Source organism: Bolinopsis microptera, chromosome 1 (genome assembly GCF_026151205.1).
Source record: "Bolinopsis microptera isolate Bmic1 chromosome 1, MBARI_Bmic_1.0, whole genome shotgun sequence".
In the NCBI taxonomy this organism is placed as follows: domain Eukaryota; kingdom Metazoa; phylum Ctenophora; class Tentaculata; order Lobata; family Bolinopsidae; genus Bolinopsis; species Bolinopsis microptera.
Window position 1 is genome coordinate 791,875 of NC_087072.1, and position 122,500 is coordinate 914,374.

A 122,500-nucleotide genomic window follows, 5' to 3' on the forward strand; every position below is an offset into this window, starting at 1 on the left:
TTTTACTACTATTCTGTTGGGCATGTAGGCAGGGCTACAATGAGGAGGTTACACGTGACAGGGTTAAATTTGTATACTCTTGGACCTTTCTGACAAGCTTCCTCCCTAGAGAAAACAAAATTGTTACGCCAAGTTTCCTGACAATTAAAGATGCAAACTTACAGAATTACCCTCATAGAAAGCTTTACGATCATATGGGCAGGATGACTGGGATTAGTTTAGCTTGCGAGGGTATTCCCCCGCCCCCCCCCCCCCCCCCAATATAGTACAATTACATCATTAAACACTTTGAGGGTTGTTACGTAATAATTGTTTGGTGAGTCTCCCTCCCCTCAGAGATTAGACTGGGGTATCCTGCTGCTGCGTCTAGTCCGGCACCCCGCTGTGGACAGTACACTAACAACCTCCCTCCCCTCAGAGATTAGACTGGGGTATCCTGCTGCTACGTCTAGTCCGGCACCCCGCTGTGGACAGTACACTAACAACCTCCCCCCCTCAGAGATTAGACTGGGGTATCCTGCTGCTACGTCTAGTCCGGCACCCCGCTGTGGACAGTACACTAACAACCTCCCTCCCCTCAGAGATTAGACTGGGGTATCCTGCTGCTACGTCTAGTCCGGCACCCCGCTGTGGACAGTACACTAACAACCTCCCTCCCCTCAGAGATTAGACTGGGGTATCCTGCTGCTACGTCTAGTCCGGCACCCCGCTGTGGACAGTACACTAACAACCTCCCTCCCCTCAGAGATTAGACTGGGGTATCCTGCTGCTGCGTCTAGTCCGGCACCCCGCTGTGTACAGTACACTAACAACCTCCCTCCCCTCAGAGATTAGACTGGGGTATCCTGCTGCTACGTCTAGTCCGGCACCCCGCTGTGGACAGTACACTAACAACCTCCCTCCCCTCAGAGATTAGACTGGGGTATCCTGCTGCTGCGTCTAGTCCGGCACCCCGCTGTGGACAGTACACTAACAACCTCCCTCCCCTCAGAGATTAGACTGGGGTATCCTGCTGCTGCGTCTAGTCCGGCACCCCGCTGTGGACAGTACACTAACAACCTCCCTCCCCTCAGAGATTAGACTGGGGTATCCTGCTGCTGCATCTAGTCCGGCACCCCGCTGTGGACAGTACACTAACAACCTCCCTCCCCTCAGAGATTAGACTGGGGTATCCTGCTGCTACGTCTAGTCCGGCACCCCGCTGTGGACAGTACACTAACAACCTCCCTCCCCTCAGAGATTAGACTGGGGAATCCTGCTGCTACGTCTAGTCCGGCACCCCGCTGTGGACAGTACACTAACAACCTCCCTCCCCTCAGAGTTTAGACTGGGGTATCCTGCTGCTACGTCTAGTCCGGCACCCCGCTGTGGACAGTACACTAACAACCTCCCTCCCCTCAGAGATTAGACTGGGGTATCCTGCTGCTACGTCTAGTCCGGCACCCCGCTGTGGACAGTCCACTAACAACCTCCCTCCCCTCAGAGATTAGACTGGGGTATCCTGCTGCTGCGTCTAGTCCGGCACCCCGCTGTGGACAGTACACTAACAACCTCCCTCCCCTCAGAGATTAGACTGGGGTATCCTGCTGCTACGTCTAGTCCGGCACCCCGCTGTGGACAGTACACTAACAACCTCCCTCCCCTCAGAGATTAGACTGGGGTATCCTGCTGCTGCGTCTAGTCCGGCACCCCGCTGTGGACAGTACACTAACAAACTCCCTCCCCTCAGAGATTAGACTGGGGTATCCTGCTGCTACGTCTAGTCCGGCACCCCGCTGTGGACAGTACACTAACAACCTCCCTCCCCTCAGAGATTAGACTGGGGTATCCTGCTGTTACGTCTAGTCCGGCACCCCGCTGTGGACAGTACACTAACAACCTCCCTCCCCTCAGAGATTAGACTGGGGTATCCTGCTGCTACGTCTAGTCCGGCACCCCGCTGTGGACAGTACACTAACAACCTCCCTCCCCTCAGAGATTAGACTGGGGTATCCTGCTGCTACGTCTAGTCCGGCACCCCGCTGTGGACAGTACACTAACAACCTCCCCCCCCTCAGAGATTAGACTGGGGTATCCTGCTGCTACGTCTAGTCCGGCACCCCGCTGTGTACAGTACACTAACAACCTCCCTCCCCTCAGAGATTAGACTGGGGTATCCTGCTGCTACGTCTAGTCCGGCACCCCGCTGTGGACAGTACACTAACAACCTCCCTCCCCTCAGAGATTAGACTGGGGTATCCTGCTGCTACGTCTAGTCCGGCACCCCGCTGTGGACAGTACACTAACAACCTCCCTCCCCTCAGAGATTAGACTGGGGTATCCTGCTGCTACGTCTAGTCCGGCACCCCGCTGTGGACAGTACACTAACAACCTCCCTCCCCTCAGAGATTAGACTGGGGTATCCTGCTGCTACGTCTAGTCCGGCACCCCGCTGTGGACAGTACACTAACAACCCCCCTCCCCTCAGAGATTAGACTGGGGTATCCTGCTGCTACGTCTAGTCCGGCACCCCGCTGTGGACAGTACACTAACAACCTCCCTCCCCTCAGAGATTAGACTGGGGTATCCTGCTGCTACGTCTAGTCCGGCACCCCGCTGTGGACAGTACACTAACAACCTCCCTCCCCTCAGAGATTAGACTGGGGTATCCTGCTGCTACGTCTAGTCCGGCACCCCGCTGTGGACAGTCCACTAACAACCTCCCTCCCCTCAGAGATTAGACTGGGGTATCCTGCTGCTGCGTCTAGTCCGGCACCCCGCTGTGGACAGTACACTAACAACCTCCCTCCCCTCAGAGATTAGACTGGGGTATCCTGCTGCTACGTCTAGTCCGGCACCCCGCTGTGGACAGTACACTAACAACCTCCCTCCCCTCAGAGATTAGACTGGGGTATCCTGCTGCTGCGTCTAGTCCGGCACCCCGCTGTGGACAGTACACTAACAAACTCCCTCCCCTCAGAGATTAGACTGGGGTATCCTGCTGCTACGTCTAGTCCGGCACCCCGCTGTGGACAGTACACTAACAACCTCCCTCCCCTCAGAGATTAGACTGGGGTATCCTGCTGTTACGTCTAGTCCGGCACCCCGCTGTGGACAGTACACTAACAACCTCCCTCCCCTCAGAGATTAGACTGGGGTATCCTGCTGCTACGTCTAGTCCGGCACCCCGCTGTGGACAGTACACTAACAACCTCCCTCCCCTCAGAGATTAGACTGGGGTATCCTGCTGCTACGTCTAGTCCGGCACCCCGCTGTGGACAGTACACTAACAACCTCCCTCCCCTCAGAGATTAGACTGGGGTATCCTGCTGCTACGTCTAGTCCGGCACCCCGCTGTGGACAGTACACTAACAACCTCCCTCCCCTCAGAGATTAGACTGGGGTATCCTGCTGCTACGTCTAGTCCGGCACCCCGCTGTGGACACTACACTAACAACCCCCCTCCCCTCAGAGATTAGACTGGGGTATCCTGCTGCTACGTCTAGTCCGGCACCCCGCTGTGGACAGTACACTAATAACCTCCCTCCCCTCAGAGATTAGACTGGGGTATCCTGCTGCTGCGTCTAGTCCGGCACCCCGCTGTGGACAGTACACTAACAACCTCCCTCCCCTCAGAGATTAGACTGGGGTATCCTGCTGCTGCGTCTAGTCCGGCACCCCGCTGTGGACAGTACACTAACAACCTCCCTCCCCTCAGAGATTAGACTGGGGTATCCTGCTGCTACGTCTAGTCCGGCACCCCGCTGTGGACAGTACGCGTCTGGGAGAGGGCATCCTCTTCTTCTCCGTACTGGACATGTTGTCCACTGTGATGGAGCCTCTAGAGACGTGTTGCTATAACACTGAGGACGTTAACGCGAGGACCATGTTCTTCAAGAGGATCTGCAATGAGATCACGATATTGATAACCCCGTCAATATGCAGGTGCGTCGATTTTCTCAGCTTTACAGTTCTTTTTAATTAATTTATGTTTATTGTAAATTATACTTTCTCGTTTACAAAGTACATAACGAAACGTTACATTAGAAAGTACAGCATTTGTAATTTTATAGGTTACGTAATCTACTTCATATCTGTGTAGTAAACATTAAACTATAAACCGTAGAACTAACTTCTTCTTGACACTAATTGTACTCTATAGTACTCTACTAGTAGCAGGGAGGACTTGTAGCAATATCTTATTTTAGCATCTTACGTTATTCTCATATAAAGAGTATTAGAGAGTTAGAGTATTAGTGCCACCAGTCACAGTCTGGGTTATAAGAAATAACGCATTTGTCAAATCTGATAACGACAATATTTAGTTATTCATAAATTTTAATTTAAGTGAAATAACGTGCACAACCAAATTTAGCGGTCTTTCGACAATTCTTCCATATTTGTCTTAACTATAAGGTTTAAGGGCGTTTTCATGTGTCAAACGAATTTAAGTGAGTGCGCTGCAAAAAGTGACGCGACTTTGCTGTGGCCTGTGGCCGTTTAACTGAAGATTAAAATGCATTTTGCAACATTTTTAGATATCGGTCCACAACATTTCAAGTATGTTGGTGTGTAATTTAAAATAGTTGATAAATGAATTTCAAATAGTTGATATACCTGCTAATGTTACCCGCACCAGGTACGACAGCTGTTAAAGATCCCGCTGTACAAACAGGAGATAACAGTAGTCGAACACACCAGCGTTAACGAAGAGTGGTCCCAGAGACCAACCCCGCAGTTCGAGACGCTCTATCCAGGTAATAAGCACTGCCCAGTGCCCTCCTCCCCCAGTGCCCTCTTCCCCAGTGCCCTCCTCCCCAGTGCCCTCCTCCCCAGTGCCCTCCTCCCCAGTGTCCCCTCCCCCAGTGCCCTCATCCCCCAGTGCCCTCCTCTCCCAGTGCCCTCCTCTCCCAGTGCCCTCCTCCCCCAGTGCCCTCCTCCCCCAGTGCCCTCCTCCCCTAGTGCCCTCCTCTCCCAGTGCCATCCTCCCCCAGTGCCCTCCTCCCCCCGTGCCCTCTTCCCCCATTGCCCTCCTCCCCCAGTGCCCTCCTCCCCCAGTGCCCTCCTCCCCCAGTGCCCTCCTCCCCAGTGCCATCCTCCCCAGTGCCCTCCTCCCCAGTGCCCTCTTCCCCCAGTGCCCTCCTCCCCAGTGCCCTCCTCCCCAGTGCCCTCCTACCCAGTGCCCTCCTTCCCCCAGTGCCCCCCTCCCCCAGTGCCCTCCTCCCCCAGTGCCCTCCTCCCCCAGTGCCCTCCTCCCCAGTGCCATCCTCCCCAGTGCCCTCCTCCCCAGTGCCCTCTTCCCCCAGTGCCCTCCTCCCCAGTGCCCTCCTCCCCAGTGCCCTCCTACCCAGTGCCCTCCTTCCCCCAGTGCCCCCCTCCCCCAGTGCCCCCCTCCCCCAGTGCCCTCCTCCCCCAGTGCCCTCCTACCCAGTGCCCTCCTCCCCAGTGCCCTCCTCCCCAGTGCCCTCCTCCCCAGTGCCCTCCTCCCCCAGTGCCCTCCTCCCTCAGTGCCCCCCTCCTCCAGTGCCCTCCTCCCCCAGTGCCCTCCTCTTCCAGTGCCCTCCTCTCCCAATGCCCTCCTCCCCCAGTGCCCTCCTCCCCCAGTGCCCTCCTCCCCCAGTGCCCTCCTCCCCCAGTGCCCTCCTCCCCCAGTGCCCTCTTCCCCCAGTGCCCTCCTCCCCCAGTGCCCTCCTCCCCCAGTGCCCTCCTCCCCCAGTGCCCCCCTCCCCCAGTGCCCTCTCCCCCAGTGCCCTCCTCCCCCAGTGCCCTCCTCCCCCAGTGCCCTCCTCCCCCAGTGCCCTCCTCCCCCAGTGCCCTCTCCCCCAGTGCCCTCCTCCCCCAGTGCCCTCCTCCCCCAGTGCCCTCCTCCCCCAGTGCCCTCCTCCCCCAGTGCCCTCCTCCCCCAGTGCCCTCCTCCCCCAGTGCCCTCCTCCCCCAGTGCCATTAGTGTCATTTAAAAAAATGCTTCCAACACTACAATTTTATTCGAGAGCAAACAATTTGAGGAAATGGATGTAATCAGTAAAATTGTCACTTTAAACCGCTTCCTGTCACTAAAAAGAGTGTTACTTTTTTTCGCTAGGCCAGCCCCTTTGCCATCGGCAAATTTTATTTTCATAATATTGGTTAACATATCAGCGGATGCATTTCATTTCATTTCAAAGAATACTAATTGTATGAATATTTGAATAACGAATGTTACAGCTATTCTACTGAAGATAACTTAGTATAATATGCCCTTAATAGCTTGACTAACTAGTAACTAGGGTAACTAACTAACTAGTAACTAGAGTAACTAGTAACTCCCACCACCCGTAAATTTAGCGCCTGTCTCAGAAATCGAGCCAATCGGTAGCTAGAATCTGAATCATTTATCTGAATTTTTAATAGGTCAAGCCATATTTTTAAAATTGACCTCTTAAAAATATTTTTTATTTAAATTGACGATGTAATGTCTGGTGTTTAAATGAGAGACTTATATAAACTTGTTGCAGAGACTTATTATATTATTCTTCTAATTTAGTATTATAACACCATGCTGAGTTTTAAATCTCTGTACGGAGATTTACAGAGGAGGTATTTAATTTAAATATTGGAGAAGCCAAGGAGAAGGTATTATAATGTTTGTTTAGAACCGATTTGATATTCGAGCAGCCAGGCGACATTTCAAATATTTGATTGGTTAAGTTATCTTCGCGTCATCAACCCCGTCAATTCTGACAGCTATGTTTGAAGCTCAACAATTTATTCGGTACCCTAAGTGTGTGATGCTAAGTGAAATGTTTAAATCCCTAAGATCTACGACATTTTCACCGCAGCTCTGAACTCAGCCGTCAACTTTCTCGCGTGGTAAATACTTCCAGGCTTTTCAGTTAATATGGTTACGTCGTTAAGCAGAGTCGTCACTTGTCAAGCCACTTTTTGACAAGTTTGTGGTTGCAATTTCGGCACTGACTCAAAACTTAACTGACAATCCTGGAAGTATTTAGCATGGAACATGATTGATTGAGGAGCTCCACACAATATGACGTACATGTTAACATATTTCTGTTACAAGAACTGTTGAACAAGTGCACACAGTTGACAGTTGACGTGTGTCTAATGTTGAATCTATGAAGATGTACTTGCGAAGTACCAACTAGTGTCTTTGTTTCAGAGTTAAAGCCTGAAGGGTACGTGCCAGTCAGTAAACACAGTGTGTCCCCATGGGAACTGGTTGAAGGCGCTAAAGGAGGATGCAATGTTGTACCTTGGCAGGAACTGGGCGGTGTCAGATACGACAGACAACCCGACAAAATGGAGGTTTGTACTTTTCACAGCCAGGAACACGTGCTTTGTGTGCAGCAACACGTGCTTTGTGCGCAGTAGCACGTGCTTTGTGCGCAGCAACACCTGCTTTGTGCGCAGTAGCACGTGCTTTGTGCGCAGCAACACATGCTTTGTGCGCAGTAGCACGTGCTTTGTGCGCAGTAGCACGTGCTTTGTGCGCAGCAACATGTGCTTTGTGCGCAGCAACACGTGCTTTATGCGCAGCAACACGTGCTTTGTGTCCACCATAATTTACTTTTTGCTTCATGATATGTCACGTGAGAGACGTGTTTCTCACCAAGTTGTTAATTCAGGAACGGTTAATTGTGAGTTTGCGAGGACACGCCCACGAGCTTCCCTCTCTGGAGCACGAACAAGTCACCATTCCCAACGCCCCTAAACCTAAAGTAGAGCCCCAGGGGGTTCCTCCGCAGCAGTTCCTCAACTTTCAGACTCGCCCTCCTCTAATGATGGTTGATAATCGTTTACTTTAGCAGTTTTAGTTCAATTCTTTGAATCCAATGCTAAGTAACATGAGGTCCTGATTTGCTGAAAAGTTAAGTGATATTTCTGGAAAACACCTCAAATCTTCGAACCAAATCCCTCTAGGCCGGACAACCAAGAATGATCAGACCGATGCAAGCTGCCCACTTCTCTGGGATTATGGGAGCACCAGCCCCAAACGTGACTATTACCCAACAGGGTCCTGTACCTAACTTCAACCCTCACGAAGTGGGTACTATTACCCAGCAAGGCCCGGTACCTAACTTCAATCCTCACGAAGTGGGTACACTTTCTTGCTTCCTTAATTTCAAAAGAATTTATTCTTGTTCGGATAATTTTGATTTTGACAATAAAAACTCAGCTTGAAGCCCGTTCAACTAACTTCCAATTTGTCGCAGCAAGTTCCCGGTCAGTTCCCGTTTGATCAGGGAGCTGGTAGCAAGCCTCAATTCACCCCGACTGTTACCGGGCAACAGCAGATATTCGACAACACTCCTGCTAACTTTATAGATAACCCTGGTAAGTCTAGACAACACTCCTACTCTCTTTATTGGCTTGTGGTTGGTCCCTGAACTAAAGATCATGCAATGTTACTATGGTTACTATGGTTACTGTAGGCAATGCTGAGCTTGAATAACCACCTTATTTGGGGGTCGTGTAATGAGCATTTCATCGCGGGTGTCGCCTGTTGATTAGGAAGTAGGAACCTAATTAGACTGTCTAGGGCACCCTATTAGTGGTTTGCAGCACCCTGACCTGCTGTCACCTGACTTCCAGCAGCAGGATCTGATTAACAGCTCACTACGCCCACTGACTAAATAGCGGGTATAGGACAGGAAGGCAGCGGAAACGAGGGCGGTATTTTCCTAAAAAGGGGAAACGAGGGCGGTATTTTCCTAAAAAGGGGAAACGAGTGCGGTATTTTCCTAAAAAGGGGAAACGAGGGCGGAACACGTCATGATTGATACTCACTTTAACATGGGCACGTCCTAGTTGTCGAGTTTTTAACTGAAGTCATTTTGTTACCTTTTTTGTACACCCTGTAGATATATAATAATGCTTGTGATGAAACTACTACCGTTACCATGGTTACCTAATCTCCTAGGTGGTATGGTGAGGACCCAGTACTCCGGACAGAGAATGATGATACCCCAGAGGATGACTGAGGAACAGAAGAGACAGCTGATGGAGAGTCAGCAGCAGAAGGTCCGGCTTCAGGGTCACCCAGGCATGGTGTTCCAGACAGCTCAGCCTCCTGGTAACCATGGTAACGGTCAGCCTCCCACCGGTCCCGGAGCACAGGCTCCCCCTCCTTATCTTCAGCAACACTTAGCTAACCCTAACCTGGCTGGTGCCGGTATGGAAGGAGGAGGAAACATGATGAACCCTGGCATGATGAACCAGCCTCCCCCTCATCAGTTCCTGCACAGACCGGTAATTTCTCTTTTAGATTCCTACCTTTGTTCTTATCTCTGATTTATGGTGTTTTTAACGTGGAGGCGTGTCTAAGGTAGTAAAATAAACTTATGACATTAGTGCACCAATCTCAGTCAGAACGTATCTTAACTAAGCTAACTCCCCTTCCTTCAGATGATGGCACAGCGACCCCCAATGTCCCTGCCCGTTTCCATGGCTCCCATTTCCTCTGGAAACATGTCCCTACCCCCTTCGAACCCTGGCTTCAGTCAAACTTCCTTCTTCGATCAGCAGTTCACCTGAGCTGCTGTTACCATGGTTACTGAGCTGTCAGACACTTACCAGATAGAATATTGACATCATTTTGTGGGTTTAATTAATGTGAATTGTTGTAAGCTGATGAACTCTCACACGTTACTACGAGATAGTAATTAATTAACATTCAATTAAAAGACAAATATCACCTTGACGGATTAACTTTCTTTAAATACTTTTACAGATATTGAATGCTGACCTTATTTGTTGTTGCTATACATGATACTATACTATTGTTTTACTAAATAATTTATTTTATAAATCAACTGAACATCAAATTTCTGAGTATCCTTTGTTGGCCGGCTCGTGCTCGAACAAAATTGGATATGAAAATTGTACTACGAATATTTTGGAACTAATAATGATCAGCAATCGGTACACAAATAAGGAAACGAATGATATATCAGAATTAAATCATTAATTCTGACATTTTCACCATCTTTCGGGGAATTTAATAAAGCAATCATTTATAAAACTTTTTTATTTTAAAGACCCGAGGGCCACCCTTAAGGGCTTTGAAACAGTTATCAATTATTGTTTTATTAGGTTCCCCGAAAGACCGAATATTATTCCAAAGAATGTATGGGATAGTTGATGGTGTGCTCTCACTCTCAGGCTTGCTTCACCCGTCTTCATGACAATTTCCCACTAATTCCTGTATAATTTGCTGATTTCCGAGAAAGCTACTCGACTAATTGGAGAGACGTGATTTTAGCATTCTCCAAACCCCAGCTCACTATACTTGTTATACTAGGAATCTAGGAAACTAAAACTTTCTCAGAATATGGAACGCTTACTCTTAGTCTTAGCTACGTACTGCATTCTTCTTCCTACTTAACTCTCGCGTATCATTTGAAACGAAGCCAGCCGATTTTTATTTGTCCATCTAACATTGGTTAACACAGTACTGTTCACTGCTGTGTCTCTGTTACTTAGGATAACCAGAGATATTTGACAGATTTAAAGTTACTCGCACATTTGCATTGTATCGTCCAGGCGAACAGATTTTCTTTACTCAGAAGCCTTTTACAGTGTTTTAGTAGTGTTTTTTACTGTTGAACTACTACAACAAGTAGTAAAAACTACTCGGACTCCTTTCTTCATCCTGAGTGCTTTGTGTCCTTTACATTCTCAGTTGATCTAAAACAGTTTTGAACATCTTGTATAATTATGTGCTTTTTTATTTTTGCCCCACAGTATGATGGTTAAATGTAATTTTCCTGTGAAGTAACTGATCAAAAGTCAAAACCGTTTTTACTGGCTAATTGTTAGGCAAAACAGGGTTATTCGGGTGCCGCGCTTACAATTGGCTGGGAATGGGACTGATTAATTAATATGCTAGTGCTACAAGTGTAGTTCAATAAACCTCTCTCTAGAGCAGGAGAATGGGTTACAACTTCCGACCACCTGGTGTTCTGGAGAGACTGTTCCAAGTAAAAACAGCGGACACAGGAGAAAAGACAGAGCTCAAGAGGTGCCTGACTTTGTTCCCTCTCATGGTACAGGGTCTCGCTCACATGCTCGGTGCAGGTTAGTGCGGAGGGGGGGGCTCCATCAGAGGGGGGCTCACATGCTCGGTGCAGGTTAGTGCTGAGGGGGGGGGGGGGGCACCATCAGAGGGGGCTCACATGCTCGGTGCAGGTTAGTGCTGAGGGGGGGGGGGCTCCATCAGAGGGGGGCTCACATGCTCGGTGCAGGTTAGTGCTGAGGGGGGCTCACATGCTCGGTGCAGGTTAGTGCTGAGGGGGGGGGGGGGGCTCCATCAGAGGGGGGCTCACATGCTCGGTGCAGGTTAGTACTGAGGGTGGGCTCCATCAGAGGGGGGCTCACATGCTCGGTGCAGGTTAGTGCTGAGGGGGGGGGGGGGGGGGGCTCCATCAGAGGGGGCTCACATGCTCGGTGCAGGTTAGTGCTGAGGGGGGGGGGGGGCTCCATCAGAGGGGGGCTCACATGCTCGGTGCAGGTTAGTGCTGAGGGGGGGGGGCTCCATCAGAGGGGGGCTCACATGCTCGGTGCAGGTTAGTGCTGAGGGGGGGGGGGGCTCCATCAGAGGGGGGCTCACATGCTCGGTGCAGGTTAGTGATGAGGGGGGGGGCTCCATCAGAGGGGGGCTCACATGCTCGGTGCAGGTTAGTGCTGAGGGGGGGGGGGCTCCATCAGAGGGGGGCTCACATGCTCGGTGCAGGTTAGTGCTGAGGGGGGGGGGCTCCATCAAAGGGGGGCTCACATGCTCGGTGCAGGTTAGTACTGAGGGTGGGCTCCATCAGAGGGGGGCTCACATGCTCGGTGCAGGTTAGTACTGAGGGTGGGCTCCATCAGAGGGGGGCTCACATGCTCGGTGCAGGTTAGTGCTGAGGGGGGGGGCTCCATCAGAGGGGGCTCACATGCTCGGTGCAGGTTAGTGCTGAGGGGGGGGGCTCCATCAGAGGGATGCTCACATGCTCGGTGCAGGTTAGTGCTGAGGGGGGGGGGGCTCCATCAGAGGGGGGCTCACATGCTCGGTGCAGGTTAGTGCTGAGGGGGGGGGGCTCCATCAGAGGGGGGCTCACATGCTCGGTGCAGGTTAGTGCTGAAGGGGGGGGGGGGGGCTCCATCAGAGGGGGGCTCACATGCTCGGTGCAGGTTAGTGCTGAGGGGGGGGGCTCCATCAGAGGGATGCTCACATGCTCGGTGCAGGTTAGTGCTGAGGGGGGGGGCTCCATCAGAGGGGGGCTCACATGCTCGGTGCAGGTTAGTGCTGAGGGGGGGGGGGGGCTCCATCAGAGGGGGGCTCACATGCTCGGTGCAGGTTAGTGCTGAGGGGGGGGGCTCCATCAGAGGGGGGCTCACATGCTCGGTGCAGGTTAGTGCTGAGGGGGGGGGCTCCATCAGAGGGATGCTCACATGCTCGGTGCAGGTTAGTGCTGAGGGGGGGGGCTCCATCAGAGGGGGGCTCACATGCTCGGTGCAGGTTAGTGCTGAGGGGGGGGGGCTCCATCAGAGGGATGCTCACATGCCCGGTGCAGGTTAGTGCTGAGGGGGGGGGGGGCTCACATGCTCGGTGCAGGTTAGTGCTGAGGGGGGGGGGCTCACATGCTCGGTGCAGGTTAGTGCTGAGGGGGGGGCTCCATCAGAGGGATGCTCACGTGCTCGGTGCAGGTACCCACTTCTAGTTCTATCATTGGGAAATTTGTTTGTGAAAACAATTATTTACTCACAAAACAGAAACTTTAGCTGCTAACAATTACAATTCTATTTTCACCGTTAATTGTCTAGTTGTCATGGTAACACCGTTCAAATCACGATTTCAGGGATATTTGTGATAACACCTTCGATTATACAGTCAGTGGCAGGACCTGCCACCTGTATCAGCTATCTTCTATCTGGACTAGCTGCTGGCTTGTCTGTAATCTGCTACTCGGATCTTGCTTCTAGGTTTGTCTGACCGTGTGATAATACTATTAATAGTTTCCCTAATTTGACATGGTTTCCAAGACACTTACTGGGGTCCCCAGGTAACGAGACCCCTGCCCACTGTTTAACATGTTTAACTGCCCACTGTATAACTTGTTTAACTGCCTACTGTTTAACATTTCTAATTTCAGGTATTCGTGCTCCGGTTCAGCTTACGTTTACACTTACTTCTCACTTGGAGAATGTGCTGCAGCAATAATCGGTTTCTTCCTGATCGGAGAGTTGATCATTCAGTCCCCCATGTTAACCCTGGGGTTAGCTGACAACATCGACCTCTTTATCTTTAACGGGACTGTCCATGCTTGGGAGGGGGAGTACTTCCCCGCCTGGTTCCTCAACACAGAACTGATAGCTATCGGAACTATGGTCTGTTTCACTGTTATCAACTTGTATGGGATTAAGATTGTTGCTTATATCAACATAGCAATAGCGGGTGTGTCCGTGCTCACTCTCTTTACCTTCTGTGGAGTAGCTCTTGCTAAAGGCAGTGTAGAGAATCTATACAAAGTCGTTAACCCGGAAGACGGAAGAACGGGATTTGCTCCCTTCGGCTTCTCGGGCATCTTGTCCGGTGCTGGGATTGCATTCTTCGCCTTTGTAGGACTGGAAGCAGTTGTAACCCTGGGGGAGGAGGCGGTTAATCCTAAGAGGGATCTGCCCAGGGCTACTATTGGTTCCTTCTTGATGGTGCTGGTGCTTTATGTGCTCACTGCATTTTCAATTGCTTTCTTTGTGCCTTGGTATGAACTTAGTGGGAACACGGGGCTTATTGGTTCACTTCGAAACAGAGGTAAAACTTAATGTTGACTCTTAACTCTTAAAACAAGTATGTCTATTATCTAAATAGAAGTATGTTCCTATAACTAAGGTTAACACCCAGCTTTGATCACTGCATCATGACAAGCTTTACTTGTAATACTAATATCTAGGTTACTAAACATAACATTTTGTCCAGGTTTCAAAGCAGCAGAGTACATCCTAACAGTTGGTCTGATATTCACTGTATTTGCCTGCGGACTCTGCAACCTGACAACAGTGGTCCGAGTGGTGTATTCAGTAGCTGAAGATGGTCTGGTCTTCTCTTTTCTTAGCGTTGTTAACAAGAGGACCCAGGTTCCCATGTGGAATGTGCTTGTGTGCGGGATCCTGGGTATTGGGACCAGCATTGTTTACGATTTTGATACTCTGAGTCATATGGTAAATTAAAATTGTGTTCTGAATCGTTGTAATGCAGTAGTTTGAGTTAAGGTATTTCAGGAAAGTGATCCCTTCCGGCTGACGTTAATTCGCAGGGTTGAGGGTGCTATTTTGAAATGTACAGATCAACTCTACTAACATAGAACTCTCCAGATCTCGGGCGGCACACTGATGCTAACTGATACTAACATAGAACTTTGCAGATCTCGGGCGGCACACTGATGGTGTTCATGCTGACAGCAGTAGCTGTGATGATCCTCTCCTACGACACCAGCGACCGGGAGTTACCGGTGACTAAGTCGGAGAAAACACGGCTAATACCTCTGCCACAAGGTCGCTTCAACATTAGCACCTCACGAAAGAGACACTTCATCATCTGCCAGACTGTGTTCTTCCTATCAGCTATACTCCTTTCATGTCTCCTAACTTACTTCACCCAAACCACCTTGATAATCTGTATGGAGTGTGTCCTGTTTCTCATGATACTTACTAGCCTCTCTTTGATCCGGCTCAACATCCCTCTAAAAGAAGGGGAGGATTCCCTCTCTTTTAAAAGTCCCTTTAAGCCGTTTGTCCAGGGATTCTCAATCTTAATCAACCTGCTCCTGCTGCTTCACCTGAAACCTGTTGCTTTGCAGCAACTATCCATATACGCCGCCGTGGGACTTGTCGTTTATCTTTGTTACGGAATTTTCTTCTCCAAGATAACTAACCGGAAACAGAACCAGTTCCTGATACAGCTAACAGCTGAGTGTGAGGATACCGACAAACTGGTCCCGGATACTGCTGATGGACTCCCGAAGTTACTTTCATTTGAAAAGTCACTGTGAGTGTGACCGATGCGTTGAGAGCATTGTCCAGTACTTACACAGTCGCCTCATTGCAGAGACTATTCATGACTGCTGGGTGCGCGATTTCTCGACAGATTTGAGGCACTACTACTACATTGTACATACTTCAAATACTGAAATGCATCAGATATTTTATCAACGGCTAGGAGAATTATGGACGGGTAAATTCGGCGGAATTTTGAAAACCCGCCCCATTATGCTGTGTGTTGTGGTGGTGGTGGTGATGGGCTAGGCGCGGTGGTGATGGGCTAGTATGTCCAAGTTTAAGTCAGATTTTCCGAAGATTTCTTCTCTCGTCCTGATCGTTGCAGGGCACCGAATCCAGTGTGGTACTGTTTCTTCTTCTTCTCCGCAACGGGGACAAGTTGCACTCTTTGTAGAGTCGATCCTATTTTTGTAGTGGGACAGGTGAAGGCAATGGCCTGCTCTGAGTTGTGCTAGCAGCGCTCCGTCTTTCCTGCTCTCTATTTTACTGTCCGCTCTTTTTCTGTTGTATCCCTTGTAAGTCTGGGAGACCAGGTGGTGTTGGGGGTCGCTATCCTTGATGTGAGCCTTTGCTACTGCTCTGGCTACTCCGTATGAGATTGTAGACTGTCCTTGGCCCAGGTCCGGGAGTTGTGCTGCTTCCTTTGCTGCTTGGTCAGCGTTCCCAGGAATGTTGGAGTGGCCGGGAATCCAGTGCAGGTACGTTGTCCCATGGAGTGATTCCAGAGTTTTCCTGATATCCTGTGTGTCTGGGTTCAGGCTATCGATGCTAGTCAGTAATGCCTGGCTATCAGAGCATATGATGGTGTCATCATACTTCTGGTTCTCTGTCATCCATTTCAGGGCTTCCGTAAGTGCAGTTTTCTCCTCACCATAGGAGCAGGTGAACTTATTTCCCTTCTTTTTTATGGTCTCCAGTATAACGGGGTTAGCTGCTGACCCTGTGGCGATAACTGCTGCTGTGTGTTGTCATACGTTGTATACCTCTCTTGTAGTTGTAGGTTTATAACCTACCAGGACCCGCGCCGAGTTGGACTTAATATTTGAAACAAATATTTTACGAGTATCACCCGTTAATACCTCTCTCGTGTGTCAAGCAGTTTGCAGGTCGTGATTTTATCTGTGACACAATGTTTCACTTTTATTCGCAATTTGTTTTACCAGGCGTGCTCAGAGGTTAATAAATAAAGCCCAAATTAACTTATTTGTTTAATTTTAAACATTAAAGAATGAAATTAAAATTGTAAAATTGTAATTTATCATATCAATTGAAGCATTTTTTTTTAAATCATTGACAATTACTCGCTTTTCACTTCATAGGAAGTATTCCCACTGGCACTACCAGTACCATTCACCATTGAATATTGATTGACGATCTTGTGGTAGCACTAGCAAGAATAATTTTTCGTGTGCGGTACCGCAGCCCAATTAAATTGGATGATGTCGTATTGCGTGCATGAAAGCAGAGAGGGATTCATTTTACAATTAATAAAAGCTGTTACGCATTGCTGAATTAAAAAATTGTAAGAGTTGAAACGTCGAAGTGCGAAGGTCTTGTGATTATTTCCGCTCCTACTAAATCGCTCGCCCAAATTTTAAGAAAATTCTTGTGAAAAGGCCCTTTAGGCATGAAAGTGATCTAAATCGGTGTATTTTTGGACGCTGATTCCGAATCACCCCCCATGATGTAGGGTTAAAATGCTTCCCTGGAGAGTTATGGGCAAAAAACCGTTTTGGTCACGTGACAGGCTAATAAAACGTGAATTCGATTATTTAGGGCTCGGGTTAGAGTTAGGCCTAGGGTTGTAGTTAAGATTATGGATAGCTTCGGGGTTATGGTAAGGGTTAGGGTTGGGATTAGGGTTTATGTAAAACCGTTTTGTACGGCTGCAAAACCAAAAAAACCAAAGTCACGTGAAATTTTTGGGCGAGCGATTTAGTAAGAGCCCATTTTCAGTGGGTTTTATTTGTATCACGTCGTGACCCCTATCGTCGTTTCACTAGTGTAGAGTTTCTACGATACAGGGGAGCCGCGCACTCGTGCGCGGCGGGACATACAACGTATGAAAAGGTTTTATGGCGTTTATGATTATAGTACAGACAGATCCGTCTGAAAAAATCGATCTGCCGACACACAAAGCTTACAAAGGATTTTTGACGTTTTTGAGTCCTAATAGATGTCCTTTATGGCTGACCAACTTTTCCAAACTTTTCCACGTGTCTTAAGGCCACTTTTTGCCACTTTACCACTTTTTACCACCTTTCTTGTTTGTCGAATATCTTTAGTTGTGAACATCGTAAAAGGTTGCGGATCAATCGAGTGTGTTCATATTACAATGAAGAAAAACTCTTGTTATAACAATTTTTACGTCAGATAATCAGTTAATTGGATAATTATCAATTAGCTAATTAGCAAAATTCTAAAAATTTTTTATTGGCTCAAAATGATCGGAATAGCTTAAAACACGGAGAAAAGTAGTTTTTAGAAAAACTTTGAAAATTTTTCACTTACATTTTTTTTCGAGACTTGGAAAAATTTCGAAAATTCAAAATATTTTTTTCCGCCAAAAGTAATCAAATTGCATGAAACGCGGAGAAAAATGCTTTTCAAAAAAACTTAGTGAATTTTTCGTTTCAAGAATAATGAAATCACCAATATTTGTAGTTGGAGTTCAGGTAAATCGCGGCAGATTTTAGTAATGAGAAATTACTAAGTGGAAAGGTCTGAAACTGAAAAACGTTAACCATACGATATAAGAGTTTCATGACTAATTACAATACAGCCTTATCGATTTTCACAGAAACTGCACCAATGGCACAGTCAAGATCGAAAGACGAAACGATAGCCTGCTGTACTATCATTTTATTGATTTCAATGATGAATCAGTGGGGTTAAGATAATCACATTTGTAATAAATAAAACCTCTCTGTACCATCAATTGTGCTAATCTAAACCGGCCTACCTGGATTACCAGACCTCTTCTTTTCCTCAACAATGAAGCCAAGTTGTTCATATCGCATTTGGTGGGCGATTTAAGTACATATCGAGCTGTATTCAATCACAATACGACACAATACGTGTATATTATATGGCTCTTAATGAGGTTTATGAAACGCTTAATACCGTGAGAAACCCGGTATAGAGACGTTTTACAGTTTATCACGAAAACGTATACTTGGCCTCATAACTCTTTGACAGCTCAAAGAAGGCAAGAAAAGACCAGAAAGCTTAAAATGTCAACTCGCTCTTTTCAATGCTCTTCGATCTGTCCCGAGCTGATCATAATGGGCCCCGAATATCCTGCGGGAAGAACCTGTATTTTTACTTCACAACGTCCAGATTTCAAATCAACATCCTCAATAACATTAACAATCCTTCCTGATCAGGATCTGTCTCTATTAGCAATTTCCAAAATATCCTGACTCTCGTGGAACATTTTACTGAATGAATTATTACCGGTTCTTTACTACCCCTTGCCCGACGCTCGTATCTAAATCTTATCCTTGCCCGTATGTTACCCTTGTTGATTTTACTTTTAGCCGACCCTGACATATGGGGGTGATTTTATACCGCATAGCAAATGAAGCGGTATGCAGTACAATACAAAACAAGTCACAGTAGATGTTGGAAGGTGTATTTAAACTTGCTTCCTGGATCTGGCTGTTCCTTAGTTTCCTTGGTCTGTTCTTGCCTTCTTCGAACTGTAAATGAGCCATGAGGCCAAGTATACGTTTTCGTGATAAACTGTAAAACGTCTCTATACCGGGTTTCTCACGGTATTAAGCGTTTCATAAACCTCATTAAGAGCCATATAATATACACGTATTGTGTCGTATTGTGATTGAATACAGCTCGATAAGTACTTACATCGCCCACCAAATGCTATATGAACAACTTGGTTTGATTGTTGAGGAAAAGAAGAGGTCTGGTAATCCAGGTAGGCCGGTTTAGATTAGCACAATTGACGGTACAGAGAGGTTTTATTTATTACAAATGTGATTATCTTAACCCCACTGATTCATCATTGAAATCAATAAAATGATAGTACAGCAGGCTATCGTTTCGTCTTTCGATCTTGACTGTGCCATTGGTGCAGTTTCTGTGAAAATCGATAAGGCTGTATTGTAATTAGTCATGAAACTCTTATATCGTATGGTTAACGTTTTTCAGTTTCAGACCTTTCCACTTAGTAATTTCTCATTACTAAAATCTGCCGCGATTTACCTGAACTCCAACTACAAATATTGGTGATTTCAGTATTCTTGAAACGAAAAATTCACTAAGTTTTTTTGAAAAGCATTTTTCTCCGCGTTTCATGCAATTTGATCACTTTTGGCGGAAAAAAATATTTTGAATTTTCGAAATTTTTCCAAGTCTCGAAAAAAAATGTAAGTGAAAAATTTTCAAAGTTTTTCTAAAAACTACTTTTCTCCGTGTTTTAAGCTATTCCGATCATTTTGAGCCAATAAAAAATTTTTAGAATTTTGCTAATTAGCTAATTGATAATTATCCAATTAACTGATTATCTGACGTAAAAATTGTTATAACAAGAGTTTTTCTTCATTGTAATATGAACACACTCGATTGATCCGCAACCTTTTACGATGTTCACAACTAAAGATATTCGACAAACAAGAAAGGTGGTAAAAAGTGGTAAAGTGGCAAAAAGTGGCCTTAAGACACGTGGAAAAGTTTGGAAAAGTTGGTCAGCCATAAAGAACATCTATTAGGACTCAAAAACGTCAAAAATCCTTTGTAAGCTTTGTGTGTCGGCAGATCGATTTTTTCAGACGGATCTGTCTGTACTATTAGGGTATATTTTGGGACTGAAATAATCGGCTCTTACTAAATCGCTCGCCTAAAAATTTCACGTGACTTTGGTTTTTTTGGTTTTGCAGCCGTACAAAACGGTTTTACATAAACTAGTAGAGGCTCTTACGGGCATTGTCTGCTCGATACGCTATGGACCCCAGATACACCTTACTAGACGTATTTTTGACCGTAAAATCGATTAAAAGTGGTTTTAAAATGATTGGACTGACTTTTTGGGGGTAAAATTGCAAAAAAACCGATTTTTGGGCAAAAAATAGGCCAAAAAACCATGTTTTTTGATATTTTGAACAAGTTAATTTTGTTGCCATGTCGGCGAAACTTGCATGGAGATAGCTAAAACACAGCCGCACAAGATGATATAAAAATTTTAAAAATCCCTCTATTTTTTTGGGGGTAAAAATCCAAAAAAGTGGTAAAAATTTTGACTTTTTTGCTTTAAGTTTGAATAATTTTTTGCAGTTGTATTAAATCAGCCCAAAAATAGTCACATCGTGTTTGCCTAAATTTTTCATTTCCGAGAAGTACCCACTTTATATACTTTATCGAAGTTTGAATATTGTCACTCCGCAAGCGTTTTTGCCAAATTTTCGACGCGCACTACGCGCAAAAGCATTTAGTTGTTATCAATTGGCACCCGCGCGTTCATCATAAATTTCAAACAGCTATAACTCAGCGAGATTATGTCCGTTCTAGCTCATATTTTCACACCAAATAGAAAATAATGTGATCTTATTGCTGACAAAATATAAATATAATTACTCTGTTTGCCTTAGAGTAATAGACTGTCAAAGTTTAAAACGCGCATTGGTATAGCACGTGACTAATAATGCCAAATTTATACTTCTTAACATATTATCGATCCTTAGACATCATACTATTGTGTCCAATTAGCGGTAAGGTCTCTAAACTCGTAGCAGAAAACACGTCATTTTGCCCGTAAGAGCCTCTACTAAACCCTAATCCCAACCCTAACCCTTACCATAACCCCGAAGCTATCCATAATCTTAACCACAACCCTAACCCGAGCCCTAAATAATCGAATTCACGTTTTACTAGCCTGTCACGTGACCAAAACGGTTTTTTGCCCATAACTCTCCAGGGAAGCATTTTAACCCTACATCATGGGGGGTGATTCGGAATCAGCGTCCAAAAATACACCGATCTAGATCACTTTCATGCCTAAAGGGCCTTTTCACAAGAATTTTCTTAAAATTTGGGCGAGCGATTTAGTAGGAGCGCTGAAAATGATGTCTACAGGTATATATAGCCCCTACACCTTCCCAAATTATTTAGCAAGGATTCAGAGCCAGTTGTTTAAATTAACTTGAATGTTATTGTCAAGACATTGAAGTAAATGAGTGGAGCCTCTTTCTCTTTCATCTCAATTTCAACAGTTCATCTTTCATCTCAACACTTTCTCTTTCATCTTAACATCACCAATGCATTATCGCATTTAGAAAACCACGATACAGTCAATGGGTGATGCTCGTAAAATATTTCATATTTGTTCCAAGACCGTCGACGAGTCCAACTCGGCACGTCTTGGTAAGTTATAAACCTACAACATACAACGATACAGCCTAGCCAAGCACTCGTGGGCGGCAGGTCTACAACGTGTGACAATCCCTCAATGGATACACTGACGAGCAATAAATAAAATTGTATATATATATATATATAACGGCTTTATGGTGTTACCACCCTTTAGTGATCCGTGCAGTGTTACCGGACTCGGACTAGATATACGGGTAGCAAATCATTATAGTCTAATCAAATTTAAAGCCCGCGCCAGCCGCACCGATTTCGGATATTGTGAAACAAGAGCGTCACGTAATACGCTTCACCTAACCATGTGCGCCTTTGCGGGCGCGCTTGTTTCACAAGTAAAGAGGTTAGAGGCGGGGCGCACTACTGCAATTGCGCTAGGGCTCTGGATAAAGCAAGTAGTACTACACGAAAGCTATAGTTTGGTTACCTAGCTTGCTATTTCATAGTTTATTGCTTGACGGATGTTACTTGTCTTAATTTCTTCGAAGTTGGAAGTAGCCGGTAGCGCGCGCCGGGCTAGACCATTAACAATGGTCAATCTATTGCTTGCTTCTTTCATGTGTAATGCAGGATCTCGAAAAGGTAGGTGATAAGGACACGCACAACTTTTGATTGACGATGTCAATCCGGCCCTTCAAAAGGGTTGACATTGTTCGCTTTGCAGAGCAACAATCTATTTGTATCACGTCGTGTCGTCGTGACCCGTTGTCGTTTCACTAAATGTATCGTGACTAGTACGATACAGCCGCGCACTCGTGCGCGGCGGGTCTACAATGAATGATAACAATCTACGAAGCAAAATTGCTCTAACCAGAGCCCTCTCGCTTGCAGTAGCGCGCGACCGCGTAGACACATGGCTATGTGAAAAGCAAGAAGCAAAAACAAAAATGATATGTGATAGTTCTCGCGGCGAGTACGAGTCGAAGCGGCTTGCATCACGTCATGACCCCCACGGTCGTTTCACTATAGAGTTTCTACGATACAGGGGAGCCGCGCACTCTTGCGCGGCGGGTCATACAACGTATGATATGAAGCGGCGAAGTCTTCCGACTTCCAAGCATGCTTTGTAAATAGTTATTAGTTAGGCAAAAGTAAATATGAAATGGTAAAGCTCATCGTTAGATGCGACTGGTATTTTTTACACAGTAAAATTTTCGAAAAATTACGTGATTTTGCGCGCAAAAATGATTTGGCTTTTTATGGGTTTAAAAAGAAATATTTTGGTCCAAAAAGTGTTAAAATATTGCTCAATTATTCCATTTAACACTTTTCTTTGTTCTTGTGCCAAAACAGGTTTGTTCATTGATTGTCATACGTTGTATGACCCGCCGCGCACGAGTGCGCGGCTCCCCTGTATCGTCGAAACTCTACAGTGAAGCGACAGTGGGGGTCACCACGTGATAAAAATCATTGATACTTTATAGCGATAGAAAAAAATTTCGCGGTGCCATGCCGAGCACTCTAAAATTTGTGAAAAAAATCGAGCGCTACCATAGCACATAGACAATAGAATTTTCGTAAATACTTCCCCGTAGCGTATTTAAGTCGCTGAACTGTTTTTGAGTCTCCGTCTCTCACATTCGTGTTTTCTTTGGATCTGAGTTATTGACATAGTTGGGTTTAAATATGTTTAACATTGAACAGTGTTGTATATAATTGATTAGTATATAATTGTTGAAATTATCTGTGCATATTGTTTGAACAGATTTTAGTCATCATAGATAACCTTTAAAGTATAGTCAGCTTTAAGGGAAACATCTTTATTTTGTATCAAATTCGTATCAATTCGACATTTGATTAACCTCTTGATTTACCAATTATCTAGCATTTGGTTTACCTTTGTTCAATTTACTCAACATGATCTGTATTCACAAACTATTTTGGATTTTTGACAACTTTTAAGCTATGAACCGAACTATGAAATTAATTACTTTGCCTTATCATCAAGCATCGTATTGCACATAATCTCCAATTATTTGCTGGTTTAGTTGTGTCGAAAGAGTGAAAACCGGATTGTACCTTGATTTACCAGATGTTTCAAATAAATGTATTTACTTTATTCCATGGCCATTCGATTTTCTACAATTTTAAGATTCGTTATAGACATACTTTTATACTTATCAAAGGTGGATCTATATCTTATTCAACTTAATCTAATCAGCTGATATAATGATTATAATATTCAGCTGGTACTAAGCTAAGAGAAACACATCATGAGTGGAAGTGGAAGTGACTCTGAAAAAGAGAAAGATGTCGAGACATTGATAGAAATTTACAAGGAAGCATGTAAGGCTGTAAATCGGGAACCTATCTCCAGAGTAATACGTTTTATGAATCTCATAGATAAAGACAATGAGTCATCTCTTGATGGATACGTCTTAGATTTGAGCGGAAATTTGCCAGAATTTAGAAATAAAAGACTTGACCAAGATGATGCCATTGCACTTGCCCGTGAGCTTAGTGAAGATTTCTTCATAACTGATATAAATTTATCATACAACAATATTGCAAATACTGGAGCAATTGCAATTGGAAAAGCTCTGCAAGACAATAAATTTCTTGAACACTTGAATCTCGGCATGTGTGACATTGAGGCAAAGGGTACAGAAGCTATATGCACTGGGATTCAGATGAACGACAACCTTCGCAGTTTGTCCCTGAAGGGAAACAAGATTGGGAGACAGGGCGGAATACTGTTATCAGCTACACTTCAAGTTAATAGCTCCCTCACTGAACTTGATATATCGGATACTGACCAAACAGATGAGAGCCTCATTGCATTGACCACAGTATTGTTAGACAACACAACTGTAAAGAAGCTCAATGTCGGTAACCCCTTAGTGACCAGTGAGCAAGAGGAAACCACGATTCATTTTGCAAAAATGCTTCATGTGAATTACAGTCTCACTGAACTTCATCTTTGTAAACATGGAATGAAAGATTTCGGAGCTACGCAACTGGCAGAAAGTTTAAAGGACAATAAAACTCTGATGTATTTGAATTTGGCCTGCAATAAGATTTCAGAAGATGGTGCTCGTGCTTTTTCCAGCCTTTTGAAGTTGAACACCCCGCTTAAACAACTATCCTTTGCATCAAACAGAATAGGAAACAATGGACTTGCTGCACTTAGTGAGGCCATCGCAACTAACAATTGCAATCTTACAACACTGTGGATCAACAACAATGGCATTACAGAAATGGGACTTTGTGCACTGGCAGCTGCCTTGAGGTCAAACATCACTCTCTCCAACATTTACCTCTGGGGGAATGAATTGAAAAACACAGCGTGCAATGCTTTTGAACAGCTTATGGAGGGAGGTAAACCAAGGCTTCTTCAACACAACACTGATGTTGTACCTTATGTTGTTGATGGAATAACATACCTCGCTGAAACTGGACATTATCTGTTTTCTCACTGAACTCTCTCATCGCTATTGATAGGCAAATAATAATTCAATATTAAGTTCATTTACAGTTCATTTACTCTGTAAATTTTACAGTTCATTTAAACAATTATTTGTAATCAAGATTTTGGAGATGATGGTTGATTAATATTATAAGGGATGTATAGTGTAAAAATATTTTGAAAATTTTGATCTTCATTTTCAGTTGATTTAGCTGCACTATTCTTTAATATTCATTTTATTCTCTTTTTGCAAGGATTTCCCAAAAAGCTTAAAAATATCTTCTATCATTGATGTTCAGAATTTTCTATTTATTTTATGAAGTTCAGTTTTCGTTGTGTTCGGAAATCAAGAAATACAATTTAATTTAGTCGATACTATCTTATTCACTTAAATTGCACGAAAACTGTCACGGCTTTTAATTTATATGCTTATCATTCCAGAATACATCATACTTACGTGGGATATTCACATCTAATGGATAAAAGCATTTTTTAAATGGTAAAATATGTAATCTTAATAAAATTTAAAACAATCACGACCACGTACATTTACTTCCCAGGAATTAATGGACGATATTGTCGACAACAGCAAAGAATCACCTGAGTGCAATCGATTAAGAAGAATCTACTACCAGGCATGTGCTGACTATCAGTGTTATTTTCAAGACAAACTTATCGACATTTTAGAAGGACATTCATCTACGGGGACATGCCTTGATCTGAAAGGGAATCTGAAAATGTTTCAAAAGAAAAAGCTAAAAGATCGTGACTTTATTCCCATATTTATCGAACTTCAAACTGACACTTATGTGACCAGCCTAAATTTAGCTTACAATCATCTATCTGAGGTTGCTTGCGAAAATATTGGCAAAGCTCTGGAAACAAATGACACCTTAATTGAGCTGGATTTAACTATGTGTGATATATACGTTGATGGGTGCTTCTCAATAAGTGAAGGTCTGAACAAAAATACTTGTTTACAGAAGCTAGTCCTGGCTGGAAATAAGTTCGGTCCTGTTGGTGCTGCTGTTCTTGCTGAAGCGTTACAGATCAACAATTCTCTCTTATCTCTTGATATTGCCAATACGGATCAGAATTCACAGAGTTTGATCCCCTTATCCACTGTTTTGATATCGAATACCTCTGTTGAATACTTAGACGTGAGCAGAACAGTCCCATACACTGATGAACTTACACTGACTGATCACTTTAGCAAATTACTGTCCATAACCGCTACACTCGGCGCTCTCAAATTATCTAAGTGTGGAATATCTGATTCTGGGGCAAACTCTTTAGCGTTCTCGTTGAGAGATAACTCCAGCTTGAGACACCTTGATGTTTCAAGTAATAAGATAACTGCAGATGGTGCCCAATCATTCGCAGATCTTTTAAAAGTGAACTCGACACTCGAGGAACTTTCCTTGTGTTCGAATACGATTGGTGACAATGGACTGATCGCTATCAGCGAAGTTCTTGCCTGTAGAAACATATCGTTACAAAAGCTGTGGGTTCCCAATAACAAAATCACAGAAGTTGGGTTATCTTCTCTTGCGATTGCATTACACTCTAATAAGACTGTGTCTAACGTGTATATCTGGGGCAATGAGTTTGGGGGAAAAGCTTGTGATGCGTTCCATATTCTCTGCAGCGGAGAAATGCCAAGACTGGAACCGGAAAATATCGACTTCAAGGTTTACACTGTAGATAATGTAAATTATCTAGCGGAGACTGGACATCACGGTTTCTCCCATTGAACAAATAAATTAATAAGTTATAACTTGCTTGTTGATTTGTATTCTGTAACCATTTCGTAATATAGTTATTAGTTATTTTAATTTTGTTATCGTTATCGTTTCCAAATGATTTTTATTGGTTTTCCCGATTGTTTTCTATAATATAATGCGTATTAAATATAAATCAAACCGTTTTCTTATCAGTTTTCACAATTTTTCTATAATGCTTGTAAAATTGAGTGTAATAATTGTCTGATTTTATGTATTTTTAAGATGATTGTTTTTGCATATTTGTTGAATTTAAGAATGTCATTTTGTGATTGCGTTATGATGTTGTTGTATTTGATCATTTCTTTGTTATTGAAAGACAGTTTAGTTACTAAATGAGAAAAACAATGATATCGATAAATTGAAATGCAGTTATGATTGACTTGACTCTAATAGAACCAGTTATTTTATTCGTTTACGCATTGCCACTATAACTGTTGATCACATACCAGAGTAATAATAATCCTACAATCAGTTAGATAGTACAATAGTAAAAGTACCTGAATGGATGACCGGTTATGGTGGTTTGCCAACAAGATTCAGGATGTCTACCAGATTGGTACCTACGACAGTCCCACTCTTCTGGAGGACTTTATCAGTGCTGACCCTACCGTAGAGGCTATCAATGGCTTCTTAAGTTAGTACTTTCTCAATCATTTCTGTGGACACATCTGTAAATACTGTAAAACCATTCATTTCTGCGGCGAATTTATTTGTGGATTTTTTAGTCATACAATATTCACTGAATATTGTATGACTAAAAAATCCGCGAAAACTTCTTAATCCTTCTATCGTACAATGTCTTAATTCTTCTAGAATCTAGATTACTATGTGTTTTAATTGCAGATGCAGGTGGTACGAACCGACTGTTTGTCCACAGTTCCGTTGTAGACAAAGTGACCCTGTCAAACAGAACCCTCTCAATCTACACTACACTTCCTGAGAGGCTGAAGTTAGAGGGTCACATTCTCCTTTACTTCTTTAGACTTTGTAATGATGTCAAGTTAGAAGTGGAGACTATCCCCAACAAGTCAGTGTTTTAAGTGTATAGCGGGGGGCCGGTGGGGGGGGGGGGGGGGTTGTAGCATGAGTTCAGCACTTAGTTGATTGATGCTGAATTTCTAGTTGATCAAATTGCGCTATACTTGTTAATGTCAAGCTTTTTATTTATCTGAGCATTATTTTGCTATCCTGATTTTCAGTGTGTTTGCTGGGACGGTTAAAGATTCTGCTATTCAGTCTTTTACCACATTTCTCTCTGAAGTTGTAGCCCCTGTGTTAAAGTCTAAGAGAGACTGGGGTCAGTGCTCCAGCGAACAGGTAGGTCTTATCTAGATGTTATCTAGTTACCATAGTTACACTACTAGTTAACAGGTAGATCTTATCTAGATGTTATCTAGTTACCATAGTTACACTACTAGTGAACATGTAGATCTTATCTAGATGTTATCTAGTTACCATAGTTACACTACTAGTGAACAGGTAGATCTTATCTAGATGTTATCTAGTTACCATAGTTACACTACTAGTGAACAGGTAGGTCTTATCTAGATGTTATCTAGTTACCATAGTTACACTACTAGTTAACAGGTAGGTCTTATCTAGATGTTATCTAGTTACCATAGTTACACTACTAGTTAACAGGTAGGTCTTATCTAGATGTTATCTAGTTACCATAGTTACACTACTAGTTAACAGGTAGGTCTTATCTAGATGTTATCTAGTTACCATAGTTACACTACTAGTGAACAGGTAGGTCTTATCTAGATGTTATCTAGTTACCATAGTTACACTACTAGTTAACAGGTAGGTCTTATCTAGATGTTATCTAGTTACCATAGTTACACTACTAGTGAACAGGTAGGTCTTATCTAGATGTTATCTAGTTACCATAGTTACACTACTAGTTAACAGGTAGGTCTTATCTAGATGTTATCTAGTTACCATAGTTACACTACTAGTTAACAGGTAGGTCTTATCTAGATGTTATCTAGTTACCATAGTTACACTACTAGTTAACAGGTAGGTCTTATCTAGATGTTATCTAGTTACCATAGTTACACTACTAGTTAACAGGTAGGTCTTATCTAGATGTTATCTAGTTACCATAGTTACACTACTAGTTAACAGGTAGGTCTTATCTAGATGTTATCTAGTTACCATAGTTACACTACTAGTTAACAGGTAGGTCTTATCTAGATGTTATCTAGTTACCATAGTTACACTACTAGTTAACAGGTAGGTCTTATCTAGATGTTATCTAGTTACCATAGTTACACTACTAGTTAACAGGTAGGTCTTCCTTATAAATTGAAAACATTGACCGATATTGCCTTGTTTAAAAAGAGACTTAAGACTCATCTTTTTGAAAAAGTATTCATATAGGTTTCATAAAATAACTTCTTCATAAAAATTAAAAACCCATATTTCATAAAATGCTAAGTTCTTATGTACATGTTCATTGTTCATGAGTCGCTTTAGATTTTGAGTTCTCTTTGGCTATAAAGCGATTTATAAATTTCTAGTTATTATTATTATTATTATCTTATCGAGATGTTATCTAGATTCTAGATATTATCATCTGCTATACCTCGCTATTTTAAATTTTAAAACTTCTATTAATTGTTGATATCAATCTCTCTAATCATGCTCGAGACTCTATTTAATGCCGATAAAACTCCACTAAATATTAAAAGCTAAAGTTAGTTACTATTCTATCTCTGAACCATATCTATGCTCAGGTACAGCAGCTGCTATCCTGTGTGGACAAGTGTGTGTACAGTATGGTAGACTCCCCCACCCCCACTGGTAAAGTAGTGCTAGAAACAGCCCCTGAGTGCGAGGACACTATATCCCGCAGACTTGAGAACACTGCTCCTGCTTATCTAGCAGAGTGTGAGAGACTCATTCAGAGCTGGAGCTCAACCATTGAAACTGTACTGTCTGATGCTTTCGAGGACAGGTCTGTTGTTGAACTGTGATTATAATGGAGTAAGGTAGTATGTTTATTCACTAGACTACAAATCATGATATGGTCTGTTGTTGAACTCTGATTGTTGTTGAACTGTGAAAAGGATTGTTGTTGAACTGTGATTGAGACTACAAATCTTGATATTGAGTTACTTCTTTGTAATTTTAAAATGTACCAATAAACACTATAGAATAAAATGTTTACTCGCAGCCGAGCTCACATGTTGGAGAGCTGCACTGGACCAATAGTGGAAATACACCGCTGGAAGAGAAGAAACCTTCTCCTAACCTCCATCATAGAGCAACTGAAAACAAAAGAGAGTAAAGCAGTTATCACGACTCTGATAGCAAACAAGAGCAAATACCTCAAGAAGTGGAGGTCAGTGGATATCATCATCACAGATACAGCTAACGAAGCTAAAGATAAGTACAAGTACCTAGAGGGACTAAAGAGACACATTGAGCCGCTGTGTGAGGAGAACAGGATATCAGAAGTAATGAACACCTGCCTTCACCATCTCATGATGGGTTTTAAACAAGTCAGTACTGGAAACTATACTTCTAGAGCATGCTCATCTATATACGAGTAGTAGTATTCTTTTAAAAACTACACTACTAAACATCAAGTTATTATGTAGTTGATAATTATTAATTTGATTAATTTATAAACGTGATAACAGATTCAGTTTTGTAACTAGCACTACATTATTATAAACCCACTCACCCTCTCCTTACCCAGGCTGAAGCAGCGTCACGTCACTACGCACGGTCAGGTTTCCTAGGAGTAATAATGAGCAAGGTATCTAACCAGCTGGTGACCCTGTGTAAAGCTAACTTGTTTGTGAGACAAGGTTACGAGGCTGGAGAGGTGTGGGGGCAGGTTGAGAAGCCTGCAGAGAGGGAGTCTCTTAAACACCTCCACAACGCGCTCGTGGAGTGCCTCGCTCTTCACAAGTTCTATAAGGTTACTACTAGTTAACATAGTTACACTACTAGTTACCATAGTTACATAATGTAGCAGTATCTCTTAGTATATAATGTTTGTTATCTTCCGTTATCTGAAAGCTGTCTAATGTCTAGTGACGTCATTGTTTTTCACGATACTTAGTTCTGAAGTGAAGTCAATTTAAATTATTCTAAATAAAAGTAAGAAGACCGTGGTCTTATAATCGGAGAAGCAACTCCTCCCTGCTAACTTAGTAACAACTCGCAGGAGTGTTTAAAGAATCTGAGAGACATGTTAGGAGCCTCCAACAAGAACACGATGTGCGGCTCCAGACGGGGAGCCTCCTCAGTTGCCAGATCAGACTGCACTGACAGCAGGGATAGCAACATCAACGAGAAAAGACGTGAGTTACTACTAGTTACCATAGTTACACTACTAGTTACCATAGTTACATAATACGTAATATAGTAGCGGTATCTCTTAGCAATATCAACGAGAGACGACGTGAGTTCCTATAATTCTAGAAGTATTTATATGATTTGTACAATTTGTAAAATAATTCATGATTCTTTCGGCCATATCATCTCATTTCATTTATAATCATTGCATTGAGACTTAACGAGATTACAGTATTCATCAAAGTCCTTATGTACATCACTCAATATCACTGACAATCCAAAAACATTTCATTTTTCTTACAAAATATTCAGTACGTCCGGTCAGATCACCAAATCACCCATTCCATCAAAATAAACTTGATCGCTGGAAGATTGTAAAAGAGAACGTCCAGATTCTTTCTCCTGCAGGTTGTCCTGATTTTGGATCATTTACAATTTTGTTTTCTCCAATCATGCACATGATCTGCACGATTGATAATGTCCAGATTGCTAAATTGCCATTGCTGATCCTCGCTAATCTCTAACCCTCAAAAGTAAAACCAGGTGATAGGAAGACTGGAGCTAGCCAGAGCTCCTTGTTTCAACTGAACACTCAAAACTTTGGTATACCCATCACGGATGATCAGGCTATTTTGGGAAGTCTCGATAAACTGATCGAAAGGAGCCGTGAGCTTATTGAGGTACGTAATTCACCAATCAGGGAAATTTAATCGGTCGTTGCATTGTTATAGTGGTAATTGCAGCATTTTATAGTTCCTCCATTTTTCATCTTACCCCACATCAAACTAGTAATCATATCCCGTTGTCAGGTTATAACGACGCTAAGTCAGCTGGAAGATCTGGCTAAAAGTGTCTCAGATATTGGTAAATGCGGGGTCTCGCCCCTCATCACCAGACATCACCTCTGTTCTTCTAATACTGTAGAGGAGATATCAATGCCTCCCTCGGATAGCAACATGGACTGTCTTGTTGAGGAAGGTGGGTATTTCTTCTTGTAGTGTTGTGAGGTAGGACTTGAGGTGATCTATCAGGGTTGAGGATTTAGTTAGGTTTTTAGAACAGTTTGTACTTATATAAATATACATATATTTGATATAGTTCTATTCGATTTTAATAGTCCATCAGGGTCGAGTAGTTCTTTAGGTTTTACTGATAGCCCTGTTTGCATTTAACAATACATTTAACAGTCCATTTAAAGACTACCGACGCGATGTAGGATGAATTCTCCGCATTCCAACAGCATCTTGTGTTGCTCACTTTGCTGATTCCGGGAAGCATTCTCTTTACGCTATCATTATGTTATTGTACGATAAGATATCGTTCATTTAAAATTAAGGAATTATAGGCCTGTCAACTGTCAAGGATTGCAGCCCAGTTAAGAGCTACTTGTGCCATGTAAGGGATAACTGAGGTCACGTGACCATCGATCCTATCACGTGACCGCAGAGTACAATAGGAATAGGGCTTATCTTAGTGTTTGTTTAGCTTATCAGTAGTTTTAAAAGCACTCCGTGGGAAATTGATGTAGCGATTAGAGATTTATCTTTTTCACGCGTGAGAAACTCACGCGGTGCGGCAGAGTATTTAAGGGCTCGAAAGAGTGTCAGAGGGGTTCTTCTTTATTACGTATATTTCACAAATTGTAGATTTTTAATTAAGATTGTTGAGACACCCTTTTTCAATTCTATTCGGATTAACTTAAACATTGTCAGTGTCCAGTGAGACACTTCTCACCTTTACTCAGAAGTGTGTCTGATACACGAGTAAGGAGTGTGCGCACGCTCCTCACTGTTGTATCAGACACACTTCTGATACAACCAAATTGTTGAGACACACTTCTCTCTTTTCTGTTTCTGATATCGGGACATACCTCTCAATTGTTTAGTTTTAGTGAGTCTAGACTTATCCTATAGTTAAACGTAGAGTAAGAACGGTTTGCTACAGTAGTGAGATATCAGTTGAACGCCGGAACTTAAGTATTCTATGTTCGTTAGCTTGTGCCCCTCAAGCTAATAGTCAGTTTAATGTGACTATTTCTTCAGATGAAGCTTCCCAGCCGGCATCCAGTTCAGAAGGCTCCACGAGAGAGATAACACCCTCTTTAGAGTCCGATAGTGATGGAATGAGATCTATAAATACTCTCGATATTGGACCCTCTACTGACAAGACAGTTGAAGAAGGTAAAAACTAAGTTAATGACAGTTGTGTAATGGTGATCAAAATCAATTTGATTATAAATATTAAATGTAATCGATCAAAAAAGGGTGCCATTTTAATTTCCAGAACTATCAAATTTGTAATGTAATATTCATCGCAGATGTACACATTGCGACGTTCATCAGAAGAGTTCTGAATCAAACATACCAGAGTTTGATAGCAGACTGCAGTTCCTTGGAGGTGATGTTGTCTTCAGAAGGAAAACACAAGGACAAGTTCCCGGAGACGTACCAGAAGTTTGTTCACTCTATGAGTCGGCTGGAGATAGCCTTGTGTGCTTATATTAAGTCTACCATTACGGAGAAGACTTCTATTAAAAACGGTCTCGCAGTCATCCAGAGGTTTGATTTTCTTTGATAGTTTTGTTTTGGCACTGTGCCAAATTGGCACTGTTTTGTTTTGGCACTGCACGTCAGTTAATATACATTATACAATATACATAATTATATTTTATACATATAGGTAATCTTATCTTAAAGCGTTAAAGGTAAGGTCTTAAAAGCTAATTATCGTCTAGGTTCAGCGCTTTGAAAGTGTCAAAAGACAAAGGGAACCTGCGGCAAACACTCCAAGATCTCCAAGCAGATCTTTTCTTGAACTTTGAGGATGATTTAGATCGTATAAAGGAGATGTACGAGGAAAGCAAGGAGACTCCTCCTATTACCCACAACGCTCCAACTGTAGCTAGTGCACTGCTCTGGATCAGACAACTCATTCACCAGATTGAGGATCCGATGAAGATATTCAGAGAGAACAAGATTCTCATGAGCAACCGTGTAAGTTTCTTATCTCTTATCTTATCTCTTGAAATGCGTTCTTTTCATTAATTTAGACCTAGTCCATGTTTATCTATCCGCGACTTCACGTGAATTTCTAACACACCCTGGGATTGCAGGACTCAGGTTAGTTACAAGGTTACTAGTGTAGTTACTAGGTAACTAGTGTAGTTACTAGGTTAGTAGTGTAGTTACTAGGTTACTAGTGTAGTTACTAGGTTACTAGTGTAGTTACTAGGATACCAGTGTAGTTGCTAGGTTACTAGTGTAGTTACTAGGTTACTAGTGTAGTTACTAGATTACTAGTGTAGTTACTAGGTTACTAGTGTAGTTGCTAGGTTACTAGTGTAGTTACTAGGATACCAGTGTAGTTGCTAGGTTACTAGTGTAGTTGCTAGGTTACTAGTGTAGTTGCTAGGTTACTAGTGTAGTTACTAGGTTACTAGTGTAGTTGCTAGGTTATTAGTGTAGTTACTAGGTTACTAGTGTAGTTGCTAGTTTACTAGTGTAGTTGCTAGGTTACTAATGTAGTTATTAGGTTAGTAGTGTAGTTACTAGGATACCAGTGTAGTTGCTAGGTTACTAGTGTAGTTGCTAGGTTACTAGTGTAGTTACTAGGTAACTAGTGTAGTTACTAGGTTACTAGTGTAGTTACTAGGTTACTAGTGTAGTTACTAGGTTACTAGTGTAGTTACTAGGTTACTAGTGTAGTTGCTAGGTTACTAGCTTTGTATTACAGGACTCGGGTCGGATAATAAAGCTGTACAACAGACTAGCCACCACGTTCTACAAGTTCGAGACACTGTGGCTCTCCAACTGGGTCACCACAGTGGAGCCTATACGCTCTGCGCTACGAGCTACCCTTCTTGTGCGGGATCCGGAGGGGGTACTGCACGTTAACATGGACCAGAAGATACTGGAGCTGATTCAGGAGACCAAGTGGCTGTTGAGACTGAGCTGTAATGTTCCTGAGGGGGCTAAAGAAGTGCTCAAACAGGTACATCTGCTTCTTTTTGTGGTATTTTACTCATCTATATATTAATTCAAATCCAAACATTTGTTTATTAAATATGATTTTATTTATTAAGGTAAATCACACGCAGTTAAATCAGAGGGTTTAATTTATGGAGCAACGTATCAAAACGTACGTATAACATTTAAACCAGTGTAGTTGCTAGGTTACCAGTGTAGTTGCTAGGTTACGAGTGTAGTTGCTAGGTTACTAGTGTAGTTACTAGGTTACTAGCTGTTTAATTTCAGGAGCAACGTATCAAAACGTACGTACAACGTTTAAACCAGTGTAGTTGCTAGGTTACGAGTGTAGTTGCTAGGTTACTAGTGTAGTTACTAGGTTACTAGCTGTTTAATTTCAGGAGCAACGTATCAAAACGTACGTACAACGTTTAAACCAGAACGTGAAAGACATGGGACGGGTGATCTGCTCGATCTCCCCAGCAGTGAAACCAGTCCTCTCCTCTCAGCTGCACCACCTTCAACTCACAATCCAACCAGGACTAGTCACCTTGACCTGGAATAACGTTAACATTGACGCGTTCCTCCACAAGATGACTATTGCAACCCAGGAGCTGTCCCACACTAACAAGCTGGTGCAGGACATACTGGAGACACAAGTGGAGGTTCACCTGAGTGACATCCCGGCCCTGCTGTTCTACGAGAGCGTGAATAGTAACAGTAGAAGTTGTGAGGACTTTGTTAAGGTTCAGAGCGAGGTGGTCGGAGAGAGGTTCGGGGAGCTCACCCATATGATCACACAGGTTAGTTGATATTTGCTAACACGCTGAAAAGAAAGCTATAATATGGTAAGATTTACACTTTAAAACACTTTGACGATGCAGATTTACACTTACTGTAATACAGTTGTGATCAGAGAAGGAAGCACATGAATCAGATTGATAATATCTCAGGTACAAACAGGTCTGTTTAACGTTTCTATTGTCAGGTACAAGCAGGTCTGTTTAACGGGGTCATGTCCGCTATAAACGCAGCAGATCGGAGTGGGTACGTCAAGAAGACTCCTGACGAGGCACTTGTTGCTTCTGTTTTAGCAGAGTTCCACATGGTTAGTAGTTGCTAGGTTACAACGTTACAATTGTAAAGTTACCATGTTGACTTTTCTTTCTAGAAATAGAATGACAAATTATTACAAATGAATGAATTACATCTCATTTACTTCCGATGATTATGACCGTATAACATCTGTCTCGGCTCATTGTTCTCCCATATAATATATAACACTGTATTCTAACACTGTGTTCCCCCCTCAGCGAATAAACAAGGCGTACATGAGTATAATAAGGAGATCAGTGAGTAACCTGGCCCGATCCCTGACAGAAGGAACTCCTCTCTTCAAATCTAGAATAGAGCTTTGTGTTCCGGAGATTGTACTCACTCCCTCCCTCGCTTCAATGCAGGTGAGAATAACACAACTTTTGGTGGCTTAAACTGCAGCTATCCGGACTCCAGCCGACCATATCATATACAATTATGAATTCTGTCCTATAATTATATTTTTCACCACCTTGTACCACTAGGAGTCGCTGGACAGTACACTGTCAATAATAACGGAGAGTATCGAGCGAGCAACATGGCTGACCCCTGGAGATAGAGACATGATGCGAGGCTGGACCTCGGAGGATGAGGAGCTCCAGTCTGACATCAAGCTGATAAAACAAGCTGCTCTACAGGCGGAGGAGGACATCACTCACTTCTTCTCCGTCTTCATGGAGTTCAAGAGGTTCTGGAGGGATGACCTTCACGGAGAGTACAAGGAGTTCATGGAGGGGAACAGCTGTCTTATCCAGTGTGCTAACAAGGTCAGTCAAGTAGTTTTACTATCTGTAGGACTGTTGAAACATGTTATGATAGAGATCTATAAACTGTAGTACATAAAATCCTGCTAAAATAGAAACCACTGATCAACGAAATTCATTTAGCATTATCACAATAATTTTTCTACCAGGTTCAAGCTCTATTGGAAGAGGAGCACAAGGTGCTATCTATAGACAGTGCGAAGAAGATGAAGGTTACCGTGCTCGACACAACACCTGTTAAGAACTCTATCCACGCCATGATACGAACTTGGAAATACAAATACGCTTCCCAGCTCCACTACAATGCTAAGGTTTCAGTTGTTTTACTTATAGAGTACTTATTGAGATTTTATTGAGATTTTATCTATCAAATATTCCAAACTTCCTTCCCACTTTTGGATTAATTTGTGTACATATTAAATAAATAACTAACTAAAAAACTAACTAAAAACCTTCAGAGAGACCTGGATGATATCATAAAGTATAGAGACCACATAAGAGAGCGACTGACGGTATCAGTAGAGTGTCTCAGCAGTCTCAGCGAAACTCTGGACTTGCTGGCTGAGTTAGGAGACCTCGAGAACACTATTGATGATACCTACCTTCCTGTCGAGATCACCTACCAACAGCTCACCGACTTCGAGGTGTGTCTTGATATGATTTGTGGAAATACTCACTAGTTTAATGGCTGGAGGTGAAATTGGCTCGGCCTGTGTAGGTTTGCTGTGGTGACTTATTAGTCTCCACAGTCTCTAGTTATTGATTTTAGCATTAAACATGTTAATAATTGCAATAATTACAAAGTTCCCTGCTGTTATTTCACCTTTACAAATTACCAGGTCCAACTGCCTCGTAACGAGGTAGAGTTAGTGGCGACACTCCGCGACGAGTGGAAGATGCTGATGGATCTGGCAGACAGTGTCAGACAAACCCTGATGATCGAGCAGAAGCTGCAGTTCGAGCAGGAGCTAGAGAAGCAGGTGCAGTCGTTCATTGTGGAGGTCATTCAACTTAGAACCAGCTTTGAATCCCAAGGTATTGTTGTTTAGTTGTTTTCCTGCTATATGAACTGTCTCTAATTTGAACATGATTCCAGTAAACTTATTCTATCGTATTTCTGTTCCTTTATAGTAAAGTGTGTTGGATGAAAATATATTCATGTGCTTTCTTGGGTGCGATTTTAACCATGTCCATCTATCCTTCTAGTTCAGGAGACCAAACTGGCATATTTTCAGGTCCTGGTGTCAGCAATATCTCTCCAGATGAGGCCATGAACAGGCTAGTAAAATTCTGGAAATCATACAACACATTCGACAGTAAGCAGCACACTTTACAAGCCGTCCAGAAGATGTACGGACTACCACTGACAGCTTACCCTGATCTCGAAAAGACAGGGGAGGAATTGAGCTTGCTTCAAACTTTGTATGATCTTTATCAGAAATTCATAGAGTTTGATGAGACATTCAAAGATACGCTTTGGCAGGATGTTAATCTGGAGCAATCTAAAACCGAAGTATGTTTACATTTTGATTGCGATTTTCCGCTTTCGGTATCTTGCCATGTGGGAGGGAAAACAGTTTGCGCGGCTTATCAGAAATTTTGGTTGCTATAGAAACAAACAAAATTGTATGCAAATTTTAAGCGTTATCACTTTCCTTGACAGAAACGCCGCGCAAAGTTTTTATTGCATTTCAGCCAACTTGGGTTTTATCGGACAACAATTACAGTGCAGAAAAGGTTTAATATAATGTTTATTTCAGATGAACGTCCTTCACATGGATTGCAGGAACCTGCCAGAACGTGTGAAGGAGTGGGGAGCTTACCACACTCTATTTACAAGCTTGGAGGCTTATCTTGATCTGTTCCCGGTCCTTCAACAGCTCAACTCTAAACAAATCAGGTAAATGAGTAAAAAACATGGTTAGAAGAACTTTTATAACAAACTATGAGGAAAATTGATCATAAGATTAATCTATGGTGACTTAACCAATTTCATGAATCAGGAGCCGACACTGGCTGCAGGTCATGCAAGTAACTGGATCCAACTTCCAACTCGAGGCATCTCAAATGAAACTATGTCATCTGCTGGACTGTGATCTCATCAAGTACTACATTCTCATCTTTACTTGTTATTATTTGAAAACATAATTTTTCTTGTTATTTTCTTATACCGAAAGGGAGATCTACAAAATTATCTGATTTCTTCTCTCCAAACTGAATGATTGAATCTCAGGTACAAGTCAGAGATAAGTGACATAGTAAGTTGTGCTAGCAAGGAGCTCGATCTCGAGCAGAAGTTGAGGAGCACTGAGGAGGAGTGGGCAGAACAGAGCTTGCACTTTTCGCAGTTCAAAAACAGGGGCTACCTTATGCTTGATGCTAGGTGAGGCTTCAACTTAACCATCCTTACTGGATTCCATACTCATTATTTTCTCTTTCTCTTCTTCCTCAATTTTGTTCCTTATACCAGCTCCTCATATTCGAATTGAGGTTGGTGACTGGTGTTAAGTTATCCATGTTTTGTTTTACTAAAGACTGCACCTACCAGGTACACAGTGAATCTACTGGAAATGCTGGAAGACAGCCAAGCTTCCCTTGCCTCCATGCTAACCTCTAAATACATAGGGCCTCTAAAGGACGAGGCCGCATCCTGGGCCGCTAAGTTGCTCAGCGTGTCAGAGGTCATTGAGCAGTGGCTGACTGTTCAGAACCATTGGGTTCATCTCGAGTCAGTGTTTTCTCTGCCTACTACCAAGAAGGATTTGCCGCAGGAGGCAAAACGGTTCGCCTCGATCGACAAAACTTGGACCAAGCTGATGAAAAAGACCCATGAAATCAAAAATGTCATCCAAGTAAGTTATTCCGTTCAAAAGTTTACAAGTCAATGAGATAAAACATTTGTCTCACTTTGATAACGTATGCGTATGCTTGAGAGGAGCTATCCAATAATTAAACTGATTATTTGTCAGTGTTGTCACGGTGGAGAGCCCCCTAAAACGGGAACTCTAACTCACCTCTCTGAGCAACTAGAGTTCTGTCAGCGCAGCTTGACAGAGTATCTGGACGAGAAGAGGAAGCTATTCCCCCGCTTCTACTACGTGTCGGACACTGTGCTGCTCGCTATTCTTAGTAGTCATAACAACGTGGAGGAAGTCAGCAAACACTTCAGGTGGTGTAGCATGTAGTGATGCTACTATAGCATCACTAAGAGGCATACTTTCATTTTCACCCCTGATCCTATCCTTTCAAACAAAGTTACAACGAATTCTTCATGTAGTGCATCCTGGGTATGATATCATTCGATATAAATGCTATTAATAGAGTTCAATTTATCTTATCATGTTTGTTTTAACGCTGTTTTCCCGTCGTCAGAGCGATATTCCAGAACATTGACTCTGTTCTGCTGGCTCCCTCGGAAGATACAATTGACGGAGGAGAATCCAGCGCCCTCAACGTTATCAGTGAAGTGTCAGTGGAACGAACAGGAGCTGAACGGGACCCTCTGCAGTCTAGTCAGGACGATTTCACCAGCTTTAGCGAGAGCCCCCTTTGGTCGGGAGGCCCCACCATCACAGCTATCGGAGCCAAGAGTGCTGAGGGTGAGGTGATCGACTTTAACAGGGAGGTTACGATGAAAGAGAATGTGGAGACTTGGCTTGAGAATCTTCTGGAAGTTACCAAGGATACCATATCTGATAAAGTCTATGAGGTTGATAGGGACATCAAAAATGGCTGCACTGTGGAAGAATTTACATTAACGGTAAGGAATGTAATGTGGTAAGCCAGTTACACTATAAGAAATCCTTGCTTTTTCATGCCCTACTTAATTTACTCCTTTTCTCCTTGTTTTAAGTGCTAAGCACTAGTTTGTAAGTGTATTTTCTGACAAGTGAGACAACTATATAAAAGTGTGTAAAAATAGTATCTCACTAAAAAGTGAATCTAAATGTCTTCGATCATCGTCTTATGAAAGCTCGTCCTGTTTTCTGTTTGTCTTTCTCTTTCGTTCTTGACCGTCAAAACATCCGTCCTCGTCAAAACATTTATCGTAAACTTTTCCCCTGTCACTCCTGTCCATAAGTTAAACTGTAGTCTCCTGTTACATGTATGAGACTTGAAGTGAAAGTGATACCACGTGACTATGAGATCTGGTTAATCTCTGATCACGTGGTATCGGGGTAATGAGATTATGTATCTCTAGTCATAGATTCCTATAGCTTAGAATTCGGTTTGAATCCTAGACTACTGGATGGAATCATGATATAACGACGATTAATGAGTAATGAGTAAGATTGTATAATACTCTCTGGACACGAAATCCCGTGGATTCGTGGTTACAACAAATCCCCACCAACAAATTGAAAGATAATTTCATATTTGAGATTATCTTTTATGGCTTTCTTTAATGAGTGTAATTTATTTATTTATTTGAATTTGATTTCACTCTTCATTGATAATATGAACAATTAAAACTGCGATATCACAATATTAAGAATATAATTTGAGGATAGTAACAATAATGAAATTCTTTCTTAATTTCTACCATAAAAGGACTCTTTTGATGCATATTGAAATTAAAATTGTAATTTCTGCATTGGTGAGTGCTTGCTGACTGAGCGATGTACATGGGCGATCCACCACAGTCTTTTCAGTACTGTGTCTAGAGCGTTAATGAAACCGTTATGGTTTCTATCCCATCTTTTGTCCATGCTCGTCTCTATAGCATCACTCAGGGCATCCACTGCACGGGTAAATTCCCTCCCTCGTGCCTTCAGGTGGTATTGCAACGCAATTTAGTTTTATGACTCTGGAACTGCAACTTTTCAGCAAATCAGATAATTGTTAACTCATCATGACGATTGAAACAGTGCATATAATTATAATAGTAATATCCTCATAATAATTGTCATGAAGTACATATTATATTTATATAGTATATATAGCATAATATTATACTGTCGGGAATTACCACGCGTAGTTCTCAAAAGCGAAGGTATTATTGTATATAATAATGTTTTCACTGTTTCAAAACACTCAGTTCCCGTGCCAAGTTGCTGTGCTGGGTTTCTACCTACAATGGACTAGAGACTGTGAGCTCGCCATATCAGAGAACAAACTCGACCGAAAAGCTCTCCACAATCTGGGCCGGAAGTACTCTAACATAGTGGCCCGACTTCCGACTGTCTTGAATAAGGTACCTTCAGATAAATATACGACTAATTATGAACACTTATCCGTTTTTCAACAGTCTGGTTAAAAATAAATAACATTTTCACATCATTACACTATTTTCACTTCACAGCACCAGTCCAAATTAAAGCGAGCAGTAAATGCTGTCATATTCATGGGTCAGATGTGCCCACAGCATAACGGCATAGAACCAACCCAAGGCCGAAAAAGTGTAATAAGAGTAAGTGATCACTTAACGGTTATTATATACACAGTACAACAGGCTTTGTCCTTTGATCATAGATCATAGCATCACAAGAATCACACCATCCCATTACATTTACATACCCAAATTTAATTTTTAGTCTCAAAATATCCAACGAATATGTATTTTTTAAACTGTCAACTTCTCAACAGCAAGCTGTTAGAGAAGATCCTACCCAGTTGGTGAAACTGGAGAATATCATGTCTTTGGCGCTTCACCTTAGGGAAGTAGCTGAGGACTTTCAGAAGAAGAAAGTTAGAGACATCCTGGACTTTGAGTGGGTCAGAAATCCCAGGTAAATAATTTAGATTAAGTTTATCTTTTCAACTTGTACCACTTACCCATGCTTTTAGTATTTATACAATAGTTTTCAAAAGTTGAATTCACCCCCTTCCCAGGTACTACGTGGATGAAAGCAGTATAAAGATGATGGTGTCGGAGTACTCCATGACGTACGGGTGTGAGTATGTGGGGTGTGATGTGAACCAGATAATCACGCCCATCAGGGATAGATTCACTCTTCTCTTCGTCCACACTATCCAGCAGTTTAGTGGTAAGTTTACTTTGAAAAGTATTGTCACAAAGTAAAATTTCAAGTCTGACAGATGTATAGACTTTCGTCAGGGAAATAAGAAAATATCTTGATACGATCTTGCATTCAGAGTATGATAATCCTTGCACAACTTCTCAGGAGTATCTCTGGTAGCCGAGTCTGCAGTAAGAAAACACTAGTTAGTAACCATGGTAACTAGTTAGTAACCATGGTAACTAGTTAGTAACCACGGTAACTAGTAAGTAACCATGACAACTTCTCAGGAGTATCTCTGGTAGCCGAGTCTGCAGTAACAAAACACGAGATGGCTAAGAGTTTAGGAGGAATGTGTGCTCGGTTCCTCCTCACCTTCCACTGCAGTAACGGGACCACCTACAGCTGCATCAGCAAGATCCTGACAGGCCTGGCCCAGGAGGGGTCCTGGGGCTGTTTCAGTGAGGTCAGCTGTCTTACTCTCCCAACCCTACAGGTGCTGGCTCAGTGTCTCCACCTAATCCTGGGTAACTTGCAGCAGAACAACAAGAACTGTACGCTATTCTCCGGACAAGAGGTAACAGAGAGATAGCAAATAAAGCTTAGTGATGTTGCGTTTGGAAATTTATTTTTCAGGATTTTCTTTCAACCATCTCATTGCTTGCCTAAGATTTAGAGTTGTAGGTTGAGAAACTAACCGTCTAAATCTCCCCCAGATTCCTCTGAACCCTAATTTCGCTGTTTTCGTGACCCAGACAACGGAGAAGTACCAGCTGAACACCCTTCCTCCCACACTCCGAGGACTGTTCAGACTTGTCTCTGTGCCCCAGCCAAACTTCGCAGCTGCTCTCAGGAGTCTTTGTACTGTACTGGGGTTCAAGAGCGGCAAACTTATCGCTGATAGACTCATTATGGTTCACAAACTTGTGTCCCTGCAGATGTTAGTGATCACCAACTACCGCTATCTATATCTTATCTATCATTTTTATCTCTTCACTATGAACTCGGATATTTCTTGTTCAATGTTACATTCTGCCTTTAACAATTACAAACCAAATAAATTTAGTCTGTACATATTTTATTCCCTTATATTTGCTCACAATTAACCCAGCTCCCTAGTGTAACCATGGTAACTAGTAGTAACTTACCCCCTCCCAGGAGACACACTGGAGTAGCGCACATGTCTCTCAACAACATCCACCAGTGTCTCCTGATCAGCGCCAGTAAGAGGAACACTATAATGTCCAACAGATCACACCAATTTGGCAGGGCTTCTAGCAATACCACCGGCTCTAACATCGCTACCCCCGGTATGTTATTTGTTATGGCAGGGCTTCTAGCAATACCACCGGCTCTAACATCGCTACCCCCGGTATGTTTTTTGTTATGGCAGGGCTTCTAGCAATACCACCGGCTCTAACATCGCTACCCCCGGTATGTTTTTTGTTATGGCAGGGCTTCTAGCAATACCACCGGCTCTAACATCGCTACCCCCGGTATGTTTTTTGTTATGGCAGGGCTTCTAGCAATACCACCGGCTCTAACATCGCTACCCCCGGTATGTTTTTTGTTATGGCAGGGCTTCTAGCAATACCACCGGCTCTAACATCGCTACCCCCGGTATGTTTTTTGTTATGGCAGGGCTTCTAGCAATACCACCGGCTCTAACATCGCTACCCCCGGTATGTTTTTTGTTATGGCAGGGCTTCTAGCAATACCACCGGCTCTAACATCGCTACCCCCGGTATGTTTTTTGTTATGACAGGGCTTCTAGCAATACCACCGGCTCTAACATCGCTACCCCCGGTATGTTTTTTGTTATGGCAGGGCTTCTAGCAATACCACCGGCTCTAACATCGCTACCCCCGGTATGTTTTTTGTTATGGCAGGGCTTCTAGCAATACCACCGGCTCTAACATCGCTACCCCCGGTATGTTTTTTGTTATGGCAGGGCTTCTAGCAATACCACCGGCTCTAACATCGCTACCCCCGGTATGTTTTTTGTTATGGCAGGGCTTCTAGCAATACCACCGGCTCTAACATCGCTACCCCCGGTATGTTTTTTGTTATGGCAGGGCTTCTAGCAATACCACCGGCTCTAACATCGCTACCCCCGGTATGTTTTTTGTTATGGCAGGGCTTCTAGCAATACCACCGGCTCTAACATCGCTACCCCCGGTATGTTTTTTGTTATGGCAGGGCTTCTAGCAATACCACCGGCTCTAACATCGCTACCCCCGGTATGTTATTTGTTATGGCAGGGCTTCTAGCAATACCACCGGCTCTAACATCGCTACCCCCGGTATTTTTTTTTTGTTATGGCAGGGCTTCTAGCAATACCACCGGCTCTAACATCGCTACCCCCGGTATGTTATTTGTAATACCACCGGCTCTAACATCGCTACCCCCGGTATGTTATTTGTTATGGCAGGGCTTCTAGCAATACCACCGGCTCTAACATCGCTACCCCCGGTATGTTATTTGTTATGATTTAGCTAGGAATTCAAGTGAGGTGATAATATTTCTATCACTTTATTGGCGATTGTAAGTCGCAACTATTTAGATCACCAATCTTTTATCCTGAGAGATTTTATCTCGTCAAGTTGATTCGAAAAGTTAAAATTTGATCTTTAGGTGTAAGTTGAGGAGTCATAACCTCGGGTTATATTGTTGGCTGTCGGCTTAAAGAGTAAAACGCCCAGAGATAAAATATTGGGAGTCGTGTCCCTCGTAAAATAATTTCATCACATCTCAGCATTAATTTGAATGTAATTAAGATTGAGGCTTAGAAATGTGTCAAAAGTCAAGCTTTATCGTCGCTTAATATTGAAATGTCACAAAAATCAATCGTGGTGTATAACGTTCTACACGGGTCGAATACTTATCATCTGACTTCGAACAATAATAGGCAATAACCATATTCTGATTAAATTTATAAGATTTATACAGCAAGCTGAGAAATAATAGCTCGAATAAGTTTGTCATGTTCTAATATCCACAACTAATGGCTTGTACTAGTTGTCTCAGAAACTGCCATTTTATTCATTGTAATAACATTTTCCGGATCCTCAAGTCGTTTGCCTGACTGAAAAGTTGTTTTTGTCCTTGCAGAGCTTCGCTCGTGGCGAGGCATCGCCTTGAAGTTCCCGCACAGGACCTGTTTAACGAACTCCTGTAACTGAGAGCCCCTGACCAGGAGGATGATGGGGTTTAGGACGGAGGTTATCTGGGGCAGATAGCTGATTATTAGGAAGAAGGTTATCTCGTACTCTATCTTCCGAGAGAAGGTCCCCGCTGAGCTGTGAGGGTTGTACTCCTCGAAGTCGTTCAGCATCATGGCTCCTATTGGAGCGGGGGCGTACATAAAGGAGGAGGAGATGGAGAGAAGAACTATGGTTATCACGCTCTTTCGCCCGTGAACTTTGGTGTTTCTTGTCAGGAGTTTGACAATGGTGATGCAGGAGCTGATAATGTTGATGAGGGCGAAGAGAAAGAGATTTATCAGGAAGTTGTTGATGACGTCATCCCAGCCGACAGGACAGGTCAGTGACTGCACCATGGGGTCCCAGACACAGTAGTAACCCTTGGTCTCCGATAGCTCGTACTTCTGGACACCAGACACTATCGGGGGAATGCCTGAAGAGACATCTTTAATTAGTTTCAGCAATACAATTAAAGTTTGAAATCAAACATACAGTAAAATACCTTAAATAACCTAACTTCCTTCAAGTCGGATCCGAACCGTCAAAATAACCATTGATTGATTCTAGAACAAAGATGTCCAGATAACAACTAGCTAACTAGTCATGGAGGGGGATTATTTAAAACATATAAGAGATACGAAAAGATTGTATCAGCAGGAGCTTTCAAAATACATATCGTCTTCAGCTAACTAGTGTTTGGTTACTCACCAACATCAGTCATGTACATGAGGAAGCAGACCACCATATTCAGGAACCATATAAAGAAGACGGTGTAAATGAGTCTTGGTTTGATGACGTATCTTGGGAAGGTTATCACCACTAGTCTCTGAACGCTCATCATCGTGGTGATGAAGAGGGACATCCTGTAGAAGAAGAGCTGGAGGATGGTCAGGACGAAGGTCAGGATGGTTGGAGGGGCGATGAAATCTCTCTCCGGTTTGAGGAAGTGGTAGATGGCAGCTGGGAGACCGGTTATTAGACTCAGGAAATCAGAGAGTGCCAGGAAGAAGAGGAGAAGGGAGGTGGTCTTCTTCCGGTTCCTGAAGTGGTAGACGAAGACGATGGGGTTAAGGAGGCTGGAGGTGATGAGCATGAGGCACTGTGAACACCCGAACACGTAGTCCAGGGTCACGGAGTTGGTGCCGTTCTCTCGGTAGAACACAGTCATCTTAGCACACTGGGGACGCTAACATGGATCTAGCGGGAGAGTTAGACAAATTAATAAACAATAGCAATATTGATAAGCTAGTGCTAAATCTTGTTATCACCGATCTTACGATATTCAATATTGTTAAGACGAGCTGAGATTATGTCTTACGCTCTAATTTACCAATACTCAGCTCAGGGTGGTCCATCAATTCTGCGAAATTTCTGATGGAAATGATATTAATAATACTTTTACTGCAGGGGTGAGTGGCACATCAGATGATTAAGTGCCGAAACAAAACTGTGTCAGTCAACAATGCAGTCAATCGCAATTCTCTTATTTACCCCTATAGCTCGATAGGTTTTGTTGGCTCATGAATTGGATTGGCGGACCGCACGAGACCAACATGAATAGCAGTGTGTTCTGTAGATTGTACCATGAATAGCAGACACGTTCTTATCATGACAAGTGTGGTGGTAGAGCTACCAGCTAGAGGGTGGTAAAGGATAGTTCGTTACATTTAGAAACAGCAGCAATGATGGGTGTTGACATGGTTTGAGAGTTGGTGGTCAATCGGAAAGATAAGAGTGACACCAAGCGGTGGCAAGAACGCGACTGTAATCGGACAGATACATCTAAAATTGACAATAAGTCCGTTCAACTAACAGAGCCGATTACTACTACAGCTACTTCTACTAATAATGATCTCTATTTCAGTGAGTGACAAGAGGAATCGAGCTCCTACCCCAATAAACCTTACTCCTCAAATCAGACTAGAGCACGCTCTCGTGAAACAGACTCTCACCGAGTCTTTCGGACTTCGTTTCGTCAAAGAAGTGGGTAAAATTTGGAATAAGTTGTAAGAAATGTAAATTATTTAATAAAATATCTAAAAGAAAGTAAATATAGCTTAATTTTCTAAGTCGGTAAGTCATATTCATTAGAGTCGCCAATTAAAAAACAGTATCGCGGGGGTAAATGGTAGAATATGTCGTCAAACACACCACTTCCGCAGGACCAGCAAATGTTCGAGACAATACTGCGGGATGTGTTCTCCGGGACTTGCGACAACTTTGCAATTCCTAAATCCGACTGTACACCTCCTCCCGACGTGAGTACTTTGGTTAAAATTAGACGAGAATTAAAATTAAACTGTTTTTTAAATAACTAGTTAACAGGTGGGGGGGGGGGGGGGGGTCAACCCCGAGTTAATCATAGCAAGTGTGTTTAAACAAATTAAAGGGGTCAAACATAAAACTTGTTTTCAAAATCAATGAAAGGAGCTTTATGAACGTTCTATTACAGCGAAGAGCCATTAACACTCTCCCCATAGAAAATACTCCTTTTGATGTTTTTCTGTAAATTTAAAGTGCGAAAGCGTCCTTTGTGTTTATGCTGTGAATAAATGAATTACTGACTGCAAACGTAAAATAGCACTGTTATTTTCAATATCTGATAACAAAATTGCGAAATATCGAAGACTTATAGGCTGACGTGGTCAACAGCGAAGTCAGCTTAAGAATTGCTCAAGTTAACATGGAATGAGAATTTAAACGGCCTTGTTTAACGGGATTGCGCTGTAAAAACTTCCTCATTTCCTGAATTAGTGAAATTATTTTGTTAGATTTCAATTGAACAGAACGAACATAACTACATAAAACAACTGCTTAATGTAGTTGTGTTATATATTCGAATATTTGCTGACAAATACTGTCACGTTAAGTGAATATTGGAGATTGCAACTCCGTTTATAAAATACTGGTTCGGTTGAGAACTATAAATCTACAAAGTGTTCACGATACATTAGTACGGTTTAGAACATCTGTAGATTAATTCACGAAGGAGCAATCAGCTATATTTTGCGCTCATTTTCTTTGTAAATCGATAACAATTATGTTCCAACGGCCAACCAGTCCAGATATCAAAATTTGACATAATCTTCAAAAATGTGACTTTGCGAGGCCCAAGATCGTTTAGGTCGACTCTGATACACACACGATGGCAGTTGCGCAGTCCGTGAAAAATGTGAAAACCTCAAATTAGCCGTATAAGAACACGAAAAACCATTTTAACTCGCATTGACCTCATTTTTATACCTTATTTTCAGATAAGAGCACATTTTGTGCAACAAGCGGAGTTAGCCGGATACGAGACACACAATCCCTGGGTCTCCAAAGCAATGCAACTTTACTACCTCAGTCAGACCTACTCTACTCTCATTGTGGCAGGTATACCTACCTAGCTAGCTTCACTTTAATGTTGAGAAGTCATCCATATCTGATTTGGGGTCCTAAATCTTATATCCCTGTTTAGCTGTTTTATCTTAGATCAAAAGTCAAAATTCGAGTTAATTTACGTATTTAAAAAAATAAGCTGCCAATATTGTCCCAGAAATAGGCTTCTCAATGCTGTGTCTCCCAGGTCCGTCAGCAGTGGGGAAGTCGGCCCTGCTGTCCACCCTGATAAACACCCTGTCAACCCAGACTCCAGCCGCTCACATCCACAAGATAGTCAGAGTTAACCCGCTCTCGGTGGACACACTGGACAAGATATTCGGCCACATTAATACCAATGGGGAGTGGGTGGACGGGATCTTTACAGCTGCTTGGAAGAAAGCCAACAACTTCAGGAACACGTCCACTTGGCTAGTTATGGACTCTCCTCTTCACAGGTACCCTGATATCCAGATCACTGCGTTTATAAAGGTTGATGCGCTACTGCTATATGACTCTTGAAGAAATTTAGATAACAAAACCGTCGCAAATATGGTTAAAAGTGAATTACCAAGGACTTTATCAGCTCGTGGGCGGACATGCTCCACTCAGTGATGCAGCAGAGCAGACAACTGACTCTACCTAATGGAGACAGGATGTTCATGGAGGGAAACTTGCAGCTGGTGTTCGAGACTGATAGTCTGGCAGGAGTCTCGCCTGCTATTATTCTCCCCTCTGGTTAGAATTGCTCTAAACTTTACAGTAATAATAAACAATACAGTAATAATGCGACTAACTGCAGTCCGACTAACTGCTCGTGCAGCCAGTGTGTGTTCACAGCCTACTAGTTACTACTAATACTAGCCCGATTGTAGACTAAGTCAAAACTCGGTTAAACAAATTTCAACACGTATTTGTCTTAGCTAATGGTAGTAATTTTAATATAATGGCGCTCAAGTTAGACTAAAATAACTGAAACTGCGTGCTGAAATAGCTGAAACTGTCTGCTTTTTTAACAAATATTCGTCGAGCAAGAATTGTGCCTCGTACGGATAGTATTCTGACTATTTTTATCAACTATTTTTATCAGGTATGCTGTACATGGAGCCGGAAGTGCTGGGTTGGGAGCCTCTTAGCAACACCTGGCTTGCTACTCGTACGCCTCAAGATGCCCACGTAAGTTAATACTAATAGGATACGTAGCTTTAAAATAAGAGTCAGATGAGCAGAGGTATTGTGAGATGATGTGGACCAGACGATGTCTGAGACTGTCAGTCAACGTAACGTATAAAAATGTGGGTCAAACAAATAACAGTCGGGTGGTTACTGCGGAGAGGTAAGTTTATTTTGCCACACGACAGATTTTAAAAAGACTTGCGCTACCAACACAGACACATTCAGCGACTATGTGAGATGAAACAGAATTCTAACATAACGAAACTGAGGCACTGGACTACTGGAGTAAACTTATTTTAAAGTTAACAGGCTGTTAGTAGAGTAATAGGCGAGCATTTAGCAGAATCATCAAGTAGATATACAGTAATCCTAGCAATATAGTAATTATAGCGATTAGAAATATAGGATAAGTAGTATATCGATTATAGCAATATAGTGATAAGTAGTATATCGATAATACAGATAATCTAGTATATAATAATAATCTAAGTTGTTTACTCGCATTGATGTGAGGAATGAAATATTAATAAAGACGTAAAATATTTTAATATGATAATCCTAAAGGTTAAGTAATAGAATTTAGCCAAGATCATTATTAAGAATGATAGATCAAATAACTTCGACTAGGATAACAATGATGATCTGAGAAAAATTGCCTGACTTTTTGGAAGAGTACACATTGCACTATCGATAGAATTTGCTAACACTTTAAAAAAAGTAAAATTAATCAAGAATACCATCGCTTGAAACGGTGCAGTATAACGCTCAATATAACCTCTCCATACTATACCGGCTTTTCGGGGGAAACTAAAAATGCGCGGTAAAGATTAAAGAAGCGAAACTAAAAATGTGCCGTGTTTTTGAATTGCCCTCTGAAGTGAGTTTGACGAACACATTGACTCCGATACAGTTTGTCAGTTGTATCTAAAAACACGAGTTCTCAAATGCTTGTAACCTATCCTGAGATAAGAGGTCCCTGATAAAGTGGTTTAACCGAGCCCCCTATTTGAGTATACGTATAACAATGTGTTGTACACTGTACAGTTACTACTTGGGCCCCTACCTGGCCCCCTACTGTGTTAAACTAAGAAACAGGAGTTTTTTTCCACCTTATAATATATAATCACGTGATAACTCCTCCTTGAACTATACACTTGATTAATAAGGTTTCTTTACTACTCATTGATCAATTATGATGCTACATAGACTCTGATCTGACAAAATGGTTTTGAATTTCACCCATCAACAAAAAGTAGCAATTAAAACACAAGGATTCGTTTTAATGCTGTGGATAAAACCAATTTTCATCCCATTTGCAGTGGCGTCGCTCGTTGAGTAGTTGCGTTTTCGAGTTATTTTTGCGGGCTGCAGCAGTTAAAGACTGGAAGACATTTGAGTAAGACCACACGGCACTTATGTTCTAACAGCTCTTTCTCTGTGTAAGCAGCCTACCCTAAAGTTAGTTAAAATATCAGATCGGAAATAGGATTACCTGGTTGGCAGAGCAGGGAGATTAAAACTATCGAAAGTTTCTGTCAGTTTGTTCTGATTGATTGGCAAAGATCTCGACCTGGGATTTGACAGAATATTTAAATCCAATAAATAGAGATAATTTTACTCCATTCAGTTCCACCTTATATAGATCACGTGATAACTTCCCCTTGATCCAGGTGTTGAGACTGTAACATGTGATATCACGTGACATTACCAGGTGTTGAGACTGTAACATGTGATATCACGTGACATTACCAGGTGTTGAGACTGTAACATGTGATATCACGTGACATTACCAGGTGTTGAGACTGTAACATGTGATATCACGTGACATTACCAGGTGTTGAGACTGTAACATGTGATATCACGTGACATTACCAGGTGTTGAGACTGTAACATGTGATATCACGTGACATTACCAGGTGTTGAGACTGTAACATGTGATATCACGTGACATTACCAGGTGTTGAGACTGTAACATGTGATATCACGTGACATTACCAGGTGTTGAGATTGTAACATGTGATATCACGTGACATTACCAGGTGTTGAGACTGTAACATGTGATATCACGTGACATTACCAGGTGTTGAGACTGCTGTTCAGCAAGTTAGCTGGACCCCTACTCTCGTATGTAACGGAGGAAGTGACGCCGATAGTGAAGGTTTGCAACACTGGTCTGTTCAGGACCTTCATCAACCTTCTCACCGCCATGCTAGACAACTTCGCAGAGGTAAATTAGTAGCAGACAGCTTTCTTTTTTAATCCGTCACTTATTGAAATAACAAAATGCCTACTGCATGGACCAAAAACATCAAATCATATAAGTCGATCAACAACAAAGCGAGTTCTTATTTATTAAAGTATCAAGTAAAGGTTCATAAGTGAGTAGTGGCACTGTCACTACTACTAGTACTGTAATGTAATGTCCCCAGGTAAAAGCAGAGTCTAACTCGGAGATACTGATGGAACGTATCGTACTGTTCTGCTTGGTCTGGTCACTGGGAGGACTTCTGCCTCCCCGCCAGCAGCAGCCTTTCTCTGATATCGTCAAATCTCTTACTTCCTGGTAAGCAGCAGCCTTTCTCTGATATCGTCAAATCTCTTACTTCCTGGTAAGCAGCAGCCTTTCTCTGATATCGTCAAATCTCTAACTTCCTGGTAAGCAGCAGCCTTTCTCTGATATCGTCAAATCTCTTACTTCCTGGTAAGCAGCAGCCTTTCTCTGATATCGTCAAATCTCTTACTTCCTGGTAAGCAGCAGCCTTTCTCTGATATCGTCAAATCTCTAACTTCCTGGTAAGCAGCAGCCTTTCTCTGATATCGTCAAATCTCTTACTTCCTGGTAAGCAGCAGCCTTTCTCTGATATCGTCAAATCTCTAACTTCCTGGTAAGCAGCAGCCTTTCTCTGATATCGTCAAATCTCTTACTTCCTGGTAAGCAGCAGCCTTTCTCTGATATCGTCAAATCTCTTACTTCCTGGTAAGCAGCAGCCTTTCTCTGATATCGTCAAATCTCTTACTTCCTGGTAAGCAGCAGCCTTTCTCTGATATCGTCAAATCTCTTACTTCCTGGTAAGCAGCAGCCTTTCTCTGATATCGTCAAATCTCTAACTTCCTGGTAAGCAGCAGCCTTTCTCTGATATCGTCAAATCTCTAACTTCCTGGTAAGCAGCAGCCTTTCTCTGATATCGTCAAATCTCTTACTTCCTGGTAAGCAGCAGCCTTTCTCTGATATCGTCAAATCTCTTACTTCCTGGTAAGCAGCAGCCTTTCTCTGATATCGTCAAATCTCTTACTTCCTGGTAAGCAGCAGCCTTTCTCTGATATCGTCAAATCTCTTACTTCCTGGTAAGCAGCAGCCTTTCTCTGATATCGTCAAATCTCTTACTTCCTGGTAAGCAGCAGCCTTTCTCTGATATCGTCAAATCTCTCACTTCCTGGTAAGCAGCAGCCTTTCTCTGATATCGTCAAATCTCTTACTTCCTGGTAAGCAGCAGCCTTTCTCTGATATCGTCAAATCTCTTACTTCCTGGTAAGCAGCAGCTTTTCTCTGATATCGTCAAATCTCTTACTTCCTGGTAAGCAGCAGCCTTTCTCTGATATCGTCAAATCTCTAACTTCCTGGTAAGCAGCAGCCTTTCTCTGATATCGTCAAATCTCTAACTTCCTGGTAAGCAGCAGCTTTCTCTGATATCGTCAAATCTCTAACTTCCTGGTAAGCAGCAGCCTTTCTCTGATATCGTCAAATCTCTTACTTCCTGGTAAGCAGCAGCCTTTCTCTGATATCGTCAAATCTCTTACTTCCTGGTAAGCAGCAGCCTTTCTCTGATATCGTCAAATCTCTTACTTCCTGGTAAGCAGCAGCCTTTCTCTGATATCGTCAAATCTCTTACTTCCTGGTAAGCAGCAGCCTTTCTCTGATATCGTCAAATCTCTTACTTCCTGGTAAGCAGCAGCCTTTCTCTGATATCGTCAAATCTCTTACTTCCTGGTAAGCAGCAGCCTTTCTCTGATATCGTCAAATCTCTTACTTCCTGGTAAGCAGCAGCCTTTCTCTGATATCGTCAAATCTCTTACTTCCTGGTAAGCAGCAGCCTTTCTCTGATATCGTCAAATCTCTTACTTCCTGGTAAGTAGCAGCCTTTCTCTGATATCGTCAAATCTCTTACTTCCTGGTAAGCAGCAGCCTTTCTCTGATATCGTCAAATCTCTTACTTCCTGGTAAGCAGCAGCCTTTCTCTGATATCGTCAAATCTCTTACTTCCTGGTAAGCAGCAGCCTTTCTCTGATATCGTCAAATCTCTTACTTCCTGGTAAGCAGCAGCCTTTCTCTGATATCGTCAAATCTCTAACTTCCTGGTAAGCAGCAGCCTTTCTCTGATATCGTCAAATCTCTTACTTCCTGGTAAGCAGCAGCCTTTCTCTGATATCGTCAAATCTCTTACTTCCTGGTAAGCAGCAGCCTTTCTCTGATATCGTCAAATCTCTTACTTCCTGGTAAGCAGCAGCCTTTCTCTGATATCGTCAAATCTCTTACTTCCTGGTAAGCAGCAGCCTTTCTCTGATATCGTCAAATCTCTTACTTCCTGGTAAGCAGCAGCCTTTCTCTGATATCGTCAAATCTCTTACTTCCTGGTAAGCAGCAGCCTTTCTCTGATATCGTCAAATCTCTTACTTCCTGGTAAGCAGCAGCCTTTCTCTGATATCGTCAAATCTCTAACTTCCTGGTAAGCAGCAGCCTTTCTCTGATATCGTCAAATCTCTTACTTCCTGGTAAGCAGCAGCCTTTCTCTGATATCGTCAAATCTCTTACTTCCTGGTAAGTTCTACTTACAAATAATATAAATAATTTGATAAGGAAAATGTTCCCTTCTTTACAATATCGCGTCGTATTATTGCAACCAGAGACCCCTGATTGCAACGGTTGTGAATTAATCGTGGATAATAAGTTTGTTGACCAAAATTACTAAGCTGAACTAAGTAAAGTGAATGCTTATCTTAAGAATTTAACCCAATGAATGCATATCATCACTGATAAATGATAATGATATCAAGCAACCGAACGCCCCAACCTTACCAATGCAATGTTGCTAGGAACATGCACTCATTAACAAATAGCGACTCAGCATTAACAAATAGCGACTCAGCATTAACCGATATTACATACTGCTCCTTCATAATATTAACCGATCCTGACCAAATCAAAGATTACTCACGCTGACGTTGAGCTCACAGCAGATGAATACTGCTCCTTCATAATATTATATGAATAATGTTTAATTTTACCTTAACTTCACGATTACGAATGCAGCTTCACTGAGCTCTATACCCTTAGTAAATTGCTATTGGCTTATTGGCTAAAACATTAGTAAGTATATTAGAGATTAGTATACGCAACTTTCAGATCAAATGGCTAAATAAAAGTAGATCATGTGCGATAATGAATATGAAGTTAGAATTTCAATAGGCAGAGCATCCTCATACTATCCTCTTGTGGGCCACTTAGGTCCAGCCTCTCTCAAAATTTATATAAAAATAAAAGAAAAAAATAAGCTGGAAGGCTGACTAAATGACATGCTTTAAATGTTTTGAAACCTAAACTAGTAAGCTGTCTGGTAAGTTGTAAAAGAATGGTAAGTTGGATGTTTTATTGACCACAAGTTATAACCGTGGTTTGTATTTTGGCACACATGGTAAGGATGGTAAGGGGAACAGAAAGAGCATAAACTGAACAAACGCTTGATAAAAATGTTCACACGGGCATAAAGTCGTGCCCGACGACGAGATTCACGTTTACAGATTATTCAATAAGTGCGGCAAGAAAAATTTATAAACTGTAACAGGCTTTGAGGCCTCGTTGGATTTAGTAGAATTAATGCGTTGACAATCTAATAACGAATATTCAATAAGTTAATATTTGAAAAATAAAATATTCTTTTTTTTAATACTTACAAAATTTTCTTGAACAATCAATTCTTTTACAAAACGTGACTTGTCATCTCGAAGATTTATTGAAAATGAGGTTTTATTGACCACAAGTTAAAACTGTGGTTTGTATTTTAGCACACACTTAACACCACAACAACCACGCTAACACTCAAAACTAGCTTTAAAGTTTTTATCTAATTGGGTTAGCACTAAGTGCAGTCTCCAGTTGCTAGAAAGTGAAGGAGAATAAAGCAGGTGGCGACTGGAATTGAAGGACTATAAACGTCAATTTCCCAAATAAAGTAACCTGATTTGAAACGCTTAAACAGTTAACCATTATCCTAATAACACTTAATTTCAGCCTGCCGGAGTACACAGATAACACAGTGTACGACTACTACGTGGACGAGGCCGGAGAGTGGGACAGCTGGTATAACCTGTGAGTAAAGGCTCCTTAATAAGGAGTACGGGGCTCCTTAATAAGGATCGGAGTACGTGGCTCCTTATCCTTATATCTAGTGCTCACTTTAAACACTCTCACACCTTGTTATCGCGCTATCTCTGAACCATCGAGGTAACGTGGTGATGATGACGAATACAGGATATAAGACAAATGACCAACTGATCTAGAACCCTGACCAACAAGTCTCCCTAGTGGAGATCCTCTGCTTCAACCATTATCTATGATCTGCTAATCGAATTAGTTGGTAAAATTTGGGGGGTAAATTTGAGAAGCGACAGCCTGATAACGGTTAACGAGGTGAGGGGAGATATAAAGCGGGGAGTAGTGTATTTAGCTTGCACCATATGTTGGGGTACCACCTCTACGAGGGGTAGTTAAAGTTTAAAAGTTTACTGTGGTTACGTTAGGCAGTCTGGTAACGAGACTACAACACTGTTAAGTTACATAGTATAGCGGATCACACGGTTGTTGGATTGCATCACAGAGGGGGGTATCCATGGTTACAGCTGGAACTCTCAGACTCTGTTATTGTCTGTGTCGTAATGTTACCAACTGCTCATGCTCAGATAGTCTGTATCATTTGAACCGTGAAACCAGCGCTGTTACACTCACAATGACCGGCTATGTCACTGTCTGACTGTCAGTGACAATGACCAGCTATGTCATGGTCTGAGCTGTCAGTGACAATGACCGGCTATGTCATGGTCTGAGTTGCTAGTATAGTGTGTTACTAGTTAGTCGGAGGAGGAGCTGCTATTTATAGGAGGAGTAGCTAGTGTGTTTTTAGCTGGTGCTACTAACGATCACAGCTGGTCATTTGTTGCTGTGATTACCAAGTCAACTCGTTATCTATTACAATGGGGCAGCTCTGTATTGACTACTATTCTGACTAGAAACTGCTGAATAAAGGAAAAGGGGGATGTTTTAACAACCCCAACTTAGACCGACTTCTCTTACCCTAACCACTGCTAATGACATAATATTAATAAGTCGCGACAACTGTCAACAATCGTATTACGATCGGTATTTCAAGCCAAATTCTGACAGACACTCTGTAAACTTATAACAGACACTCTACAAACCTATAACAAAACTTTCCTGCAGAATCCCTGAAGCGATAGTGGAACAGCTTGATCATTTTGTGGAGAATATAGACACCACACGAACCTACTACTTGATGCATCTCGCCAGTATCACCAACCAGAATATTCTGCTCACTGGACCTCCTGCTACCGGCAAAACCAACATCGTCAACAGGTAACTAACCTCCTTAGCGACAGGTAACTAACCTCCTTAGCAACAGGTAACTAACCTCTTTTCAAACAGGTAACTAACCTCCTTAGCAACAGGTAACTAACCTCCTGCTACCGGCAAAACAAACATCGTCAACAGGTAACTAACCTCTATAGCAACAGGTAACTAGCCTCCTTAGCAACAGGTAACTAACCTCCTTAACTCTGGTTATATGAGTGTTACTTTCCCCGAAAATGCTCTGTTTGAGACTGTAGAGACACGCCGACTGGGGGTCGTATTTATTGCATGAAGTAGTACTTGCAGTAAAGAAAGCGCTGAAAAGATTGCTTGACTGAACGAGACGAATATTCTGCAAGCTGTGAACTACTGATGAAATCATTAATAAGTCCTACTGAAGTCGAGGCCAGCAACTCGTGATGAAGATTAAATTTTCAGTTTCTTCAGAAGGAGACTCTGTAAAGTTATTACAGAAAATGGAGCCTCGAACAAAAGTCACCAACTAATTACCTGCACGTGCGATGTAATGTGCGTGATATGAGCACTGATTAATATCAATATCGGGCTTTGGTACCGAAGTTTCGCAACCAGCATCTGACTTAGTAAAACTAATTGTAGTGTTTGCTAGGCAAGGCATAACGTAACTCCCGAAACTGTTTCAATATTGATATTAAGATTAACTTTAAGACACAATATTGCTTACGTATGTTGGGATTTTAGTAAGAATATTTTTCTATGATCAATCGAACCCAAGAAACCCTAGAAATAGAATAAACACTGTTTCTTGTTTCTAATTTGTTTTAACTAATTTTCAGGTTCTTGAGAGCTCCAGACAAAGTAAACTTTGTCACCAGAACCCTGGTCTACTGTGAAAACACTAAACCTACTCTCTTCCAAGAGGTACGTTGTGTGAAAGGACCGGGCATCTTTTAGGTTTTACGTTAAGTTACCAAAAGTAGAAAGTGAAAGTAGAAAGTGAAAGAAGAAAGTGAAAGTAGAAAGTGAAAGTAGAAATTGCATGTTGACGAAAGCGGATAACTGGTTTATTAGTGACTCCGGGTCTACAATGTATTGAAATTCCCTGTCATCTGGGCACGGACTACGAAACAGCAACTTATTTAACAATTATTTGCACTGCAGGTAGTAGAACACACAATAGTCAAGTGAAAGTAGAAAGTGAAAGTGAAAGTAGAAAGTGAAAGTAGAAATTATTTAACAATAATTTGCCCTGCAGGTAGTAGAACACACAATAGTTCACCGTCAAGTGAAAGTAGAAAGTGAAAGTAGAAAGTGAAAGTAGAAAGTGAAAGTAGAAAGTGAAAGTAGAAAGTGAAAGTAGAAAGTGAAAGTAGAAAGTAGAAAGTAGAAAGTAGAAAGTGAAAGTAGGAAGTGAAAATAGAAATTATTTAACAATAATTTGCCCTGCAGGTAGTAGAACACACAATAGTTCACCGTCAAGTGAAAGTAGAAAGTGAAAGTAGAAAGTGAAAGTAGAAAGTGAAAGTAGAAAGTGAAAGTAGAAAGTGAAAATAGAAATTATTTAACAATAATTTGCCCTACAGGTAGCAGAACACACAATAGTTCACCGTCAAGTGAAAGTAGAGAGTGAAAGTAGAAAGTGAAAGTAGAAAGTGAAAGTAGAAAGTGAAAGTAGAAAGTGAAAGTAGAAATTATTTAACAATTATTTGCACTGCAGGTAGTAGAACACACAATAGTTCACCGTCAAGGCAACAACTACGGAGCACCTCAAGGCAAGCGACTCTGTCTGTTTGTGGACGACATGAACGTCCTGAAGACACACGAAAGTGGAACTCAGATCACTAACGAGGTAAATGTTGTGACGTCATATCTTGGTGGGACGTCACAACTTGGTGTTATGACGTCATATCTTGGTGGGACGTCACAACTTGGTGTTATGACGTCATATCTTGGTCCAAAAAAACAATATTAAAACATGATTTACAAAACAAATATTGTCAGAAACAATACTGAGAGAAATGCATTCCTGCGTGTCTGAGACACTAACCCGTTCAAGTTCTCGTAAATATCTCAAATTAAAAAAGCATGTCTCAAAATCAATGTTGTGACGTCATATCTTAATGTCTCAAAATCAACACCCTGTTTTGTGTAGTATCTGCGTTCACTGCTGGATATGGGCGGGATATACGACAACGAAAAGGCAGGAAAATGGAAAATCATTAAGGATATGACTGTAATTGGAGCTATGCGGAATCCCTCTCAAGGTACGTTCTGGGAAGGTGTAAATAACAAATCTTAGATTTCTTTTTTGATTAAATGTTCGGTCTCTATGTCTACAAAGATTGCAACACTAGCGTATTCTCAGCTGTATGGCTTGTTAAGTGAGATCCCGCTCTTGTTACGGCTGCTTTGCCGACATAGCGACATAACATCAACCAGTTTCCTATGACGTCATCAGAGAATGTTCCAGAACTTTCCGTTATCTTTCCTCTGTCCTCTTGAAACTATTGATGGTTTACATTTGCATTAAGAGGACTTTGATATTAGGATAGCAACTTAGCTGGTATTTAACAATCAATTAATAAAAAGCGAGACTATAACATTTGAATAATCCAGGAACAGAAAAGAGCGTAGCAGCGCGACTACTCAGACACTTCATGGTGTTCAATGTTCCGACACCAACACCTCAAACTCTCTATCAGACTATTGATTCAATATTACAGGTACAATAGGTGCACTAAAAGATAAAAGTAATGATCGGTTTTTGACATTTATAATTTTGATACTGACTAGACTGCTGTACGATACGCCAGGGTCCCTGCTCACTGCTGTACGTCCAGTATAATAATAACACGGTATAATATTCTATATTTAGCCAGCTGCTTCACCTGATCCCACTCAGCCATTCACCTGATCCCACTCAGGCTCTGTTAGGACGAGAAGCAGGCTCCGGACTAGAACAGACTCTCCACAACTCAATAGTAAAGGCAAGCTGTGACCTGCTGTCCTCGCTACAAGTAGTCCTCCAGCAGAACACAGTGCCGGGGCGCTATCACTACTGCTTTAACGTGACCACTATAGTCAATATAGCCAAGGTTTGTTAACAGTTCCGGGGCGCTATCACTACTGCTTTAACGTGACAACTATAGTCAATATAGCCAAGGTTTGTTAACAGTTCCGGGGCGCTATCACTACTGCTTTAACGTGACAACTATAGTCAATATAGCCAAGGTTTGTTAACAGTTCCGGGGCGCTATCACTACTGCTTTAACGTGACCACTATAGTCAATATAGCCAAGGTTTGTTAACAGTTCCGGGGCGTTATCACTACTGCTTTAACGTGACAACTATAGTCAATATAGTCAAGGTTTGTTAACAGTTCCGGGGCGTTATCACTACTGCGTTAACGTGACAACTATAGTCAATATAGCCAAGGTTTGTTAACAGTTCCGGGGCGCTATCACTACTGCTTTAACGTGAGTCGTGACAACTATAGTCAATATAGCCAAGGTTTGTTAACAGTTCCGGGGCGTTATCACTACTGCTTTAACGTGACAACTATAGTCAATATAGCCAAGGTTTGTTAACAGTTCCGGGGCGCTATCACTACTGCTTTAACGTGACAACTATAGTCAATATAGCCAAGGTTTGTTAACAGTTCCGGGGCGCTATCACTACTGCTTTAACGTGACAACTATAGTCAATATAGCCAAGGTTTGTTGACCTCTGGTTATTAATGAAATTAATACCGGGTTTCTTTGTTAGGGACCTGTTGATCAATCGACAAATAACCAATATTACGAATAATACTAAATTACCAAATAACCAATATTTGATTACGATAATGCAGATCACATAACGTCTATAGTCTATAACTATGAGTCTATACTCGATAGTCTATTAGAGTCGGACACAGAATAGAGAATTAAAGTTACTTAAAGGTGATAAAAGTTGCTCCCAACCCACCCACCGACCGTCTTCTCTGTATAATAGCTTCATTATGGTTCCTCACAATAACAGTATATACAATAGGTGCAGTAATCCACTACTAGCATTAAGACTTGCTGACTTAGATAGAGGTTACTTAAAGGTTATTTTGAGGTTATTTTGAGGTTATTTTGAGGTTATGTTAATGTTATTTTGAGGTTATTTTGATGTTATTTTGAGATTATTTATAGCTTGCATAACGAACTTCAAACTAATCAGGGTATCCAGAGAACATCAGACTCAATGAGGAACAGTCCGACAATGATGCAGTTACTGTGGCTTCACGAGGCTGAGCGGGTCGTTAGTGACGCTATCTGTCGCCCTGACGACACTCAAGGTAACCCTGACGACAAGCTAAGTAACCGTAACGAAAAGTTAGGTTTGCTGTCACGGCCGAAAAGTGTAGGAAAATAACCTAATATTATCCATGATTGAGCCTATAATTAACAATCATAATATGTTGACTGATATTCGTGTCGGCTTTAAGTGCCCAAATCAAAGGAAACTTTATGTAGACCTAACACCTATAACAGACAGCTGCAGCCGTTAACTACTGCTGTTCAACAGCAAAACAGTTTAAAATGCATATAATAACTGAGACTTATTTAGACGCAAAGCGTCTAGTTTAAACTATAGTAATCGATTACAAGCTGCGTTACGTGCCGTCTAGCTAGGTTTCACTTTCATGACATAAACTAGAAGATTGAAAATTTACGCCGACTGCAATAAACTCGACACGATTGTCAGAAAAACTCGAAGTGGAGTAAGCTTTTATAAAATATTGATGACATGACAACATTATTCTATGATAACATTATATTGGCAATGCAAAGATGACTGAATGGCATTCGTTTTATGAATATGTGAAATCTGCCATAATCGTAATGGATTTCGAGTGCACGTGTGCAGTATTGTTACGACACTACAACTCCACCCACTTGTGAACTTTACACATAAAATCACTTGTGCTGGCAGGCACGTAGCCAGGGGGCGGGGGGCTATTTGATATTTGAGTGTTAGGTCTTTGATTATTATATTAATTAGCAATTAGTAATTAGTAACAAAAATAAGGCTGAATCTAGAAATTAAACGTGTATGCACTGTGCAAAAGATTTAAGACTTCTCCTTGACGAAATTAAATGTATACAAATGTGCATAGTAAAAGCGTCGTAAATGCAGGTACTCACTGTTACCATGGTAACACTGGAAACTCACACACAAATGTCGCAGCACTGGCCACTGTTTGTTGGTGTGGTTGACACGACAATCACACCCGTAATATTTTAAAGTATAGGCTGCGTCGTAAATGCGCGAATCGACCAATGCACTTCATCAACCCTCCAAGGTCCAAACCCAGTTTTATAGAGAAATCTTTTCAGCTTTAACAAAGTTGCTGGCTGAAATCACGGTGAAGTACTTCAAAGAACTGAGCATGTACGAGCACGCCAAACCGTACTTTGTCACATTTGATGAGTACCAGGACGTCTCCAGACAACTCCACAGACAAGGTAGGTTGCGTCATGTGACAAGGTAGGTTGCGTTTGAGAAAGCTTAACTTAAAAACTTGGCTTTAAACCTCTCGCTATAGCTGAATTAAAAAATTCGAATATCTCAACCTAGCGACTAAGGTTCCTCAGGGGTATCGAGCGGAAACCACTCGGCGGGAGTCCTGGTTCAAGTGAAGCCGGTGTCGAACCTACAAGACATCAGACAAGTGATGGTCCGGTATTGTCAGCAGATGACAGACGAGGCTCAGAAGCAACTCAACTCCCTCCTTCTTAGTGACGTCACTTTAGAGCACATCTTGAAAATACATCGTGTCATCACTATGACCAGGTTAGTTAAGAAGGGGAGGAGTTCTTGCAAGGAAGGCATTTTAAAGAATTATTATAACTTTAGATGTTAAGTTTTCTCATAAATCAAAGCTATATTTAAGCACCCGTTCAAATTTGAAGTGTTTTCGCTGGTAGTGGTACATCTCAAATTAAATGATCAGTCGAAATTAAATACATTCATCACTAAGAAACATTGTAGTTTTGAAGGCTTTGCGAAACAAAATCTACAATATTCAAACTGAAGTGACTTTTGAAGGCTTTGCGAAACAAAATCTACAATATTCAAACTTAAGTGACTTTTGACGGCTTTGCGAAACAAAATCTACAATATTCAAACTGAAGTGACTTTTGAAGGCTTTGCGAAACAAAATCTACAATATTCAAACTGAAGTGACTTTTGAAGGCTTTGCGAAACAAAATCTACAATATTCAAATTGAAGTGATTTGTGCCCAGTAGGTAACGAACAAGAGCTACTCATTAAAATTGAAAACAATAAACGGTGGAGTCTGTAATTCTGCTAAAATTATGAGTTAAATTAGAGTTAAGATATAGTGCAGAATTTCATCAGATGTTTATATTGTTGTATTTAAACAACAATGATATAAATAGAAGTTTGAGTTTTATTAAATATAAAGCCATAAATATTTATAAACATAAATGGTTTTTAAACGATCATTTAAATTCAAAACAATATATAATTATATTGTTGTATTGTTAAATTTGTCTAGCTAATAAACCTTTAGATGGTTGAACCTTGACCATTTATTACCCCAAAAAGTCTACAAACTTAGATTTATAACTCAAAACGTGACCGCAAACTGTTATGAATTATATTATATATTCAGTTAATTTGAACTATTTATCCTACCTGAGCGTACGAAGCGTTTAAAAGTGTGCAACACAACAGCTGTGTAGTAGTCAGATAATATGATATCATTAATTTAAGATGGATTTTGTGCCAATGACAGTTTAGTAATATAAACTATTGTAGGAAAACCACTCCGCGGAATTGATTGCCAATTCGGAAAACAGTTGAATTAATCATCTCCTATACTAAGTATGTAGTACTAGTTGATAATTCAGTTCAAATAAACTAGTGACTTTTGAAATGTATAACTAGACCAGTGCTGTAGTGGCGTTTGGTAACGTTACGCTACTTGCACTGTGATAGACTGTCGCAATATAATCCACTGTCCAGGACATTGGATACGATAAGCTGTGAACTTTGCCCTTAATCTAAAAGATTGAGATGCAAATACTGCTGATTAATGTGGCAAGCAAAGAGCAGGTTATGTGATACAATTGTGCAATTTCAGGGGGAACATGTTGTGCGTGGGTTCCCATGGCAATAACCTGGACCTTCTCGTTAATCTGGCCTCTTTCATCTCGGGGATGGAGCTCTTTACCGTCAAGTCTACCAGACCTCAGCACTTCTTCGAGCAAGCTAGGACTGCGTTCAGAGTGGCTGGCAGTGAGGGACGACAATGTGTCCTTCTTATCAACGTGAGAAATTAGGGTTTATTCGGATTGCATAAACATTATATTATTAAAGAATGTAGTGTAACAGTTATCTATAACCCTCCCCCTCCAAACAGAGTAACATTGCTCACGAAGAGGAGCTAATGGAGAAACTGAACAGTGCGCTGCTATCTGGCGAGATTCCTTTCTTATTTACCAACGATGAGATGGAGGGACTCCTACAAAGCTTGCAGGTTAATTGAGTTTAAAATTAGAGGCAGCACAAACTAGGCTCTCAAACTAGAGCTGAGGCAACACAACCTAGGCTCTTAAACTAGAGGTAGCACAATTTCCTAGGATCTCGATCTTAATATTTTAGGAGCTGATACAAAATTGACCGGAAAGTTTGACACTTTAGATATAGCTTTGATAGTTTCGAAATGTGTTTATCGATGATTCATGTCCAAACCTTCCCCCAATCGCAAATCTGAAGAGTTAAGGTGACAGGTAATGTTCATGCAAAATATAGGGTTAATTAAAGGAGCATCTATAATCTGGAGGACCAGGTTGTTGTGTCACATGAGGCCTATATTCAGACCAATCTCGTTACGACGAGATTACAAGGTCGTGCAGGCCGGTAGGTACTTATCATTCTCTACAATGTTGTGCGTCAAATCACGTTATAATCGAATGTTGGCCGCGTAATTTGATGTAATTATGCCTTGTCAAACACGGCTTTGAGGCCTGGTCACTCAGCCTGGTCACTAAGCACTGGTCCAGCGCGCGGAATAGTTTCTCACTCATCAAACCAAACCGTGTTGATTGTGAGTGAATAATATGAGTTAATACTTAGTGAATAATTATGAGTGAATATGAGTGAATAAATGGGATTTTTAAAACTATACTGGGATTATTTATTTAGTGGGAAAAACAGCGGGATGGATCAAAATAACGCCTTCCCTTATTTTTTTATCCCGTCCCTGAGCAGTATCCTGGAGGAGTTTATAACTTACTACCACTAGATGATGATTACGTTAAATGTTTCTCTATTTCTAACTCTAATTTCTTATCCAGGTGGTAATGAGACGGGACGCTCCTGAGCTCCTCTCTGATCCCATCCAGTTCTTCTCTCTCAGAGTAAAGAGGAACTTAAGGATCGTTATCTGCATAGAACCTAACTCCCCTTATCTAAACTCTACTAACGCGTGAGTAAGAACCTGGCGGCCTATAGAGCGCTGTATAGAGGCAGAGCGCTGACGTTTATTACAAAGGACACTGTTTTGTGAAGTTAAAGGAAATAGTTCTGTGAAATTTGTCGTGCAGGGGAACAATGAACATAGATAAAACAAAATGATAGAGTACACTGCTTCTTACAATTAATACAAGTGAGAAAGGCAAATAGATACAAAACTTGCAAAGATGGTTTTACACTTACAGCTTGCAAAAAGAGCGTTGAGTAATAAAATGTATCTTTCATGTTGACAATGGTACTATGTCTAGTTATTAAGCAAATTCCAAATTCAAATTAAGTATCATATTTCATTTCAGGAAGTTCAAAGGACTACTAAACCTGTGCCAAGTAAGCTGGCTGATGGAGTGGCCGAAAGCTGCTCTTTCCAGCACCTGCTCCTATTACATGTCTTCTAAACAAACTTCCAACTTGTCCGAAAAAGAAACGTAAGTTACATGTCTTCTAAACAAACTTCCAACTTGTCCGAAAAAGAAACGTAAGTTACATGTCTTCTAAACAAACTTCTAACTTGTCCGAAAAAGAAACGTAAGTTTTAAAACTCATCCAGATCATTTTATCCGCCCATATATACTTTTAGAGGAAGCTATAAACTTCCGTGCTACTCGCTATGAAATAGTGTTTTACTACAAAGTTAAGAAAAGTGGTAGACCAGTTGACAGCTTTAATTTGCTTTTATAATTAGAACAAGTGGTGCTAGCTACATCAGTTTCACAAAATATAGAAAAAAATACCGCACTGTTTATCAAACATTTATAGAAATCAACAACAAACAAATTGCCATTTAGCATGCGGCAAGCTTGAAGAGTTTTGATTTGCGAGGTTAATGAGCAATATTAATTTGTCATATTTACGATGTCCCGATAATTAGTAGTTTTAGGGAAACTTTAATTATGCCAATTTATCGGTGAAACGATTTACCAGTAATTGAACATGATTTAATTTAAAATTATTACTGGAATAACCGGAACGAAACTGTTTGAATGGCCATCGATTTCATTTATATGTCAGAAGCTGTTAAAGTGTTCCCGATGGAACATAAAACTACATATTATTATAGATTTTATAAAATGGTAAATTGAACCGAAGACAACAGAATAATCAAGTGAATCATCACTTGCTTCCTCTCAGGGACCTGTTAGTGCAGGTGATAACTTGCTTCCCCTCAGGGACCTGTTAGTGCAGGTGATAACTTGCTTCCCCTCAGGGACCTGTTAGTGCAGGTGATAACATCACTTGCTTCCCCTCAGGGACCTGTTAGTGCAGGTGATAACATCACTTGCTTCCCCTCAGGGACCTGTTAGTGCAGGTGATAACATCACTTGCTTCCCCTCAGGGACCTGTTAGTGCAGGTGATAACATCACTTGCTTCCCCTCAGGGACCTGTTAGTGCAGGTGATAACTTGCTTCCCCTCAGGGACCTGTTAGTGCAGGTGATAACTTGCTTCCCCTCAGGGACCTGTTAGTGCAGGTGATAACATCACTTGCTTCCCCTCAGGGACCTGTTAGTGCAGGTGATAACATCACTTGCTTCCCCTCAGGGACCTGTTAGTGCAGGTGATAACATCACTTGCTTCCCCTCAGGGACCTGTTAGTGCAGGTGATAACATCACTTGCTTCCCCTCAGGGACCTGTTAGTGCAGGTGATAACATCACTTGCTTCCCCTCAGGGACCTGTTAGTGCAGGTGATAACATCACTTGCTTCCCCTCAGGGACCTGTTAGTGCAGGTGATAACATCACTTGCTTCCCCTCAGGGACCTGTTAGTGCAGGTGATAACTTGCTTCCCCTCAGGGACCTGTTAGTGCAGGTGATAACATCACTTGCTTCCCCTCAGGGACCTGTTAGTGCAGGTGATAACATCACTTGCTTCCCCTCAGGGACCTGTTAGTGCAGGTGATAACTTGCTTCCCCTCAGGGACCTGTTAGTGCAGGTGATAACATCACTTGCTTCCCCTCAGGGACCTGTTAGTGCAGGTGATAACATCACTTGCTTCCCCTCAGGGACCTGTTAGTGCAGGTGATAACTTGCTTCCCCTCAGGGACCTGTTAGTGCAGGTGATAACTTGCTTCCCCTCAGGGACCTGTTAGTGCAGGTGATAACATCACTTGCTTCCCCTCAGGGACCTGTTAGTGCAGGTGATAACATCACTTGCTTCCCCTCAGGGACCTGTTAGTGCAGGTGATAACTTGCTTCCCCTCAGGGACCTGTTAGTGCAGGTGATAACATCACTTGCTTCCCCTCAGGGACCTGTTAGTGCAGGTGATAACATCACTTGCTTCCCCTCAGGGACCTGTTAGTGCAGGTGATAACATCACTTGCTTCCCCTCAGGGACCTGCTAGTACAGGTGATAACATCACTTGCTTCCCCTCAGGGACCTGTTAGTGCAGGTGATAACATCACTTGCTTCCCCTCAGGGACCTGTTAGTGCAGGTGATAACATCACTTGCTTCCCCTCAGGGACCTGTTAGTGCAGGTGATAACATCACTTGCTTCCCCTCAGGGACCTGTTAGTGCAGGTGATAACTTGCTTCCCCTCAGGGACCTGTTAGTGCAGGTGATAACATCACTTGCTTCCCCTCAGGGACCTGTTAGTGCAGGTGATAACTTGCTTCCCCTCAGGGACCTGTTAGTGCAGGTGATAACATCACTTGCTTCCCCTCAGGGACCTGTTAGTGCAGGTGATAACATCACTTGCTTCCCCTCAGGGACCTGCTAGTGCAGGTGATAACATCACTTGCTTCCCCTCAGGGACCTGTTAGTGCAGGTGATAACTTGCTTCCCCTCAGGGACCTGTTAGTGCAGGTGATAACATCACTTGCTTCCCCTCAGGGACCTGTTAGTGCAGGTGATAACATCACTTGCTTCCCCTCAGGGACCTGTTAGTGCAGGTGATAACATCACTTGCTTCCCCTCAGGGACCTGTTAGTGCAGGTGATAACATCACTTGCTTCCCCTCAGGGACCTGTTAGTGCAGGTGATAACATCACTTGCTTCCCCTCAGGGACCTGTTAGTGCAGGTGATAACATCACTTGCTTCCCCTCAGGGACCTGTTAGTGCAGGTGATAACATCACTTGCTTCCCCTCAGGGACCTGTTAGTGCAGGTGATAACTTGCTTCCCCTCAGGGACCTGTTAGTGCAGGTGATAACATCACTTGCTTCCCCTCAGGGACCTGTTAGTGCAGGTGATAACATCACTTGCTTCCCCTCAGGGACCTGTTAGTGCAGGTGATAACATCACTTGCTTCCCCTCAGGGACCTGTTAGTGCAGGTGATAACATCACTTGCTTCCCCTCAGGGACCTGTTAGTGCAGGTGATAACATCACTTGCTTCCCCTCAGGGACCTGTTAGTGCAGGTGATAACATCACTTGCTTCCCCTCAGGGACCTGTTAGTGCAGGTGATAACATCACTTGCTTCCCCTCAGGGACCTGTTAGTGCAGGTGATAACATCACTTGCTTCCCCTCAGGGACCTGTTAGTGCAGGTGATAACTTGCTTCCCCTCAGGGACCTGTTAGTGCAGGTGATAACTTGCTTCCCCTCAGGGACCTGTTAGTGCAGGTGATAACATCACTTGCTTCCCCTCAGGGACCTGTTAGTGCAGGTGATAACTTGCTTCCCCTCAGGGACCTGTTAGTGCAGGTGATAACTTGCTTCCCCTCAGGGACCTGTTAGTGCAGGTGATAACATCACTTGCTTCCCCTCAGGGACCTGTTAGTGCAGGTGATAACATCACTTGCTTCCCCTCAGGGACCTGTTAGTGCAGGTGATAACATCACTTGCTTCCCCTCAGGGACCTGTTAGTGCAGGTGATAACATCACTTGCTTCCCCTCAGGGACCTGTTAGTGCAGGTGATAACTTGCTTCCCCTCAGGGACCTGTTAGTGCAGGTGATAACTTGCTTCCCCTCAGGGACCTGTTAGTGCAGGTGATAACATCACTTGCTTCCCCTCAGGGACCTGTTAGTGCAGGTGATAACATCACTTGCTTCCCCTCAGGGACCTGTTAGTGCAGGTGATAACATCACTTGCTTCCCCTCAGGGACCTGTTAGTGCAGGTGATAACATCACTTGCTTCCCCTCAGGGACCTGTTAGTGCAGGTGATAACATCACTTGCTTCCCCTCAGGGACCTGTTAGTGCAGGTGATAACTTGCTTCCCCTCAGGGACCTGTTAGTGCAGGTGATAACATCACTTGCTTCCCCTCAGGGACCTGTTAGTGCAGGTGATAACATCACTTGCTTCCCCTCAGGGACCTGTTAGTGCAGGTGATAACATCACTTGCTTCCCCTCAGGGACCTGTTAGTGCAGGTGATAACATCACTTGCTTCCCCTCAGGGACCTGTTAGTGCAGGTGATAACATCACTTGCTTCCCCTCAGGGACCTGTTAGTGCAGGTGATAACATCACTTGCTTCCCCTCAGGGACCTGTTAGTGCAGGTGATAACATCACTTGCTTCCCCTCAGGGACCTGTTAGTGCAGGTGATAACATCACTTGCTTCCCCTCAGGGACCTGTTAGTGCAGGTGATAACATCACTTGCTTCCCCTCAGGGACCTGTTAGTGCAGGTGATAACATCACTTGCTTCCCCTCAGGGACCTGTTAGTGCAGGTGATAACATCACTTGCTTCCCCTCAGGGACCTGTTAGTGCAGGTGATAACATCACTTGCTTCCCCTCAGGGACCTGTTAGTGCAGGTGATAACATCACTTGCTTCCCCTCAGGGACCTGTTAGTGCAGGTGATAACATCACTTGCTTCCCCTCAGGGACCTGTTAGTGCAGGTGATAACATCACTTGCTTCCCCTCAGGGACCTGTTAGCGCAGGTGTTAACATCACTTGCTTCCCCTCAGGGACCTGTTAGTGCAGGTGATAACATCACTTGCTTCCCCTCAGGGACCTGTTAGTGCAGGTGATAACATCACTTGCTTCCCCTCAGGGACCTGTTAGTGCAGGTGATAACATCACTTGCTTCCCCTCAGGGACCTGTTAGTGCAGGTGTTAACATCACTTGCTTCCCCTCAGGGACCTGTTAGTGCAGGTGATAACATCACTTGCTTCCCCTCAGGGACCTGTTAGTGCAGGTGATAACATAACTTGCTTCCCCTCAGGGACCTGTTAGTGCAGGTGATAACATCACTTGCTTCCCCTCAGGGACCTGTTAGTGCGGGTGATAACATCACTTGCTTCCCCTCAGGGACCTGTTAGTGCAGGTGATAACATCACTTGCTTCCCCTCAGGGACCTGTTAGTGCAGGTGATAACATCACTTGCTTCCCCTCAGGGACCTGTTAGTGCAGGTGATAACATCACTTGCTTCCCCTCAGGGACCTGTTACTGTTAGTGCAGGTGATAACATCACTTGCTTCCCCTCAGGGACCTGTTAGTGCAGGTGATAACATCACTTGCTTCCCCTCAGGGACCTGTTAGTGCAGGTGATAACATCACTTGCTTCCCCTCAGGGACCTGTTAGTGCAGGTGATAACATCACTTGCTTCCCCTCAGGGACCTGTTAGTGCAGGTGATAACGAACATTCACACGCTGGTTCAATCCCAGCTAGCTCCCCACCCCTGGGAACTGATCGCCTCCCCAGTCCCTCATCAGAAGCAGAATACCTTGTTGGAGTGCGTCAAGTTGGCAAGACTCCAATCCATCCCCAACGAGGTTGGTTATTCAGTATCCCAATAGAGTCCGGGGTGCCGGAGGGGCTTGAGATTATGCAAATTCAGACTTATTAACTGTCTGAAGGGCGACCCCCCGACTTAGTCGGTAAGTAAATTCCTGACATCTTGGAAATTATCAGGGTGAAATTATCAATTTAGCACGGCAGAAACTGGTGCTTGGGACTGTGCCCATTGACTGGCTGGCTGGCTTACGGATAATTCACAAAGTGGCTGAATCGCTTAAATTTGATCGCAGAGTTTATGTAAATGTTACTATGGTTACTATGGTTACTAACAGAGTTTATGTAAATATTCTGAACCTGATAAAGGCTCAGTGGGCCTGGGGGGGGGGGGGGGGGGGGGCCAGAATCTCATTAGAGTAACCTGACTGTCCTCCCCTCTCCCAGGGGGTGTAGGAAGAGGGGGGACAGGGGGCCTCCCCCTCTCCCCTATAACACTCTGTACTAGTCTGTACATGAAAGCACGTCAATGTCTATAGGTGCCATCAAGATGAGATCAGAATTTCAGATGGAGGCTAAGCAAATCAGCTCGCTAAACTCCATCAAGGCAAACTGAATTACAGTAATGATTCTATTATATATATTTAATTAATCCATATTGAACGCGAGCCCTTGACTGAAGCGTCAAGCCAAGACCAGGACTCGAAAGCTTACTGAATAACATGTCAATTGCACAAGCACACCTAATATCCGGATTTTACTAGCACAAGTAGGATCTACTGGAGAATGGCACATGGTGGTAGAACTTGAGGAAGTTTAATAGAGTATTTCTTTAGGTTTCTATAACACTTTTTACTGAGAATTATATCTACATTAATACATTTAGAGGTCATTTAGATGATTATCTAGATGTAACCCTGGATGGACTCTAAATTTAGAAATAATTCTCAGCATGAAAACATATTCGACACTGTTAAACTACCACAAGTGCAACATTATAACAATGGTTGTAATGGTAGTTTCACTAAATGGTCACGATCATCTTCAATAAATTGATGGTTATAATGGTATTTTCACAAAATGCTCACGATCACCTCCAATAAATTGAATTGCTCGTCCTCTCTAATACATCCGCTATTTCGGTAACCGCTACCGCACTTGATCTCAAAGACTCAAACGGTTGCCATGGCATCTTGCTCATTTATGCCATATTTCATTGGTGGTAAGGTTTGACATAGCACATATTGCTGAATAGTGTCCAAGTCAAGAAATGTTGATTAACTTATTTGATGAAGACAAGGGTCCAAACTGGAACCTCAACCAATGAATTGGAGTTGCTCTGTGCTCTAGATACCTTTTGACCGAAATATGAATAACTTTCTAACTAGAAGGGTCGGAGGCCGGAGCAAACCTAGCAAGCTTTGTCGAAGATTAACGAACTTTTGTAACTATGGTAACTAGTAGTGTAACTATGGTAACGAACTTTTGCGGGTATAATGAATGAATAAAGCTCTCCGTCTGACCTAATCAGTTCAACCAAAGCTTCTGATAGAGATCCCCGAGGTTTCATATACTCAGAACGAAAGGTTTCTATCCTGGATTGTCCACATATACTAAGAACTTGAATGTGAGAATATGTGTGGGGCTTGGGTGGGCCCCATTTATTGAAAAAGTAACGCTCACTCCGAGATACTGCTGCAGTAGATAACGACCAGGGGAATACTGAGAGAGGGAATACTGCTGTATAGTATATATCAAACCAAATTCTTTACCAAGATTGTTAAAAGGCTGAATCATCTCTCAAAAACAACTAAAATTTTCAACCCCAGGGTGTCCTAGTGGGTCCGAAAGTTTACCAGCAATTCCTCGACTACTTCATTGCTCTGTACACCAAGAAGAGTTCAGCAGAGGAGCTCAAACTTACCCTTCACAAGTAAGTGGGATATTACCATGGCAACCGTTACCAGGACCATATTATTGTAACGAGTTGTTTAAGTAAAACTAACCCTTCACAAGTGAGTGGGATATTATTGTAACGAGTTGTTTAAGTAAAACGTTTTGATGTTGTTGAGTTATTTAAGTTAGACAACTAAATTCTAGAATATGTGGACGTTACCTAATGTTTAAAAGTGCTACAAGTGAAGTTATGGAAAATAAATTTGAAAGGACCTAAACAAACTCTAAACGACCTACTGTAATTAGAGCCTTAGAGGACGAGTGGCATGGTTAATGGTTTGTGAATTATAATTTGTAAGTTCGTTCACTTCGACCTATTGACTAAAGCACTACAGTTAATGACGGCCAACAAACAATTTAGTCTCACGCAATATGAGTTATAACAATAATATACTCATAATATGCGTTACATAAACCTCTCCATCAGCTCATTCGTCTGCTTTCAAACCAAAGTCACGTTCTAACAGATTAGTCCTGTTAACAGCTTGGCTATTGGCACTACTATCCTAACATGCACCATTCTAGTGATATACCACGTTAGGAATTCAATAGTATTATTTCAAGGAGATAGGTGTAGTTTTTAACGCACTTTGCTCCACCAACCAAATATCCACCCCTCGAAAACGCCGAAAGAGGCAGATTATGTGCTGACAGAATATTGCAGACATGGAATGTTCAAAACAGCCGTATATAATGTTCATAACTTAGTGCCATGGGATGGAAGTGTTTTAACCAGGTGTGCCCAGTACACACCCTGGACCCTGGCTCCATAATATGAAGGAGTTGTTTTAAATTCAAAATAGAAAGCTCGAATACCCGTCGATGAAAACAGAAGGGTTTTAGTTGAAATTAAGTTATATTATTGATTGTGTCACCAATGGCCAATCATTTTAAAGAAATTCACCTCTCAAGCAGTTGGAACGAATATCTAGAGTTAGTAAGCACTATTCCTGAGCCACTGTAAACATTAACTGTCTTCAAAACGATGTGTAGTCTCTGAACTGTAAATGCCAATATTATTGTAATCTAACGGTAAGTTTTAGTTTCCGTTAAAAATAAATAACTTTTCAGAGAAGCGCTGTTGACAATACAGTCTAAAAAATAAATAACTTTTCAGAGAAGCACTGTTGACAATACAGTCGATGGTAGAGAGCTGCAAGAAGATGAACGAGGCGATCTTCAGTGGGGAGAAGGTCCTGGCTGATACTCAAATACAGGTATTTAGTGGGGAGAAGGTCCTGGCTGATACTCAAATACAGGTATTTAGTGGGGAGAAGGTCCTGGCTGATACTCAAATACAGGTATTTAGTGGGGAGAAGGTCCTGGCTGATACTCAAATACAGGTATTTAGTGGGGAGAAGGTCCTGGCTGATACTCAAATACAGGTATTTAGTGGGGAGAAGGTCCTGGCTGATACTCAAATACAGGTATTTAGTGGGGAGAAGGTCCTGGCTGATACTCAAATACAGGTATTTAGTGGGGAGAAGGTCCTGGCTGATACTCAAATACAGGTATTTAGTGGGGAGAAGGTCCTGGCTGATACTCAAATACAGGTATTTCATGAGTAGTAACCTCACATCTTCAGTGGGGAGAAGGTCCTGGCTGATACTCAAGTACAGGTATTTAGTGGGGAGAAGGTCCTGGCTGATACTCAAATACAGGTATTTAGTGGGGAGAAGGTCCTGGCTGATACTCAAATACAGGTATTTAGTGGGGAGAAGGTCCTGGCTGATACTCAAATACAGGTATTTTATGAGTAGTAACCTCACATCTTCAGTGGGGAGAAGGTCCTGGCTGATACTCAAGTACAGGTATTTAGTGGGGAGAAGGTCCTGGCTGATACTCAAATACAGGTATTTTATGAGTAGTAACCTCACATCTTCAGTGGGGAGAAGGTCCTGGCTGATACTCAAATACAGGTATTTTATGAGTAGTAACCTCACATCTTCAGTGGGGAGAAGGTCCTGGCTGATACTCAAATACAGGTATTTTATGAGTAGTAACCTCACATCTTCAGTGGGGAGAAGGTCCTGGCTGATACTCAAGTACAGGTATTTAGTGGGGAGAAGGTCCTGGCTGATACTCAAATACAGGTATTTAGTGGGGAGAAGGTCCTGGCTGATACTCAAATACAGGTATTCAGTGGGGAGAAGGTCCTGGCTGATACTCAAATACAGGTATTTGATGAGTAGTAACCTCACATCTTCAGTGGGGAGAAGGTCCTGGCTGATACTCAAATACAGGTATTTTATGAGTAGTAACCTCACATCTTCAGTGGGGAGAAGGTCCTGGCTGATACTCAAATACAGGTATTTAGTGGGGAGAAGGTCCTGGCTGATACTCAAATACAGGTATTTAGTGGGGAGAAGGTCCTGGCTGATACTCAAATACAGGTATTTTATGAGTAGTAACCTCACATCTTCAGTGGGGAGAAGGTCCTGGCTGATACTCAAGTACAGGTATTTTATGAGTAGTAACCTCACATCTTCAGTGGGGAGAAGGTCCTGGCTGATACTCAAATACAGGTATTTGATGGGTAGTAACCTCACATCTTCAGTGGGGAGAAGGTCCTGGCTGATACTCAAATACAGGTATTTAGTGGGGAGAAGGTCCTGGCTGATACTCAAATACAGGTATTTAGTGGGGAGAAGGTCCTGGCTGATACTCAAATACAGGTATTTAGTGGGGAGAAGGTCCTGGCTGATACTCAAATACAGGTATTTAGTGGGGAGAAGGTCCTGGCTGATACTCAAATACAGGTATTTAGTGGGGAGAAGGTCCTGGCTGATACTCAAATACAGGTATTCAGTGGGGAGAAGGTCCTGGCTGATACTCAAATACAGGTATTTAGTGGGGAGAAGGTCCTGGCTGATACTCAAATACAGGTATTTAGTGGGGAGAAGGTCCTGGCTGATACTCAAATACAGGTATTTAGTGGGGAGAAGGTCCTGGCTGATACTCAAATACAAGTATTTAGTGGGGAGAAGGTCCTGGCTGATACTCAAATACAGGTATTTAGTGGGGAGAAGGTCCTGGCTGATACTCAAATACAGGTATTTAGTGGGGAGAAGGTCCTGGCTGATACTCAAATACAGGTATTTAGTGGGGAGAAGGTCCTGGCTGATACTCAAATACAGGTATTTAGTGGGGAGAAGGTCCTGGCTGATACTCAAATACAGGTATTTAGTGGGGAGAAGGTCCTGGCTGATACTCAAATACAGGTATTTAGTGGGGAGAAGGTCCTGGCTGATACTCAAATACAGGTATTTAGTGGTGAGAAGGTCCTGGCTGATACTCAAATACAGGTATTTAGTGGTGAGAAGGTCCTGGCTGATACTCAAATACAGGTATTTAGTGGGGAGAAGGTCCTGGCTGATACTCAAATACAGGTATTTAGTGGGGAGAAGGTCCTGGCTGATACTCAAATACAGGTATTTAGTGGGGAGAAGGTCCTGGCTGATACTCAAATACAGGTATTTAGTGGGGAGAAGGTCCTGGCTGATACTCAAATACAGGTATTTAGTGGGGAGAAGGTCCTGGCTGATACTCAAATACAGGTATTTAGTGGGGAGAAGGTCCTGGCTGATACTCAAATACAGGTATTTAGTGGGGAGAAGGTCCTGGCTGATACTCAAATACAGGTATTTAGTGGGGAGAAGGTCCTGGCTGATACTCAAATACAGGTATTTAGTGGGGAGAAGGTCCTGGCTGATACTCAAATACAGGTATTTAGTGGGGAGAAGGTCCTGGCTGATACTCAAATACAGGTATTTAGTGGGGAGAAGGTCCTGGCTGATACTCAAATACAGGTATTTAGTGGGGAGAAGGTCCTGGCTGATACTCAAATACAGGTATTTTATGAGTAGTAACCTCACACACGATATAGGTAGGTAAACCCCACTCACCACTCTACATTTATTTACTATTAATATGTGTACATTTTATAGATTTATCTAAACCTTGAGTATCCAACTGTTTCAGATATGTACGCTTTATAGGTACCAGTATCTTAACAGTAATACACCTTAACAGTAATACACCTGTTATATATTAGACAGTATCTTAACAGTAATACATCTTAACAGTAATACTAGGCTATCCATTATCGGTATGAAATCTTTTATCTAGATAAACAGATAAAGATTTAGGTTTTATCTAGATAAAACCGATAAAACCGATAATTTTTCTGCTGAAGGCCAAAGCCAAAATGTTTTCCAAATTTCGCAAAAACTAATTGTCGACTTTTATTACTGTTTACCAGTAATCTTGCTAAGGTACCACTTCCTTTCTTTTGAAAATATTAGAGCATCAGTTTTCTTCTCCGGGGAGCAGAAGTGCACCAGTTTTCTTCAAACAGTAGACCAACGGTTTTCTTCTCCTAAGAACAGTAGTGTACCAGTTCTCTTCAAAACAGTAGACCAACGGTTTCCTTCTCCTGAGAACAGTAACACACTAGTTCTCTTCAAAACAGTAGACCACCGGTTTTCTTCTCCTGAAAACAGTAACGCAATAGTTCTCTTCAAAACAGTAGACCACTGGTTTTCTTCTCCTGAGAACAGTAACACACTAGTTCTCTTCAAAACAGTAGACCACCGGTTTTCTTCTCCTGAAAACAGTAACACACTAGTTCTCTTCAAAACAGTAGACTACTGGTTTCCTTCTCCTGAGAACAGTAGTGCACCAAATACCAATTCTCCTCGAAACAGTAAAGCATTTAAAGTGATTCAGTGAACCGTTTTCTTATCCTGTTGATAACTTGGAGCAACAGATTCCTTCTCCTGAAGACAATGTTTCACGCCCAGAACACTTACGGAATTCAAATGAGTGCCCTGCCGGTATTTTTGACTCTTGTTAACAGTAACATGCTCGTTCCCGTCTCCAGAATTATTATAAGGTAAAACGCCAGCACTCTCAAGAGAACAATGTCAATAACCTTCTCTGGATTTCAACAGTTCATACAGTTCTACAGTTCCATAGGTATACAAATGTAAATAAACCTCTTAAGCTCACATCTAAGTAAACTACCTCTTCTATCATACTAGAAGACGTTTGGGACTGTTTCTTGGACTTCTTGGGAAGGCAAAAACACTAATATTTCTTTACAATTTTACGGTATTGTGGCAGTATTTTCGGTAATATCTAGTGAAATTTTATACTATAAAAATATATACCGATAAAAATATGTTTTATCTAGATAAACAGATAACTTTTTTTAACGAATTATCGGAGATAATTATCGGTTACGATTATCGGAGTGGATAGCCTAAGTAATACACCTGTTATATTAGACAACATCTTAACAGTAAATAATCTTAACAGGTACAAGAACTGTTGAAGCAGTTGACCAAGAAAAGTGCTGCGTTGGAGAAGATAAAAGCTCAGTTGGGGTGTGAGAGTAGCTTGCTACCCAGTCTCCAAGCGCTGCAATCGCAACTAGTGAGTCTCACAGTTGGTGTCTATGGTAACTAGTAGTGTAACTATGGCAACTAGTGAGTCTCACAGTTGGTGTCTATGGTAACTAGTAGTGTAACTATGGCAACTAGTGAGTCTCACAGTTGGTGTCTATGGTAACTAGTAGTGTAACTATGGCAACTAGTGAGTCTCACAGTTGGTGTCTATGGTAACTAGTAGTGTAACTATGGCAACTAGTGAGTCTCCCAGTTGGTGTCTATGGTAACTAGTAGTGTAACTATGGCAACTAGTGAGTCTCACAGTTGGTGTCTATGGTAACTAGTAGTGTAACTATGGCAACTAGTGAGTCTCACAGTTGGTGTCTATGGTAACTAGTAGTGTAACTATGGCAACTAGTGAGTCTCACAGTTGGTGTCTATGGTAACTAGTAGTGTAACTATGGCAACTAGTGAGTCTCACAGTTGGTGTCTATGGTAACTAGTAGTGTAACTATGGCAACTAGTGAGTCTCACAGTTGGTGTCTATGGTAACTAGTAGTGTAACTATGGCAACTAGTGAGTCTCACAGTTGGTGTCTATGGTAACTAGTAGTGTAACTATGGCAACTAGTGAGTCTCACAGTTGGTGTCTATGGTAACTAGTAGTGTAACTATGGCAACTAGTGAGTCTCACAGTTGGTGTCTATGGTAACTAGTGTGGTTCACAAAACACTTTTTATTCCGAATAATCAGGAATCAATGTTAATCAGTTGCTCTATAGGCCAACTAAGCACCAAAAAAAATTTAGGTTCCAACTCGGCCGGGAACTGACCCCTCCGGCCACGCCCATTTTTTTACGGTTTCTTATACACATAAAAAACCGAATATTGGAGTTTTCACCCTTAAAGAGTTCCAATACGTCTTTAAAACGTCGATACTCGAATATAAACCTGCTGACGAGATTTCGTTTAATCATGGTCTCGAAACCGTACGAGTTCGGGAACCACGCCCAGTTTGGACCACACCCATTTTACAGGTAAAAATCCTAAATTAGGCTTTTTCGACCTGAATCACCTAAGATATCCATTTCAAACCGCGATACTCTAATATAAATGTGCTTAAGGCATTTCGTTTAATTTTAATTTCAAAACCTTACCGTAAGAGGAACCACGCCCAAATACTGACCACGCCCATATTTCATATTATATGCATTTCTGGTCACACTTATACCAGAAGAACCATCTTTGAAAGATTCTACAGTCGCTGAGTTCCTCTTACGGATCACATAACAGTAACCAGCCATATCTGATCAAGAGAACTGACACCACTGACGAACACCGGAGTCCGCAAAGGGCCTGCACGCTGCTGCAAGAACTACTCTCTCGTCAGATCCTCTGGTTGGCATGCCGCCATCATATCCTCGAGCTGGTGGTAGGTGCTGCTTTCTTCGAGCTGTTTGGAGATACAACCAGTCCTGTAAGAGGCCAGAAACCGTTGACCAGAACAGAGAGAGAGAACAGAGAAGTCCTGGGACACCTTAGACCTTGACGACCTTCAACTACCTTATGTTCCTTCACTGTACAGAGCAGACACCGAGGAGCTTCTAGCCTGGATAAACACCCATCTTCAGCCAGAGAACGTCGAAACCCTTCGAAGAGGTGACTACAAAGAGCTTCTGGCATGGAACTCGCTAAGCTGATCCTCGGAGGTTCCATAGAGAGAAAGAAGGGGTACACCTTTCACCTGACGAGACCTGGAGCAGACCATCATTATATCCTTAAAATGGTCCTTCTCATGCACCAACTCCCAGAGCTTCACTGGCAGACCAAGAAGAAGATAGGAAAGATGTCCCACTTTGTGATCTTTGTCTACATCCAGGCTTGGTTCGCCGCCCCTTCACTCTTTACAGCAGCTTCGAACGATCTACTGCTCTACAAACGGCTGATCAAGTTCAGATCGATCCACAAGAAGATATCTGTCGCCACTTCCACGGTGTTCCTTCGTCACCCGTGGTACCTAACAGAAGAATCGATAGTCTTCTCTCTCTTCAACGAGGACCTTCCTATGGAAACGAGAAACCTGCTAGCGTCCAGGATTGGAGAACTAGACTCAGGAGACCTGGAGATCCGGAAGCCAAATTTACCGTCCTTCTCTGCAAAGTCAGTCATCACAGAATTTGTTGGAGATAGATCCAGACTTCTCTTTGATCTACTTGGCATTCAGACCGGCTTCTTGCTTTCTCCTGACTGGCAGATGACTCCTGGATACGACACTGTGAAGACAGCCTTGAATAACCTGTCACCTATAAATGACTCATCTGAGCGGGCTCTGGCTCTGGCAATCCGCCTAAACACGAACATCACAAGAGACGAGGAGTCATACCAGGAACTGGTGCAAGTCGTAGAAGCTCATCGAAAGGAGAACAAGCTCGACACGAAGAAAAATCTGAAGAGTTTGTATTAGATTTATATTGTTCAATTATAACCGCTTTTAATATTCAATATCTTGTTTTAACATTGAAATGCTTTGTTTAAATTCAGTAATATGAAATATGGGCGTGGTCAGTATTTGGGCGTGGTTCCTCTTATGGTAAGGTTTTGAAATTAAAATTAAACGAAATGCCTTAAGCACATTTATATTAGAGTATCGCGGTTTGAAATGGATATCTTGGGTGATTCAGGTCGAAAAAGCCTAATTTAGGATTTTTACCTGTAAAATGGGTGTGGTCCAAACTGGGCGTGGTTCCCGAACTCGTACGGTTTCGAGACCATGATTAAACGAAATCTCGTCAGCAGGTTTATATTCGAGTATCGACGTTTTAAAGACGTATTGGAACTCTTTAAGGGTGAAAACTCCAATATTGGGGGGTAGGAAGCTCAATCTCAATTCTGAAACATGATTTTTCCGAAATTGAGATTGAGAAAATTGAGAAAATTGAGAAAATTGAAAAAATTTAAAATCTTTTAAAATCATTTTTCCGTTTAACTCAGTTCACTGATCAGTCCATAATGTTCCGATTACTGTTAAAATTACGTATACAGGAGTACAATAATCTGTATGTATCGCTGTTACTAGGACATTATAGATGATAAAATTGACTCTGGTAGCAACCATGATCAACAAACTTAATAAAATTCAGTACTTAGACACTGTAAGACCAGATGGATCTGGTAGATGCAATCCAAAAAGAAAATTTAAACTTTTTGTTTTGATTTCAATTCCTGATCCGATTATATACGTTATTGTTAGGCGTGCTTACAATTTGTACCTTTCAGTTTCTCACTTCTCTCAAAATGGGGATGAAGGAGACAATTTATATATAAGTTATGGTAAAAGTGTTTTGAAAATATGGTACCCTATAATTTCAAAACAGACACAAATTAGAACGGACAAAAACGGAGATAAACGGACAAAAACTGTCACGGAAATAACATTTAAATGCTTTCTCCTCCTCCTTCTTACCCTCCTTAGTCCTCCTACTCATCCTCCCCCTCATCCTCCTCTTTCTCAGTCCCCCTCCTCCCCTCCTTAGTCCTCCTTCTCCTCCCCTCCTTATCCTCCTCAGTCTTCCTACTCATACTCCACTTTCTCAGTCCGCCTCCTCCTCCTTCTCCTTGGTCCTCTTGCCCTCCAAGTCCTTCTCATCCTCCTCTTCCTCCTTCTCTTCCTCCTCCTCCTCCTTCTCTTGATTCCTCTTGAGTCCTTCTCACCCTACTCAGTCTTCCTACTCATCATCCTCCTCTTTCTCATTCCGCCTCCTCCTCCTCCTCCTCCTCCTCCTCCTCCTCCTCCTCCTCCTCCTCCTCCTCCTCCTCCTCCTCTTCCTCCTCCTCCTCCTCCTCCTCCTCCTCCTCCTCCTCTTCCTCCTCCTCTTCCTCTTCCTCCTCTTCCTCCTCCTCCTCCTCCTCCTCCTCTTCCACCTCCTCTTCCTCCTCCTTCTCATCCTCCTCCTCCTCCTCCTCCTTCTCATCTTCCTCCTCATCCTCCTCCTCCTCCTCCCCTTCCTCTTCCTCCTTCTCATTTTCCTCCTCATCCTCCTCCTCCTCCTCCTTCTCCCCATCCTCCTCAGTCCTTCTCTTCACAGTCCTCTTCAACCTCCTCCTCTTCAGTCCTACGCATCCTCCTCCCCTCAGTCCTCCTCAGTCATCACATGTACAATACCTTCTCAGTCCTCCTTCTCCCCATCCTCATCAAAACGGACAAAAACTGTTACGATAATAACATTTAGATCCTCCATCGGCCATCCCTCCTCCTCATCCTCCTCCTCCTCCTCCTCCTCCTCCTCCTCCTCCTCCTCCTCCTCATTTCTCCTCCTCCTTATCGTCCTTCTCAGTCCTCCTACTCATCCTCCTCCTCATCCTCCTCTTTATCAGTCCTCCTTCTCCTCAGTCCTCCTCTACCTCTTCCCCCTACTCCTCAGTCATCTTTTTCCTCAGACCTTCTCAACCTCCTCCTCTCCAGACCTCCTACGCATCCTCCTCCTCAGTCCTTCTCAGTCCTTGCACAAGACTGTACAGTACATTCTCAGTCCTCCTTATCCCCACCTTCATCCTCCTCCTCCTCAAAAACGGACAGAAAATGAGGAGGAGGAGTACTGAGAAGGAAGACGGCACTGAGGAGGACTGAGGAGGAGGAAGGCTGAGGAGGAGGAGGAGGTGGAAGTGGAGGAGGACTGAGTAGGAAGAAGAGGAGGAGGACAATGAGGACTGTGGAGAAGGAGGACTGAGGAGAAGGAAGAGGAGGAGGAGGACTGAGGAGAAGGGGGAGGACTGAGGAGGATGAGGACTGGGGAGGAGGAGGACTGAGGAGGACCGAGTATAAGTAGTAGGATGAGGATTGAGGAGGAGGAAGAGGAGGAATCAGGACAGAGGAAGAGTAGAACTGACAATGTGTCTTACATACAAGGACTGAGGAGGAGGAGGACTAAAGAAGAGGAGGACCGAGGAAGATGTGGAGGAGGAGGACTGAGGAGAAGGGGAGGACTGAGGAGGAGGAGGATGAGTAGGAGGACTGAAGAGGGGGAGGAGGAGGACTGAGAAAGACTGAGGATGAGGATTGAGGAGGAGGAGGAGGAAGAGGAAGAGAAGGGAGAGAACTGAAGAAGAGTAGAACTGAGAATGTGTCGCACATACAAGGACAGAGGAGGAGGAGGACAGAAGAAGAGGAGGACCATGGAATAGATTGAGGAGGAGGAGGCCTGGGGAGGAGGAGGATGAATAGGAAGAGGAGGAGGATGAGTAGGAGGACCGAAGAGGGGGAGGAGGAGGAGGAGGACTGAGAAAGACTGAGGAGGAGGATGAGGATTGAGGCCTGAGGAGGAGAAGGAGGAAGAGAAGGGGAAGAACTGAAGAAGAGTAGAACCGAGAATGTGCCGTACATACAATTACTGAGGAGGAAGAGGATGACTGAGGAAGAGGAGGACTGAGTAAGAGGTAAAGGAGGAGGAGAACTGGTGAGGAGGAGGATGAAGAGGAAGAGGAGGAGGATGAGTAGGAGGACCGAAGAGGAGAAGGAGGAGGACTGAGAAAGACTGAGAAAGACTGAGGAGGAGAATGAGGATTGAGGACTGAGGAGGAGAAGGGGGAAGAGAAGGGAGAAAACTGAAGAAGAGTAGAACTGAGAATGTGTCGTACATACAAGGACTGAGGAGGAAGAGGATGACTGAAGAGGAGGAGGACTGAGGAAGAGGAGGACTGAGGAATAAGTGGAGGAGGAGGAGAACTGGGGAGGAGGAGGATAAAGAGGAAAAGAAGGACGGAATGGAACTCATTTCTCCTCCTCCTTATCGTCCTTCTCAGTCCTCCTACTCATCCTCCTCCTCCTCAGTCCTCCCCTTCTCCTCAGTCCTCCTCCTCCACATCTTCTTCGGTCCTCCTCTTCTTTAGTCCTCCTCCTCCTCAGTCCTTGTATGTAAGACACATTGTCAGTTCTACTCTTCCTCTGTCCTGATTCCTCCTCTTCCTCCTCCTCAATCCTCATCCTACTACTTATACTCGGTCCTCCTCAGTCCTCCTCCTCCCCAGTCCTCATCCTCCTCAGTCCTCCCCCTTCTCCTCAGTCCTCCTCCTCCTCTTCCTTCTCCTCAGTCCTCCTTCTCCACAGTCCTCATTGTCCTCCTCCTCTTCTTCCTACTCAGTCCTCCTCCACTTCCACCTCCTCCTCCTGATCCTCCTCAGCCTTCCTCCTCCTCAGTCCTCCTCAGTCCTCCTCAGTGCCGTCTTCCTTCTCAGTACTCCTCCTCCTCATTTTCTAAAAACGGACAAAATCGAACGGACAAAAACAAACATGAGCCCTGAAATCTCTCTGAAAATTATATTAATGATATATTTGTGTAACAGGGCTGTCTAAACCTTTACTTTTTTATATATCTTGTCATCACTCCTGGAGTAATGGATATTACATCTTTATTTCAATAAATATAATAATCAATAAAATGGAATAGAATCTTGTCTTCTATTCAGCTCACTCTTCTAAAAGCTCTCCCTCTACATTCTCAACCTCATTCTCAACTTCATCATCTTCCTCATCTTCCTCATCAACATCATCACCCCAGTCTTCATCATTGGTGGTGTGTGCAAGATTGAGGTCGAGTTCGTCAACAGGTATTGCTTTCTCATAATACCGTCCTCTGTGTCCTCTCACTGCTATCAAAACTGTTTTAAGTAGCTCAAACCTCAAACGACGTCTTAGATTCGCCATGATGAGGCTTTTGTCCCGGCTGGTCTTGGCTGCCAGAAGTGTTGCTACTCTTTTAAGGAACATGGTAGCCTGTGGGCTCATACCTCCGTTGGTAGAGAATACAAGACCATTGCAGGTTCCTTTTTCAATCTTTACACAGCGGTCTCCATATTTCCTTTCTTTCTCTCTCTCATGTTTATTGTACAACTTTTCTGGGGTGTCTTGATTAGTGTTGGATTTGGCTCCGGGCTGTAAAACCCTAATATCAAAAAATGCCATCTCCATCGGTGACCACAGACCTCTAGCTAGTCTCAACCTTTACTAGTTACTATTTCCTTCGAAATAGCTCAAAATGAATTTTTTGTTTTTTCTGTTATGGTTAAAGTAAATTTTTGAAAAAAACAAAAAACAAAAAAAATGTTATCTCCCCCTTATACATTACCTACTAACAATCATATCTGTCCCCTTTAGCAAAACCATGGGTCGTTCACGTGATGATTACTTTGATCATATTTTACCTAATCATTTCTATAGATTTAATATTATGCATGCGTTTTATTGCTCAGCAGCTGTTCAAAAGGATCAAACTCAAATATAAGATAATTAATCATTTCACAGTAATAAGTTTGAAACATGTTTTCATCATACATTTAGCTCGTGTATGATTTAGTTACTTGGAGAGATAAAGATGTCCATTTTTCAATTTTCTCAATTTTCTCAATTCTGAAACACGATTTTTCCAAAATTGAGATTGATAAGATTGAGCTTCCTACCCCCCAATATTCGGTTTTTTATGTGTATAAGAAACCGTAAAAAAATGGGCGTGGCCGGAGGGGTCAGTTCCCGGCCGAGTTGGAACCTAAATTTTTTTTTGGTGCTTAGTTGGCCTATAGAGCAACTGATTAACATTGATTCCTGATTATTCGGAATAAAAAGTGTTTTGTGAACCACACTAATGGTAACTAGTAGTGTAACTATGGCAACTAGTGAGTCTCACAGTTGGTGTCTATGGTAACTAGTAGTGTAACTATGGCAACTAGTGAGTCTCACAGTTGGTGTCTATGGTAACTAGTAGTGTAACTATGGCAACTAGTGAGTCTCCCAGTTGGTGTCTCCCCCCCCCCTGATAGGCACCATGCTTATAAAGTTATATAGTTCAGTAGAATTAATTAACTTCTCACCAAACTGTGATGGAAGGCAGCAGATAAACATGACTCTATCTCTAAGTGCACGCTTCTTATAGAGTTATAGCTCTAAGTGCACGCTTCTGACAATGTGTCGCACAGTGTGCCCACTGTGTGTCAGGTATGACCGTCTAGATGAGTGAGAGTAGAATATTGTATATTAATTACTCAAATGACTGGCTCGTGGTCCTTCACTCGTTGGGGGAATGTTACTAGTTACCAGTCGGTGGTGTCCTTTACTTGTTGGGGGAATGTTACTAGTTACTAGTCGGTGGTGTCCTTTACTTGTTGGGGGAATGTTACTAGTTACCAGTCGGTGGTGTCCTTTACTTGTTGGGGGAATGTTACTAGTTACCAGTCGGTGGTGTCCTTTACTCGTTGGGGGAATGTTACTAGTTACCAGTCGGTGGTGTCCTTTACTTGTTGGGAGAATGTTACTAGTTACCAGTCGGTGGTGAAAAGAAAGCAAGTAGACTAGTTCCTCTATCAAAAACACGTACTATCAAATCACTATGTGTGAATACATATTAGGGAATTAAAATTCCACGATATGTTGTCGAAACAGCATGAAACCAGCAATTAGAATTAGTATATATAATTGGTGGTGAGGTGTGCTGTATGTTAATTCTAGGACACTTTGTTCTCGTTAAAGTATAAGTTTAAAACGTCCATATGCATTATGCATTGTTATGTACGCCATTAATTGAACTAATTTTAGCCAATTTTCGATAAACATGTCTTGGGTTTGATCCAAAAATTGTAACAATTATATGAATTCGTTAAGTAAAGGTGTCAAAACTTTGGCTGGGTGATGATTGATTTCTCAAAGTGTATTTTAAAAGTGTATTGCTCCTTTATAAAGATATTTTGCAGGAGGACCAGCAGGACATGTACGAGTTCCTAGAAGATGATTACGATCCGAAGATAACGAAGGAAGAGAGGAGGGAGAGGAGGAGAGTGAAGATTCTTCAGCAGTACGAGGCAGCCAAAACAGAGGAACAAACTCTTACTGCCGCTCTTCAAAAACATAAGACCAAGGTTGTTTATCATTATCGATACTAGTGGTAAAATTAAATAAGAAAATAGATCATTGCTATAAAACAACAAGAGAAAAGTTGAATAATATGTAAGTTACAAAGAGAACCACAAAGAACTGTACTCGTGTTCGCTTATGTCTTTCACTGCGTATGGAATAGTAAATCAGCTCCAAAACGGAAAAATCGCAATTTTAAAGGATTTGTAAGCCTCCTGTTCTCAACTACAAATAGATATGGAACCCGTTTCAATCCATACGGCGGAGCTTACAGCTGATACAATCAAATTACCATCCAGAAAAACCAACGGCATGCTATATCCGGCACATGTCCTCCTAATCAATCGTTTAAAAACCGTTTCCAAGTACTTAGTCACGGATATTATAAAGTCTTGATGGAAATCTAGACGACTAGTCACGCTACCCACGCATCACGCGTTTTTTCAAAGGCTTGGCTTTATACTTTACTATTAACCGTTGTCCAATTTGAAAAACTCTGCTTCCTCGGCTAGAAATAGGTTCCTGCAACACTATCCAAACCATTACCCTCTGAATTTTGACCAAAAATTATAATTAAAAGCGCTGAATCAAAATGTATTCCACCTTTAAAGATACAAAATTTCTTGATTTGTAAATTAAAGAACTTACATCAGCTGCCAATGCTATATCTGGACACGAGCACAAATACCGCCTAATTCAACCCGACCAACAACTAACAATAACTCCTGTTCAGCTGGAATCACTGCTGGGATTACTGGACCGGAATCTTATTGACAGCATCAGGGTGATGCCTTCTCCACCCAATATGGTGAACAGTATCATGATGATATTCGTCAAGCTCCTCCAGTGTGAGAAGAAACTTCCCGAAGAGTTACCCACTCCAGTGGTAAGAACTCTCAATATCTATTTATGTTTATTTTGTCAATTATGTTGTCCTTTATGTTTATTTATTTCCAGAATGTTTATGTTGTCGATTTGCTCCACTTCAAAATACAGGCCCTGTAATATTCCCATCTCAGATAGAAGAAGAGACGCTAACACCAGCAGAAACACCTCGAGATAGGCGCAAAACAAAAGCAAGGATTAAAGTACCGCCAGTGATAAAGCCAGTAGAGGCAGATAAGAAGGACAAGAAAGAGCGAGACCAATGGCTGGTAGTCCAGGGGACTCTGCAGGACTCTCAGGGGATAAGGGACGCTATATCAGCGCTGAAGTGGCAGGAGGGTCTGTCTCCTAAAACTGTGGAGACAGTGCAGAATCTCATGAAGAAGGCGGCCGGTATGTGAAGCTTACTTTACTATTTTTTTAAATCAATAAACTTTCAAATTGTTACACAAAATATACATCATTTTATTTCAAAGAAAATTCGCCGAATGACCTTAAATGCCTTGACAAGTGACCGAGTGTAAACAAAATTAGGGACACCGAAACACCAGTTGACCAGTAAACTGGTCATAGCAATTACATCGGGCCCTAATTAATCAGCTCATTCCTAAACTCGCGTATTAAATTGTTGTTTTGTCCGAATTGTTCAAGTGCTAATGGAAGAGTTTGTTCACAGAGGCTCACTCGGAACTTCTAGTGGTTGAAGAGGCTCCTCCACCGGTCTCTATCTTAGATCGTAGACAATCAATAGATGCAGGAATGGGGGTTCCAGGATTAGGTATTGGCGGTCAATGTGAAGTGGTGTTTGTCAGTGTCATTATTTTCAGTGGGATTGTGAGCACTTTTTATTGTATGGTTATCTTATCTTTCAGTGTGGGTAATCTGAAAATAGAAAGCACATTTTGGTTTCAGAATAATATACAGGAATAAAACTTTACTGAGCGTTTCAGTTTTAAACTCAAGCGTGCGGTTTTGATACTGAATATTCTGAGGGTTTTGGGTTCTACTTATAAATTCTCGTGAATTTTAAGTCCTAAAATTAACATTATCTCCCCTAGCTGATCGAAGTGTAGGAAAACTAGACGAAGCAGCAGTGACCCACGCGTCTGAGAAAGTAGGTTTTATCTACAAGTACATGTTAGCCCTGCTGGCGTACCATCACGCGTACGGACCTGTAACTATCGCACAGGAACACACTCTCAGTCTGGAAGCTCTTCTCAAGGTAAGTAACCATGGTAACCACATAGTAACTACATAGTAACCACATGCTAGCCCTGCTGGAGGCTCTTCTCAAGGTGAGACTTCTTGGGGAAGACTGGAATGCAATTGATGTGTATATGTTATACATTAATCAAACACCTTACATTACGATATTAAAATGTTCGCTTGCGAGGCATGCAGATTCGGAAAAGATCGCAAAAATTTGAAAATGTTGATATCGTATCAGTTCTGATACTTCTAAGATGGCTGATTATGGATTATAAGCTAATGTTAAGCTTAGATTAAGATCTTATGACTAAAATTGTGCAGGAAATAGAAAAAGAAGAGCAACTAGCGAAGGAAGCAGCAGAGCAGGCCACCAAAGAGGACGGTCTCACTGAAGAAGCTGTGGCGAACCTGCAGATCGAGATTAAATCCCTGCAAGAGAAATACGAGCAAGCGGTAGTGAAGAAGAGGTCCTTACAAACAGACTGTCAGAACATCCGCGAGAAGCTGAGAGCCATGTCCTCCCTGACCTCTGTGCTGAAGAGTCAGAGAGAACAATGGACTGAGGTAGTGAGTGAGCACCAGAGTCACCTCACTGTTATTGCTAACTGCGTCCTGGCTGCTGCTTTCCTCGCCTACTGTGGCTCTCTTATAGGTACCGGGGTTTTTTAATGCCATTTTTCCCTGTAAATCATATTGGAATATTCTGGACTGAAAAAGAACTTATCTTATCTAGATTACACTTGCTAGCACTGTAACTTTAGTATTATTGGTACAACAGAAACTAACCACATAGTCAAGTAGTAACATGTCCTTCTTCTTTTCAGGAGAGCGCAGAAAAGCTCTGTTTGATTGCATTAAGGACGCGTGTAAAGATCTAGGAGGAGAGGGCCACATTATAGAACAAGAGGAAATAGTGGACTTCATTACGGGGCCCACCCTCAAGTACCAGTGGACTTCCCAGCTTCTCCCCAGAGAGTCGAACTTCATGGAAAATACCATGCTCGCTACTCACACCCTCATACCTCAGTTAGTTTACAGAAGTAAAGTTAATAAGTAAGTAGAAATCACACTCCCTCTTGGCAACTTTCTGTATTCTTTACATTTTCAAATCCTTTAAAAAGATCTTATCTTCGTTATCCACGTTTAGGTGGTTGCTGATATTCGATAGTGAGGGTATAAGTGAGCACTGGTTGAAGACACTGCACGGTCAGAACGATGTGGTGACTATTTCCTACTACAGTACCGGTCTCAAGAATACACTGGAAACTGCTATATCTGAAGGTGAATTAGAGGGGGTGCTTTATTGAAGAGTTCTTGTAACATAGTAGCAGGAGCTTTCAAAAAACATGTTTCAATCGTCTTCAGTTCTATATCAGTTTTCTATATCAGCTTACCAAGGCTATTTAATATGAACTTGGTAAGAAATTGTGGTCGCAAAACTAGCTAATTCCAAAGAGGAATGTTAGTTGTAAAACTTGATAACCCTCAGGAAAGATCCTAGTAGTAACAGAGGCAGACGACAACCTGATCAGTGAAGATAGCAGATTTAAGGACCTCATCTCTAAAAGTGCTGACTTCTTGGTCAAACAGGACCCAATCAAGATATTCGTGAGTTATAGTACTATAGTACTACTATTACTAATATGTAGTATACGAGATTGAACTATTACGTTCTGCAATAAGACAAAGTGGGAAATAATATGACTCCTCAAGATTAAAAGACCATACTCTAACACTCCACCATACTCTAACACTCCACCATACTCTAACACTCCACCATACTCTAACACTCCACCATACTCTAACACTCCACCATACTCTAACTAACACTGTTATAACACCTTATCTCTACCGCCAGGTATCAGAAAAGGAGGTGGTGGGAGTACCCGGGTTCAAGCTATACATCGTGTGCAACAAGAAACCCACAAACCACCTCCTCATCTCCAACACCAGACTCCTCAACCTCACCCCTACTCTGGACGGGTTCACGGAGTTCTTCCTCCAACACTTCCTCGCTATTGAGAAGAACCGGTTACAGGAGGATCAGGTACCAACTGGGGATATTTAGCGCACAAAGTCTGCCTACAAAGTCTGCACCTTGTACAAAATATATGAATGTTTCCTCTAGATAGTTTTAAAATGAGTTAGATCTGGTAAATTCGAATGTTACGATCGTTTTCTTCAACGCCTAACACCCACAGTTACCATAGTTACACTACTAGTTACCATAGTTACACTGCCATAGTTACACTACTAGTTATCATAGTTACACTACTAACAGTAACACCCACAGAAAAAGTTTGGACAAGAAGTATCTGAGTACATGAAGTCGAGCAGTGAATCGGAGGCGGAGATACTAAAATGTTTAGCTGAGTCCAGAGAAACCCTCCTGGCAGATACTCCAGCTATCAAGAAACTCCTCAACATGAAGAAGTACCACACTGAAGCACTTGAGAATCTGGAGAACGCCAGGAACTCCGAGGCGAACGTGCTGAAATCAAGAGAGGTGTACCGACCCCTGGCCGTCAGAGCGGCCGTCATCTACAGGACCTCTATGTTGATGTCCCGGATAAACCCCATGTACCAGTGGTCCCTTCTCCAGTTCCTACCCGTGTTTCTCCAGTTCCTACCGGAGAACGCCAGGAACTCCGAGGCGAACGTGCTGAAATCAAGAGAGGTGTACCGACCCCTGGCCGTCAGAGCGGCCGTCATCTACAGGACCTCTATGTTGATGTCCCGGATAAACCCCATGTACCAGTGGTCCCTTCTCCAGTTCCTACCCGTGTTCGAGTCCTCTGTTAAACAGAGTGATAGGTAAGTGTTGCTAAAGAGGGGGATTGTGTTCGAGTCCTCTGTTAAACAGAGTGATAGGTAAGTGTTGCTAAAGAGGGGGTTCGAGTCCTCTGTTAAACAGAGTGATAGGTAAGTGTTGCTAAAGAGGGGGATTTATCATGTCCTCTGTTAAACAGAGTGATAGGTAAGTGTTGCTAAAGAGGGGGATTTATCATGTTGTGAGAGGATATATTGCCTGTGTTCGAGTCCTCTGTTAAACAGAGTGATAGGTAAGTGTTGCTAAAGAGGGGGATTTATCATGTTGTGAGAGGATATATTGATTTTTTATGAACTTAGAAATAAGGCCCATATAGTAACATGTGTACAGTTCCCAATCTTCTAGAACCACAATCACCATGTTACTGGACCAGTTGACTGCTACTGCTTGTCTCACCTACATCAAGGGCTTGTTCGCTAACGACAAGGGAATATTCTCTCTGGCAGTCCTGCTCGAGGTAATTACAATTTGTAAATGTCCGAGAGATGATTTAGTAATAACGAACAAATTCAACACAAGTAATGAATAGCGAAATGAACGTAACGCTACGTTTGGCACGCTTATTGTGTTATGTGTTATTATCAGCATGAATAACACATAATTATACATTATAATACATTATACATGCTCATAAGTCATATTAGCACAGTAATTGCTGTTCCCCCTCGTGTAACATGACATATTACAGATTGAGGATAGTGCGGGTAACGTTGGACCCGGTGAGCGGGAGTACCTCGTGGCTCCCATCTCGGAGACCACCGCCAAATCCCTCCCTAGAACCGGCGGTCCTCCCTCCTCCAAGAGGAAAATATTCGAGTGGATGACGGACGAACAGTGGCAAAATTTACAGGTAACGTTTTTAAAAGTCACAAATGTTATTAATGTCACAAATGTCTTCGAGAATGAAACTAAGATCTTCTGTTGTTGTGGTTGTGACTCGTCCCAACTCCCAAATCTCTGATAGGAAAATAGTCCAACCAAATTTTGAGTGTATTAAATACGGGTGGTTACTGCAAGAGTAGTCACCAAGCATTTCTATAACACTGCAGTTACAATACAATAATACCTAGTTACAATGTATAATACCATGTATTTGTATCAGGTTACAATGTATAATATCATGTATTTGTATAATGTATAATACCATGTATTTGTACAATGTATAATACCATGTATTTGTACAATGTATAATACCATGTATTTGTACAATGTATAATAACATGTATTTGTATAATGTATAATACCATGTATTTGTATAATGTATAATACCATGTACATAATACCATGTATTTGTATAATGTATAATACCATGTATTTGTATCAGGTGCTAGCTCACCACTGTTCCTGGTTTAGCGACGTGTTTGACAGGATGAACAAGGACAGTGCGGAGGTGAAGTGGAGACAGCTCAGTGAGTGTGATTCTCCGGAGACAGCCCCTCTTCCTGATGTACTGGATCAGAGGTTTTACTGACTTTCACATTTCACCTGCTAATCTTACTTATATAAAGCGAGACGATATATATGGATCCGTACCATTTTACTGGCACCACGGCATCGACTTTAACGCAACTTAAACGGGTTCCTGCTAGTCTATACAATTCTCTGATCCTTATTACCATTAACATTTCACCTGCTAATCTATACAATTCTCTTACCATCAATTCCTGATCCTTATTATTTCTGATCCTGATTATGGTTGGAAATCCACAAGTTCAAATCTATGCTAATAATATCATTTACATTTCCAGGGTAACGAAAGTGCAGCATCTAATGCTTATCCGAGCTGTGAGACCTGTTAGGTTTATCACTGCCGCCCTAAAGTTCGCTTCAGATCTGATCGGGAAGAAGGTGATCTCGGATAACTCAATAGATCTGGGGTCTATTGTGAAGACTATGTCAGCCAGAACTCCCATACTGCTTCTTTACAGAGATGAACCTGAAAATGCAAGGTTCTTAATCACTGATCTGGCTTGCAAGAGACAGGTAATATCAGATATATTACTATGTTTACTGCAGTACACTACAATTTAGATATATCTACTACTTATCTCCCTTTCTTAGCTTAGGGGCTCCGAAACCATTTGATAGCCAGAATACTATAAGTGTAACTTTGGTCATCGTGTGTTGTTCATAAAACTTTTAAAAAGAGATAATGATAATAATATGATATGATGGTTGAGTAATATTTGCAATTGACCAATCCTTCAACGTTCTGCAAAATTAAACTCAATTTGTAAAACAAGCACTCATTATACCTTTATACGGGCTGATTTAAATGGGTTGATTCGAGGAGTAAATCAGATCAACACTCGTTTCTTAGTGATGGGTTGATTCAACCCACCCCCAGTATTCTAAGGGTAAATCAGATCAACATGAACACTCGTTTCTTAGTGATGGGTTGATTCAACCCACCCCCAGTATTCTAAGGGTAAATCAGATCAACAGTCGTTTCTTAGAGATGGGTTGATTCAACCCACCCCCCAGTATTCTAAGGGTAAATCAGATCAACAGCCGTTTCTTAGGGATGGGTTGATTCAACCCACCCCCAGTATACTAAGGGTAAATCAGATCAACAGTCGTTTCTTAGGGATGGGTTGATTCAACCCACCCCCAGTATTCTAAGGGTAAATCAGATCAACAGCCGTTTCTTAGGGATGGGTTGATTCAACCCACCCCCAGTTTACTAAGGGTAAATCAGATCAACAGTCGTTTCTTAGGGATGGGTTGATTCAACCCACCCCCAGTATACTAAGGGTAAATCAGATCAACAGTCGTTTCTTAGGGATGGGTTGATTCAACCCACCCCCAGTATTCTAAGGGTAAATCAGATCAACAGCCGTTTCTTAGGGATGGGTTGATTCAACCCACCCCCAGTATACTAAGGGTAAATCAGATCAACAGTCGTTTCTTAGGGATGGGTTGATTCAACCCACCCCCAGTATTCTAAGGGTAAATCAGATCAACAGCCGTTTCTTAGGGATGGGTTGATTCAACCCACCCCCAGTATACTAAGGGTAAATCAGATCAACAGTCGTTTCTTAGGGATGGGTTGATTCAACCCACCCCAAGTATTCTAAGGGTAAATCAGATCAACAGTCGTTTCTTAGGCCTAGGGATGGGTTGATTCAACCCACCCCCAGTATTCTAAGGGTAAATTAGATCAACAGTCGTTTCTTAGGGATGGGTTGATTCAACCCACCCCCAGTATTCTAAGGGTAAATCAGATCAACAGTCGTTTCTTAGGGATGGGTTGATTCAACCCACCCCCCAGTATTCTAAGGGTAAATCAGATCAACAGCCGTTTCTTAGGGATGGGTTGATTCAACCCACCCCCAGTATTCTAAGGGTAAATCAGATCAACAGTCGTTTCTTAGGGATGGGTTGATTCAACCCACCCCCCAGTATTCTAATGGTAAATCAGATCAACAGTCGTTTCTTAGGGATGGGTTGGTTCAACCCACCCCCAGTATTCTAAGGGTAAATCAGATCAACAGTCGTTTCTTAGGGATGGGTTGATTCAACCCACCCCCCAGTATTCTAAGGTTAAATCAGATCAACAGCCGTTTCTTAGGGATGGGTTGATTCAACCCACCCCCAGTATTCTAAGGGTAAATCAGATCAACAGTCGTTTCCTAGGGATGGGTTGATTCAACCCACCCCCAGTATTCTAAGGGTAAATCAGATCAACAGCCGTTTCTTAGGGATGGGTTGATTCAACCCACCCCCAGTATTCTAAGGGTAAATCAGATCAACAGTCGTTTCTTAGGGATGGGTTGATTCAACCCACCCCCAGTATTCTAAGGGTAAATCAGATCAACAGTCGCGTCGTTTCTTAGGGATGGGTTGATTCAACCCACCCCCAGTATTCTAAGGGTAAATCAGATCAACAGCCGTTTCTTAGGGATGGGTTGATTCAACCCACCCCCAGTATTCTAAGAGTAAATTAGATCAACTGCCGTTTCTTAGGCATGGGTTGATTCAACCCACCCCCAGTATTCTAAGGGTAAATCAGATCAACAGCCGTTTCTTAGGGATGGGTTGATTCAACCCACCCCCTAGTATTCTAAGGGTAAATCAGATCAACAGCCGTTTCTTAGGGATGGGTTGATTCAACCCACCCCCAGTATTCTAAGGGTAAATCAGATCAACAGCCGTTTCTTAGGGATGGGTTGATTCAACCCACCCCCAGTATTCTAAGGGTAAATCAGATCAACAGTCGTTTCTTAGGGATGGGTTGATTCAACCCACCCCCAGTATTCTAAGGGTAAATCAGATCAACAGTCGTTTCTTAGGGATGGGTTGATTCAACCCACCCCCAGTATTCTAAGGGTAAATCAGATCAACAGTCGCGTCGTTTCTTAGGGATGGGTTGATTCAACCCACCCCCAGTATTCTAAGGGTAAATCAGATCAACAGCCGTTTCTTAGGGATGGGTTGATTCAACCCACCCCCAGTATTCTAAGAGTAAATTAGATCAACTGCCGTTTCTTAGGCATGGGTTGATTCAACCCACCCCCAGTATTCTAAGGGTAAATCAGATCAACAGCCGTTTCTTAGGGATGGGTTGATTCAACCCACCCCCTAGTATTCTAAGGGTAAATCAGATCAACAGCCGTTTCTTAGGGATGGGTTGATTCAACCCACCCCCAGTATTCTAAGGGTAAATCAGATCAACAGCCGTTTCTTAGGGATGGGTTGATTCAACCCACCCCCAGTATTCTAAGGGTAAATCAGATCAACAGTCGTTTCTTAGGGATGGGTTGATTCAACCCACCCCCAGTATTCTAAGGGTAAATCAGATCAACACTCGTTTCTTAGGGATGGGTTGATTCAACCCCAGTATTCGAGGAGTAAATCAGATCAACGACCGCTCCTTATCTGACCCTTTAAAACATAACGAGAGAACTCAGTATTATAACTAAAGCATTCCACTTCCTGTGGTGGCTGAATACCGTCTAGAACCAAAGTTGTTAAGGATGGGTCCTTTCAACCAACCGAACCCCCAGTAATAAATGAGCTCCAAGCACCCCAGTATTATTAGGGTTTAAGCATGGTCATTATTTAACTTGGCAATTATTTCAGCAAGAAGTCATTTCCCTGTACGTGGGCAAGTCAGGAGCCATGGAGCTGAAGCAGTGTCAGATGATAGTAAATAAAGCCCTGCAAGCAGGACAGTGGGTCCATCTGCACGCTGTCCACAACTGTCCGGATATTTTACTCAGCCTACTTGTTACCATTAACGGAGCTAAGGTGGGATTATTATCTTATATTATGTTATTCTTAAAAGCCTTTGGGTGACAATTCTCTTGTTGCAAGAAAAACGACATATTAGGACCATATTACATATGCGTGCGTTTTGGTTAGATTAACGAATCTCCGGATCTGAAGAATTCGAATTAACTAGCTCACTATTCTATTCTTTGGTTCTTGAGGCCAGTCCTAATCAAAGTTAGGTACTCTTCTCTAACTAAGTAAATAGTCTTATTCTCAGGTAATAAACAGTAAGGTACCCTTCTCTAACTAGTCTTATTCTCAGGTAATAAACAGTAAGGTACCCTTCTCTAACTAGTCTTATTCTCAGGTAATAAATAGTAAGGTACCCTTCTCTAACTAGTCTTATTCTCAGGTAATGAACAGTAAGGTACCCTTCTCTAACTAGTCTTATTCTCAGGTAATAAACAGTAAGGTACCCTTCTCTAACTAGTCTTATTCTCAGGTAATAAACAGTAAGGTACCCTTCTCTAACTAGTCTTATTCTCAGGTAATAATAGCAAGGTACCCTTCTCTAACTAGTCTTATTCTCAGGTAATGAACAGTAAGGTACCCTTCTCTAACTAGTCTTATTCTCAGGTAATGAACAGTAAGGTACCCTTCTCTAACTAGTCTTATTCTCAGGTAATGAACAGTAAGGTACCCTTCTCTAACTAGTCTTATTCTCAGGTAATGAACAGTAAGGTAACCTTCTCTAACTAGTCTTATTCTCAGGTAATGAACAGTAAGGTACCCTTCTCTAACTAGTCTTATTCTCAGGTAATGAACAGTAAGGTACCCTTCTCTAACTAGTCTTATTCTCAGGTAATAAACAGTAAGGTACCCTTCTCTAACTAGTCTTATTCTCAGGTAATGAACAGTAAGGTACCCTTCTCTAACTAGTCTTATTCTCAGGTAATAAACAGTAAGGTCCTCTTCTCTAACTAGTCTTATTCTCAGGTAATGAACAGTAAGGTACCCTTCTCTAACTAGTCTTATTCTCAGGTAATGAACAGTAAGGTACCCTTCTCTAACTAGTCTTATTCTCAGGTAATAAACAGTAAGGTACCCTTCTCTAACTAGTCTTATTCTCAGGTAATGAACAGTAAGGTACCCTTCTCTAACTAGTCTTATTCTCAGGTAATAAACAATAAGGTACCCTTCTCTAACTAGTCTTATTCTCAGGTAATAAACAGTAAGGTACCCTTCTCTAACTAGTCTTATTCTCAGGTAATGAACAGTAAGGTACCCTTCTCTAACTAGTCTTATTCTCAGGTAATGAACAGTAAGGTACCCTTCTCTAACTAGTCTTATTCTCAGGTAATGAACAGTAACTTCCGCATGTGGTTGAGTTGTGAGCCGGTTGATGACTTCCCCTCAGCCGTTCTGCAGTCCTGTCTGAAGATCTGCACTGACTCACCTCGCGCTATAGAGGGACAGTCCGCCTTCATGAAGGACGGCATGATCAGATCTCTCTCCTGGATCACCCCTGATGTTCTTAGTACATGTAAGTGCTTCAGAGGGGGTTACGGAGAAACTGTTGGTGGCATATTCTGTGCTCCAATGATATATCAAATCGGGACCTTATCCTCGCAGTATTTTCCTGCACAAGGAGCTTCTTAAAGGGACAAGCCCCTTAAATGATTCTCTGGCACACTATTATATAATATAACACACTATACTCCAGGTACGAGAGGAGACTGGGTCCCCCTACTTCACATTATATAATATAACAACTATACTCCAGGTACGAGAGGGGACTGGGTCCCCCTACTTCACATTATATAATATAACACACTATACTCCAGGTACGAGAGGGGACTGGGTCCCCCTACTTCACACATTATATAATATAACACACTATACTCCAGGTACGAGAGGGGACTGGGTCCCCCTACTTCACACATTATACAATATAACACACTATACTCCAGGTACGAGAGGAGACTGGGTCCCCCTACTTCACATTATATAATATAACACACTATACTCCAGGTACGAGAGGGGACTGGGTCCCCCTACTTCACATTATACAATATAACACACTATACTCCAGGTACGAGAGGAGACTGGGTCCCCCTACTTCACATTATACAATTTAGCACACTATACTCCAGGTACGAGAGGAGACTGGGTCCCCCTACTTCACATTATACAATATAACACACTATACTCCAGGTACGAGAGGGGACTGGGTCCCCCTACTTCACAACCTGTGTCTGATCTACAACCTCTTCCAACTGAGAGGGAGGCTGGCTCCCAATGGGTGGAAGTACTCCTGGACCACTGCTGAGTTGTGGGAGAGTCTGAGAGCGGCTGTGCTGGTGTTTAACGAGGAGAAACTGACGGTTAATGACGGAACATCTCCAGCTCCTAGCAACCCGCAGAACAGGGCTGTCTCCTGGACTGCTCTCAGATACCTTCTCGGGGAGGTTACCACTAGTTACACTACTAGTTACCATAGTTACACTACTAGTTACCATAGTTACGCTACTAGTTACCATAGTTACACTACTAGTTACCATAGTTACACTACTAGTTTCCATAGTTACACTACTAGTTACCATAGTTACACTACTAGTTACCATAGTTACACTACTAGTTACCATAGTTACACTACTAGTTACCATTATAGTTACACTACTAGTTACCATAGTTACACTACTAGTTACCATAGTTACGCTACTAGTAACCATAGTTACACTACTAGTAACCATAGTTACACTATTAGTTACCATAGTTACACTACTAGTTACCATAGTTACACTACTAGTTACCATAGTTACACTACTAGTTACCATAGTTACACTACTAGTTACCATAGTTACACTACTAGTTACCATAGTTACACTACTAGTTACCATAGTTACACTACTAGTTACCATAGTTACACTACTAGTTACCATTATAGTTACACTACTAGTTACCATAGTTACACTACTAGTTACCATAGTTACGCTACTAGTAACCATAGTTACACTACTAGTAACCATAGTTACACTATTAGTTACCATAGTTACACTACTAGTTACCATAGTTACACTACTAGTTACCATTATAGTTACACTACTAGTTACCATAGTTACACTACTAGTTACCATAGTTACGCTACTAGTAACCATAGTTACACTACTAGTAACCATAGTTACACTATTAGTTACCATAGTTACACTACTAGTTACCATAGTTACACTACTAGTTACCATAGTTACACTACTAGTTACCATAGTTACACTACTAGTTACCATAGTTACACTACTAGTTACCATAGTTACACTACTAGTTACCATAGTTATACTACTAGTTACCATAGTTACACTACTAGTTACCATAGTTACACTACTAGTTACCATAGTTACACTACTAGTTACCATAGTTACACTACTAGTTACCATAGTTACGGGAATTAATTTAATTCTCATCCGTACTTTTAAAGTAATCTAGTGAAGAAGGTTATCTTAAACGAGGAATGCACTAAGCTTTACATATTGTAGACAACAAACATATGTTAACTTTCATCATTCCAGGTAATATACGGAGGTCAGGTTCACGACCCGCTGGATAAACAAGTCATCAACTCTATGTTGGACCACTTCATTTGTCCGGCTGCCTGCAAGAAGGATTATGAAATTCCTAAGAGTAAGTCTCTATATTTTACAAATGGGTAGATTATTAAAGCGTAAGAATAATAGAAATATGTACATTCTGAAATATAATTCTCGATAAATTATTAAGAAATATAATGATAAATATCAGCTATATTGTAAGAACTGAAGATCAGCGTCGCCTTGTTGATAAATAACATTTCTCTTTTCAGCTAAGTGGAAGTTACCAACTTGCTGCTTCCAGCCTCTCCGGAGTAACCAGATCTCACAAGTTGTGTCCCAAATAGAGAACCACCCTCCTCCTGAAACATTTGAAGCATGTCTAATGCACAGTATGACTGACAGTAACGCGCCGGGAGAGAAGTATTTCTTTACTCAGCTAGCTCAGATCTATGAGATTGAAACGAAGGAGGTGAGTAGAACGGGGTTATAGCTAACAAATCACCACTTTAACAGTTAACACTATAATATGTACTAAATCTGACTGATTTGTTTGTGTTATTATTACAGATGATTTTAACTACCCACTTTCCAGGCGGAAGCAGAACTACCAGCCGCCAGCAGCACCCCAATTAGGGGCAGTGCTAACAGTGCTACCATCAAGAGCAGGGACAGGTCCCCTCTCAGTGTTAAAACTGGTAAAGACATCGACCTCATTGAGACAGCTAATATTCTGCTGCAGAAACTACCAAAGGGATGGCACAAGGTTAGCTCTTTTTTGCCTGATTCAATCATTATATGATGTGAAAATCAATGTTACTAAAAACATGACGTACGAGACATTTTTAAAATGTTAGTCCTGTATAATAACCTCGTATCTCCATTCTCCAGGACTACGTAATGGACCGACTGAAGAAGCTGGGAGGATCTGTTCCCTACACCTACTTCATGACCAACGAGATGAGTATGATGCAGGGTATCTTAGAGGAGATAAGATCTACTTTAGCCGCGATAAAGACTTCTATCGATCAACCTGCCATCAACTCTCCTACTGTTAGTTTATACTGTCATTAATAGCGACCAATACTCTTGTATCTGAATAAAAGGGCGAGCATTATGTGCTGTTTGTTGAAATGAGCGCAGAGTGGAATATTTATTCTGGCAATTACACGTTCAGCAGCTCTACCGTTCGGAAACTTGAGCACGAAGTGTTTATTCTCTCTAGCAGGAGTTGACCAGAACAGAGAGAGAGATTCTCTCTAGCTCGGTCTCATAATGATGTGATCCCTCTTAAACACTACGACTCTGAAACTCTAAAAGATCCTTTAAATAGTACTGTATAAGTGAGGTTAAACTCCCAGGTAATATCAGTAGCACACGACTTGCTGTACCAGAGAGTTCCCCGGCACTGGCAGAACCTGGCCGGGTCCATATCCCCCAACCCCACCAACACTCTCACCTGGATTGGTGATATTGTGCAGAGGTGCAGTCACTTGGAACGTGCTCTACAGGTGAGAACAACTGTAATTAATACTGACACATTCTCACAAAACAACTCACTTTAATACTGACACATTCTCACAGAACAACTCACTTTAATACTGACACATTCTCACAAAACAACTCACTTTAATACTGACACATTCTCACAAAACAACTCACTTTAATACTGACACATTCTCACAAAACAACTCACTTTAATACTGACACATTCTCACAAAACAACTCACTTTAATACTGACACATTCTCACAAAACAACTCACTTTAATACTGACACATTCTCACAAAACAACTCACTTTAATACTGACACATTCTCACAAAACAACTCACTTTAATACTGACACATTCTCACAAAACAACTCACTTTAATACTGACACATTCTCACAAAACAACTCACTTTAATACTGACACATTCTCACAAAACTCTCATATCATAATGTTTAGAGTAAGAAAGTAACAAATCTCAAACGTTCAGTTTGTTCTTTAGACTAAGATGTGTGATTTAATTTCCAGATATTCTGATATTTTTGGAGGTAAACGTACACAGTATACATCTAGATTATTAATCTTCATACGCTTGATAAATTGTTCAACTATTTATTAGTTTGATACAAACCTTCACGTAAAACTCTGGCTAACACACATTCGCATATTCCCGTCCGTTCTCTCTAGAATTTTAATGGCATTTCAAGTATTCCAAGGGTCGGGAGAGAGTGCCCTGTTTGTGGATCTCCATCTTCTCCAGCCCTGAGGGTCTGCTAGGGACTATAATGCACGAGGCGGTACAAACGTACGACGGAGCTGCCAATAATTTCGAGGTGTTCAACTTCCAGACCGAGATTACTAATAGGGACAAGGATCATGTAAGTTTAGGGATTCAGACTCTGCAGAGCTTCCGAGTATGCTAATTTTATGAACATTAAGTTATTTGTTTTTAGTTTATTCATACAATTTCGCTTCCGATTTTGCATCATCAGTCATTCACATTCACACTGTAATCTTGTTTATTTCCTCACTCATTTCACACTGTAATCTTGTTTATTTCCTCACTCATTTCACACTGTAATCTTGTTTATTTCCTCACTCATTTCACACTGTAATCTTGTTTATTTCCTCACTCATTTCAGATTGCAATACAATTCCAACAGTACAACTCTCACTCAGTAAGAATATTTTGGTTTCATCCACTAGAGCAGGGTTATAGTGGACACGTTCACTAGGGTTACTAGGGTTACTAGGGTTCACCTCCAATTTGTAACACACAAGTTCATCCAATAAAACTTAACAATAAACAGGTTTATTAACCCTTCCTCTAGAAATATCGTCAGTTTAATTGGGTTTTTCACAGTTCCCCCCTTCATCTTAGAGTTAACCACTACTACTGAGTTAACAAAGAATAAAGTCAAGAAATTGCTCGCACCTTCAACTTAGTGGGAGCTGGCTGGCAGAATATATATAATTTATCATATTCCTCCTTCCGCTAACTTCCTACTTCCTACTTCTTACTTCTGCCTTGTTTTCAGATAAGGGAGTCTCCTCACGAGGGGATGTTTGTTTACGGGATATCTCTCTACGGCGCTAGCTGGGAACGAACCATTAACGAGGTAAGATCCTTTGTAACTGACCAGGTAACTATGGTAACTAGTAGTTTTACTATGGTACCTATGGTAAGATCCTTTGTAATTCCACAGAAATCAATCGTTGGAACAACCGTGAAACTAGATTTAGACGAATATTTGACGCTGCAGATTGTAGGTTTCGGCTCATGATTATTTGGTGGTCGGTATTCCTGCTTACAAGAGATAACAGTCTCATGTATATGATTCGTTAGTAGTCTAAAGAAAAAGGATCTGCACACATTTTGAAGAAGGCTTTTTACATTAATATAAGGGGTAACGAATGTAACCATGGAACCATCGTTTCTTGAATTGGGTTGAGTAATGGCGTTACAAATACAAATATAGTCATCCCATCATTTTATCGCACATGAGCCATTCAAATTTTAACAAGTTTACAGAACTGTCATCATCCATTTGACCGAATGCGCGTCCGGCGGCCGTCCGCGTCCTATTTTAGGACATTATAATATTAACACATAGGCTTATTATATCTTCATATGCCCATAATATCCTAATATATTACATAATAATTTAATATTTTGATATAATTATGTTTAAAGTTAGGCAGAAGTCAGGATAATGTGGTATTGATAAGATGGTCGTACGAGGTTGTGTCTTATTACGTGACCGAAATACAGGCTGTAGAGCAAAATATGGGAGTAATTTTATCACATATAAACAGTAGTGTTACCTGTTTACGTCAGCTTGATGTGGTCACGTGTTAGTCACGTGGTCTCGTGACGCACCGACTGCCGGATTTTGTAGGCTGGGTGTAGAGGGTGAGGGAGTTGCATCACGGCGTCATGGTTTGGTATAAATGTTCCTCCTGCACCGTCTACCTCACATTTAACCGATCTTTTCTATCGACTTGTTTGTTTTGCACTAGTAAACCCACCTATTTTACTGCTCGATAGTATTTCTGTGAAGTCCAACATGACTCTACGAGTATTAGTTTTACTTCTCTCCCTTTCTGTTGCTGCCCTCTCTTACGAGTACGATGATGATCAAGAAAAAGCCTGCTCTTTCGGAGGAATGAAATACCTGTGTGAGAACTACGAGATCTGCTCTGAGTTCGGACTGATTGACGAGGATGCTAAAAACGCTCTTTGTGGAGCTTATCTCGATGAACTCAACTTTAGCCCAAGTAATGGTCCTGTCTTCACCTCTGATACTAGAGCCGAGACTGAGCGACCCACAAAGGAAGAAGAGTACCCCACTACATATGTATACACCAGTGAGAACGCTGTCACCACTGGAGACTCCTATTCGTCCCCTCAACAGACTACTGAGGCTGATGATACCTTCACCACCTACCCTTATACTACAGAGGCAGAAGCCGAACCCACCGTAGACCCTGAAGTGGTGAAACAGCCCCCAGTCATCACCATCGCTCCAGTCAATATTACTGTTGCTCCTGGTGGAACTGGTAGATTTGATTGTGAAGCAAAGGCCGCCATGACCCCTCAGATTACCCTTACCAGGAAAGACCAGCTGTCCAGACCCAACCTGGAATCCTTCAATGCTTTCAGCAGCGGTCATGTCAGTCAGACGACCATCAACTCTATCACAATCAACAATGTGGACGAACCTAATGAAGGCTGGTACACATGTCTTGCCTGCAACAGACAAGGCTGTGATGAAGTGGACGCCTATCTGACTGTACTGGATCTGTGTGAGGGAGTGACCTGCCCCGGGGAGAAACAGTGTGTCGGGAACTACGCTTCTGGACACGGACATACCTGTGAGTGTCCTTCATACTGTGATAGAGCGGACATGTTCGCCAGTGACTTTGTCTGCTCTAACTATTGTGAGGAACAATTCAACGAGTGCCTGATGAAGGACGATGCCTGCAGGAACGACAAGTTCGGAATTGAAGTCATGAACAAAGGAAGATGTGGCAAGATTGAGAACCCAGAGATTTTGGAAGAGGAATTCGCTCATGGAGTCTTCGAGCTGGAGGAAGGTGATGAACTGATTCTCGAATGTAATGCTATAGGATTCCCTGAGCCTGAGATTGTGTGGTACAGACACGACGAGATTGTAGGACATGGCAACTACCTGATAAAGTCTGTCTCTGTTGCTGATGGTGGGGAGTATACTTGCGAGGCTGTGAACTGCATGACCACCAAAGTTAGTAAAATTCTAGCTGCTGTCGTAGTCAAAGAAATCCCTCCTCCTCTCCCTGCTATTGTTACCACTATTGCACCGGTTATCACATCCACTGAACCAGCTTCCTTCGACAACATCATCGTGGAAACCCCTAGAGCTACTTGTGCGGTAAGTTCTAGCTTAAGTGTTATGATAAAAATTATAGTTTTCCAGTGTGTCTTTTATTACATGTTTGTAAATTACGCAAAATATTAATTTTGTGTTTCCCAAAGTTCAAGTTACATCTTAGTTAATTATTTCAAAGACAGTCCCATCCAAACTTTCGATCTGACCTATCTCAATCCTACAGGTATACGGAGACCCTCATTTTCTGACCTACGACAAGAACGCCTACACCTACATGGGACTGTGTGACAATGTCTTGGCTATGGACTGTGAATCTGCACGCTGGTTCGTCTACGGAAGAATGAGGGCCTGTGGAAAGACCGGGGGTTCCTGCTTGGAGTCTGTCACCGTCTTCGTTGATAATGATATTCTTGAGCTCCAGAGAGGATGGTTGGTAAACAGAAACGGAAAGAAGCTCGTCACCAAGAACCGTAAAAATAAAGAGATCGTCGTGAAAGGAAAAAACCAAGACTTCACCCTCCTGTTTGACGGAGCTATGCTCACTCTCACCGCTATCCTCGACACCAGGGCGACCGCCACCCCTGGAGTCTACGAAGAAGACAAGCTTGTTGTCCGTTGGGATGGCTTCGTCTCTGTTCAGATCCAGACACCCATCAGCACCAGAACTTGTGGAATGTGCGGTAACAACGACGGCAGACCTGAGAACGATATGACAACTCGTCGTCGTAAGATGACAGACAATGTAGACGAGTTCGGAGACAGCTGGCAGATCGATCCTATGGGAAGGTGTCCTGAAACCCAGAAAGCAAGAACATCTGAGGAGGTGTGCGGAGAGAGGTACCAGGAAGTGAAGACGGAATGTGAGCGAGTGTTCAGCATCACCAAGTTCCAGGGTTGTATTGCAGCTGGACACGACACTGCCCAGTGGATAGACAGTTGTGTCTACGACGAGTGCGAGGGACTTATGCAGAAAGAGGAGTTGCCTCCTAAATGTGTGGTGGCTCAAGCTTTCGCTACTCAGTGCGGTAACCTGTTCTGGGAAAATGGAGACCCTGTCCCAAGGATTAACAACGATATCACCAACTGGGAGATGGAAGCTGGATGTCCCGATGAATCAAAGAGGTACCAACCCATCCTGGACACGGGATGTCCTCAACCTACTCTCGAGGAGGAACTCGCTGGAACCTTCTAAATCAACCGAAAACTAAAGATTATTTGAGATTTATTTGATATGGATATTTGTTATTGTATTTTTGAGAGTTGATTGTTTGACATCGTTGACGATATTTTAGTGACATTTCTAACTTTTTGCTTTTACATTATATTTGGAATTTGTTTTATACTAAACAGCAAACATTGACCATTTTTGTCATATTTGGGGATTTATTAATAATGAGATTTATCCGGAGGGGTATTTGTAATTTTGTATGTTTTTAATTGATAAATGTATTATTGAACCGTTATTAAAAAGTACTACCTGTTAAAGTCTGCTATTTATTGTTTCCATAAAACTTATATGAACATTAGTACTTCGGCACATATACAAGCCTCGCAATGTGCATTGCGCATAATGCATAAGTGTTTCTGTACAAAGAAAATGATTTAAAATGTGCGCAATACGCATTAGAGAACACAAATCACTCAATACTGTTAACTTGATTTCAAAACTTTGTCCTTATAAAATTAGCGACCGAAATTTCGGTTCGGTTCGGTTTTTCGGCAGAAAACATTTCTACACACCTCAAATGTAAGATTACCGCGTTTCTGCTACGGTATGTTTGGTGATAGTGATACACACCATGATGTCCCTTCTCGGCTACGCCTCATCGGTTCTCTTGAACATGATACTTGCTGTTTTAAAAACGGTAAAGATATCATTCCCCTTCCATCAAAGTTGCAGTTCTGAAGATAGCGATTGCTCTGTTCTTCGGTTTCCTAGTGTTGTTGTGTGTTACTGATGTTTGGTATACAGTTGGACCGGATTTTCCAAGGCGCTGAATCCTTATGTGGAAGAATGTAGCGCTTGCTTTCCTTGGTCATGATTTGTGTGACTTCCTCGAGCCATGGCTGAAGTTAAAACGGAACGAGATAGTGATGATATTAGATTGCCAAGTTGGATTACTGTATCTTGCTCCTATTGGGGTGGTTATGGTCTGCCTCCTGGTTTAATTTTCAATGGCTCGGATCAGAGCGCGACCCTGATCATCCAGTGGTCACTGATTGGTCACATGTGAGTACCACAGTTGACTGATGCACTGATCATCATATCTAGAAGTCAGGAGGTGGGGGGTGGGTTATGCTGAATGCACTGATCATCATATCTAGAAGTCAGGAGGTGGAGGGAAGGTTATGATGGCGAACAGAAGGGCTGTTTCATTGCAACGACAGTAGAATACTGAAGACTGGAAGTTTTCTTCATTATGACAAGGTTTCTCACGTGTTGACGTGATGTACTAATACTTTTTGGTTTTGAACGATTGCCTTTTCCTGCACAAACTTTGCATTATCCGTAAGCAGGGTATCTTCCAGTTTTCACTGTAACTGCTGCAGTAGGCAGGTAGGCAGGCTGCAGTATAATATCCAGAACAGTGTTAGTTAGGCAGATAGTCAACGCTAATCTGCTTCTTAATCTCGTCGGTCAAGTAAAGATTGCCAAGTTGGATTACTGTATCTTGCTCCTATTGGGCTGGTTATGGTCTGCCTCCTGGTTAAATTTTTAATCACTCGGATCAGAGCGCGTACCCTGAATGCAATGAAACAGAAGGACTGTTTCATTGCAACGACAGTAGAATACTGAAGACTGGAAGTTTAAGACTTGTCTCTTCATTATGACAATGTTTCTCACGTCAAGTTTTAAGGATGGTGATGACTGATGAATGGACGATGATGAAATTGAAATTAAAAGAATAAGCAGTAAGCAATTGACATGTTTTGATGTTTGGTCAGCTGTATTGACGTACTAGTCAAACGTTGCCATTTATAAACGGTGTGAATTAGTGAATAGGATAGTAACAAGTGAGCACTACTATGATGCAGCACAGTGTGCCCAGGATGCAGTGACAATAGTCCTAACAGTTAATTTGCAACACTTTTAGATTGTCTTATTATTAATATCAGGGAAGGTTCACATAAAATGTTAGCCAGATTTTTGTAGTTTTAGACCCATCCTCTCCTCCCGAGTAAAAGTAACCGGCTGCTACGTGACGTCACCGGCTCCTACGTGACGTCACCCGCTCCTACGTGACGTCACCGGCTGCTACGTGACGTCACCGGCTGCTTCGTGACGTCACCGGCTGCTACGTGACGTCACAACTACAGACATCATCTACAAGTTACAACAATTTTCTCAAGATTGAATTTCTTAAAGAATTCAACTTATATTTGGACCATTTTGTCGATAGTGCACCAATCCACTTAGAAATGTTGCGATATCGATATAAAACTTATCAGAATGGTAGTATTTAGTATTACTATTACATATGAAATTGCTAATTTCTTTTCATTCTTAATAGTAATAAGCATATTTTTCGATTTTAAATTAAAAGTTGTTTCGAAGTTAAACTGGTTACAATGTTTCAGAATATTATACTACAATACCAGGTAACTAGTCAGCACATCTTTTAGAGCAGTTTAAAGTTTAAGTTTTAGCACTCGACCACCCACTACAGCTAGCACAGAGTAAAAGCTGAATAATAAGCCTGAAATGCTTGCTGTTAAATTCGTGACGTGTTATATCCTGATATAAGTGTTGTTAACTGAATTTATAGTTTTTTCCTTGACTCAAGTGTTTAAACATTATTAATTATTATTGTGATGTTGAACGTGGCAATATATTATACCAACTGTCCTCGCTGCAGTTTACTCAGAAAAAAAGGCTGAAAATTATGATATTACACCCTAAATTTAAGCCTGGATAAGCCTTTATTAAATTTCACCAAGTTAAAAAAGGACTGTTGTTTTTATTTCAGTTCATTTGAAAACCTTGAAAGCACAATTTGTGATGTTTTTTATTGATTTTGGGATGAATTTAAAATATAAATTGTGGGACGTGGGTCAAAACGAAATAATGTAAACAAATTTATTAAGTGTAATTCTGAAAAACCATTATACAAAGCACAACAACAAAATCCCCTTCAAATAAATACAAATAACTATAAATTACCCCTTCTTTTTCGTAAATTAAATTTCGTTAGCAATATCATCAGAAAATACAATTCATTTAAAATAGCATACAATGTGTTAGCTTTATAAAAAATTATATATTATCAAATAGGATTAACAATTTCATGCAGTTTTATTTCACGGTATTAAACAATTGTTCATCAAAAATTAAGTTCGTATCAATCGTAGGTTTTAGTTGATTTAGAAGGTTCCAGCGAGTTCCTCCTCGAGAGTGGGTTGAGGACATCCCGTGTCCAGGATGGGTTGGTACCTCTTTGCTTCATCGGGACATCCAGCTTCCATCTCCCAGTTGGTGATATCGTTGTTAATCCTTGGGACAGGGTCTCCATTTTCCCAGAACATGTTACCGCACTGAGTAGCGTAAGCTTGAGCCACCACACATTTAGGAGGCAACTCCTCTTTCTGCATAAGTCCCTCGCACTCGTCGTAGACACAACTGTCTATCCACTGGGCAGTGTCGTGTCCAGCTGCAATACAACCCTGGAACTTGGTGATGCTGAACACTCGCTCACATTCCGTCTTCACTTCCTGGTACCTCTCTCCGCACACCTCCTCAGATGTTCTTGCTTTCTGGGTTTCAGGGCATCTTCCCATAGGATCGATCTGCCAAGCCTTTCCGAACACGTTGACGTTGTCGATCATCTTGCCATGTCGGTTCTTCATGTCGTTCTCAGGTCGGCCGTCGTTGTTTCCACACATTCCACAAGTTCTGGTGCTGATGGGTGACTGGATCTGAACAGAGACGAAGCCATCCCAACGGACAACAAGCTTGTCTTCTTCGTAGGTTCCAGGGACGGCGGTTGCTCTGGTGTCGAGGATAGCGGTGAGAGTGAGCATAGCTCCGTCAAATAGTAAAGTGAAATCTTGTTTTTTTCCTTTCACGACGATCTCTTTATTTTTCCTGTTCTTGGTGACGAGCTTCTTTCCGTTTCTGTTCACCAACCATCCTCTCTGGAGCTCAAGAACATCATTATCAACGAAGACGGTGACAGACTCCAAGCAGGAACCCCCGGTCTTTCCACATGCCCTCATTCTTCCGTAGACGAACCAGCGTGCAGACTCACAGTCCATAGCCAGGACATTGTCACACAGTCCCATGTAGGTGTAGGCGTTCTTGTCGTAGGTCAGAAAATGAGGGTCTCCGTATACCTGTAGGATTGAGATAGGTCAGATTGAAAGTTTGGATGGGACTGTCTTTGAAATAATTAACGAAGATGTAACTTGAACTTTGGTAAACACAAAATTAATATTTTGCGTAATTTACAAACATGTAATAAAAGACAACACTGGAAAACTATAATTTTTATCATAACACTTAAGCTAGAACTTACCGCACAAGTAGCTCTAGGGGTTTCCACGATGATGTTGTCGAAGGAAGCTGGTTCAGTGGATGTGATAACCGGTGCAGCAGTGGTTACAACAGCAGGGGGAGGAGGAGGGATTTCTTTGACTACGACAGCAGCTAGAATTTTACTAACTTTGGTGGTCATGCAGTTCACAGCCTCGCAAGTATACTCCCCACCATCAGCAACAGAGACAGACTTTATCAGGTAGTTGCCATGTCCTACAATCTCGTCGTGTCTGTACCACACAATCTCAGGCTCAGGGAATCCTATAGCATTACATTCGAGAATCAGTTCATCACCTTCCTCCAGCTCGAAGACTCCATGAGCGAATTCCTCTTCCAAAATCTCTGGGTTCTCGATCTTGCCACATCTTCCTTTGTTCATGACTTCAATTCCGAACTTGTCGTTCCTGCAGGCATCGTCCTTCATCAGGCACTCGTTGAATTGCTCCTCACAATAGTTAGAGCAGACAAAGTCACTGGCGAACATGTCAGCTCTATCACAGTATGAAGGACACTCACAGGTATGTCCGTGTCCAGCAGCGTAGTTCCCGACACACTGTTTCTCCCCGGGGCAGGTCACTCCCTCGCACAGATCCAGTACAGTCAGGTAGGCGTCCACTTCATCACAGCCGTGTCTGTTGCAGGCAAGACAGGTGTACCAGCCTTCATTAGGTTCGTCCACATTGTTGATTGTGATAGAGTTGATGGTCGTCTGACTGACATGACCGCTGCTAAAAGCATTGAAGGATTCCAGGTTGGGTCTGGACAACTGGTCTTTCCTGGTAAGGGTAATCTGAGGGGTCATGGCAGCCTTTGCTTCACAATCAAATCTACCAGTTCCACCAGGAGCAACAGTAATATTGACTGGAGCGATGGTTATGACTGGGGGCTGTTTCACCACTTCAGGGTCTACGGTGGGTTCAGCTTCTGCCTCTGTAGTATAAGGGTAGGTGGTGAAGGTATCATCAGCCTCAGTAGTCTGCTGAGGGGACGAATAGGAGTCTCCAGTGGTGACAGCGTTCTCACTGGTGTATACATATGTAGTGGGGTACTCTTCTTCCTTTGTGGGTCGCTCAGTCTCGGCTCTAGTATCAGAGGTGGAGACAGGACCATTACTTGGGCTAAAGTTGAGTTCATCAAGATAAGCTCCACAAAGAGCATTCTTAGCGTCCTCGTCAATCAGTCCGAACTCAGAGCAGATCTCGTAGTTCTCACACAGGTATTTCATTCCTCCGAAAGAGCAGGATTTTTCTTGATCATCATCGTACTCGTAAGAGAGGGCAGCAACAGAGAGGGAGAGAAGTAAAACTAATACTCGTAGAGTCATGTTGGTCTTCACAGAAATACTATCGAGCATTAAAATAGATGGGTTTACTAGTGCAAAACAAACAAGTCGATAGAAAAGATCGGTTAAATGTGAGGTAGACGGTGCAGGAGGAACATTTATACCAAACCCTGACGCCGTGATGCAACTCCCCCACCCTCTACACCCAGCCTACAAAATCCGGCAGTCGTCACCAACCAAAAGGAGAAGTGTGACGTCAAACACCACCACTGGACAGTAACTAACACACTCCCTCTAGTTTAACATCACGTAATCACATCATCAGACTGGTCTTCTCAGATATCCGAGCCCAAAATACATATATTCGGTATTTCACAGACACTTCCTTGCATGTATGCAAATATGTTTTGTTATATTTATAGAATGTGGTAATCGACCATAATATGCTATTGATTAGTTACGGCAGTTGTTGAGACAGCCATTTACCAAACAGACTCTTCTCTCGATAACTTGATAAGCTTTATTAATAACTTAATTTTAGTGACCTAATTTGAACTTTCTTTTCTGCCTGAATAACGGATACAAACGCGTTAAAATTAAATTTGTTAAATATTATGGCGATACATTTGAATTACATCATGATGATTGATGATGTGATTGAACAAAGTGATATTAAATATCTAATAGGAATAATCCCTGTGTTCACGGGCAAATGCTTTTTCCTTTTTGAACAAGCCTGCAGTTTCCGGAGAGGGAGTTCAAGATAATACAGTTATAAGTAGAATACAGTTATAAGTTAAAGTAGCGGTTAATTGCTAATTCTACCTCTAACACTACCCCTCAACTAACACTAAATATTAAGTCCCCACAGATGCAGGATGTGGCCCCCTAACACTAACACTAAATATTAAGTCCCCACAGATGCAGGATGTGGCCCCCTCAACTAACACTAAATATTAAGTCCCCACAGATGCAGGATGTGGCCCCCCTCAACTAACACTAAATATTAAGTCCCCACAGATGCAGGATGTGGCCCCCCTCAACTAACACTAAATATTAAGTCCCCACAGATGCAGGATGTGGCCCCCTAACACTACCTCTAACACTACCCCCTCAACTAACACTAAATATTAAGTCCCCACAGATGCAGGATGTGGCCCCCAAGTCCAAGTTCACCCAGCTCCCGGTTATCCACGTGACAGCAGGACCGAGTCAGACGGACAGGACTCACTGTCTGTACCAGTGCCCCGTCTACTCTACACGTGCTATGGACGACAAACCTCTCTTCTTCTTAGGTAAGCTCTTCCCACACTGTTTTCTAAAACACTCTTAACTTCTTATTTAAATAAACATTAAAACCCATTTCCCAAAAATTTGGGAAAATGTCCACATATTTTTTTACCTGGGGACCCCATGCAGGATATTATGTTCATAAACAATAATAAATAAAGATTCAGCGGAATGACAGGCTGAGCGCCGCCCAGTAAATATTTCGTTTGATATCACGAGATCCTTTGAGAGGCTTAGAATTGGGTCTCTCATCTCGAAAAGCTTGTTAGGCTCGTTACTTCGTTCATCTCCCCCTTACTTGAGCGCTTGTGCATAACTGTGAACCGTAACCACTAATGAAGAACCGATACTGTGTGGAGAGGAAACCATGTAATGTGAACCTTGAACAATAAGCCCTACCCCGAGTACTTTAATCTGACTGAGATCGCGTCATACCCTCCATTTGCCGTACACCTCGATGACAATAGTCGATTTACTGTTCGGCGATTTCCCTTTCCCCAAGCTGTTTTACTGTGGCCGTATTCCTGAAATGTAAGTTGTTCCCGTATTATAACTTAATCTTTTCAGACATATTCAACGAGAATGTTCACTACTCCAAGTGGGCTTTACGTGGACTCTGCTGTTGTATGCGATGAAGATGCGAGTAAAGCTATTAATATTATAATTAATAACTATTATAAGTATCATCCTATAACTCGGCCGTTCTAGAGTGCGTCATCCCAACTCCTTTGGTCACATATCATTAACTTAGACTCTGATCAATTATGAATTATGCACAGCTTTTTATGTGTAATATATGTAATATATTGTATATGTTATTACTTATTCTGTGCTTGTGGAAGACCGAATATGGACTAATTTTGCGAAACGCCGAAACCAATTAACGGTATTATTTTGTTACAATTTTGTCAGATTTAAGATTACCTCACTTAGTTTTTAAGTTGCAAACACTGCTGTAGTTTTTCAAGCAGCACTGTTGACTGTAAGGGGGGACGCAAGTATAACTTCGGCAATAAGTGCTGAGTCCATGGTATGAGAAAAATTATGATTATGTTAATAATACTCGTTGTTATATTTTGTATAAATCAATGATCAATATTAGATATGATTACCAAAAATTATTTCACTAAAAATCAATGTTTTATGATTGTACATACAATTAAATTACAAACAACAAAGTTCACCACGCACAGTGCATGTTGGGGTGGATTACAGGGCCATTTTTATGACTGGTGACGGGTTTAAAATTTGAAGAAATTTTACCAGTACAGTCAACAGTACCACTGGCACTAAATAATGTGAAAGGAAAAGAGATAGCTTACCATGACGTACCTTGCTGCGCATAATTTCGCGGTAAATAGCCACAAAATGGCTGTCCATTGTTAATGGACTAGCCCAGTCACCAGTGCGCGCTACTTCGTATCACTTGCTTCAAAGCAAGCATTACCTGGGGACCCCAGGCTTCACATAGCCATGTGTATACGCGTACTGCGTGACGCGCTTGTTTCAGAAGTTGCCGCCTACGGCGGTCGCGCGCTACTGCAAGCGAGAGGGCTCTGGTTAGAGCAAACCCCAGGCTATTATGTTCATAAACATATAATAAAGATTTGGCGGAATGACAGGCTGAGCGCCGCCCAGTAAAGCAAGCGGCGCGCACTACTACTTTGAAGAAATTTAGATAGTAACATATCCGTCAACAGAATGGTTACCTGGACACCAGCGGCAGCTCAGACGTAATCATTTATTTTTATAAACATTAACAATTTAAGTTATGGTCGATGGCGCAGCCAATGACAGGCTGGGCACCACCTTTTCGTTACCCCAGGAAACCTTGTCATACGTTGTATGACCCGCCGCGCACGAGTGCGCGGTTCCCCCTGTATCGTCAGGACGATAGTGAAACGACCGTGGGGGTCACAACGTGATTTACCGGGTGATACTCGTGAAATATTTGTTCCATATATTAGGACCGTCGACGAGTCCAACTCGGCGCGCGTCCTGGTAGGTTATAAACCTACAAAACATGATACAAAGGAAAACTTATTGGCTGGGGCCTAACTTCGAAAATAAAAGAGATACTAGAAACTTTTGGTTTTTTGCAAAATTTTCCTCTAGTGAAAATATCGTTTCCTCCCCCCCTCCCCGGGGAAATTTGAGACAACGTAGATTTTGTTGCTCTAACCAGAGCCCTCTCGCTTGCAGTAGCGCGCGACCGCCTAAGTATATTTTACGCGTATATACATGGCTATGTGAATAGATGTTGAGTTAATATCTCCAGAAAAAGTCTCATTTCGGCGCGCGATCAAAAGTTTGCAACTTCAAACTTTAACTTTAGCTGGGGACCCCAGGCTATTATGTTCATAAACTGAATATTGAATAAAAATTCGGCGGAATGACAGGCTGAGCGCCGCCCAGTAAATTTTAACTGTGCGAATTCCTGTACTCTGATTGGCTGAATTTTTAACAGGTAATATCGTAAAATATTTGTTTCAAGACCGTCAAAGAGTACAACTCGGTTTGTAAATTTATAACTTGCTCTATCTAGCCCTTGTGCTTGCAGTGGCGAGTGCCCACCTTGTGAAACAAGCGCGCCCGCAGCGGCGCGAAAGCACATGGTTAAGTGAAGTTTATAACCTACTAGGACGTTGTATCACGTGGTGACCCCCACGGTCGCTTCACTATAGTGAAGCGATACTTGGGGAGCCGCGCACTTCGTGCGCGGCGGGTCATACAACGTATGACACCTAGGACGTGCGCCGAGCTGGACTCGTCGATGGTCCTAATATATGAAATAATATAATATTAATTATAATAATATAATATTAATTATAATTATTAATTAATATAAATAAAATTAAATTTGGCGCTCGCGCTCACAGGTCCTCGTGATCATGTGATCGCCGCACGAGGTTCTGCAAATGCGCAGGGCACCTTCAAGTTTAAAATATTTACCTTACTGAGGCAGTCAACCAACGTGCGGCTTTATTTTTATGATATGATATGGTTTGATTGTTATTAATAAATACCAAAATTTAAACTTCTTTTCCTTAAATTTGTTTTCCTATGGAACAAATATTTTACGAGTATCACCCGTTCAAACTCTTTGTTTTAACGGGTGCTTTCTTTATATTTTTCCATATAGTGATTTGATACGTTGTAGACATGTGTGATGATGTTATGTCATAATTTTTACTTTACTTTTACTTTTCTCCTGGGTGCCAATCCAAAAAATGTTGGCATGTCCCGGGATAAAGCCTCTTTTTCTGACTTACACTACAATTTTGTAGGCAGAAGCAGTGAAACACCAAAAATTTATTATCTTAAATGTTGCCCGAAAATCCTTAGAACTTAAAAATCTAAAATAATTTAATTTAAAGCGTAAAATTGACCTGCTATAGAATGTAAATTTAATAGATCTTCTAGTAATGTAGTTACTCAATATATATCAAAGGACTTTCTAAACAGGTGATATTTTAGTTTTTCCTTAAAGTTCATGATGTTCACACATTTCCTGATTTCTAGAGGAATATTGTTCCATAATCTTGGAGCAGATGAAGAGAAGGCTCTGGGTGGACTGTTTATAGGGCAATGAAGAGACACATCTCTGCCACCACTGGAATTGTACTTGACAATTTTTGACAGGTATGAAGGTGCTAGCCCATGAAGCAGTTTAAAAGTTAGCAGGAGTGTTTGTACCTTGATTTCATTCCCTCAATCCCAATCTCAATATGTTAATTTGCTATGATACAATACAAGGGTTCTGGAAGTAGAGAAAGGAAGCTTCACGACGTTAGTTTTCTCAACATCTGGTGGAATGGGTGGTGAAGCTGAAAGACTAGTAAAGAAGCTTGCTAGCAAGATGGAATACCACACAGGGCAAAGGTATTCAGATGCTGTTCACTGTTGGATACATAAGGAAGCGCCTTCGTTTCGAAATCCTAAGAACAACAGTGATTTCTCTACGGGGGGGGGGGGGGGGGGGGGGGGGGGACAGAGGTGCAAGAAAGAACTTTGTAGATATAAACAGTTTAGATTTGAATTTGGAGCCACAAGGCCAAGGTTAATATTCAAATGTTTCTCCTAATATTTGAGATAGGGAATATATTGACTTTTTTGAAGGGTTGTTTTTGAAGGGTCACACATCCTAACTGTGACACAAATACATTTAAGCCACTAGATAAAATCTATAGAGATCATGAGAAAGAAAAGAAAGATTTGTATGAAGAGAGAGTACTTCAGTCAGAGAAAGGATCATTTGTCCCTCTAGTCTTCACAACCTCCGGAGGTATGGGACCGCTCTGCAGTGTGTTTGTAGATCGTGTCTCTGAGATGATAGCTGACCACAAAAAAGAAGCCAAGAGCCAAGTCAAAAATCATATCAGAACACGATTCAGATTTGATCTGTTAAGAAGTACACTCATTGCACTGAGGGGAATCAGAGGAAGATCAACAGCCCAGCATCTTGAACTGCAAGACGTTTCCTACAACCTCATTCCCCAGGAGACGAGCTTTGAGGTCTCCTAGATTTGCATGTAAATTTTGTAGATATTTTACTGTACTATTTTATATTGTATACAATTTTACAGTGTCGAAAGCAGCACTCAGGTATAGATGGTGGTACACTTTAAATAATTGCTTGTGCACTTCAGTCAGTATTTGAGCACAACATGTTTAATGTAAGGTTGTCTCATCCATATGCTGCATTTTGTTTTACTAAAAAAACAAAATTCTAATAAAGGAGACCTTTATCAAGATTGGGTCTTGGAAACTGCTTCTTTCGTTAAGTTTTTCCTGTTATCTTTCAAAGAGTTATGCCTCATCACTAGAGCATCTTTTTTCCACTCTTTATTTCACCGTCTCTACTATTATGTTGCCGAGATTGTTTGGTATGACTGTATGTTGTTTTCTTGAAATTGTTGTTTTCTTCTTGTACATTGGATTTTCAGATATAATTTTTATCGTCAGTTACTTTTCTGCAGTAAACTTTTTCAATCAATTTTTATTGTGTATTGGAGTATTCAGATTGTTTGTACATTTGGAGTCTAAAGAATTTCTATAGAATTTTTATAGAATTTTTAATATTTTAGGGAATTTCATTTTTATTATCCTGATTTTTATATTTGATAGGCTGATGAGTTTCATACTGTGATTTCTTGCAGTCATCATCCTTTCCTCAAGTCCTCTGTTAGAAAACCTGCTAACCCTACTTGTTAGGTGCATCTGCCTTATTTAGTCACGATATTATTTACAGTTATTAACGCCTGTTTTCTGAACAGTTTCTTGTTTCACCTCTGTCTAAGGCAAAGATGCACACTCTCGTTAATTTAAGTATCATTTACAGCTGAGCATAAGGGTTAAATTTAAATTATTAAACCTTTGGGTGCTGTATAAAAATAACATTAATTTATTACTATATATCTGTTGTATTGGTTCTAACACGGAAGTCATTTGGATTGACAGGGAATAAGGGGTGTTCTATCTAAACATCTGAGTACCCTGCTTCTTTCATTAGATTTTTCCTGGTATCTTTTAAAGAGTTATGCCTCATCAACACATTTTGCAGGGTAGAATATGGACACTGTCATTTGATTCACTTCGATTTGAGTCACCTGTAGTAAATCATTCGTCGAAATTGATAATTACTGCAAAGACAACTGCGAATTCCCTGACCATTTTAATTGCAGCATTCTTTACAGCACTTTCTATAGTTTCCTATATAACTTTAACATCTACTCTCTATTCTAGATTTTATGTCGCAAGTTGGAAGTATGAATTTATGAGTGGTATGAACGGGTTCAGCCTCGCAGACATCTGCTGCTTGTTGTGTTGTCCTCCCATACCGTCTAGAATAGCAGCTAAACTCGCATTTGTCCCTCCTGAACCTAGCTACACTATTGTCACAAAGGTAATGTCTTTACAACTTCTTGGCCGCAAATATTAACTGTATTTTTATTTTTTAGTTCCTAGTCGAAAGTGAAAAAGGTTAAGTTGATATTTGATAAATTGATAAATGCTGACTCTGAACCCAACATAACATCTTATCTTCACAGGAGGATGGGACACAGGAGTTGGTGCTCACTGAGCGGGCAGAGTGGCAGTTCAACGACAGAGAACTCAGCTTTATCGACTGCTTCACTACTCGCAGCTCCAGAGGAAACAAGGTACAGCTGGTAACCATGTTAACGTCAGCTGGTAACCATGGTAACCATGTTAACGTCATTTCACATTCTACTCCAATTCAGTTTTACTTCTACTCCATTTCACTTTTGCGTTTACTTGAATAATGTATCATATATTTGGCGATGTCTTGCTACATATAATATTGCTACACACGATGCGATGGTCATTGGTCATGGCTATTGCATTGGTCGTTTTTGTTAGATCATAATTCTGAAGAATTTGTATTGTCGACACAGTGAGATCACTCCAAAATTACTGAAAAACACCAGGTTGCGTGCATGATGGTACGACCAGTAAAGAACCCTTTGTTTACGATACTGTTCAGTCACGGTAACGCTGTCGACCTCGGACAAATGAGCAGGTTTGTGGATTTGTTTTTTTAGTGGGGCACCCAGGAGAAAGCGCACGCCCCTGGGGCCGTGGGTAAGTTAGACGGCTGGTCCGTTTTTTAGTGGGGCGGTGGGTAAGTTAGACGGCCGGTCCGTTTTTTAGTGGGGCGGTGGGTAAGTTAGACGGCTGGTCCGTTTTTAGTGGGGTGGTGGATAAGTTAGACGGCTGGTCCGTTTTTAGTGGGGCGGTGGGTAAGTTAGACGGCTGGTCCGTTTTTAGTGGGGCGGTGGGTAAGTTAGACGGCTGGTGCGTTTTTAGTGGGGCGGTGGGTAAGTTAGACGGCTGGTACGTTTTTTAGTGGGGCGGTGGGTAAGTTAGA

At 42.1% G+C, this 122,500-nt stretch overlaps 8 protein-coding genes across 9 annotated transcripts in view; 6 read left to right on the forward strand and 2 right to left on the reverse strand.

The window, feature by feature from the left end:
- The window catches only part of LOC134816918 (transcription activator BRG1-like), a 762,051-nt gene extending 752,254 nt beyond the window's left edge, over nucleotides 1-9,797 (forward strand). Inside the window, exons 6-13 of one of the 2 annotated variants that reach the window (XM_063825969.1) lie at nucleotides 3,698-3,924; nucleotides 4,619-4,736; nucleotides 7,136-7,281; nucleotides 7,602-7,760; nucleotides 7,897-8,070; nucleotides 8,190-8,310; nucleotides 8,897-9,225; nucleotides 9,382-9,797. In XM_063825969.1, the coding sequence (XP_063682039.1) occupies nucleotides 3,919-3,924; nucleotides 4,619-4,736; nucleotides 7,136-7,281; nucleotides 7,602-7,760; nucleotides 7,897-8,070; nucleotides 8,190-8,310; nucleotides 8,897-9,225; nucleotides 9,382-9,510 (1,182 nt within the window). In that variant the 5' untranslated portion in view covers nucleotides 3,698-3,918 and the 3' untranslated portion in view covers nucleotides 9,511-9,797. Of the gene's footprint in view, nucleotides 1-3,697; nucleotides 3,925-4,618; nucleotides 4,737-7,135; nucleotides 7,282-7,601; nucleotides 7,761-7,896; nucleotides 8,071-8,189; nucleotides 8,311-8,896; nucleotides 9,226-9,381 lie in introns of those variants that run through there. The other variant, XM_063825977.1, reaches the window with a different exon arrangement.
- Nucleotides 9,798-10,902: 1,105 nt separating this feature from the next.
- LOC134813837 (solute carrier family 7 member 14-like) lies at nucleotides 10,903-16,276 on the forward strand. Its single transcript, XM_063821718.1, has 6 exons — nucleotides 10,903-11,052; nucleotides 12,813-12,936; nucleotides 13,107-13,765; nucleotides 13,931-14,172; nucleotides 14,376-15,184; nucleotides 16,173-16,276. The coding sequence occupies exons 1-5, from the start codon at nucleotides 10,908-10,910 to the stop codon at nucleotides 15,000-15,002; spliced, it is 1,797 nt and encodes a 598-aa protein (XP_063677788.1). The 5' UTR covers nucleotides 10,903-10,907; the 3' UTR covers nucleotides 15,003-15,184; nucleotides 16,173-16,276.
- A 7,215-nt stretch (nucleotides 16,277-23,491) lies between these two features.
- On the forward strand, nucleotides 23,492-26,870 carry LOC134825563 (uncharacterized). Its single transcript, XM_063837795.1, has 2 exons — nucleotides 23,492-24,806; nucleotides 25,357-26,870. Exons 1-2 carry the CDS (start codon nucleotides 23,604-23,606, stop codon nucleotides 26,548-26,550), a joined length of 2,397 nt encoding a protein of 798 aa, XP_063693865.1. The 5' UTR covers nucleotides 23,492-23,603; the 3' UTR covers nucleotides 26,551-26,870.
- A 186-nt stretch (nucleotides 26,871-27,056) lies between these two features.
- On the forward strand, nucleotides 27,057-116,744 carry LOC134816904 (dynein axonemal heavy chain 8-like). Its single transcript, XM_063825925.1, has 91 exons — nucleotides 27,057-27,214; nucleotides 27,424-27,607; nucleotides 27,780-27,897; nucleotides 29,319-29,539; nucleotides 29,759-30,086; nucleotides 30,287-30,511; nucleotides 30,761-30,896; nucleotides 31,204-31,299; nucleotides 31,435-31,571; nucleotides 31,701-31,869; nucleotides 32,934-33,071; nucleotides 33,209-33,449; nucleotides 33,626-33,884; nucleotides 34,624-34,881; nucleotides 35,258-35,659; nucleotides 35,845-35,964; nucleotides 36,170-36,316; nucleotides 36,437-36,718; nucleotides 36,865-37,026; nucleotides 37,174-37,359; nucleotides 37,555-37,750; nucleotides 37,951-38,228; nucleotides 38,476-38,615; nucleotides 38,719-38,820; nucleotides 38,949-39,098; nucleotides 39,264-39,567; nucleotides 39,685-39,884; nucleotides 40,088-40,475; nucleotides 41,754-41,909; nucleotides 42,018-42,125; nucleotides 42,302-42,444; nucleotides 42,548-42,702; nucleotides 42,966-43,252; nucleotides 43,392-43,615; nucleotides 43,834-43,985; nucleotides 47,743-47,861; nucleotides 48,041-48,136; nucleotides 49,133-49,253; nucleotides 49,447-49,696; nucleotides 49,825-49,976; nucleotides 50,329-50,414; nucleotides 52,495-52,641; nucleotides 52,844-52,977; nucleotides 56,701-56,778; nucleotides 57,907-58,059; nucleotides 58,869-58,953; nucleotides 59,750-59,881; nucleotides 60,185-60,296; nucleotides 60,649-60,755; nucleotides 60,957-61,127; nucleotides 62,239-62,356; nucleotides 63,399-63,527; nucleotides 63,648-63,855; nucleotides 65,172-65,358; nucleotides 65,451-65,567; nucleotides 66,388-66,518; nucleotides 66,862-66,990; nucleotides 72,072-72,231; nucleotides 74,020-74,123; nucleotides 75,264-75,363; nucleotides 79,466-79,582; nucleotides 88,271-88,435; nucleotides 89,164-89,316; nucleotides 89,450-89,708; nucleotides 89,992-90,093; nucleotides 90,374-90,537; nucleotides 90,846-91,176; nucleotides 91,349-91,550; nucleotides 91,672-91,805; nucleotides 92,014-92,132; nucleotides 92,383-92,571; nucleotides 92,818-93,030; nucleotides 93,202-93,338; nucleotides 93,685-93,811; nucleotides 94,043-94,204; nucleotides 94,679-94,815; nucleotides 95,103-95,337; nucleotides 98,437-98,604; nucleotides 99,925-100,111; nucleotides 100,783-101,036; nucleotides 102,132-102,243; nucleotides 102,422-102,621; nucleotides 102,745-102,915; nucleotides 103,041-103,202; nucleotides 103,511-103,660; nucleotides 104,345-104,515; nucleotides 104,780-104,815; nucleotides 105,176-105,256; nucleotides 111,086-111,106; nucleotides 115,466-115,616; nucleotides 116,179-116,744. The coding sequence occupies exons 1-91, from the start codon at nucleotides 27,082-27,084 to the stop codon at nucleotides 116,244-116,246; spliced, it is 15,129 nt and encodes a 5,042-aa protein (XP_063681995.1). The 5' UTR covers nucleotides 27,057-27,081; the 3' UTR covers nucleotides 116,247-116,744.
- LOC134816930 (uncharacterized) lies at nucleotides 45,404-47,071 on the reverse strand. Its single transcript, XM_063825990.1, has 2 exons — nucleotides 46,587-47,071; nucleotides 45,404-46,311 (listed from the first exon to the last, which is right to left on the reverse strand). Exons 1-2 carry the CDS (start codon nucleotides 47,044-47,046, stop codon nucleotides 45,677-45,679), a joined length of 1,095 nt encoding a protein of 364 aa, XP_063682060.1. The 5' UTR covers nucleotides 47,047-47,071; the 3' UTR covers nucleotides 45,404-45,676.
- LOC134819105 (uncharacterized) lies at nucleotides 106,055-108,991 on the forward strand. Its single transcript, XM_063828880.1, has 2 exons — nucleotides 106,055-107,548; nucleotides 107,730-108,991. Exons 1-2 carry the CDS (start codon nucleotides 106,205-106,207, stop codon nucleotides 108,696-108,698), a joined length of 2,313 nt encoding a protein of 770 aa, XP_063684950.1. The 5' UTR covers nucleotides 106,055-106,204; the 3' UTR covers nucleotides 108,699-108,991.
- LOC134820648 (uncharacterized) lies at nucleotides 111,590-114,504 on the reverse strand. Its single transcript, XM_063831155.1, has 2 exons — nucleotides 113,020-114,504; nucleotides 111,590-112,837 (listed from the first exon to the last, which is right to left on the reverse strand). Exons 1-2 carry the CDS (start codon nucleotides 114,391-114,393, stop codon nucleotides 111,869-111,871), a joined length of 2,343 nt encoding a protein of 780 aa, XP_063687225.1. The 5' UTR covers nucleotides 114,394-114,504; the 3' UTR covers nucleotides 111,590-111,868.
- Nucleotides 116,745-121,355: 4,611 nt separating the features above from the next.
- Nucleotides 121,356-122,500, forward strand: part of LOC134816976 (alpha/beta hydrolase domain-containing protein 17B-like) — a 10,685-nt gene continuing 9,540 nt past the window's right edge. The window contains 3 exon segments of the mRNA XM_063826040.1: nucleotides 121,356-121,516; nucleotides 121,662-121,772; nucleotides 122,061-122,152. Coding sequence (XP_063682110.1) covers nucleotides 121,388-121,516; nucleotides 121,662-121,772; nucleotides 122,061-122,152 — 332 coding nt within the window. The 5' untranslated portion in view covers nucleotides 121,356-121,387.

Coding starts and splice junctions, on each gene's coding strand:
- LOC134813837 (XM_063821718.1), top strand. CDS start 10,908: ATGGGTTACAACTTCCGACCACCTGGTGTTCTGGAGAGACTGTTCCAA. Junction 11,053..12,812: donor CGCTCACATGCTCGGTGCAG/GTTAGTGCGGAG, acceptor TCACGATTTCAG/GGATATTTGTGATAACACCT. Junction 12,937..13,106: donor TACTCGGATCTTGCTTCTAG/GTTTGTCTGACC, acceptor TTCTAATTTCAG/GTATTCGTGCTCCGGTTCAG.
- LOC134816904 (XM_063825925.1), top strand. CDS start 27,082: ATGGATGACCGGTTATGGTGGTTTGCCAACAAGATTCAGGATGTCTAC. Junction 91,806..92,013: donor GGAAACTGCTATATCTGAAG/GTGAATTAGAGG, acceptor GATAACCCTCAG/GAAAGATCCTAGTAGTAACA. Junction 111,107..115,465: donor ATATTATACTACAATACCAG/GTAACTAGTCAG, acceptor AAGTCCCCACAG/ATGCAGGATGTGGCCCCCAA.
- LOC134820648 (XM_063831155.1), bottom strand. CDS start 114,393: ATGCTCGATAGTATTTCTGTGAAGACCAACATGACTCTACGAGTATTA. Junction 112,838..113,019: donor CCCCTAGAGCTACTTGTGCG/GTAAGTTCTAGC, acceptor TCAATCCTACAG/GTATACGGAGACCCTCATTT.
- LOC134825563 (XM_063837795.1), top strand. CDS start 23,604: ATGAGTGGAAGTGGAAGTGACTCTGAAAAAGAGAAAGATGTCGAGACA. Junction 24,807..25,356: donor GACATTATCTGTTTTCTCAC/TGAACTCTCTCA, acceptor TTTACTTCCCAG/GAATTAATGGACGATATTGT.
- LOC134819105 (XM_063828880.1), top strand. CDS start 106,205: ATGACTCTACGAGTATTAGTTTTACTTCTCTCCCTTTCTGTTGCTGCC. Junction 107,549..107,729: donor CCCCTAGAGCTACTTGTGCG/GTAAGTTCTAGC, acceptor TCAATCCTACAG/GTATACGGAGACCCTCATTT.
- LOC134816930 (XM_063825990.1), bottom strand. CDS start 47,046: ATGACTGTGTTCTACCGAGAGAACGGCACCAACTCCGTGACCCTGGAC. Junction 46,312..46,586: donor CATGTACATGACTGATGTTG/GTGAGTAACCAA, acceptor ATGTCTCTTCAG/GCATTCCCCCGATAGTGTCT.